At 36.5% G+C, this 144,179-nt stretch overlaps 5 protein-coding genes and 1 long non-coding RNA gene across 7 annotated transcripts; 3 read left to right on the forward strand and 3 right to left on the reverse strand.

The window, feature by feature from the left end:
* Positions 1-2,535: 2,535 nt before the first annotated feature.
* Positions 2,536-13,430, forward strand: LOC117334380 (double-stranded RNA-specific adenosine deaminase-like). Of its 2 annotated transcripts, none has more exons than XM_033893972.1 (9): positions 2,536-2,772; positions 4,366-4,489; positions 5,623-5,797; positions 6,061-6,154; positions 8,597-8,752; positions 9,184-9,269; positions 9,581-9,766; positions 10,032-10,293; positions 11,871-13,430. In XM_033893972.1, exons 1-9 carry the CDS (start codon positions 2,591-2,593, stop codon positions 12,124-12,126), a joined length of 1,521 nt encoding a protein of 506 aa, XP_033749863.1. In that variant the 5' UTR covers positions 2,536-2,590; the 3' UTR covers positions 12,127-13,430. The 2 variants fall into 2 exon arrangements, with proteins under 2 accessions (XP_033749863.1, XP_033749864.1); XM_033893973.1 differs by having other exon boundaries at positions 2,665-2,772; positions 3,592-4,489.
* A 375-nt stretch (positions 13,431-13,805) lies between these two features.
* LOC117334381 lies at positions 13,806-34,034 on the reverse strand. The gene is made up of 7 exons (XM_033893974.1): positions 33,130-34,034; positions 23,159-23,283; positions 21,417-21,736; positions 19,078-19,131; positions 16,825-16,963; positions 15,347-15,462; positions 13,806-14,441 (listed from the first exon to the last, which is right to left on the reverse strand). The coding sequence occupies exons 1-7, from the start codon at positions 33,213-33,215 to the stop codon at positions 14,355-14,357; spliced, it is 927 nt and encodes a 308-aa protein (XP_033749865.1). The 5' UTR covers positions 33,216-34,034; the 3' UTR covers positions 13,806-14,354.
* Positions 34,035-36,127: 2,093 nt separating this feature from the next.
* LOC117334382 (MAM and LDL-receptor class A domain-containing protein 1-like) lies at positions 36,128-45,882 on the reverse strand. The gene is made up of 9 exons (XM_033893975.1): positions 45,790-45,882; positions 45,012-45,149; positions 44,021-44,277; positions 40,614-40,695; positions 40,282-40,341; positions 39,854-39,991; positions 39,137-39,393; positions 36,648-36,731; positions 36,128-36,277 (listed from the first exon to the last, which is right to left on the reverse strand). Exons 1-9 carry the CDS (start codon positions 45,851-45,853, stop codon positions 36,275-36,277), a joined length of 1,083 nt encoding a protein of 360 aa, XP_033749866.1. The 5' UTR covers positions 45,854-45,882; the 3' UTR covers positions 36,128-36,274.
* A 6,038-nt stretch (positions 45,883-51,920) lies between these two features.
* On the reverse strand, positions 51,921-53,237 carry LOC117333881 (melanoma-associated antigen E1-like). Its single transcript, XM_033893300.1, has one exon. The coding sequence runs from the start codon at positions 53,235-53,237 to the stop codon at positions 51,921-51,923; it is 1,317 nt and encodes a 438-aa protein (XP_033749191.1).
* Positions 53,238-59,897: 6,660 nt separating this feature from the next.
* Positions 59,898-74,589, forward strand: LOC117334383 (voltage-gated hydrogen channel 1-like). The gene is made up of 6 exons (XM_033893977.1): positions 59,898-60,271; positions 62,028-62,152; positions 68,649-68,743; positions 69,042-69,095; positions 73,004-73,142; positions 73,726-74,589. The coding sequence occupies exons 1-6, from the start codon at positions 60,234-60,236 to the stop codon at positions 73,896-73,898; spliced, it is 624 nt and encodes a 207-aa protein (XP_033749868.1). The 5' UTR covers positions 59,898-60,233; the 3' UTR covers positions 73,899-74,589.
* A 23,020-nt stretch (positions 74,590-97,609) lies between these two features.
* On the forward strand, positions 97,610-104,695 carry LOC117334384. Its single transcript, XR_004534137.1, has 2 exons — positions 97,610-97,740; positions 103,949-104,695. It is a non-coding gene; the product is annotated as an uncharacterized LOC117334384 (long non-coding RNA).
* Positions 104,696-144,179: the final 39,484 nt, after the last annotated feature.

A 144,179-nucleotide genomic window follows, 5' to 3' on the forward strand; every position in this document is an offset into this window, starting at 1 on the left:
AAATATTCATTATCCTCTATAGAGATATGTAAACACGTCAAGAAGGGTTGCCAAACTGTATTACGACACAAAAGTATAACGTAATCAACTGTCGCCCTTCGAAATAATCACACTAAATAACAGATATCGGGAATAATCGGGAATAAAGAATACCTACAATGTGTACATGTTACTCTTTAACTAATCTGATTCTACACTATTATGTGATGTGTAACAGTGGTGACAACTATCTATGTTGATTTACAGGTATTCCCCTCGTCCGTTCATACACCAATGTATAATATCAATATTATATATTGAGTCTTTTGACAGACGATATCTGCGAGTACCTGCGGTCTATTAGATAGACCATGGTGATGGTGTAATATTTGTCAGCTGGTAAGCGTGTGTGCTACATGTGTTGTTTACAACATAAATATGTGTGTATATGTATACAGATAGATCAATTTGTAGATGATCATGTACCTGTGTGACAATTTCGCCTGACCACATTTCCTCACCCACACTATAATTTATATCGAATGTCCGAAACAGTCCGAACATTAGGCAATTATTAGATCATAAGAATCCAGTGAAAAACGAAACCGAAAATGCATAATTCGTTTTCTGATAAACGCAAAGAGGGCTTTGCGGAAGTGATAGGGAAAACTATAAATAGCTACATATACAGACTATTCATTACTGTAATGAAGGTGGACAAAAATGTCGACGGAATTCAAAAGAGACAGGTATATTCACGGGTATGTATTATACCAGATCCAGGTCTTTATCGCATTATATATCTACATCGTAATGTTATTATCAACTGTAATAAATCAGATCTACAAGAAATAATCGAACTGACACGATCTTTTTTATGGCTGAAGTGTGATATGGAGTGTTAGCTAATTAGCAATTAAAAAATATACAGAAAGCGAGGCAGAGGAAATTCACTTTAAGCGAGGAGAAGGAAGTACGTTTCAGCTATTGAAAAGAATAAGACCAGTTTTATGTTATGAAGTAAACAGAAAATATCTGCCAATACGGTAAGTAACACACTAAAGCACACTTGTATGATATTCTATATGGGTAAGTATATTGCTCCTATCCAGTTATTACTTATATTAACACATTTTCCGTACTTGGCATGCTTAATTGGTCCAATTTATGTTCTGATATTTTTCAAGAATCTTTAAATCCAGCATGTAGTTCAAGTTCGTAGTTTACCCTCGTAATGTCAGTTTTGTGTTTGTTTAAGCGTCTGTAAGCTCTAGGGCACAGATCATCAAAGGACGCGTTCCTAACACTGGTCATGGCAGAGAGATGGTGGGGAAGTTTGGGAAATATGGACAACAATTGTAGCCGTAAACTTCAGGAATACGCCGCAATAAGAGGATTCGAGGTCGAATACAAGGACTCGATTTCAATCAATGGAGGGTAAATATGCATCAGTGGGTAATTAACAAGTTTTTTTTACGTTTGTTATCTAAAAGATTAAATTCTACATTAATGGCAGCCAATATACTTTAAAAAATAACTATATGATTGTTTGGGCCATTGAAAGTCAATATAATTTAAACAATAACTATATGATTGTTTGGGCCATTGAAAGTCAATATAATTTAAACAATAACTATATGATTGTTTGGGCCATTGAAAGTCAATAGACTTTGAACGATGACTAAATGTTTGTTTGGGCTATTGAAAGTCAATATACTTTTTTTTATATATATTATTGTTTGGGCCATTGAGAGTCAATATACTTTAAACAATACCTATATGATTGTTTGGGCTATTGAAAGTCAATATACTTTGAACAATAACTAAATGAGAGACACTTTTCTGGTTATTTCAGGTTTAGGTGCGACGTAAGTTTTAAGAAGTTCGTTGCAAGCGGGACAGGGAGAAGGGTAAAGGAAGCGAAAGAGGCGGCAGCGGACCAGGCTCTTAGATTTCTTTATAAAGACAGCGGGAACAGACAGGTGGAATATTCATTCAAATAGTTAACCTATGCATATGTTATCCCCATTAATTACATTGGACTAATACATTGTAAATATGAAACCAAGATGTGTGGATATTTGATTGATTCATTGATTAATAACTGAATAGACCAGTACTAGCACCAGCAAATTAAAAACAAACAAAACAAAACAAAAAACAACAAACAAACAAACAAAAACCCATAAGAAGACTGAAAGGATTAACAACCCATGATTTATCATAAAAACACCTTCTTTATTGTATGATATTCCAATACAGGTTTTTCATATCATTAACTTAACATGGTGATATTTTTCTATATATTCAATATTTTCTGTAGTAGGGTGATTTTCATTTGTGGATTCAATTTGGGGATTTGATGATCATGTAAATGACACAATCTTACACAATCAGTCCGCTGAACCCATTACAGATTTTCAATACAGATCAGAATGAAACTGATTCGGAAGAGAATGAAACTGATTCGGAAGAGCATGAAACTGATTCGGAAGAGTATGAAACTGAGTCGGAAGAGTATGAAACTGATTCGGAAGAGTATGAAGCTGATTCGGAAAATTCAACTGATGACGTCGCTAACGCAACAAATGAAAATACCCCAATTAATGAAATGACACCTCGCCCAGTCACACCAGCCTGGGACCGGGAACTTGTGATGAGACGCACGATCTCTGACTGTAAAGTGTTAGAAGGAAAACATCCCGTCAGTGCATTGGTGGAATATGCAGATGCTTGTAGGGTAGTTGCAAGATTCAAAGAGGAAGCCAAATGGAACCCTCCTTACTGTCAAACGTACGTATAGAATTTCATAAAAAAAAACTCTTGTCTGTGTTTTAAGTAAAATAATCAAACTATCTTACTATTATTATTATTATCTTATTTATGTATATATAGGTTACATAATTGTACCGATAATGACGATAGAACTTAATTGACGAGATTCTTATTTTTCCATTCTATATAATAGGATTTAAGATTAACATATTTTCTTTTTAAGGACCAGGTTCAGATTTTTTATGAAGAAAAGCAATATGAAATATAGAAAAATAAATAATTTGATATCAATGATTAGAAATGGAAATACCATGTGTAAGAAGTAATGTTGTTAGATGTTTCTGTATAGTTACTTACATTCGCAAGGGTTTTAATTTCGCTAAATAATATAAAATGCAGGTTAATTCATGAGCTGGTGATATATCCATTATTAAAAAAGAATCAAATTATTTCAACTCATTTTAATGTGCATGTATTTAAAAAAATCAATATCATCGAAGCACTGTACAGTTAGCTCACATGTAAAGAACAAAGAGGCAGACTTATTTCAGGAATCGCAAAATTAAAACCCCGCGAATAAGTTTCTGACAGAAAATTTTGAAACTTTTAAACCCGCGAAAGTTAACAAATATACAGTTTACCGAAACTACTGTAAAGCGATTTAAGTACATAAAACCTGAAATGTCAACAGTTACTTTAGATATGAATTTAGAAAAAGATCAAGTTAATTTTAAAACTGCACTAAGACTCGTATACAGATACTGGCTTCGCCGTCCTCTAAATATTTGATAAATGTATTATGAAGATATTATTTAATGAACTTAATATTATTATTAGTGTTTTGTCTAGAGTTGCTGTTTACTTTCTGGAGGAAGGGTAGACGTCGTGTGTAAAACTAGTAATCCCCGAGGTAAACAATTACAACCCAAAATGTGCCGATAAAGGCTGGTTATATCATATAATCTCACTTCATTTTACCTAAGATAATCCATTGTCTCCGACGATGTAGGATTTACTATAGATTTGTTTGTTTTGAAAATCTCGTTAGTGTATCTACATACGTTTTTACATGACGGGTGAAATGCCATATTAATGGCATGGTAATTACACGGGACTAATAGAACCTTACATGGTCATGGTCCACGGACAGAGGTATCACAAGCCTAATGTAGGAACTTCGCTTGAAGACACGAGGCTTGCCAAGTGATGGCTACCTAAACTCTTACGAATAGGTTGTGATATCTCTGTCGACGGTAATGGCCTATGCCTGATTGTTTTTCTCACATTCCAAAAAGTGTAACAAATTGGTTTTTAAGCTGCAAAACCTTTTCATCAATGTGCGTTGAAATCGATAACATGGTTACGCGACATAAAATGAAGACGTTACGCTATCATGTTTGACGTCGTAGCGCGAACCAGCTGGGTTAATCTACCCCGTGTGAGTTCGATTTATCCCATTCCTAGCAACCATCCGATCACCCTGTGAAGTATACTAACCTTCTACAACATCAGCTTAGTGTGTCTCTCAATGCTTTAGAGATCGTATTATGTTACATTCCATATTATATTACGGTGTCAATGCTGTGATACAGATTATCTATTCTGTCCCAGATACACAATGCGAGCTTATATAGGGGACAGAATGTTAGCTGAAGGGACTGGTGGCAGCAAAAAAGTTGCGAGAAGGAAAGCCGCGGAGGCATCTCTTGATATGTTGAAGTTTTCATCGGTCTCGGTAAGAAGACATATTGCAGATATCGTGTTGACTGGTTGTGTCTAAATACTTAATATGCCAATAGACATGCTGTATTTAATACATTAATTATTTACAGCAGCATTCATATTGGTCTTGAACGACGGCCGCAATCTGTTTGCTCAATTATCAAACTTTAATCTTTTCACATGACTAAAGGTAATGTACATTTTATATCGGGTAACAATCTTTATCATTTGAATATTCAAGTTCGGAACAGGTCGTTTAATGACTATTTTATTAATTTAGTATTACGTTTCCTTTTGTTTTGTTGTGATGCAGAGGAAACCTAAAGAGTATTGGTATTAAACCTACTGTATCCACATAAACAGTATGTCACCATTGCAATGCTGTGAACATCAGCTCATTCGGATTCTCATGATAACTCTAACAATACATCACAACCTCTGCTGTTAGTGGTATATAGGTAAATCTAATTAACGATCAATACAATTTCCCCTACCTTGAGGGTGTGACAGAGAAATCACCAACCCGAGGGATGATTTCTAGGTTGTCTAACCCGAGGCTCTGCTGAGGGAAAGGCAAACAATAATATCAACCCCAGGGTGAGATAATTTCCCTGTCGTACCCTCAAAGCAGGAGGTGATTATTTTTCTCGAATCAGACTATTTCAATTACACGAGGTATAGTTGTTCCAAAATTTAAAAAAACGAAAGAAGCTCTACCAGAATAAGCCTGAGTTTCCTTCCGTAAATTTTATTTACTGATTTCCTATCAGTCCTAATGTTAAGTTTCACATTATGTTCTGTTGCGTCAAGTACAGGTAAACGTGTCTTTCTGTTAAATTCAATGACATCTTTCTTCCACCGCATTAACTTAATAAATGCAATTGAATTGGTGTGAATTTCTAACAAACGAAACATATTTCCAACATAGGAAATTAAAAGATGTTTTATTTTCATTAAATATAACATTTTGTTTTTGATTTTTTCTGTTATATTATTAGTTCGATCGATCTAAAATAGATTTGTCAAGGAGTTCCATCTCCGACTTAGATTAATTGATAAAAAAATGCTGATCCTTAGAGAAAGAGGTCAGGATCCTGAGGTTGTATGTATATAGTTTCATTAGCTACATAATTGTTGTGATTGCAGCTCACTATGAGCGAGTCTTTGACCTTCCATGACAAAATCGCTAAACTCTGTCATGAGAAGTTTGACACAGTGGTAGCAGACATACCTGTTTACCTTGCTGACTGGAAGGTTCTAGCGGGAGTCGTCATGGAATCAAAAACTAACAAGACGTTTGAAGTTATCAGTTTGGCATCTGGTATGTTATCGTATCCAATACTTTATATAATTCAGTAGATTATATTCTATTTATAAAAAGATATAAACTGTTATGTTGCATCATTGACTCACTTTGCCTAATAGTTACCAATACTTTCCATTAAAACATTACGAATGCATTAAATTAGAAAATATTTGCAAGCCTTATGGTTTTAACTTGATAATGTGACCACCTGTATCACCATGTCATCAGCGAAGATGGTGTCATTTATATTGTATTTAATTCTTTTCGATGTCATTCAGGGAGTCGCTTTATCACAGGAGACGCACTGACAACAGACGGACAAGTGCTGGTGGACTCGCACGCAGAGATCCTTGCTTCTCGGGGAATGAAAAGGTTTGGTTCAGACACAGATATAACACGTTTTATAATAATAGAAAAATACCCTAACTGTTTAAACGTATGGAACGCCACGAGTGTTAAAGGCATAGCATCGGTAAAGTTGAAGTTCTCCTTTATCAATAAGTTATGATGTTGAGTTGACATGCTATGATTTTGGTCTAATATGTCGTTGTGTTGAGTTAATATGTCGTTGTGCTGAGTTAATATATCGTTGTGTTGACTTAATATGGCGTTGTGTTGAGTCAATATGTCATTATGTTGTGTCAATGTGTCATTATGTTGAGCTAATATGTCCCTGTGTTTATTTAATGTCATTGTGTTGAGATAATGTTTTGTCAATGTGTCATGTTGTGAGGAGGAAAAAAAAAAAAAAAACGTTATACCGCCCTACTTTATTGTTCTCCTTTTGGTCCTTTTCGGCATAAGACCAAGAATGATTTTTTCCCATATGGTACGGACAAACTATCCTAAACAAGTGAAATGTGAAATGCACTACTGCTCATCAGTCATTCAATCAATTCCATTCAATCTAATATAATATGATATATCATAATTGATATCTATTAATTTCAATTTCATTTTTTTATTTAATGTTAGGCCTTACAGCTCATCTATCAACTATACAAATGTAAGCAAATTAGTGTTTGTAGGGAGGGTTTGGGGATGGGAGTATTGGTCAGCCAACGGTTAACAGTTCTAGTGTATATGTGTCATAGGAACGTGACAAGCCCCTGTGTCAGATCCTCTTGCCTACATTCAGTTCTATAATATTTGCACATACATCAAGCTTTAAAATTTATTATTAGATGTTTGCTTCTGAATAAAAAAATAGTCACCCATTCATAAAACTGTTATGTATTGCATATAGATTGGCGATAGCATATATATACTTTTCCAACACAAAGACATATTAACACAACATAATGACATACTTTCCCAACACAAAGACATATTAACACAACATGATGACAAAATATCCAAGCATATTGACATATTACTCAAAATATTGCAATACTAACTCAACACCATTACATACTTATTCAACATTATGACATACTAACCCAACATTATGGCATTTTAACTCAGCATTATGACATACTTACACAACATAATGTCATATTAAATCAACATAATGACATGCTAACCCAACATTATGACATGATAACCCAACACAGTGACTTACTAACACAACATAATGATATACTAACCCAACATTATGACCTGCTTAACAAACATAGTGACATACTAACCCAACATAATAACACACAACATAATGACCTACTAATACAACATAGTGACATACTAACCCAACATAATAACACACAACATAATGACATACTAATACAACATAGTGACAGGCTAACCCAACATTATGACATACTAACCCAACATAATGACATACCAAGTCAACATAATGACATACCAAGTCAACATAATGACATACTAACCCAACATAATGACAACATGATTTCTTAATAATACAACATAATGACGTACTAATTCAACAGAATGACAAACTAACCCAACATGACATACTAATACAATAGAATGATATACTTTCCTAACATAATGACTGACGTGTTAAGCTGACAATGTAGAAACAACTTAACACAGTGTATATATTAAACATAAAACAGTCGTGGCGTTCCGTAGGTAATGTGAGTATGTGTTGAAGTGTTCCTCTTTGAATATCACAAAAACACTGGTAGTTTATTTGTATTTCACGATTATAAGAAAAGAAAACATTTCGGTAGGGTTTAAGAAATTCTTTTCTGTATCGCTTGTCAAATCAGTGAAAAATATATTGATATGCACGATGATGCCCAATTATGAAATTTTATTTCCATTTTAATAAACAGTATAACAGAGAGAAAAATATATAATGGAACGAGAATTGGTAGACTAATCATTGACATTGAAATAAGATGTTACCTTGACAGACAAGATTAAATGAACAGTTTTGTCAATAACTGTTATTTGATAAGAAATTTGATTATAAAACTGTGACCTAACGTGTTAATTAAAAAAAAAAGAAAAACACTAAAAAACACACACATGTATATATATGAGGTTACATATGGAAACTACCCAATGAGAGTGGAAAAAGTACCATATACAACATCCATGAGTTTTTGTGACCTGTTTTGACCACAATAGAGAAGCTACTTTAATGTTTTGAAGATAATAAACTTGCTTATGATTTTTTATGACATCGACTGGGATATTTCCACACATTTCCAAAATTGCCGAATGATATATCAATTAGAAACATTTCATTTTAGGTCATATCCTTACACCCACCTAATTTTGATGAAAAGAAAACAAGTTGACACAAAACAGGTTGATTCATCCTCAAAAACGCTTTTCTATTGTGGTCGAAATTTCCTTTATATCATTCATTTTTATTATATTTATCAAAACAATTTTTACATACAGATTCTTTTATCACCATATAAAAAAGATCTGCATGGGACAAAAGTCAAATATCCTTCAAATAGGTGGGCAGGGAAAGGTTGAGCTAGCATCTGATATCGAACTTCACCTGTATATTTCCACCGCGCCCTGTGGAGACGGAGCATTGTTTACGCACAGGTAACAACTGAATTTAATAGTAATCCTAAGATATGTTTTAGAATTGTCCAATTGTTGCACAAGAAATTCTACTTTACTTTATTACCATTTTTTAATTAAAAAGATCACCTATTTGAGCTTGGTAATATTTTGTACACCCCTTTATACGCAACAATTGTCCAATTGTCGCACAAGAAATACTATATTACTTTATTACCATTTTTTTAAATTGAAAAGATCACTTATTTGAGTTTGGTAATATTTTATACACCTCTTGATACGCAACAATTTTCCAATTTCGCACAAGAAATACAATTCTACCTTATTACCATTTGTTAGTTAAAAGGTCACCTATTTGAGTTTTGCAATATTTTTTACACTTCTTAATACGCAACAATCCTCTGTTGCCTTTTCAAAGATTGATTTTTTAAAGAAACAATCTTGTTCCTCAGTGCTGGACTGTCAGTTGGAGAAAACGGTCATAATCCAACATTCGGTAATAAAAAGCAAGGACTACTACGGACAAAACTCGAACAAAGTAACAGTATACTCTACTCACTTTTAGAATGCCATTTAGACTGTTATTTTTGAACAAGCATATTCCGATATTTCGGAAAATCATTTTCAAATTTGTTTTCCTAGGCAATTTTTAGAAATGTTCCATTTCAATTTTTCAAACTGCAGCAATGATTATACTGGCGCCTTGAGTATGTACTGATATAGTGTATGTAACTATATGAATTAAATAACTTTTTAGAATAAAGATATTCCAGTTCAATTACGATATAATTATGAATAATTCAAATAATTTCTCTTGCATCGCTTTAAGAATAATCACTTATTGCGTAGGCGAAGGACAGAGTCCGACCCCAAAAGTGATTCAGCAGTACCAGGATATGAACGCATTGAGATGTGGGAAACGATTGCGTGTCATGTCTTGTAGTGACAAGCTCTGCAAGTGGAACCTTTTAGGAGTGCAAGGAGCGCTTCTGGCCAATATGATGGAACCTGTGTACTTCAGCTCCATTACATTAGGTAGAGACGAAAACATGTATCCTTTTTTTTCTTCTTTACTCCAAATTAACAGTATGTGTGCCTACGTAAAGGTTGAATTTGTTAGGTATTTCTTTTTAAGTTTCATATACAGCAAATCTCTATGGAATGTTAATGTATCCAACAGCTTATATGATTTATTCTGCAGATGTTTCTTTCGATTTCGACAATTTACACTCCATACTTGCATTTCATATTATAATCACTTTACCAGAAGTCATTACTTTAGGATTATTTCCATTTAAAGGAACTCTTTACAACCACGGACACATGGCAAGGGCAATGTGCTGCAGGCTGGAAAAGAACTGTCCGATAGGATCTTTACCACATGGTTATAAGGTAAATCATCCCTTACTTGGTACTGTATCTCGGAAGACAGCTCCCCAACGAAGCGTCAAGAAATTGACACATAGCGTTAACTGGAATAGTGCGGACGGTTGCCCAGAAATGACGGATGGAACAACAGGCCTACTACACAACAGTGGATATAGCAAAACAACGTTAACCACGTAAGCCATTCTTAGGGGATAGCTCGTTGTTTTGAGTGGCTATATTGGCGATTAAGAACATGAAAATTGGTTTGAACTCGAGAGTTTAAACCAAATTACATGTTGTAATCGCCAGTATAGCCACGAAAAACAACATACTATCCCCATTCTAACACGTTTACTGTTAAGTATATTTAAAAGCATTGTTTTAAATCGCTAACGTACGCTGGTAAGTACTCTGTGACCTCCACTAGTGACGTATCATACTGTAGTCGGACTGACCAATCAGAAAGATGCTTTCAAAGTCGGTCATTTGACCACGGACGAACGGCCAAGGTCGACTAGTAGGGTACAGTGATTTGTGGGTGCACGGCAAAAGTTGATCAGAATTTCAAAATTTCAAAAATGTTTTTATTTTCTGTTCATTCCGTCGCTAAAAAAGCACATGCGCAGTGAGATTTAATGTTGATTTATGGGAAAAAAGAAAAATACTTTAAAATTCGTCTCCTATAGGCGACGAAGATATTTTGACGCAATGAATCGCTGAATGCACCCCACAAGGATGTTGAGTGAGTACGCCCATACTGGCGATAGTTTGATCTGTATGTTGACGGGTTTTTTTGTTTTTGTGAAAGTTTTTTTGACCAAAGATTTAACGACATATTCGGATTTCCTCCGCAGTATGCATAGCGATAGGTACGTTTCGACAAATTCGGTGTTGAGGTTTTTCTATGTGATTATGTGAATATTTGTGCACTTGTTCAGTTTCGGATTTTACTTGGCTAGATGCCTACACACTGGTACTGTACTTTCTGTTCATGTGTCTGTTACGTGGTTATAGGGCCACCGGAAACCTGTAATTTTTAGCAAATAGAGGACCTACATTTTTTTGTATACATACAAAACCTCCAACTTTTGATGAAATAACCTAGTATAGGATATTCTTTCTGAACAGATGAATATTTCAACTACAATAATTCTAAACATTGGCATTTTAATTATGAATTGCAAATGGTCTTGTGAGTTTTTGAGAGTTCTCAGACTGTGTGACGTCACGTCCAATCCAATCAAAACATGCGTTGCAAACGAATCGTGTTAGAATATGATATAGTAATGATACTCATTATTGTAATTTTAAACGTTAACTAATGTTCAGTAAAAGTAAATGTCGTAAAAGATATGTTTTGAATATGAAATATGAAACATGTCGGACTTTAAAGTTGTCTGTTTGAAGGGAGATAGGACAACTACCAAACAACACTTAAACTAAATCAACATTTCATATATGGTGGATATTTTTTGTTTATGTTTTTCCGACATACGTTGTCACTGCAGAAGAAATATACAAATAAACTTATGGGGATCTTTACACTTAGAGCTGAAATCATATAGAAAGACAGGATGCGAACTATATTATTAGGTTTGATCTATTGCATATGAAGAAACGAAAAAAAAAAAACCAACAACAACAACAACAAAACAACAACTTGAGAGTTGACGCTTCTATTTCAATAGAGTATACAAATGTTTTACGGCGATGAAGATTAAGTAAGACAGACAACACATATGATATTTTATTATTGATTTTGAAAATTTAGGACCAAATCAAGACTGTGTAAACGAGAGCTGCTGCGGTCCTATAATGAAATAGGTACGGATGTAGGCTTACGGACCCTTGTCAAGAATGACTACCTAGCGACTAAACAAACATCTACGCAATACCAGCGCTGCAAGAAATCCCTGTATGCAGCCTTACACAGCCAGGGGTATGGGACATGGTTAGGACTTCCGAGAGAATGCCAGGAATTTTCAACGTCTCCCAACTGCTTTCCGTCGTATCGCGCACCTAGGTAATTGGTCCAAATTAAAATGCAATGATTGATTATTCACCTCGGGTAAAGGCATTGAGGCCGTCGTTAATACGGCGCCATTTGTGGAGGTCGTTCCTTATTGCGGAGCTACATTTTGTTTCTCGAAATAAAATAGCAGAGCAATATTTATAACTTGGAAATAGATTGTCTCTACAATGATCTGTATACTCGTAATACTATGTTATTTGCCTGAAATCATCTAAAAAGATACACATTTTCATATATCTTTTTTCAGTTGTTTTTATTTATATAATAATTCCCTAAGGCTAGGGAAATAAATAGTTTAACCATTGGTGGTGCATTTGATATTTTTAATAGAGTTATGTTCTGAAGATAATAATTATATTTCACCAGCAATTCTCGTCAAAGCTCAGAAAACTTTTGGAATACTCCTAATATATCTACATCCCATTAGTCCTTTGATACTTTTTCATAAATCTATATATTTACATCACTCCCTTATTAATCTTAGTAAACTTTGACTGCGAATAAATTAGCGTAAATTCAGTGAAAAAAAAAGATGAATAAGCGCGGGAACCGGTAAAATATCATTATGACGTGGTATATTTGTGACGTAACAGTAACGTCAACAAGGAGGCGCCATTTTGAAAGGACAGACCAATTCAATATTAGTGTTTATTCCTATTACTCGATGATTTCAAAAACACAAAAAGCAAACGTCAAGTGAGTATTTTGTCAAAAAACTGAACTCAATATTTTGGAAATGGCTGCATATTTAATTTGTCCACGAGAACAACTGAAGCGTACAGCCCCTTCAAAACATTTGATCATGTCACTGCTAAATATTATATATACACGCTGTGCTTATCAACCATAGTCATTCCGAGACAGAAATTGTGGATTGTGAATATATCAATTGAAAACATAAAAGTAATTAAACAAAAATGGTGTTTCTTGAAAACAATACTAGTGCCTTTATGTAGATTCACTAGAACTGTATTATCTTAGCAACCACAGCTGCCACAGTCACATACGTCGCAACACATCTCGACTTCAACTTTCTTCGTAAGGTATTTCAACGATTTGTTTGATGTAGATATATGCATTGAACGGTGTTTTTATTACGTTTATGGTAATATGAACGCAATGGGATACACAATATATATGTATGCATCCAATTGCTGTCACGAACTGAAAACACCGTTCAATGAATATTTAATGTTGTAGCATCGATTGAAAGATGATCCAACAAATAATGATTATTTACACTTATAAATGGTTGTTAAAACACTACAGTAAAAATTTCCGAACAATTTCTTTTAGCAGATTGTTATTTGGTCTTCAATATTTTTTTCGCTTTTCTTTTGTAATAAAGTCCAAATGTGTTTTGGAGAACATTTAATATATTTCGTGGCTATAGATAGTTTGATTAGAATGATTTTGATTGTATAAGAACATTTGGATTTCTACTTTTGTCCCTAGCCTCACATGAGTCATATAAGGACAAAATAGTGGGATTATGTATTTTAATATCCATCACTAGGCACTTACGTCTAATATATCATTTAAAGTAAATAAGCTTTAGTATAATCCTTTCAAAATAGATAGGAACAAAGAAGCGAAAATAACTGGATAAAAATTATCAGTTCACACTTCTGTAGATAGCATTTTAAAACACTGATGATAACTTCTGATCCCCTTTCCTTCATAAATTGCATTAGATGGTATTATATAGAGCATCAAAACTATGTAAAAAAAAACGAATGCTTTTTATGGAATTTCCAACCTTAAAAATAGTACGCTTATGCAATATATATCGGACATATTAAGGAATATTGGTACAATCTGTTTTCAAATCATATAACATGGTCTAGATTAAATGAAAAGAAAAGTCGCGTCCCCGTATACAACATTTATTACGTGATTAACACAATTTATTTATAATATGTAATGCTGTAATGCTGTTTAATAGCATATATCATAATACTACGATGTACATAATATATCTTTGGCTTCAACTCATATTCATTAGAAATCAAGTATTGGACAAACTATTTAATTCACATGTATCATGATTGTATGTAATGAATTTGATTTGAATTCGATACACATAAAAACTCCATCGTGTTTTGCTTATATTCATTTCCTATTGCTTACTGGAATATATAATTCCGACGGAAACAAACTAGTTACACATTCCGGTAGGAATACGATGCATTACAATTCATTTATTCATCTCACGCGCGTCTGTCACTCATTTATGCTGTCATCCAAATCCGGACCAGCTTTGCCCTCTTCCAACAATCGTAGATGTTCCTGTAGTCGTTCAAGTTCAGCCTGTTAATACAGTAGAAACAATAAATATCTTTAAAAAAAGATCAACGGCATAGTTTTAATGCTGGTGGTTATAATGTAAAACTGCTGGTGAACAGAATGAACGGACGAATGCGTTTCAGCACGGATAACAAAATTAGATCAGTTTGAATCATTTTTGCTGATACTAAGACTGCATTTGAATCAGGAATACAATTTTAGCAATGAGTCATTTGAAAAGATACATCCACTTATTCAGCTTGCATTCAATCTTAACTTTATTTCGTTTTTAACTGCATATCTGCATTTTAAATTTACCGCTACATTGACCAATCACATACTTCATCGCCAGTAACGCCACCTGGCTATGCCGAAAAAGACAGGTACAACGCTAACTTAATCTGAATACATAACTCAAATACACTTGGATATCAAAAACACGATAAAGGTTATATAACACAACCAATATGATATTTAGAAGTGTGACGTTTCCATGACTACACTGGCAGCATTAACATACTAATGACCTTTGTGATGCGTGCTAGCACCGACATATGTAGTGTCCGAGATGATAATAGATTCAACCGACTTCTTTGGGATGTTTCGTCTAAATCTTTACCCTATTGACAACAAGTTCGAAAACCATGTAACTAGATTGTAAAAATAAGATAAAATATTTTTTACCAACTCGTCATACAGTTTAACAAGGTTGTTTTGGTCAAAATTTAGTTTGATGATGTTTCTCCGTAGATCTATATCATATTTTATATATATTCGTAAATACATAATTAGGAATACTGGTGGTTCTAAATGTATAATTTGTTGAGCTGCAATAAAGCACATTTTGTAACTAAAACGTTGCTAGTAGATGTTTAAGATCAATGCTTATTCTATGTGGCATGTTTATTAACACTAATAAAGTATTTTACCTCTAAAGAAGAGACTTGGTTTTTCAATTTTTCTACTTCCTCCTCTGCTCTGCTGCGCGCCGCTTTTTGTTCTTCGATTTTCTTATCTGCGTCCATTTTGACAGAAATAATTACACCTACAAAAAGGAAATACACATTGTTGTTAGAATATGGTATATTTTTGTCCGGGTACTTTTTTTACGATAAATACTGAGACTGAAAACAAGAGAGAAGAAGTTCATTTAATTAAGGGAACAACTAAAATGAAACAAGTGATAAAGTAAAATATGTAAAGTTTCCTGTATTTTTTAATGTCTTAAATTTATTAATTTTAGAAGGGAAACAACGAACCAATTGACTTTTGAAACATCCCCTGTGTACAAACAGTTGAGCCAGGGATAAAATGTCTGGCAGCCACTGATTGGCCATTATATTATGAAGTTCCAAAATAGATATGTAGCCTGATAGGTAACTAACCATAAGAAATATTGATATGAATTTCGTAAGTCCGATTGATTTTTTTTCAAAAGTTCAGGTCATAATAATTAACAGGTAAACATTTTAGATTTTTTAGAAATTTTATTGCAAAATTCACGAATTTCAAAATGGCTACCCTGGAACAAATATGAGCTGAAGGACCATTTATTTATTTATTTATTTATATCTTATTAAGTGTTATATGAGAACATAAACTTTTGTCATAAACCATAATTGCCATATTAAATTCAAGAATTTTAATGATATACTCCCAAACGTTGACACTAAAGTCTATGGAAAAACAATTGGTTGGTTGGTCCCTATAAAGAATCAAAGAAACAGAAATATATTTGGAATGGAAAACGCATCGATGATATATATATACAAGCAATTATTTAAACATTCGTACAATCTGCATTGCTCCTAAACTCTAATGACGAGATACTGTTATATGATCCCTGTTACTCTGACTATCTTTTTTGTATTAGACTTGTTTTCATTGCTCAAGTTTTATGCATATTGCTGTAAATTTCTTCTAATAAACCAGGATTGCATGTTTACAAATAATTAGTGTTGTTGGTGTTCTTGGTGCTTAAAATAGCTCATGTCAGCCACAATGTTGAATTAATAACCATGGACAAACCCGGAAGCTAGTTAAAATGTAAACAAAATAAGCTCTATTGATAGCACAGCTCTGTTCAGTAGAACTATGAACAATTGAATATTTACAGAATGAATGTATTATAGAAAGAATGGATAAGCCGAATGAATTAATTACAAAATGAATAAAGAGTGGATGAATGAATTATGAAATTAATGATTTACAGATTTACAGATTGATTGAAGTGTGGTGAATGGGAGCCCTCTTGCAAGAGAACACTTATTGTACGGATACTGAATCCAGGGTCCCAAACTTGGCAGCAGTCTATACATGTATGAATGTTCTGGGAAATAAAAACATTTGTATCTTTAAAAAAAAAAAAAAAGAAGAATTATGAACATTTATATATAGTGTAAAATACCGTTGATAATCCTGGTGATTCTCCATAGACGAAGTATAACCATCAGGCCGGCGGCGTCCCTAGCCGCATCAGTTACATTAACGAATGAGAATATTATATCCAGCGTGAAGGAAACCAATACTACAATGGCGTCGAATACCTGTAATATACAACAATACTGATACCTGTAATACAAAACAAGAAGGTTACTGTACATACAGAACCGGATACAGCACGTGTAATACAGACAAATATACCTGTAATATATACCAACGCGGATACCTGTTATACAGACACGGATACCTGTAATACACACATGGATACCTGTAATACAGACACGGATACCTGTAATACAGACACGGATACCTGTAATACAGACACGGATACTTGTAATATATACCAACACGGATACCTGTTATACAGACACTGATACCTGTAATAAAGACACGGATACCTGTAATACAGACACGGATACCTGTAATACAGACACGGATACCTGTTATACAGACACGGATACCTGTAATACAGACACGGATACCTGTAATACAGACACGGACACCTGTAATACAGACACGGATACCTGTCATACAGACACGGATACCTGTAATACAGACACGGATACCTGTAATACACACATGGATACCTGTAATACAGACACGGATACCTGTAATACAGACACGGATACCTGTTATACAGACACGGATACCTGTAATACAGACACGGATACATGTAATACAGACACGGATACCTGTTATACAGACACGGATACCTGTAGTACAGACACGGATACCTGTAGTACAGACACGGATACCTGTTAAACAGACACGGATACCTGTTATACAGACACGGATACCTGTAATACACTCATGGATACCTGTAATACATACACTGATACCTGTAATACATACACTGATGCATGTAATACAAACATGGATACCTGTAATACAGACACAGACACATGTAAGACAGACAAAGACACCTGTGATACAGACACGAATACCTGTAAAACAGACACGGATACCTGAAATACATACACTGAAACCTGTAATACAGAAATGGATACTTGTAATACAGACACTGATACCTGTAATACAGACACAGATACATGTAATATATACCAACACGGATACCTGTAATACAGACACGGATACCTGTATATACATACATGGATACCTGTAATACAGACACCGATACCTGTAATACAGACACGGATACCTGTAATACAGACACTGATACCTGTAATACAAACACAGATACATGTAATACAGACACAGATACCTGTAATATATACCAACACGGGTACCTGTAATACAGACACGGATACCTGTAATACAGACACAGATACCTGTAATATATACCAACACGGGTACCTGTAATACAGACACGGATACCTGTAATACAGACACAGATACCTGTAATATACACCAACACGGATACCTGTAATACAGACACTGATACCTGTAATACAGACACAGATACCTGTAATATATACCAACACGGATACCTGTAATACAGACACGGATACCTGTAATACAGACACATATACCTGTATATACAGACATGGATACCTGTAATACAGACACTGATACCTGTAATACAGACACGGATACCTGTAATACAGACAGAGATGCCTGTAATACAGACACAGATACCTGTAATATATGCCAACACGGATACCTGTAATACAGACACGGATACCTGTTATACAGACACGGATACCTGTAATACAGACACGGATACCTGTAATACAGACACCGATACCTGTAATACAAACACAGATACCTGTTATACAGACACAGATACCTGTATATACAGACACGGATACCTGTAATACAGACAGAGATGCCTGTAATACAGACACAGATACCTGTAATATATACAAACACGGATACCTGTTATACAGACACGGATACCTGTAATACAGACACAGATACCTGTAATACAGACACGGATACCTGTAATACCAACACGGATACCTGTAATACCAACACGGATACCTGTAATACAGACACGGATACCTGTAATACAGACACGGATACCTGTAATACATACACGGATACCTGTAATACATACACGGATACCTGTAATACAGACACGGATACCTGTAATACATACACAGATACCTGTAATACATATACGGATATGTATAATACATACACGGATATCTGTAATATAGACACTACTATATTTTGTTACACAATTATCTGATATAGATTCCTTGTTTGGATAAAAACATGCAATAAAGTGGATAGAATATAAATTTAATCACCCTACCTCTGCTTTATGTTTTAGTAAATGCGTTCCCTCAGCATATATTTTAGCCATAACCTGAAAAAAAATTGAGAGAGAATAAACACAAAGTTTACATTTTTAATATGACAATATTTCACAAGTCAATCTTAATGTGAATATGTACATGGCGAGCCGTTGTATCACCTTCCTAGCATACGCCCTTAAATCTCGATTAAAAGCCTGAATCGAAAATAGGCCGGTCTTGAAAGTAAGCCTTGGGTTTCTTGCAGTCAAATGTATCTTGAAAATAAGCCGATTATTTTCTTTTTATATAATTTAACACTATTTGCTGTGCATACATATATTTTATCAAATATGTCCATGTATTTGCTCTTTTTTTTAATTTTGTTTTGTTTTAAATAACTGATTGAAACTAAATGAATATATATATATTAATTCAAACTTAATCAAGCGAAACATTTTCTAATGTATTGATGATTAGTTGATAGAAATAAACTACACAAACAAGTTATTTAAAAATCATACAATCATACGGTCTAGCAAATAAGCCATACTTGCCTTACATAATAAATAACTTCGAAAATACATTTATAAGACGGCCTTGAAAATAGGCCTGCTTCGAAAATAACTCCTGGGATTCCTTACCAAAAGAAAAAGAAAATAAGCCGCGGCCTATTATCGATATTTTAGGGTATCAGATGAAAGTATGTGATGCATATTTTAATACAATTTTACTACAAAATACTACGGTACCATTTCTTGTCACATTGTAAAGTATGACGGTAGATTTTGAATAAGCACTCCGATGTTATCTGTATAAGCCTGTGTTCAACATCAGCATATCAATTATGATGTAAATGCATTAATTACATCATCGATGCAACAGTTAGCTTTAGAAATGATACGGAAATCACGCCCTTATTCGTACAAAGTAGTATATCCTTAACTTTTCCGGTGGTATAAAGATTCTCACCAATCTTACAAAAGTGTTACCAGGTCATCAGGCATGAGACATGTCAGGTAATTTTTAACGTAAATATTGGTGCTGTGTTATGGTATTAAAGGAAATGTTTGTTTCAATCATTGCGTGACATTTACCAAATAGTGACTAGAAGAAAGAATAAAAATTAGAATATCATTAAAATGCACTGATCGGTAACTTATCAAGTTTACCTCCGTTACTGTATAAGCTATTAGGAGAACAGAACGATAGGTTACTATAGTCAGAACACATATTGGTATAACTTAGACTGTATAACGAGCTGTGTAATAAGTAAGCTGGATTTCAGATGATGTCCTCATCAGATAGGATTTAAAGCCTGAACAACCAACACTGATCTTCAGAAAAATAAAGACAACAAATCGGTTTTGAAATAACGAATAATATCTGCGATAGTAAGGCGGTGGATTTACTTCAAATGTCGAGCTAAGAAGGAAAAGAGGCCGATGCGAAGAACTTGTTTCATAACATAGTAAACTAGATATTAGCGAAAAAGGTTTTTGCTGTTTGGAGGAATCAGATATAGAATAATTTACCAAAACAAGTTATATTGGAACCAAAAATGAATTGTCTAAAAACGTAGATTGGAAAAGTATCGTTATTATAATTAAGAGATTCTAACGCCAATGAAACTGTTGCCACAATAGATTACTAACTTTAACTTACAATATACAGAATATAGTTGTATACCGCGCATTGCAGACATCAAGTACTTACTTTTATCAAGACTATTTCAAGACAATACCCCTTTGATAAGGGATCCCATGAGTTTAATGCCTACTAGAATACTGTATATCACATGGTGGACTATCTCGTACATTATATGTGTGTGGCAGAAAACGCCAGTTAGATATGGATTTTAAGCAACCTTACGTGAGGGGGAATTCCCAGAACTATGTGTGCTTGACGTCATCAATTTCTGTGGTTTTGCATCTGCTACATTTAGCAAGAACATGTAGCGCGGCGATTAGATGTAAGACCAAACGTGTTGTGTTTGAATGACGAATTTTAGCGTTTAAATTTTTTTCAGATTTTTGTTTCTGAAAATATTTGCTTCTTTTTGGCTACAATAACAAAATATCGAGAAATAAAGTGTTCAAAATAGACGTTTAAATATACCTTCGTACGCGTACACGTAATGCTGCATTATCTCTCTCATGATAAAAGTAATAATTATAATCCTTAAACAGATAGCAGGAGTGTTCTTTTTACATTGACGTTGAACTTCCGTTCACGACGTCGAAAGATGACACCAAAACTAAGGGCAATGCCTATTTCTATTTGATCCATGAAAATTGGGACGTACATGTATGTTTTTTGATATTTGATATACAAAACACTGGCAAATATGGACACGTACCTCTACGACAAATATTGACAGTATAGTAAGACTCGCATAATGAAGTATGTGTTCGGCCAATTCCTTGTTGGTATGATGGTGAGCGTGACCTGACGATGTATGATTGTGATTGATATGAGTCGCATTGTGTTCTATTCCTATATGGTTGTCATGATTGACTGCCACTCTGTGAGAGCTGTGCTCCGATTCCAGATGATCAGCAGAGTGATGCGCTCCTATTGGGTGAGACGTTGACATCAGTTCAGTATACAGCTCCATGGTGTGATTCATACTGCTGTTGAGCATTGAAGAATGCGACCCACTGACATCATTCTCAGGAACTGAACAATAACAGACGTACAATATATATAGAAAATCATGATCATAGACAAAAGGTAATATTGAATGAGAAAAACTTTAATTATATTTAAAACATACCAACTCAGTAATACAAGTGTGTATAAGAAGCAGCTAGTAAAGGATTGTATGGTAAAAAGTAGGATTAGGTAATTGACTAATTAGGTTAACACAGGTTTTGCAGTGCATGTTTCAAAAACTGTTGTACGGAAGATAAACGGAACAATAAGATAAAAGAAAGGATTCTAGTCTGGGTTGGGTTATGTCACAACATTAAATTTACACAATAAGGTTATTCAGGTAGCGTGTCCACTACAAATACAAATACAGTTACTATATATATGGTATATATCTAGTCGCGTTCCGTCGAGTCAAAAGGCACAAGAGGAATTTCCCAATTTTGCAGAAGGTTGCCACTAAATCACAATGATAACAATAGATGCATTATTTTGTCTTTAAAACAATATCAATTTGTCCTGTCTTTCAAAACAAAAATTTTGACCAATTTGATTGGTTATCCCCTTAATTACTACAAACCCTGATTTCTCGATCATAATTCTTATTTTGAAAACGTTTCATTTCTTTTTTTTTCGCTATATGTTTGTGGTGACTCTCTTCGACCAAATATAAAAAGTTTGTTAACATTTTGCAGTCGATTTATATACGGTGAGTTCGAATTACGATGGACGGTGGTTTGCTATTGGTTGTTTTGTAGCAGTGATATATATAAAATGTCAGTCTCTACACCTGCTTCCCATCGTTATTGTGATTATAAGAAAATTAAAATCTCACTTTCCATTTGTAATACCAAGTTAATGTGTGTTACGTATCTATATAATCATATCCCTGCTTCGAAAATATGCAATAATTACGAATATTATGTACAAGCAATCGCTGAACAGCGCCAATGTGGAGACAACATTAGCTGTTTTAATCGCTTACAGAGATAATTTTGTCAGTAAAGGCGACCATTAATGTGATATCCGTAATGAAAAGCATCAATTCCATTGATTTTACCAGGCATTACACAGACTATAGAAAAGATTCAAATCTCCTTTCCTAAAACCTCACTGCCTTAGAACACATAAATCTGTTTCCAGTACGGATTCCTATTAAGGTAAAATTTCGCCACATGAGCATACTTATTCGCCAAGTAACGGCTTGTTATCAAAATGTGTAAACTAACTTAGCAGTTACCTAAGGAAAGAATTTAAGCGATTATTCTGGAAACTAGAATAACAATGATTATTTACCGAAGATCTGTATTGCTTTAATCTTCTTTGAATTTAAAACCAAAAACTAATCATTGTTCACACCGAGAATTATTTCAATTCCAAAAAAAAACAAGAATATTCGAAATCACATTAAAAAACAACCTACACTCTAACTCTCGTATGAACACTTACTATGTATCATTTCCAGGTCGATGAGGAATTCGAGGATGACGATGATACTGTCAAGAACGACCAATGAGATGATGCCATACTGGATAAGGTTACTCTTCATCATCTCCGACAATCTCTCGCGAGAACTGAAATGGAGCAACTTATAAAGCATAGTTTCCTTTTAAACATGAGAATGAGATTATCAACAAACACCGGTAAATTTACCTCAATCAGCAAATAAGAAAAAACATGTGTGGACAAGAGAGTGCAAAAAAACAATAAAACAAAAAAACAAAACAAACAAAGAAACAAAAAACAAAAACAAACAAATATCGTGTATTTACTAATATTAAGGAGGGATTTAATTGCGCCAAATTCGCGAATACATCAAAATTCGCGAAAATAAATCCCTCGTGATTTTTTCATATCTTGGCAGTAAAACCAGTGTTTTACGTGCCACTCTCTAGTATATGACATAACGAGTAATGAGTTGGTGGTTACATCTAATATTAAAGAAATCAAATGGAGAGGCAGACTAAATTAAGGAATCAATGAAATGAAAGACCCACAAATAAGTTCATTACAGAAAACCGCTAAATATCACATCCGCGAAATTAGCTTTTAAACATTACTCTTTTTAGAATTTGGCGTCGGTTTGTATGGCTGTTGTCCTCAATAAGGCAGAGGACGCTTGCGCTTTCGAAACACATGGTTTCATTTTTCTTGCATCTTTTAAAGGACCCCCATTTAAGCATACAATTGTTCGTATTTTCCCCTGGTGTCATCGATTGTGAGTAGGAATTACAATTTCGTGAGAATATTCGGTATTTAATTTTGTTTTTAATTGTACATGGTTCAACTTCGTCGAAATATCAGGATTGCAAGCGGACGGGCGTCAATGAGACATCAACAGAGGAAACAATTCCGGGTAGAGAAAACACTTACAAAACATAGGTTATAAAATAGGACAGAAAGGATAAAGTTCTCAAGTGTTTGAAGGGGCACAGCAGATGATTGTTCTCTTAAGTATCTACCAAGCAGAGAATAAGAACAAACAATTGCTGATTGTGTTATTTTCCACAAGCGGTTTGATTGCTTCATTTAGGCCCCCCTCAGTGTAATGAAATTATGTCAAATATGAGAATTTTCTATTTATACTATCTTTATCCAAATTGGATCTCTGATTGAAAATAGAGATGGAATTTATAAAAAAAATAATCAAATGGGTGTACTTTAGGGTAAGATATAACTGAATTTTCTCCAAGTACAATTAATTACAACGATCCCGTTTAGTGCAAAAATCTTCGTTACATCTTACTGAACAGTTCCATAAAATTAAAGTACGAATGGTGCCACTGATACAAATAATTACTTAATTCAATATGTATTCACTTAAGCTAGACGGTTTTTGATATTAGCATTACATAAATAATGAGCTGATTGCGTACAGCTTGGATCGATTTCAACAGTACGGATTGCACTTTACGTTGTGGCTCTGATGGAACCTCTTTTTTGATACTTCTGGAATTCCCTGAAATGCACATACATAAAATTTAATTTTACTTATTTATCCGTATCGTGATCTCGCACATAAACCTAATCTACAAGTGATGATTGATATGTTGTGAGCCTCGTATTGAAGGAGGTACTCAAGGATGTTGTTTTTAAGTCCTACTTTTCTCTGACTTTGTAAAGCCGTGTACCCAAAGACTTGTTTCATTTGGTGATTTTATATCGACGAGGTAGCACTCTAAAGTAAACAAGCAGCTTTTGCAAAATGGACAAAATCGGTGAAAAAGCAGTGATCCAATATTTGCATAAAAAAGTTTAACACCTAAGGAAATCAATAATGATATGGTAGCAACACTAGGGAAAGATGTCCCCTTCAAATGCTACAGTGAAAAGGTGGGTGGTGGAATTTGAGCACGACCGACAGAGCATTGAGGATGACCCCCGTCCTGGAAGGCCTGTCAATGTTGCAACCCCGAAAACGGTCAATAAAGTTCTTGATATTGTTGTGACTGACAGACAAGTCACAGAAATATATATAGTAAGTCGAGTTGGCATTTCACAGGAAAGAGTACATTCCATTCTGACCGAGGATCATGCAATGAAAAAGCTTTCGGCCCGATGGGTACCAAGACTTCTGACGGTTGATCAGAAACATACCAGGCGCACATTATGGCGTGATAATCTTAACTTTTTTTAGGAAGATCCTGCCAACTTTCTTCAGAGATTTGTCACTATGGATGAAACATGGGTTCGTCAGTTTACACAAGAGGCCAAACAACAATCGAAACGATGGAAGCACTCTGGCTCTTCCCCGCCAAAACAGGCAAAGACTGTCCCATCAGCCGGGAAGGTTATGGCCTCGGTTTTTTTGGATGCAGATAGAATTCTGCTGATTTATTATCTCCGAAAAGGACAACAACCAATAACACATACTATGCTTCACTTCTAAGGCAGTTTTGGGAAAATATCAGACTTAAGCGCCGCGGAAAGCTAATGGTGTGTTATTCCATCAGGACAATAATCCTGTTCAAAAGTCTGTAATTGCTATGGCTGCTATTAACGGTTGTGGCTTTAAATTGCTTGAGCATCCGACTTATTCACCTGATCTCGCTCCATCCGTCTTTCGTCTATTTCCAAAACTGAAAACAGATATTTCAGGCACCCACTTTCCGATGATGACGTCATACATGCAGTGGATGACTTTCTGAACAGTCAAGGAAGGGAAAAAGAGAGTTCAATAAAAGTGACATTGAGGCCCTGATACTGAAGGAATTATGTTGAACAATAATGCAATATGTCCGACAAAATTTAAATCCTTCAATATAAGGCTCTCAACATATCAATTGGCCCTCGTACCTCCAGTAACTGGATGGATTTTCTCTTGTTAAATTAACATATATAGTACTGTGAGCTTTCATTTCATCTTAATTCATCTATACTTTTAACAGCATCAAAATAATCTTATGATTAGGCATGTCCATGTTTCTAAATATTGTTTTATCTATATGTTTTATCTATCATACATAAACAAATACTTGTATATTTCATACCTGTTTAAAACGTATTTTATATCATATCAACCTTAAGAAGTGCATATATTATACGAATTAATTTGTTTGTATATATTATACCAGTTGATCAGACATGTCTTACCTTTTTCATAATAAGCCGTTTTTAACTTTATTTTTTAAGTAATCAAACTGAACATTTCTGAGCTAGTGAAGATTTGATAATTAGGAGCTTCACACGGTTTTGTAATCTCTTCTAATGTGCCATTAATGACTGGATGCCGTGGGTCAGTGACACCACATAAATACTGAAAGAGCATCACTAGCGTGACTCAAAACGTGACTCATAGTCAACGATTCATGTTACCCAACACAGACGTAAATCACTCGTCATTTCCGGCAAAGTAGCCCGATACGACAGACATTTAATCAGAAAAGCGCATTTATCTTCATATTTGTAATTTCAACTGATTACTAAAGAACACGATATTATAGCTTTATTGTCAGGTCTTTCCCAAGTCAGCTTTTAAAAAATTCTTGACAATCAATTCACATTTTTTTAATACTGACTCATTAATCTATTTGATTAGACTTTTATTTATAGCGTATATAAAATACATATTTATAACTGAATAAACATGACGTAGCTAAAAGTAATCTCCGGTTTTGTGCTAACTAAGAAAAACATACCGTTCCATATGATATTCCACCAACAGCATTTACATTCGGAATTAGATTCATCAGTTTGGTGTAATGTAAATATCATTTGTAAAGACGGTTATCTTAAAAGACAGACAGTGAAAATTACTATATAACAAACCTTAACTAAGCGGCCACTTGTCTAACGCGGCCAGTGGTCACAAAAAATCCACCCCGAGTCGTTGTATCGTCCTGTATTGAACGACCATTTTGTCCGGAAGTAGACATCAGCAATGATCACATGACCATGAATTTTTATCAATCATCACGTGATTTGTTTTGTTTTCGATGATCCCCACACAGAACCCTTCATACTGGTCAAGACTTTGTAAGATTTACAGGTAAGGGAGTTGCTTTTAACGTATCAATAACGTAATACACGTACAATATGTGTATCACTTCATCATCGTATTTCGAATGAGATGGTTCGTACACCGAGTAAGCGAAATGTTTGGAAGCTAAGAGGATCGCGTTAAAAGAGTCATATAGTTAGCAGGGAAGGGACTCTCGTCCAGGAAAATAGCCGATGAATTCAAGATAGGAAGAACTCAAGCTCAAAATATTTTAAAACGTAAAATTAAAGTAATTGAGGACAAAAACGTATCACTCACACGAAAAATAAGTCGTCATCTCATTGGCAACGAAGAAATTAATGAAACTGCCTAGAAATGGTACCAGGATTGCTAATCTCGTAGAATATATCCATGTTTTACCGAGAGTAAAAAAAAACACATTTTACGGTAAGTCTTGATTTTTACTTATATGACAAGTGGACAGATACCAAATTGTATTAGAAAGAGGTACGCTGCCGTAATAACACTTATATTTCGGTGTACAATCTGTTCATATATCAATAATTTCATCAACACAGTTTTCAGGTTGCAACACATAATCGCTAAGCAGTCTAAAGGTGATTGTAGGAATGGAGGATCAAGTGAAAGCTACCTCGAGCTATAGCCTAAATGAGGTCCTAGTAGGAAACCACAGCCGAAAAGTGGGAGAAGACGGAAAGTCTGTAGAAGCATTTGTAGTCATTCAGAAAACATTGGAGAATTAGTGTGCAATATCAGCATACTTTATAGCAGTATCATCACAGTCAGACAAAACATGTGATTTATTAATTGGCAGTGGCAATTACGACGGCGGAATACTGGTTATAGTCGGTGAGACGAGATCCAGCAATAGGCGGAGTCGTGTAGGCGGTAACAGTTATTAGCTAACATAGACAATTGCTTTGAAACATACTTGAGAAAGAACGCAGCCTACACTGACGGCATAAAGAGAAGCATAATATATCGTTTCCTCCACGTTTAAGAAAGTAATGACACTAAAATCTATACCAATCGTGACAGAGGGATGAACTGTTTGACAGGGACAAGGCTAATAGCGAAACGTATGTAATGTACAATGCATGCCCAACATCTGAATGATTTGTGAGGAAGACAAACATTGGACATTTTAGGACAATTCTGTCATTTTTGTTTGTTTGGGGATTAATGATTCCGTTGCAGCTTACGTCGTAGGAGGATCTGGAGTACCTGGACAATGATTTCATTAATATTTCACTTTAATAAAGCATTATATTAAACGTATTAATTCATGTCAACAATAGTCCAATCTTTAGAGGGTGTTTCCGATAATGCACTGTTTGTTTTGTTTTACTGCATGTTTGAGGGCCTCATTCGGTCCCGATTCTGCGGCTTGCTTGTTATCAGTATTAATTTTATTCATTAATGACTAAATTTCATGTAATGTTATGCATCACTTTTGTTATTTACAAATACAATTATTTAAATTGTTGAGACACTCAGCTGGACGATTACGATGTCTGATCCATCCATGCATAATAAACATGTTTCTTTTCCGGTGTTTTTTTTTTTTAACTATGGCCCAAACGCGCAATAGGAACCGGAGATATCCATATAAAAGACAACAACATGCGCTGAGAGGATCCCACATCAAAATGAGATAAACTATTTCGCGCTTCCAAAAAATATTCAAAACGCAAGTGTATTACGACCTTCTATCATTGCATAGACAACCGACTACTTGTATTAGGTCAGTAGGATAAAAAGGTATGAAGATGGTTATTATTTTAAATAGAGAGTTATTTCATTAGATGTACAAGGGAGGTATTCACCAGCAGGTAATGTCGCATGAAGACGGAATTCCGAGGAAAGGTGTTCACCAACAGGTAATACATGTATCACACGGTAAAGGGATTCCAAAAAAAGTTGTTCAACAACAGACAATGGCATATGACGACGGACGTCTGAGGAATGTGTTCACCAATAGGAAATGTAGCATGACGACCGTCGTTCATTGAAGTTGTTCACCAACAGCCAATGCCCGCAGTAAGTGTTCACCAACAGAAGAAGCCAATCAGAGAAAAAAACAGACAGGGGAAGTATACAGATATAAGATGTTGACATGAAGACAGAATATCAATTTTCATTTCAACACCAATACCACAAATGAAAAACCTTGTCTATACTAAATGTTGGTTGCCGGAACTTTTTACTACTCAGAAACTGTCTTCTTACTAAAAATATATTCTGTGGTTTGGCATTCGAATATGAGACGTAGATTGCAACATAATGACTAACGTATTTTTTTTTGAATTGCTAAAAATGTTTTAATCCATGCTGACTATATAATTTCTGTTTTTAAAAAGAGCAATAATTTTGTTAAGATGCATTAAAACATCTTTGGCATGACTTTTTGTACGATACCGAAAAGATTCATCCTCAAATTCCTTCGCGTACTCTTTTATTCTTTTATTATTGGCTAAAGGTATCGTTGAGTTGTGTGTCTGTCGTAATGACCTTAGCGCTGAATCATGATATGTATGTGAAAACATCATGAACATCATTCTGCTACGAATATATATCAGTGTGAGTCAACACGCGTCACACGGTATATTCTTTGTCATTAAATCTATAGGAATCAAAATACTTAAATGAAGCTAGATACACCTCAGCGAACAGCGAATTTGTTGTTACTAGAAATAATGTGCTATGAAAATCATTCGAATTGGTCTGTCTGGAGTAAATGCTATGCTGGTCTTCGTCAGTGAAAAACAACAAAATAATGATCTATTTATGGGAAAATATATCTAAAATGTTGAAACGTTGAAGTATTGTCATTATTGATGGTAGTACTAATGTTTAAAAGATGGATATTAAATGTTACAGAAATGTTATAATCAAAGAAAAAAAAATTGTTTTTATGCTTTTTTCATCAAATTGATGGACACCTATCTTAACGTTAACAAGACTTTTTTTTTCTATCGATACACGTTCCGACAGGCGACCCATATTACACATCCTTGTCTTAAAATTGTTACGTGATGTCACACCATTATTATTGTTGGTAGGTCGAAAAGTAGTCACGCGCAGGTTCATTAAGAACATTTTTCGGCTGCAAAGGTTACACATAATATGTGGTTAATTTTGATGTCCTGACGTCCATTTTAGATTTTCACATTTTTGCCTTTAGCATTACTGATTCCTTGGAAGAAAAAGCTGTATGTTGCAATTTTGTATTTTATTGTCAATCTAGGTTGCATATAAATAGAATAACGCCCCGTGATAGACTCGCAACCAATTTGACACCTATTTCAAAGCCTTGTCGTGATGAATATCGATATAGAACCAAAATGACGTCAAAAGAACGTTATTGTCTTCAATCACAATCCTCGCTTCGTTTGCTCCCTCCGTAGCGCAGTGCGAAAAATGTTCGTGACGTTTATCGAAAAGGCGTAAGAATTACGTCATGTGATATAGAGTACATCTATGGTCTCATAAAAGCAGATCAAATTAACATTTAGGTAGTTGGAGACTGCGACGCCAAATATAAATGTACCTAAATCAATATGTATACAAGGTATTCAGGTATTTACACCTAAACCTTCTGTGCACACCTTTCTTATTCGTGGTTTATCTAAGGACTGTGAAACTGTTAAGGGTCTGTATAAATGACACTCAGGCATATAAACATAAGTATGTATTTTGACATACGGTATAAAACCATACCATATATATGTACACATATTTTTGATACATAATTGACGTTTAAATACTAAAGCGAATGATATATGGTGACAAGCTTCATATATTTGCCATGGTAGACTAACTCACTAAGTCTTCGACCTTTGAGAAAACTAGACAAAATATTTGCGTCTCGCTTTCATAGAAGGAAAAATCTTAATGGTCATAAACCCAGACGGCCAGCAGGACAGCCATCTTAGTGTTTCTACACTGATCGATATCGTTTAGGTCGCCAAAAGGAATGCATCGCTGTTAGGAGCATTTATTATACTGTGATAAATCAGTGTTAGAACCAGCCTTTTTGTATTGAAATAGCCGAACAAAGGAGTATAATTGATTAGCAACGTGCGTGCATTACCTGCAATTTATGAATTAGTATAAGCAGAACAAATAGCCCAGCATTGTTGCAATACAAATTGTCAACGTGACCTACACAGCAGAACATGTATGACGCATGTATTTGTCTAACACATGTCGCAAGGGAATATGAAAGAAAATATAAATAAATGATTATTGGATTGAGACATCATGAGTCCACTCAAACAATAACACATATGTCACTCACACCTTTAATCAATGAGCAAATTGAAACCGTATAATGGAGATACATTTCCGTATCATTCATAAATCTCTGTCCAGGGTAATTCTAGCTTGGGCATCCAAAGGATACATCGAGCCAATTAAAAATAAAAACAAAGAAGTGCATAAACACTGTACCACTGTTCTGTAGCCAAGGTGATACTGGATACTGTGAACCAACGTACTTTTCCATGCGATTAAATTTCGCATAATTTGCGGACGATAAGCATTCGCGAAAATGCAATACCGCTAAATAGTTTCAAACACAGGTACAAAAAAAACCTTTTATGACTTTAATCGCGAAATTTAATCGCCGCGGAAAAGATGTTTAGCATAAAAAAGCGAAATTAAGTCGCCGTGAAAATAAGTTTCTTTACAGTAGGAGTAGGGCTCCTCTATTCGGAAGCCTTTGTCGTGGCATGTTGTCCACTAGCAAAGCTAAAAAAAAATCTCATAATAATATTGAAAAAGCTACAAAAGTGAAGACTTCTTTGGGGTTTTCTCCTACAAATCCACAAGGTCAGGTATTGAAAGAAATATCATACATCAGCTTTAGGGTATAGTATAAAATAATATTACATAATATGCGGAATTAAGCAACAAGATCTTTTGAACACGAAGAAATTGCAACATACAGTGTTGTGTCTTGATCCTGTTTAACATAGTTTTATTAAGGAGAAATTGCAATTTCTTTTCCAAGTAAAAATATTTAAGACTAACTGTGCATAAAATTTAAAGAATCGGAACTTAGACATTGTAACGGTTAATTTGCTTTGCTTTCTTTTGAAAAAAAAAACCCATTTACATATTAGTATCATAATTGTGCGTTAAAATGATATTTCAATTTAAAACAATTTACCAAGACGCTGATAATGTACGTTTTACAACTATTGTTAACTACAACATGTCCGTTCTTTCTAAATGACAAAACAACGAATATGCACTATTGTTGTTGAATAATGAAATTAGTTTTGGTCGTTTGCCAAAGCGATGATGCATTGATGTTTTATAATTTTTCACGACAACATTGTCAATGTTTGGAAACTAGCCAAATGTTACTTTCATCCTGTACACTTCAGTGCATGAAATATTACAATGAACATACAACACATCAGCCGTACCAGGACTCGAACTAGCGAGCCTTCGGTCACGTAGCCCTGGGTTCTTCCATCGTACATTAATATGTGTGCGCGTGTCCCGAAGAACAACTCGGTATTTCCTACTATTTTACTACAATTGTTATTACTTGGTTATTTGGGGCTTCAAATTTCCGACAGTTATTGGTATATGACGACAACGTAGGCAAATGATATGACAACTAGTGGATGCCTTAGCAGTTGTCATACTGAATTGTCATACCGAACGAGGTATCAGGACTTTCTTACAATAACGATTTCATTCATCAACACATTTGATGATTGATTTATTTTTATAAGTTAATGACATTTTAAAGGGTCTCTTTCAAAAAAGGTAACATGTACATGAAAGTCGAATAAATAAAAAAAAATATATAAAAAAAAAAACAAACAAACAAACAAACAAACAAAATTAAAAAAGAGGAAGAACAAAAAATACCCCAACAAAACAATGGGGGTATTCAAACAATAAAATCTAAAAATAACGCTGGCGATTAAATCGAACATACCTTTTAATTTCCGGTTCTGTACTTCCATGCTCTGCAGCCAAGGATAATTTTTCTAGGGATTCTTTGTCCTCCATGACAAGAGCCATCTTTGCTTGCGTAATAGTTTCACTTGCAGTTCACGTTGAAACAAGCTCGAAGTATTGGAATCTGCAGCGTGAATTCTGATGATGTAGATAATAATCCCTAAAGTAATCACTGAAGAAATGATAGAAGTGTGTTTACTCACGAGATACTAGATCTGACTTCATCCACAGGTAAAAACTAATACTTTTAAACGATAAGGTATTTACGTGTTCATTCATTAACTGTACAGAAAAGTTAAGACGTTACGGAAAGTCGACAGTCAACTAAAAACACGGTTCTTAACACATGCCATACCATTCAGTAGGAATTAGACTCCGAGAAGAGCATAGCGTTATTACGTCCTTCAGAGGATACACCTGATCTGATTCCAAATAAGTCACATACGTGTTTGTCGTTATCCTCTCACCAAAGCTTGTCGCCAGAATGCAGATTATAAAGAGCCGTCGCCCTAGATTGTAGCTGTTGCGTGCTTTGCCCAGACTGCCAATATTCCTTCGTAAGCGGCAAATCTTTTACAGATATAGCTCATCAAATGTTGAGACATAAGTTGAGATTTTCCATGCGCTTTAAAATGAATTAAGATTTAATATAATAACACAATTTTACTTTACTGAAAACAATTACTAATCAATTTGGGGACATAGATAATGTTTTATCTTAAGCACTTTTAGGTCGTATAAAGCCATTTGTTAAGTCGCGTATTTAAGAGAATTATAGTTTCCTTATATAAACATGTATATGGTGCTGGTTCAAGCAATTTGAGTTATCTCCCGATATTCATGATGAACAGTTTGTCTTTAGAATTATTACACAAAACTGCAATAATACCAAGATCAATAACCTTTGAAGAGATGCAGGTTGAACAAGGAAAAAGCAGATAAATGTCTCTAGCAATATCGACATCTCTTAATATATATCAGACAGCAATCGCCGTAGAAATCCTATATGGGCGTGGTTAAGTCTTCATCTTAATCCAGGGAAATCTCCTAACGGTAACAAAAACAACCCGCAGGTCCTCTTGTAGCCTTTCTCCGAATTCCATTGGTATCAAAGCCAGCAATCCAACATCTAAGATAGATAGAGAACTATGTCGTCTGTTTGAATATGTTGGTTGAGCCCTTTGTTGATGAAATGTAGAGCTTGTACATCAACATGTGTCTGTTCCGTCGTCTAGTTAATTTAGCCAGCAATTATCTCAAAGATTCCAAAATGCAAAAATCGATAAGAGATCGTTTACGTAATATACACGAATACCGGACTGAATCAGCACAGATTCCATGTGTGTGTCTGTATGTACGTTCCATTACTACTTCACCACATCTCGGATCGATTCTGACTGATTTTATGGTAAAATAATTCCTTAAAATAGACTAAAACATAATGTTTCCATGTTGTAAAATCCACTTGGCCACCCACTGAGATTAATCTTGTCAGTAGATGTATCTGAAAATGTCTTAAGATTGACGTGTGATCAAATGTGGAACATGTCGTGTTGTTCCGTGCCACCATTACTTGTAGGGTCATCCTCTTTATACCAACGAGCGGCAATGACGCAACGTAAGCAAATTGTCTGGAGGATCACAAAGGGTGAACTCACATTATATATACATATATATATATATAGATAATAGAAATGACATGCTATTCTATTTCGGTCGCCCACAGCACAGACATTATCCATTTAGCAATGACTAGCGAAAAATATATGTTACAATTCATGTGCGTTTTTTTTCTGTTTTTATTTTGCCAGTTTTTCCAAGTATTTCTCTATTTTATGCTGTAAGATTTAATTCATATCTGATGTATTCAGTTGGTTTTGTTAGAAAGTACAATGTATTTTATAAAACTTATTACGGTTTAGTGTATCAAAACCTTAATAACGTACTGATGGATACCATAGTAGCATTATTTTAAACATGAGTTGACAATGGAGTAATTATATCAATTTCAATAATACCTTGCATTATACTTCGAAAGAATATAAGATTAACCATATATTGCATGTTTCAGTTAAATGACTAATCTTAGTTTTGAAATAGAAATGATATCTAGATAGTCTCCGTATATCCCGAAAAACATGATGACCAATATTATAAATGTAGGCATTGTTCTTATCTTAGGACAGTATAATAATCGATGATTATCAGACTATAACTTACATTATTTTTGTAATATTTATGTAAATTAATGTTAATTTCACGTGAAGATGAAACTATGCTCCCTTCAAATCTAAAAAGATATTAACAATAAGGAAAATGAATGATGAAAAATAACAATAATCAAATGAACTAGTGGATTTGATAAAAGCATGGTTATCAGTTTCTTTATTCAAGAGACAATTGTCCCACAGAGACCCCCTGCATTGCATTGTGCAGCTTTCCGATTGTAATTAAATGCATCCCCGAAGAAATAAATACAAAAAAATTGAAGTCCATAAAGGCAGCCATCGATTTCGGAATGTCAGTTACACCATAATAAACCTTCGAACTAACCGTTCTTTATGTACCGAGATATATGGAACTTAACTATTTCGTGCAATGTCTTGTCACCATAAAATAAATAAGAACAGCTGATTATTGACGTCCCTGATGTCCCTTACTGTAAGATGGACAAGTCTTTTTTTTATTGAACAATAAAAGAAACAATCTTATTCCGCATCATAGGATCAATTCTATTGTTTGTTTGTTTGTTTGTTTGTTTGTTTGTTTTTGTGTTTGCTTTCAATTTTGTTTATTTTTCATATGTCGAAAAATACATGTACGTGTAATTAATGATAGGTTTACATACATTTTTAGGTTAGATGTTTTATAATTGTAGGTACTTATGCACGTCAGGAAGATTAGATATCACATACTCAAAAATATATAACTGATCGAATTCTGTCAATTTAATCAACACAATAATAAACATTGAATAAAATTTAAAACATTTAATTGTAATTAGCTGAATCATTTATTCATTAAATATCAATCAACACATTTATGATCGACATCAAAACCAAATCGACCGGACATAGTGATGCAGCTCTTTCAGTCGGGATTCTGGACTGTCCAGTGTAAGGTTACTGGAAAACAAACAAAAGGTCGATAAGTATGGTAGTAATCCCCTGTACAAACGAGACATAACCCCAGTGGCGTTCGTCATGCAATACAATGTAGGTAATTGGTATGTATATTGCTATTGTGAATGCGTAAACTTATGTTCAACAATGCCAACTATAATTATTTACAAATATGGTATGTTATATTTAATGACCCGAATCATGGTTATCATCATGTATTAATGATTAACTAAATAGTCCGTATATACTTAACATAGATAAACAAACAGTTCATTTTCAATGGAATTGACATTCCCGACAATCAAGACATCATATTGGTTAAAGTGTTCTTTTTTTCTTACATTCATACAAGCCCTTGTAATGTTAAACTTACAAGTTCAGGATGAGGATCGATTGTAATATCGTCTATCGCCAAATCGCTGCCGTAATGGAGCTTTGCAGAAGCTTCAAATATCAGCTGTAAGACAAAGATTGGAGTTAGATTGAAAGCGACAGGTTGTTCTCGTCAACGGCATTACCCCTGATCGATCTTGGTCGTTCTTTTATAAAAACATGAGACCGTAATACCGTAATTCATACACCAATATGTCGTAAGGTTGACTAATATTTCGCACCAGGACGGCAGCCCAGACTCTTTGGACGGAAAAAAATGACGGTGCTAAGACTGCAACGAACTGAATTGAAAATTACTAAATGAGGTAAACACCCAGACTGATTAAGCACGTAAAGGTTTGTCAGCGTCATCGATAAGCATATCCTGCATGCCCAACCTCTTCCTAATTATCCTTGGTATTTTTGTTTGATGTATTGGAGCCTAGCCTGTCGAATACCGCAACTACGATAACACAGTCAGATCCGTTGCCCAGCTTCCCAAGACACATCGACCATCACGTATAGGGAGCGTCGACCCACTCACCTCGGATCTTCATCTGAGGTTACATGGCCGGCGTTCGAACCGACGAACCGATTGAGCTATCGTGGCCCTTGAACATGAAAGAAAATATATAACCCGGATATTCCGGAAGAGTAAACGCCTTCTGCTTCATCGTTGACATGCGCAATATAAATCTAGGTCAAATAAGAGTTATGCCACACTCCAAAAATGAAAACTAGGATGATAACAACAGAACCCCTGGCCATTTCACCAAGTGTGGAATATGTCTTCTACCACAATACCCTGTGTTATTCAACTCTCAGACCATCAGTTAATCATTACGCTAACGCTCGTGTCTTTTGTAACTTTTAAAAAATAACTTACTCGTGTGAAATAAATTCCATATCCAACAACCACTCGTTGTGTAACCTCTATTTACTTAATATCGCCTTATGAAATATGGTATTTCCAAATAATATTATGTCAACTACAACATTTTCTCAAGGTTTTAGTCAACACGCATCTCTCAGAACCCTTTTTAATCTAACGCACTTTGAGTTAGAACTACGATTTAGCTAACTCGCCGGAATTCCGTTGTGAAGGGACAACATGCTCCAGAACTTGACATTGAAATTCTGTAAGTTATATATATTGTTTGGGGACAACACTAGTGTTGACGCGTCTATTTATAACATGTAATAATCATTAAATATTATAGGAACTAAATCGGTATATCACATATATAGTTGTTTACCTAATACATTATCCTTACATATGATAAAGCATACGTATACTGCCATTAGCGGCTGCGGTAGAGAGAGTGACAATAATCGACACATTTGATGGTAATGATCAGAACAATCACGAGACTACCGATGAGTGAAATATGGGTTCCGTATTCTGGACATCTTGACCAATCTAATTCTAGCTGACCGGCAGGTCCTTGATGTTAATCATCAGAGTGTCTGAAGGCCACGACGAAGCAATCTCAAGCCGTGGGAATCCAGACAGGAATTAAAGGTTATGAATAACTATCTTTAGGACCTTTATCGATAAGATTTGTTCGAGTTCAATAAAACCTTGTTATACTTCCGCCGCTTCCCCACTAGACTACTGGTAGTATATAAAGGGTCGTGGTAAACCAGAGGAAATAAAATGAAATAAAGAAAAAAGAACGAAAATGTGATAATGGAACGAATCCTGATATTTAACGTCACAAACGCCATAAACCTTATGAGTATTGTTTTATTGTATCTTCATCAAATGAGAACGTCATGCTTGCAGTGCCATCGATATGTACTAATCACGATCAGATGTCTTCCATTTAGCTACAATTGATCCCTATTTTCCATTATAGAATTCTTTGTTTCGTGGCTGACAATATAATCATATCGAATTGGTAGGTATTGCTGCTCTTAAATTGCCCTAAACATAATTCATCAACAGAGTTGGGATTTTGCAAAGGCAAAATTAAACCAAACATGGTACACATGAGCAGGTTCCACCATTCGTCACATAATATAGTGCTGACAAAACAAAATTATCCACAGATTATCGATTTTTCAAAAGCACATTGATAATATAAAATGTCATCCTGTTAAACATGTCATTCCTACAAGCGCTAAGTGGCTTAAAATATATCGATTGCAGATTTGTGTTAAAATAAATAAAAACTGCTTTCCTCCGAGAGTAATAGGTGTTATACAAATTATTTTGCTATTGTACATTTAATCAGGCAGAACACATTTGCTTTTCATTTAATGAGTTTGATACTTTTCAATTTTAAACTTACATACAAAAAAACCATCAATTTAATGTCACTTAGCCATTCCTTGGATGAATAATTGAGCCTATATTTGGTTTGTTTATAACAATTAAGTTGTTCTAAATAGGCTAAATATTGGATTAGACCTCGCATGAACAGTGAGGCATGGCAATGTTTCTGGAAAATTACACAAACAACAGAGAATCCGCTATAATCTACGAACCTGATATCTTCCTGGATGGAGAATAACTTCCGCTTTTTGCCAATCAGTGCCCTGTCTTCCGTTCGCTGTCCATATCACGGATTCCATTGCGTTCATCGTTCGTTTGATCAAGCGCAGATGTCCAATTCCAATACCGTTCATGTGGAACCAAAAAGTCATCTTTGTGGCGCCGTACACAGAGATAAGTGGACTGAAGAGGTGTGCTGACCAGGCTGCAGTTCGGGCCTCGTGACCCACAAGTAGGAGGTAATGACCATCTAGAGGGAAGGACACGCGTAATAATCGTAGTACATATAATGGAAAAACAAAACAAAAACAAAACAAACAATAAATAAATCAAATTCAGAGTTAGAAACAGTAGAGTCAAGATGAATTTAACTGCATTATACATTTGTTTTGTCTTTCCAGAGCTTGCCACTGATGCCTAAAGTGTTGATAGAAAGAAGGCAACTGATATGAGTAAATGCAAAATTGCTACGGTGAAACAGTTGTCTCGGTTTTTTTGTCATTCGGTCTATCTTGCTTATACTACTCGTGGTATTTAAACTTTTTACTTGTCTGTGTACCAAATATGTTTTAAATATGACGATTTGTTGACAGCTTTTAATGAGATACAGTATTTATGTATGTACGTATGCTGAGTATGCCCATACTTCTTATATGAAAATCCCTACATGAATTCAAATTTATGAATGCATTTATCATAATCAAGCATACTTCCGGAAGTGTGGTCTACTGTTGGACCGGATATTCGATCAGGAGATGAACCTTGAACCCTATGCCAATCAAGCTCGTCTGTTGTAGATTGTTGCCACATGCACATGGACTGGTCAAAATGACAATCAGGAAATTGACCTAAATTTACAAAACAAATTGTTTCATAAATCAAACTAGGATTAATCACGAGGATTCCATTTCAAAGTATTATACACTTGATTTATCGATAGTATATCCCTGAATTAATCTTTACCCAAAATATCTATATGTTAATTCATATTAAATGAATAAACTGCCAAAATTTTAATTTAACGTTGTTATTCGTGATTCGAGTGAAGCTTCCATCAGACGGGTAATTAAGATTTATATCAAAAGAAAATATGTCAACTAAAAACAAAAAATCCAACAATAAGTAATTTTATACTTACCACTTGGTATTGGCCCTCTGCTTGTATATCCATCGGTGACTGATGTCACTCCTGCAACTTCTGGTGAAAAAAGACTTTGATATACATTTTTATTAAGAAATACTACGTGTCGGGAAACTGTTACATGAATAGTTCTTTGCTAAACTGAAGACGATTTTTACTCTATAAACAGTTTGATATAGCGTATTGAATATAAAATTTAAAAGAAAATGGTTAGAATTGTGATATATTGATGGGTTTATATATCGGATCATGTGATGTGAGACTTAATATTGTCCTTCCTCCCTCCCGGAATGAGATGTTTACGGAAAGTCTACGACTTAGAGACTTACCAACAGGTTCGATATTTACTTTGATGTCATCAACAGCAATTATTGCGTTATAATGGTACTTTGCACTGGCAACAAATTCAACCTGTAAATATAGGTAGGACAAACAAAATATTAAGACAGGCGAAAAATTGGAATTTTATCAGAGAAATGGCGACAAAGTTCTACAAACAAAATGTGAAGGAAAGCTTGAAATTTCAATAAGTTGAACATCTATAAAGACAACAAACTCAATACGCCTAAAGCAAAGTGGACATAAGGAATTGTACAAATAAACTTGTAAATATAAAGGGGGAGCTCAAAAGCATCTGTTACTTAGAAGGCGACGGACACAACATGTAAATAGTGCTTCAAATTGGTTTGCTGGTTGCAACACCCAGCACCTAGACATTGACAAGCTTAAAATTGAAATCCATTCAAGCAGTAGGATTCCTGGCCCGTTAACACATTGGAATGGGAAAATTTATTTAGCGGAAATTCTAAGGATACTTCAATCGATCAAAATGCATTGATTTATTCGGCACGATAGCGTTATCGTGGAAAATGTATAACATCCCTCTTTATCGTGAACAATAACTATCCTCAAACGATAACTGACAAATTTTTCATGGATACGATATGTCCATGGAGCAGAGAGATTTAATACATTTTTTTTTGTCTTACTGATAACTGCTTAATAGCCAAACATCTTCCAAGGCATAACCTATAGCAGAACTATAATTACATAAGGAAGAACATAGTTAAATGTAACATAGACGTTTTTCACGCGTCCAGTCGTTTCCATTACCAAATTTCCATTTAGAAGCATTATCTTTGACAAATGTTTGCTTTCGTTCTGTTCAATGGTCCATGGACAAGACCATTTCCAAACAACACCAGGAAAACAAACAGGAAAGGGTAAAATTTAAACTCAAACTGATAGGATAAAATGTATATTTAACGAAATCACTCACAGCAAGCGAGCTGCGAATCACAGATACTGAAGTAATCGGATGCACAGATTTATTAGATAAATATGTTTTAGATATTACATTATAGTTCGTTCACAAATAAGAGCTTTAATTCATAAAATGTCAACTTTTAATCACGGGCGCTATTTAATATAGGTTGAATTCCATTCACTTTGCCTATTTTGTGAAACCACTGATCTTTAAGGTTCGTATTAATTAATTTTGATTTCATTCGTTTAAAAAATGAATTAGTAATCTCTTATCGTTCTTTGGAAGGCTAAGATATGTATTAACATCTTCATTGACCTATTTCCTCTAAAATGAAATTAAGTGACATGTTAATAAAATCCCTTGGATGCAATTAATTTACATACATACAAAAATGTATTAATTTCTTATCTTTCTTTTTTTTTTTTTTTTTTTTTAAAGAAAGTGTTCTGAATCGATTTTTTATACCTGGACAAACCTAAAAGAAGATTGTTTTCGCGATGTTGCTGCTTTTGGATTTCTTTAAACGCTTATTCATTTTCAGCTTTTTTTTAGAGCATAGAGGTATAGGCTAGGCGGAAGGAGAAGGATACACTACAATCAACAAGTGCTACAATTACTTTTTTCTCTACCTAAGACCCAACGGACCCAGAACACACACAAGACCAATGAGACCTTCAAATGGTAAACAAAATGGATTTTAACGAAACAAAATGATATAACCCAAAGAAATGAAAGAATGATAACAAACTCACATCTGTAGTATCGATAAAAAGTGGCAATAGATGGATTATCTTGTAGAATTTCTATTTAACTCGATAAATTATGTATAGTGTTTAAGACTGTATTTTATTGTAATGCCACCATCAATTAACAATGATCAAATAGTTTAAATAGTTTATATAAGTGTACAGGATGTTTATCCCAGAAATAATGGCCAAGGAAAATGTTCCTGAGAAGGAATTTTAACTCGGCCGCCCTTTTTAATGCCAGTATAATGGATCCGGGGAGGTGTCATGCCAATGTACTTGTGATGCATCCCTGTCAACTGGTGAATTAAAGTAGCTCTGAAGATGTCCCGATTTAATCGAGCATCTTACTTGGAAGGCCTTATTTTGTTATTGAACGTTAAAGAAAACTAACAACCAATCAACTCCCTAGCAGGACAAGTCTTTTTGTTTCCGATTCACGGATCGTGATTAATTTCAAATTTATTCAAGTGTGAACAATATGTAACACTATTTGAAACAAGCTGCAGATTAACTCTAGTGGTATTTCAACACACCGGTATAAAAACGCTTTTTTTATTTTTTATTTTGGAAATAGTTAAAGCACATAACATTTAAGAGGGGGGGGGGGGGGGGGGGGGGGTAATTTAATCTATGATTTTATTTTATAATTTAAGGAGGACGATATCAATGAATGGTGGGGGCAATCAGGGACGATTTCATGATTCGTTCACGCGGAAATGGCATGCCTTCGTGTTCAAGCCGGTAGTATCTAATAATTTGTTTATCTCGGCCATAGGACAGATGTATTCCACCACAGGGGCTAACGCACAATTAAAGGTCAAATGTGAGGCAGTGTCATAAGGAGACGTCAGGTCGTTTAGAAAAAAAATCAAAGATAAGAATTATGCAACTGGAACAGGAAGTACAATTCATATGTCCTACAGACAAGGGCAATAGGGATAACTGATAACATTTGGCCTATTTGTAGTACCTACCAACAAGGCGTCGTAGAAGGAAAGTCGGTTTAAATTTAGATAATGATAACGACCACAATCATTACCATTTAGATGAGGCGCACTCCCCCTTATGCGAAATCGTATATCAAATTGGGATGTTAAATAATTATAAAGGATCATCAGGGTACTTAAACGATTTTGAACATCCATATGAATTTAAACATTATATACAGAGTAAAACAATTTTGAATAGATTATAGATAGAGAGAATTACTGTGATTACAATTGTTATGTTTCGATCTGAAAACAATGGGTTTTCAATCTTTTTCTGTTTTTTCCCCTAGAACAGGTGATATTTGATCATATGCCTAGTCGCAGTGCATGGAACTACAATTTCCATGTACGATTTTTGAGCAGATCCATCTCATTCCATTCAGCCGGTAAAAGGGGCAATTCTGTTGAAATGTTATGAATGAGAGTGCTTTCGGAGATGGCGGTGGTACTGGCTACCTCAATAAAGTAAACTGCAGTAGACACCCTACACAATCTGATCAAAATTAGATGTTCATTATCCAATCCGTAAACTCCGTATGGACTTAACGGAGTGGATAATGAACATATCATTTTTATAAGATTGCACCCGACAGAACATCCCGACCTGTCGCATTACAGGGACAGCTCTGGTGTGTTACAGCCAGGGGACATAATCCTCCGCCTTCATGACAGGGAAACACATCTTAAACGTAACAGGTAAACTTTGACTTCAAATTTAAATGTAAACTGACTTTTGCCACAGATATGTCGAAATGGAGTGTAGCTTGTTGCCAATCTGGGCCCTGGCGACCATGTTTACTCCACAGGATTACCCGGTCCCCGTACATGTCGGTGACCAGGAGCGACAGGTTCCCAATCCCTACTCCGTTCATGTGATACCAGAAAGAGAACACAGTGGGCGATGTTAGGTAAAAAGAAGGGCTCGAAAGAATGGCGACTGTCTGAGGGCCCTGACTATCTCCCCCCGAAACGTAAACATAACTGCCATCTGAAACAGAGAACAAGAGGCGTTTTCTTTTATCATTAAGTATTGAACAATGAAAATGTATCCTTAAGTTACACTTTAAATACATGTGACAAATAAATAAAGATACTCCTAATATGTTATTGCTTTGTATCCATTACTTTCTGAAACAGCAGACAAGAACAGAGGCCTTTTCTTTTATCGTCAAACATGTATTTGTAACAATGACAGTTACACCTTAAATACATGTGACAAATAAATAAAGATATTGCTAAGATTTTATTCTTCGTATTCATTAACTTATAAATGAAAGGAATTAAAAATAGACTAATATCTTCATCAAAATCACATTGATGACATACAATTATTGACTTTTGATAATGTCGATTCCTGGTTTTATTAACATGACAGAAAATATCGACCGAGTGCGCAGTATTGGCTTAAATCCATAGACAAAAAAGTACATTATTGAAAATGCCTATTTTGATTTAAATCAAACAAAAGGAATCCTCAGTGAAGCCGTGTTACTAATAGCGACTACTGTATAACACATGTAATCAAAACAATAAACACAAAATCAATACATGCAGTACATTAGTTGTTATAACTTACAATGTAAATAACATAATCACTTTCAAAGTATGAGAGTATAAGTCAAGTTGCGATTGGCCATCAGTTAATATGACATTATCTAATCCATCAGGGTAATATCGGTGATACATCATCATGATAATTATAATGAATGTGATAGAGCTCACTTCCGGTGTGATCGGACAGAGGACCGGAAGTTCCCTCTGGAGATCGACCGATTTTCTCCCTCCAGTCGAATTGGTCTCTGTTAATTTGGAGCCAATCGCAAAGTCCGTTGTCAAAATCACAGCTCAGGCCGTGTAGACCTAAAAGAAAATTTTGTCATTTTAATTAACAAGACATATTGGCAAGATATTACATCCGATTACATTATACTGACAACGGGCTTACCAGTCATTGTTACCGAATCGCTTTAGTTGAGCGTCAAGCAGAGACAAAGAAACTTTGCAGACTTTGGCCTGTCTCTATTGGGGGAAACATCACATCCTTCCACGCTTGGCCAAATGTTCATTTGACATATTGCCAAGCAAATCAAAAGCAGGAATATCAAAATATTCAGGAATTGTCCTAATTCATTATTTTATATGCACATATAATAAATAACGGCAGATGTGGTCGTTTCTCATAGTCTTACTCGAAGTGGCGATCAGATGTGTACACATACATGTACGCATCTTATTGTCGAAAGACATTGAAGTATAGTGTACATGCTAATGTAGTTCTGTAATCAACGGATTAACGTTAGTTAACACAAAATGTTCATAATCGTTCAAAATACGTGCCTACGTGAGTTTAAAAGATAATCTTTTCAATAATAGTTTAATCATATGTTTCTTTACTAAGGACAGACAGCATGGCTTTCACTCCATAAAATTTATCGTGAAATATCGTGATATTTCACTTCTACAAAAGGCGATACCTTGTGCGAGACAATTCAATACTTACCGACCCCGAGGAAAATAATCACAAAACTAGTAAGATTCACCACGAAGTTACAAGAACAATACATGTCGTGCACTATCTCGGTATATGCAAGGTCATGTTGAGATAAGTAGTGACATTTCCGTGACGAACTTTTGCCACTTACCACCTTAATGCTGCCCCGTAATTGCTCCGACGTGTGCACTTTATGACCTGACAGGTTCTGTCGTGAAGAATATCATTTTATCTTAACCCATATTTACCGTTATAGCAACATCAATATCGTCTTGTCAATAAATTTAAATTTTAGAAGAATTGCCTTGACTGCTGTGATATTTCATTATGGTTTCCTGAGTGGGGTATTCACACACACACACATATATAAAGAGTAAATAACAATTTATTATATGATTGGTAAGTAACACTTTTACTCATTGGTCCTAATGACATCAGTTATATTATTGAAATACCTCATATCATCACATAGAGGTTAATATAACGTTTCAGCAGGTTCCTGTAGTATGATATTAACCTCTGCTAAAAATAGAAACAAATAACAAGTAATTCTGACAACATTACCCTTATGCTTTTAATTTTGTTGATTTTTTATTATTTTTTTTTTTAAATTATAGGACAAATCTGTAGAAATCATTTAATAAAATAAAAGCAGGCTTTAGTTTCGGATAATCCTATACAAAAACAGTCTTTGGTTGAGGGCAATCCATGGTTTTACGGAACTGACCCAGGCAATATTCCCCGAGGCCGAAGGCCGAGGTGGATCTTGTTCTTGGCAGGTACATGTACGTAAAATTATGGATTACCCGAAACTAAAGCCCTCATTTATTTCATTATATGATTTATATTAACATTTCGACTAAAAATACATCTCAGCACATATGGCATACTTTATATTTTTAGGAGGAGTCAAAATAAGATTCCACGGACCTGACAAAACATTATATTAACCCCTCGGTGATGTCATGAGGTATTTCCAAGGAAATAATTGATGTCATGTGATCTCATTAGGACCAATGGGTGATAGTGTTACATGTCAGTCGGCTCCGGCCGCGGTGAATATTGTCCAGGTCAGGTCCGTAATAACCATGACTACTCTCAAACAAAGTCTGTATTTGTACAATATTTGTAAAATGGATTTAACATCTTTTTCACCTCTGAAATGGTTTAGAAAATGGACATAGGTCAACAATTTAGTCGCCTCATACAATCATTTCATGAAGTCTACCGGCAATCTCTATACAAATTCATTTCAATCCTTTTGTAATTTTTGTATTTCCCGTAACCTAGCGACAGATTCAGCTTTACAACGTCATGATATTCTTCTTAAATGTATCATCCGTAATAATTCCATGTACACCAGTGAAACCTTTATATCACTGATGAGTTCTACAGCCGGAATACATACATGGAACAGTCTATCTATATGTTCGGCTCTACTGTATTTATCTTACATTTTTTATTTTAAAGACTCTGATATCCCGATTGCCTATCCGGCGTGCCTTCATCGTCGGATACCCACGGCTGATTGCACTACGATATTCCGCACGTAACATCCCTTGGTCAAATCAGTGAAAAATCCTTATTTCAACAAGTACTATTTGATGTAATTTCAGCCAATCAGATTGAAGGTTTATATACGCTTTATAGAAGCTGCATATCAACGCGTGTCGAGCGATCTCGAAAACGTGATTCAAAAAATTAATATCAACAGGTTAAAACATCTTCTGCAGAATATTATTGATAATTTTTTGTTTGACAATTATCAATTAGAACAGACCTAGGTGATGGAAAAGCTGGTTATCACAGCATCGTTGCGCCTTGATGAGCGCAGCCATATTGCTACATGTATCTTTAACGTTTTCCCCTCTAAACTGAAGTGTTCTTATTCTGAAAGGGAAATTGTGATTGGTTTCTATTTATAAATTGACGTCAATGAAGCGAGGATTTTTCACTGAGATGAACCACAGGTGATTAGTGTAGCGTAGCGTAGTGCAATCAACCATGGATATCCGATAATGGAGTACCTTTGAAATAGCGTAAATCCGTTTACAAGATATCCATTATTGAGATGAAGCATACGGTCTTAACTGGATATTCATCGGGTTTATTTGCTTTACATGAGTGGTCGGGTGGCACAGTGGTAACACACTTGCCTTTCACCAAGGCGGCCGTGGTTCGATTCCCCGATCGGACGTGAAAAGGTATGGGGTCACCTGCTCGACCACGTGAGTTTTCTCCAGGTGTTCCGGTTTCCTCCCACAGTAAGACTGTTTGCATGCTTCCATCCAGGCCAATAAGAATGATTAATATATATTGGTACAACTTGTTTCGAAATAGTTGTAAAATAAAGGGAGGTTATTTTGTTAATTCTCAATGCATGCATCAAATTACCAAAGTAGAGACAGAAAAGGACATGCAAACGAAATCGTAATTCTAAGATATATGTATATTCAGACCATTGAAAAAGAACTTATCTGATTAGCAAATGAGTTCCGGGAGATTAAGCGTCTTCTGCTTTTACACCAAGTAAGTGCTAGTTATCTTAACATATTGCCACCAAGCTACCGCTATATGGTACAGGTATACAAATAATACCAACGCCCACATCCGTTATGCCAAATTTCCTTACATGTCGTTTGCGTATGTGTTTGTACCGATTCAAACTGGGTAAGTTTCCTGATATGCCACTGATAACAGACCAGAGAAAAGAACAAAACGAGTAGAATTGAATGGAAAGCATTTATTAGAATTATTATGACGCAATGGTTTTCGCTTACGATACTCTTTTACATTGGGTTCTGATTGGAATTCTCTTGTGAACTGTACCAAGCGGAAGCGATTATTGTGTAAAAAAGATTATTATAAATTGAGAAAAATAACACCGAAACTAGTTTTACATTTTAACCACAATTCTCGATGTAAACCTAAAAGGATGGAAAAGCATTACTAAATCGTTGAACTTCCGTTTTCTGCTCTGCTGCTATCGATCAGTAAACCCAAGTATTAGAAGTGACTCTATGATCTAGACACACGTCCCTGCCTTATCAGCTCAGGCGAAGTTGTTAGTGTCTTGCGTCACCAGGTATAAACATTTGCCTTCTAAATCAGGCAATACAGTCATGTATTACTAATGTTTAATCAGTATTTAATGGGAAACATTCACATAAATCGGATAAGACGTGTTACTGAATCATACTTGTATTAGGTCAGGTCATAATGAAGAATACTGTAAATTTTCTTATTTTAGCGAGTTCAAATTTTAGCGCGGATTCAAATTAAAACATATCAGCAAAATAATGAATTATCGCACCAAAAATGATGCCTAAGCAACCAATTGAGATAAACTACAATATTAGCGGGATCATAATTTAGCGGAATGCTTCCAGCGCCAATTTCACTAATATATATTACCGCTAAAATATGAATATTTACAGCACTCTGACTATATTTATACGCTTTTTTTTTTATTAAATGCTCTATAGAAATGAATGTATACTAATATGCTCGATAATATCTTATCATGATGGGTTACTTTCACAGGTATTATAGTAATTGCATTGTTATTGAAAATTATGAAATATATGAAATAGTAACTGCAGTTTATGTTGAATCAAATATTTAAATCGTTTGATTGAAACTGATATGCTTTAAAAATACGATAAAAGATGCTGTGAATGGCAAGAATGACAACATGAATTGTCTAAGAAAACAGAGTTTGTTTCTACATAAATCATAAAGACTTAACAAGATGTTAAAAATCGATTAATAAAACAAAATGAGGCACTAAGTTTGGAATCAAATTGTTGTTTTAAAATTTATTGGATTTGATTGTGGTGTTTATCAGACTTGCGTGTGGAAGCCGTAGTATCAACCGGATATATCGTGCCAGTTTCCAGTTTGCAACGAGAATTCTTCGATTTCAGCAGGACACGCTGCTGACAGCTTCGATCGTTAATGAAATCAATACCTTCATCATTAAGACACTGCCATGTAAAACACCATGCACGAAGCTGACGTGTCTATATATAGCCGGTGCCGTTAATACACGCGTTGCATCATTCAACTTATGGAAGGAATCAATTACCTTTTAAAACACACATTCCTATTTTGGTGTGGTCGACACAAAGTCCAGTTTGTTCGTTGTTGTTTTGTTATAATGGTGGCGGAAAGTCACTATAATGTGTGGTTACCATGCTTTCCTTTGGTCTGAATGTGACGTCCGCGCAACAACCAAGGTCAAGGTCATATCGAAACTCTTCCATTTCCAGTTTGCAATGTCTATTAGGCAGAAGGTTCAGATCAAATTCTCCGATTTGTAAATATCCCCCGTCTAGATGTATCTTATTCTTGGATTCACAATTAACAGAAGGCAAATAATGTTCATGAACGATTCATTTATATCGTAATAGTTTCAACGTATTTTCTACGCTTCATAGTAAGAACACTTTTAAAATACCCTTAGCACCACTGACAAGTCCTAGAAGGACAAAACATCTGTATGTTAGGTTCTAGCGTGTCTCAATTTATGTTGAAAGTGGCTACTAACTAGTATGTCGTTTGTATTTATCTTATTAAACCATTATTACAAAGTTAAATCTCACTAGTAGCACTACCAATGTTTGTTGTTGTCAGCATAATGTGACTGGGTGGGGGGTCTCACTATTATGTCCAGGTGTGACTAGGTAGGGTGTCTCACTACCATGTCAAGGTGTGACTAGGTAGGGTGTCTCACTACCGTGTCCAGGTGTGACTAGGTAGGGTGTCTCACAACCGTGTCCAGGTGTGACTAGGTAGGGTTTCTCACTACCGTGTCAAGGTGTGACAAGGTAGAGTGTCTCACTACAGTGTACATGTGTGACTAGGTAGGGTGTGTCACTACCGTGTCCAGGTGTTACTAGGTAGGGTTTCTCACTATTGTGTCCAGGTGTGACTAGGTAAGGTGTCACTACCGTGTCCAGGTGTGACTAGGTAGGGTGTCTCACTACCGTGTCCAGGTGTGACTAGGTAGGGTGTCTCACTACCGTGTCCAGGTGTGACTAGGTAGGGTGTCTCACTACCGTGTCGAGGTTTGACTAGGTAGGGTGTCTCACTACCATGTCCAGGTGTGACTAGGTAGGATGTCTCACTACCATGTCCAGGTGTGACTAGGTAGGGTGTCTCACTACCATGTCCAGGTTTGACTAGGTAGGGTGTCTCACTACCGTGTCAAGGTGTGACTAGGTAGGGTGTCTCACTACCGTGTTCAGGTGTGACTAGGTAGGGTATGTCACTACCGTGTCCAGGTGTGACTAGGTGGGGTGTCTCACTACCGTGTCCAGGTGTGACTTGGTAGGGTGTCTCACTATTGTGTCCAGGTGTGACTAGGTAGGGTTTCACTACAGTGTCCATGTGTGACTAGGTAGGGTGTCTCACTACCGTGTTCAAGTGTGACTAGGTAGGGTATGTCACTACAGTGTCAAGGTATGACTTGGTAGGATGTCTCACTACCATGTCCAGGTGTGACTAGGTAGGGTATGTCACTACGGTGTCCAGGTGTGACTAGGTAGGTTATGTCACTACCGTGTTCAGGTGTGACTAGGTAGGTTATGTCACTACCATGTCCAGGTTTGACTAGGTAGGATGTCTCACTACCGTGTCCAGGTGTGACTAGGTAGGGTGTCTCACTACCGTGTCCAGGTGTGACTAGGTAGGGTGTCTCACAACCGTGTCCAGGTGTGACTAGGTAGGGTTTCTCACTACCGTGTCAAGGTGTGACAAGGTAGAGTGTCTCACTACAGTGTACATGTGTGACTAGGTAGGGTGTGTCACTACCGTGTCCAGGTGTTACTAGGTAGGGTTTCTCACTATTGTGTCCAGGTGTGACTAGGTAGGGTGTCACTACCGTGTCCAGGTGTGACTAGGTAGGGTGTCTCACTACCGTGTCCAGGTGTGACTAGGTAGGGTGTCTCACTACCGTGTCCAGGTGTGAATAGGTAGGGTGTCTCACTACCGTGTCCAGGTGTGACTAGGTAGGGTGTCTCACTACGGTGTCCAGGTGTGACTAGGTAGGGTGTCTCACTACAGTGTCCAGGTGTGACTAGGTAGGGTGTCTCACTACCATGTCCAGGTGTGACTAGGTAGGGTGTCTCACTACGGTGTCAAGGTGTGACTAGGTAGGGTGTCTCACAACCGTGTCCAGGTGTGACTAGATAGGGTGTCTCACTACCGTGTTCAGGTGTGACTAGGTAGGTTATGTCACTACCATGTCCAGGTTTGACTAGGTAGGATGTCTCACTACCGTGTCCAGGTGTGACTAGGTAGGGTGTCTCATTACCGTGTCCAGGTGTGACTAGGTAGGGTGTATCACTACCGTGTCCATGTGTGACTAGGTAGGGTGTCTCACTACTGTGACCAGGTGTGACTAGGTAGGGTGTCTCACTACCTTGTCCAGGTGTGACTAGGTAGGTTGTCTTGCTACCGTGTCCAGGTTTGACTAGGTAGGGTGTCTCACTACTGTGTCCAGGTGTGACTAGGTAGGGTATGTCACTACGGTGTCCAGGTGTGACTAGGTAGGGTGTCTCACTACCATGTCCAGGTGTGACTAGGTAGGGTGTCTCACTACCGTGTCCAGGTGTGACTAGGTAGGGTGTCTCACTACCGTGTCCAGGTGTGACTAGGTAGGGTGTCTCACTACCGTGTCCAGGTGTGACTAGGTAGGATGTCTCACTACCTTGTCCAGGTGTGATTAGGTAGGGTGTCTCACTACCTTGTCCATGTGTGACTAGGTAGGGTGTCTCACTACCGTGTCCAGGTGTGACTAGGTAGGGTGTCGCACTACCCTGTCCAGGTGTGACTAGGTAGGGTGTCTCACTACCGTGTCCAGGTTTGACTAGGTAGGGTGTCTCACTACCGTGTCCAGGTTTGACTAGGTAGGGTGTCTCACTACCGTGTCCAGGTTTGACTAGGTAGGGTGTCTCACTACCGTGTCGAGGTGTGACTAGGTAGGGTGTCTCACTACCGTGTCCAGGTTTGACTAGGTAGGGTGTCTCACTACCGTGTCCAGGTGTGACTAGGTAGGGTGTCTCACTACCGTGTCCAGGTGTGACTAGGTAGGGTGTCTCACTACCATGTCCAGGTTTGACTAGGTAGGGTCTATCACTACCGTGTCCAGGTGTGACTAGGTAGGGTGTCTCACTACCGTGTCCAGGTGTGACTAGGTAGGGTGTCTCACTACCGTGTCCAGGTTTGACAAGGTAGGGTGTCTCACTACCATGTCCATGTTTGACTAGGTAGGGTGTGTTACTACCATGTCCAGGTGTGACTAGGTAGGGTGTCTCACTACCGTGTCCAGGTGTGACTAGGTAGGGTGTCTCACTACCGTGTACAGGTGTGACTAGGTAGGGTGTCTTACTACCGTGTCCAGGTGTGACATTTTGTGTATTTAGCAATATATTCGTGAATATGGTCCTTAACATTTAAACAAAACAAAACGCATGTAAACTGATCGGATGTTTATTATGTCTTTGTTCACTACATGAATGTAACAAAACAACAACAAAAAAGAAATGAACATCGCTCAGGATCGGATAGTTTGGCTTGGTGTCGGTTGATGCCCTATGAACACATTTCGATTTCAGGGTTAACCGCTGTGCCTTTATATATAGATACAAAATAAAGCAATAAACAAAAATAACTTAATAAACAAATAATGATTATACGCATGAAAGTAGCACGTGATTTGGATATAATTCAAGACGTGTAAGCAACGAGGTTCACTTTTTGTCAGTTGCGAGTTGCGAGTTACAAAATGCGAGTTGCGAGTTGGAAAATGCGAGTTGCGAGTTGGAAAATGCGAGTTGCGAGTTACAAAATGCGAGTTGCGAGTTGCAAAATGCGAGTTGCGAGTTACAAAATGCGAGTTGCGAGTTGCAAAATGCGAGTTGCGAGTTACAAAATGCGAGTTGCGAGTTGCAAAATGCGAGTTGCGAGTTGCAAAATGCGAGTTGCGAGTTACAAATGCCTTATTTATGTTTCTTTAAAAAAAGTGTTGGTCTTTAAAACATACATCCCCAGAAAGCATGTGATTGTCATCGTATATATTGGTATATTGAAGAGACCATTTATTACAATAATATAGCGATAGTTTCTGATTCAGATAGAATATATAACCATGCAAAGATTATACTGTACAAATGTTTAACTTTTGTGTCACAAATGCAACGTGTACTGTACTGTTTTGGGGCCTACTGAAGCTACGCATTAACCGAGCGGCTTCGCGCAATAACCATCATAATTATCGCGAAATGAAGAACGTTTAACGATCAATTAACATTGAATTAAATAAAATTCTATTATTTTACTTACTTATAAATGTGCCATTGTTCAGGCCGCCGTTGTTACGTATCACATTTACGATGGATGTGTTTGTGTCTAATGATTTCACTCTGCCGAGATTTTCGCCGATATTGACTCGAATAGTTCGAACTCACGCTTATTTTCTGAAGCATAATTTCGAATAATTCGAACCGGTTCGTCAATATTTATTTAATTTTGTTCGAACTAATCGGAGGTTTACCGTACATCGTAGTTAGTAAACTACTATTTGTAACTAGGAAATGGCAGTCGTCGTCGCTAGTCATTTTCTATGAAACATACATGTACATTTACTAGCACCGTGCCAGAAGTGTAATTTTTTTTTTCATGCATTTTCCACCTTTTATTTAGTGTTAACTTTTATTGTTTCATACAGACAAAATACAACAAATATCGCTTCAGGACTGAACAGGATATGGACTGTACCTTTACTGAGAAACAATAACGTTTCAGAAAATACATCAATTACAATGAATTGAACTCTTGTTGCATCAATAATTTATTCTATTTTATCAAAATGTATAGCCAGGATTTGCGTGATAGTTTGAAAATATGGACGGTGTATACCATTTTACTGCCTAAATCTTCTGCTGGATTTTATATACAAAATGTACTTTGTATGTATTGTGTTTGTTACCGTGCCGCTAACGATTGCTCTTTCTCCATATTAACAAAATGAAAATATGAATTTTCAAATTAAGAGCAAAAGACAAAAGTTTTCCGAGAATACAACATGCGGATGTGAAAATCTAGAGGATATTTTTCAGATTAAGATAAATTCTACCTATAGTGTTTCACCTATTGTTCGCCTGTACAGAACCGATGTTTACACTGTCTCTGTTCTTGATACGAATGAAATTATCTTGAGGATGAATCATTGTATGTCTTTATGTTCAATAATTAAAAGTTATTGACGCTATGAGTTGTATCTAATAATTCAGAAACGATTAACGATGATTCGTGTATTGTTGTAAGATATACAACTCGGATTCGGATATTTTGCATTTAAATAAATAACGAAGGCCGCAGTTATTTCTTAAAATTGCAAAATATCCGAATCCGAGTTGTATATCCTGCATATCCTCGATTAATAGTAAATTGTGTTCAGGATTGTGCATAGAGTTTTTGTCACATGTCGACTCCCTATTTTTCAGGTTTAACTGATTTCCATATAAAGACATAAGATAATTTACTTCACGTTCTAGTAACCAATGATACATTGCATTTATTTGCTGCTAAGAGTCTGCTAAGAGTATATCTTTTTCCCGGTTTCGGAGAATACACGGAGTATATGTTGACAGGTTGTCTGCCTCGTGCATTGGCAATAGCCAATCAGATAGGGCCATGGGTTAGGTGTAGATCGGGTATAGGTTGGGTAGTCATTCTAGCTCAGAACGTCGCACATGTAGTACGGCAAAATGGAAATTTTGCATACAGTAGATACATGTATATTGCATTTATAGAGGCATGTTTGGGTGTCGCTAAATGGTTAGAAATCCCAGCTAAAAAAAAAAAACAAAAACAAAAAAAAACAAAAAAAAACAAAACAAAACTTTAGCATTGTCGGGCTGGTACACCTTCTATTCTCCTATAAATAGGTTTCAGTTTGGGTGGCGCACTTGGTTTTTTAGGATTTTAATGCGACAACCTGTGAGAGGGAATGAGAAGGAGAAACATTGAGACGTGTCTAATGTACTTTACTTACGATTTTTGAATAAACGCCGTCTCCGTCCGTACTAGCGGTCGAGCATATGTGTTGATTTTTTATATATATATATATATATACATATTGTATGTATATATACGTGTAGGGAGTATATAGAGGACCCGCTCTTATCAGCAGAATTCTCATATAGTTCTTATTTTATTTTCATTTTATTGGCTTTGCATATACCTATACAAGTCTCTGATAAAAGTAATTGACATAATTTTTAATAAGTATAACGGCAGTGTAATTGCTTATAACATAAATGTTTTATCATGGCCTTAGCTATGCTTATACAGACATATGGGCGTGATATTCTGCAAATGTAAGTGTGTTTACTGGTGTAACATACAGGTAACGGTACACGTGTACAGGTGACAGCTCCAGCGTCTGACCGGGTCCACCCAGCCAAACTCGGTCAGTCGTCACTGATGTGTGTTTGTGTCCATGTTTCTGGTAACATACAGGTAATGTGTACATGTGTATATGACCGGTCTTCCTGAAGAAGTCGCACAGTGGGAAGTTCGGTTAGGGGATACACTTCACTGTTTAAAATGATAATCTCAAAGTAACAGTAAGCACAGGTGTCCATGTAATTAACAATGGGTGACTGGACAGGTGTGAAAGAAGACTGGCACTTTCGGAGTGAAACGGAGGAAAGCAACTCTTAAAGATGATAATTACTGTATATTTTAGGAAATCCAAAGGAAGAACGCTGATATTTTTATATAGTTTTTATTATTACCGTATATAACACATCCGAAGGCAATTGTTGAATAAATATTTTCTTTCTCTGTATACCACTTTCGGTAAAGATAAGATGAATCGAGGGTTTCTTTGAAAATGCGAGTTGCGAGTTGCAAAATGCGAGTTGCGAGTTACAAAATGCGAGTTGCGAGTTGCAAAATGCGAGTTGCGAGTTACAAAATGCGAGTTGCGAGTTGCAAAATGCGAGTTGCGAGTTACAAAATGCCATTATTAATGTTTCTTTAAAAAAAGTGTTGGTCTTTAAAACATACATCCCCAGAAAGCATGTGATTGTCATCGTAGGCTTCATTTTATCGCTAAAACTTTGTGCAACCGACATTGTTTTCTTGTGTACTTTCACATATATACGTAGAAAAACATAGAAATGTTTTTTTAATAATCAGTAGTCATAAAGTCTACTTATATCTGTATTACTTCGGTTACTGAATTCAACATAACGTTACAGTAAAAAAGTCTATCACAGAGTTAGTATCATGGTTGTATCTGTTGTATCATGTCAGGAATTTTGATTTGACATGTATTGAGTCGAAATGACTTCCACAAGCCGGAATTAATTATTGTTAAGTGAAAGTAGAAGTTTCTATTGTATCAGTTAACAAAAGATTGTCACACCTTACCATTGGATGGGGCGTACAGTAGTTGTACTTATTGTCTCGTTCACTTTCTTTGTAAATCAATTCATTTGAAAGATTACGTGAGCGGGTGTTGACCCAATTAGGGAACAACCAACCAATTGAAAAAATATATTTTTGAAACAGCCCCTGTGTATAGAACGTTGAGCCAAGGATAAAATGTCTGGCAGCCACTGATTGGCCAGTATGTTATGAAGTGAGAAAATAGATATGTAGCCTGATAGGTAACCATCAATAAGAAATGTTGATATAAATTTCTTAAGTCCGATTGTTTTTTTTCCCCAAAAGTTCACGTAATAATAGTAAACAGGTAAACATTTAAGATTTTTGAGATTTTTTACTGCGAAATTCACCTATTTTCAAAATGGCTACCGTGGAGAAAATTTGAGCTGAAGGACCCAACTTTTTTTTTTGATTAGGTGTTATATCAGACCCTAAACTTTTGTTATAAACCATAATCGTCATATTCAATTCAAGAATTTGAATGAGATAATCCAAAACGTTAACACTAAGGTCTATGGGAAAACAATTGGTTGGTTGGTCTCAATTAGGTCACAAGCATCCTTTAAGGAAGAGGAACACATGTGTTCATGGCAATCCAAGGTGCTCATTCAGCCTCTCCTTACATTAAAATGACCGCTGTCCTCGACGCTTGACTGGGGAAATCCTTGAGACATCAGTGTATAAAAATCACTCGTCGCACATATTTTTATCGGGAGATTTTTCACGAAGCCGGAAACAACCAAACTACAAAAACGTATACTATACTACACTACACATAAACTACACACATGGCCGTTGTTTACATTCCGTGTATACGTGAACTTGCCTTAGCATATATTTCAATATATTAGCAAACTTTTCTCGTAATAACTGCCGAATATAATCAGACACAGAACTAAATACATGTACTTAATTTTAAAATAAATCAATATTAAATATGCATTAAATGTTGAAAAAATTTTTTTTAGAAATGACCAAGAAAAATTAAATTGTATTATTCTTTAAAACATAACAACATGTGAATAAAATTAATTTTGTTGATTCGAACCCAGAACCTTCGGGTCACTAAAGCGATGGTTCTACCATATGAGCTATACGGACTTATATCTAGGAGAGGCTCATGTAATCAATTTTAGTCAGTCTGGTTAATGCGAAAATTGAAATATTTTATCACCTACTTTTTTTTTCAATTTTAGATACCAGGGCATCGGATGACCACTCTTTAAAAATAGGATTTTAGTTTGTTTTGGCACATAGCTCCGCCCATTTGTTTATAACCAGTTTATAAGTTTTAGCGATAAAATGAAGCCTACGATGACAATCACATGCTTTCTGGGGATGTATGTTTTAAAGACCAACACTTTTTTTAAAGAAACATTAATAATGGCATTTTGTAACTCGCAACTCGCATTTTGTAACTCGCAACTCGCATTTTGCAACTCGCAACTCGCATTTTGCAACTCGCATTTTGTAACTCGCAACTCGCATTTTGCAACTCGCAACTCGCATTTTGCAACTCGCAACTCGCATTTTGTAACTCGCAACTCGCATTTTGTAACTCGCAACTCGCATTTTGCAACTCGCAACTCGCATTTTGCAACTCGCATTTTGTAACTCGCAACTCGCATTTTGCAACTCGCAACTCGCATTTTGCAACTCGCAACTCGCATTTTGTAACTCGCAACTCGCATTTTGCAACTCGCAACTCGCATTTTGTAACTCGCAACTCGCATTTCGCAACTCGCAACTCGCATTTTCCAACTCGCAACTCGCATTTTCCAACTCGCAACTCGAAGAAAAGAAACCCTCGTAAGCAACATATGTAGATATTTTTAGCGTTGCATACCTTTCGTTGTAGCGCACATGCACAGAGATGTTTGTCAAACACCGGGCTCATCCGGAAGTTACATTAAGGTGCTGTGATAAGAAGGTCCATTTTTGTATACTTAATTCTTCCGGAGAAGGTTAACTGTGCATATATATACAACATTCAGATATATACACACTAACGTGTCCTACTGACAACAGTCTATACGTCCACACTTGCTAATACATGTAGTATGCTCTACCTCATAACAAGAAAACAACAGGTTCTGAAAATGGCTTCCAAAATAGTGACAGTAATATGTTTTCTATACACTGGAGTCATTCTCATTACTGAAAAACTCGATCAAAAACACAAGCTATTGTAAAAATAGACAATAAATTCCAACATAATGTAATTATTACTTTCTCCATACGATTGGGTTGTGACGTAATTTTCTTGCCTTGGATCTAATATGAATCACGGTTAAGGTAAACAGACAGACATGACATGAAACCTATATCCATTCTTTCTGTAATATTGTTCTGTGCGTTAAGAACATGTTGAAGTATTTATCAGTTGACACTAAATGGTTTATGGTGACCTTTGATAACGATGATGGGTAGAAGTGATTGTGTCCGGTTTTATTACAGGTAAGGCTTTGAAGCTCTGAAATATATTGCATTTGAGATTAGCGTTTAGATATCCTGACATCGTCAGTCGCAATCGTTACAAGCCTGTATATCATATAAAATGTTGAAGGTGGAAATCACTTGTGATAATGAGGAAGTGCATGACGGTCAGCCGTGTTATCTATAACATATATATCATCAACACCCTATCGGTGTGGGGTACCCCGAGGTTATCAGTATTAGACGCAAGATTTGTTCAGTGTACATGTTACAATATATACACATAAAATAGAGGAAAAAATCCCTTATTGGGCACCCGATAAAAATATCCCAAATCAATAGGAGTTAAAAATGATATAGATTTCTAAATTTCACCAAAACACGACATGTGAACCTACTTTTTGATATTTTTCGGCGCTTATTATGGTTCAGTCGGATTTAAAACGGATTGTGTATGCATACAAAAGTGACTTTTATAAATATATACACCTTGTTGTGTATATATAAGGAAACTGACGTAAGTGGTACGGGAGACAGTTTTTAAACAAACCGCAATGGAGGATCCCGATGTATCCCTCGACCAGAAAAAGAGGTGAGTAGATTTCTTAGCAAGTTAAACATGGTCACAGTTTGTTTTCAATATTCAAGCTCGATAGGATAGATGCTATGTGTATTTTAAATTTCTATGTATCTCAGATTTGAATTAGAACTATGTTACAACAGCATGTCTATGGAAGACAGTGACTTATACACCCCTCCCCGCCCCACCCCCGCCCCCACCCCCGCCCCCAAACAGAATCAAAGATTGTATTTAGTTACTAGAAACCAGAGTTGACCTGCTGTCTGCTTCCCTCTCACAGCACTTAGGATCGTAATGATGTTTCATACCCTTACCCCCTGTTTTTTCCGTCAGTCCCGCTTTGAGTTTTGTTTTCATTGTGTCTCCTTGACAACGGTCCCCATATAACTTTGGCTATACCAATGAAGTTAAACCCAGTAAAACAATACGATAAATTGACTGAAAGAACAATGAGTGTATCGATTGAAACAAGAATATTAATTCCAGTATCTGAGTTTACTATGGAGAGATTAGAACGATGGAAATGCCCAAACGAAACCGGAATTTGGCCAGCAATGAAATAAGAAAAAATAACTTATTTTTTTTAAAACATCACACAAAGATATTTGTTATACAGACCAACAGTCCAGGAGAAACCTTTTCTTTATTTGCGTGATAATTATCAATTTTTCACTAGATTTTATATGTGATAGTTTATTTACATATTCCGATTTTTCACACCATTACCCTACTGAGCTATGAGTATAGGAGTCTAAAGGAAAGAAGGGTATCAATGCATCACAGGATCTAAATTTAACGTTTGTAAAACATACAATATGGTTACCCCCCTCCCCCGTCCCCCCCCCCCCCCCCCCCCCCCCCCCAATCCCCATCCACCACATCCTCCACACCCCGGGCGTCCACCCCCACCCCCACCCACCCACCCACCCTCAACCCCACCCCCCAAATTCCCACCTCTTCATATGATATATATAATCCCCTATAGCACATGTACTCAATATACTTCTATGCGGCGCTTGCTGTCACTTTGATAGATTAACAGTACACGTCTACTCCGATGTGTAAGAACGTGTGTGGGACAGATTTAATGATTGGTGTACTTGGTTGTAAATTATGTACGGAATGACGAAAGAATTAAACTTCAGGTCGAATGAAAAGTTTGAGATATTTCCGTTTATGCCATACTGTTCAGCTGTGATATGTGATAGCAAATTTCAAGTTGGCTGTGTCCTCAATTTATCTTCCCCTCTCTTCAGTTTCGTTGTCTTCCCAAAGTCACCTTCCATTGTCTCCATTATACAAGGGATAGCAGTTCTTGCATCCAATGATATACATTTACATTTGGCGCCGCAACCTGCTCTGCATCTACAGTTGTATGCAGTCAAGATAACATGACGTGATTGCTACAACATTTTGATCAACGTCATCGAAATGCTTCGCCATGCGCTACTAATGAATCAAACGAACCCGGGATTCTGATCGAGAACAATTGCGTTATTATGACGTCATTGTGACGTTATATTGATTATCGTCACTGCAAGGCTTTGACTATGTATCAGATTGGTTGCGAATCTATCACAAAAAGGAATTCAATTTTAAGATGTTATTCGTTCAAATGAATATACTGGGAATGGGTAAAATAAAGGTGTATCTATTTAAGAAAGACTAAGTTTAACATATCTGAATGTAAATATATCAATGCCTATAACATCGTGTCTATTGTCATTATAACCATTTCTTTTTATTATTAGTATTATGTCTGTTGTAGTATAAGAGAAAAACTTGCAGCTATTATGCATCATAAATTTGTCCACGCTGTATCAATGTGCCTTCTTCTGTTGGACGCCATCTTGGTTTTATTTCTGCTCTTGGTGGACCTTGATGTTATTCCAGGTAGGTCAATGCGTGGTTTGAATAATATTTTTGGTAGATATTGATGTTATTCAAGGTAGGTTAAGTTTGTATGATATTTTTGGTAGACCTTGATGTTATTCAAGGTAGGTTAAATTTGTATGATATTTTTTGGTAGACCTTGATGTTATTCCAGGTAAGTTAAATTTGTATGATATTTTAGTAGACATTGATGTTATTCAAAGTAGGTTAAATTTGTATGATAGTTTTGGTAGACCTTGATGTTATTCAAGGTAGGTTAAATTTGTATGATATTTTTGGTATACCGTGATGTTATTCCAGGTAAGTTAAATCTGTATGATATTTTTGGTAGACCTTGATGTTATTCCAGGTAGGTTTATGTATGGTTTGTATGACATTTTTGCATATAATTCCACTTTTCAGTGAATCATGATTTTTTTTAAGCGGTTCCGTCACCGTCACTTGAACCCGATAATGACATGATATTATTGACATCCGTTGTGAACACTTGAGACCTAAATACAGAATTTATACTGAAAACATATCAAATATATCTGACACTTTATTGTCGTCGCTCTCTTTATCTGCTAATGTTTTATTTTACTTTTATTTCCTTTCTTCTTGTGTGCCGAGAAACTATATGTATCAGACAGGTAAGCAATGCCAGTAATATCAATATACACTCTGTCACCATGTGGAACCTATTATGGAAGGAATCCGAATTCTAACTGCTAATTGTCAAGGGTTGGGTGATAGAAATAAACGTAAGGATGTATTTGCATATTTGAGGGATATGAACTTTAATATTTATTGTATACAAGACACTCATTTTACTATAGATTTAGAAAATATTATTAGAGCAGAATGGGGCTACTCCTGTTACTTCAGTTCTTTTAACTCTAATTCAAGGGGGGTTGCAATCTTACTCAATAATAATTTTGAAGCAAAAGTTATAAAAGAAAAGAAAAGTCCAGATGGCAATTTTTTAGCGCTAGATATTATCACGGATGAAAAGAGATTTACCCTTGTTACTATATATGGCCCAAATTTAGATACACCTATTTTTTATGATAAGGTTGTAGATACTATATCAGAGTTCAATAATGATTCATTTATTATCTGTGGAGATTTTAATTTAGTATTGAATCCTGATTTAGACTGTAATAATTATAGGCAAGTTAACAACCCTAGAGCGAGAGAAAGAGAGATAATAGAGGAACTGGGGCTTATTGACATATATAGAGAACACCACCCAGATAGTAAAAGATACACATGGAGGAGAAGAAGTCCAATAAAACAAGCAAGATTAGATTATTTTTTAATTTCTGAGAACCTTTTATCTTGTATACAAAAAGCAAATATTGACCCAGGCTATAGATCTGATCATTCCATTCCATGTATTACAGTAAAATTTAATGAATTCAAGAAAGGCAAAGGTCTATGGAAATTCAACAATTCCTTACTTCATGACTTAGATTATTTGAAATTAATTAATAAACATATTCTAGATGTAAAAACACAATATGTTGTGCCTATTTATAATCTGAATAGTGTAGATGATATTCCAAACCAAGATATTCAGTTTACAATAAACGATCAACTCTTTTTAGAAACTATTTTATTTGAAATTAGAGGGAAAACCATTTCATATGCGTCTTTTAAGAAAAAACAAAGAAATAATCAAGAGCAAGATCTCAGGGAAAAAATTATAAAAATAGAAGCTCAGGAGAAGGTAAATTTAGAAGAATTAGAGGCCTGCCAAAAAGAATTAGAATCAATTAGAAAGTATAAACTTAAAGGGAACATTTTGAGGTCTAAAGTAAAATGGGTTGAAGAAGGTGAAAAACCTACCAGGTATTTTTTCAATTTAGAAAATAGGAATTTTGTTACAAAAATTATACCAGTCATAGAAAAAGATGGTGGAGAAATAATCAGGAATCAAGAGGAAATTTTAAATGAAGTGCAGCAATATTATGAAAGATTGTATTCAGAAGACAATAATTTCCAATTATTGCAATATAAATTTGAATGAATATCTTAATGTAAATAATATACCAAAATTGAATTTTATAGAAACAAACAGTTTAGAGGGTAACATTACTTTAAGTGAAGCATCTCAAACTCTAAAAAATATGAAAAATAATAAAAGTCCAGGATCTGATGGCTTTACAGTAGAATTCTTTAAATGTTTTTGGAAACAATTAGGTCATTTTGTAGTAAGATCAATTCAATATGGATTTGATATTAAAAATTTATCTGTTACACAAAAACAGGGAATCATAACATGTTTACCAAAGGGAGATAAGCCAAGACAATACTTGAAGAATTGGAGACCCATTTCACTTCTGAATACAATTTATAAAATTGCTTCAGGTTCAATTGCAAATAGAATAAGAAAAGTGTTAGATAAACTTATCAATACTGATCAGTCTGGTTTTATTTCAGGTAGGTATGTAGGTGAAAACACTAGAGTTATATATGATATTATGCACTATGCAGAAGAGAATGATATTCCTGGAATGTTACTCACAATAGATTTTGAAAAAGCCTTTGACTCGGTTAGTTGGGATTTTATTGATAAAGTGCTTGATTTTTTTAACTTTGGGGATGATATAAAGAACTGGGTTCATATTTTTCAAAATGGTTCAAATTCATCTGTAAATCAGGGGGGCAATTTATCTTCATTTTTTAATATTAAACGTGGATGTCGACAAGGTGACCCTATATCTCCATATTTATTCATTTTATGTGCTGAAGTCCTAGCAATTAGAATAAGAAATAATGATAATATTAAAGGAATAAATATAGAAGATACTCCACTACTGTTATCTCAATATGCAGATGATACATCAGTTATCCTTGATGGATCTAGAAATTCATTAAGAGAGACATTGGATGAGTTAAAAGGATATGCAGATATATCTGGGTTAAAAATAAATAAAAGCAAGACAGAAGTAATATGGATAGGTAGCATGAAATATAGTGAAGAACAATTTTGCCCAGAATGGAACCTACATTGGGGAAACCAAAAATTTAACATATTGGGTATTGACTTCCATGTAGATTTACATAAAATGACTAAAATGAACTTTGACAAGAAATTGGTTAAACTTAAATCTCTTTTGAATAATTGGAATAAAAGGATGCTTACTCCTATTGGTAAAATACATATAATTAAATCTCTTTTGGTATCACAATTTAACCACCTTTTTATAGCTCTACCTGATCCTGATTTAGCATTTATCAAACGACTAAACACAGAACTCTATAGCTTTCTTTGGAATAGTAAAGTAGACAAGGTGAAAAGGGACATTATCATAAAAGACTATACAGAAGGGGGTTTGAAAATGCTTGATATATATTCTTTTATAAAGGCGCTAAAGTTATCATGGATTAGAAGGTTATACTCTAAAGCAAGTAAATGGCAACTAATCTTAGGCAGAAGTATTGATATAGGTATGTTAGCTAATTACGGATCAGGATACATAAGAAAATGTGAAATGAAATGCAAAAACAAATTTTGGAAAGATGTGTTCAAATCCTGGGGATGCCTTAAAGAGAAAGAAGAGACATTTTTAGTAAATAGGAATTTTTCAATAATGAAAACACCCATCTGGTTTAATAAAAACTTAACAGTAAATAATAAAATGGTGTTTTATAAGAAATGGTATCAGAAGGGGATTTTTATAATCAATGATTTATTTAAATTGCCAAATTTAAATACTTTTTATACTTTTCAGGAATTTAAAGATAAATACAATATCAATACCAACTTCCTTACATACCATGGTATAATAAACTCTATTAGGAAATACACTGCCCACAAGCATATAGAAAATGAAAATCTAACATATCCATTAGTACCCATTCATTTAGAATTTTTTTTAAGAAATATTAAGGGCTCTAAAGACTTCTATAACATACTTTCTTTAAACAACAATATATCTACAGGAAAAAAGAAATGGAATAGAATGTTTGAATTAGATGATGAAACTTGGAAGAATATATTTATGATCCCTTTCGAAGTTACTAAAAGTTCTAAATTACAGTGGCTCCAATATAGAATAAACCAACATATATTAACCACTAATTCATATTTATTCAAAATCGGATTGACTGGTAGTCCAATCTGCTTCTTCTGTTAAAACAGAATCAGAAACAATTGTACATCTATTATGGGAATGCAAAGAAGTACAGTCATTTTTTGATAACTTTGAATTTTTGCTAGATACGCTATTGATTCCATTTACTTTCAATAAAGAAACTTTCATTTTTGGCATGAGAAACAAGAAAAATATATATTATAAAACAGATAATCTTATATTACTCATTATGAAGCAGTACATCTATAGAACAAGATGTTTACAGCAAATTCTATCAGTACAAGCACTGAAACTTACTATTAGAGATAATTACAATATTCAAAAATATGTTTTTATTGGTAAAGATAAGGGAAATATAGATACATTTCATAATAGATGGAAAAAATGGGATAAACTTTTACAGACAACACCCAACTCTTGACAATACTTCTCAACTATTTTTTTTGTCTTTGTTTTGTATGTTATTAAGCACATTGCGATAATCTGTTATTATACGAAATGGCACATCTCTCTCTCTCTCTCTCTCTCTCTCTCTCTCTCTCTCTCTCTCTCTCTCTCTCTCTCTCTCTCTCTCTCTCTCTCTCTTCTACATATTATGTACAAAAGTATTTGCTTTTGTGTATGTTTGTGTGTGATGAGGGTGCGTGTGTGTGTTGATGTGTATTTGAAAGTGCAAAAGTCTATATTGTTGTGACTGCGACTGTGTGTGAGAAAGAAAGAAAAAATATTATGTTACACATATGTCATTGATTATGAATTGCACCTATGATGTGAATATTGCTGCTGCTGCTGAAGATGATAAAATTGTGAGTTTTATTGAGGGTGAATCATCATGATGATGATGCATGTTGATTGATGATGATGATGGTGAGGATGATGGTGATGGTGATGATGATGATTGAATGATGATGATGATGATGATGATGATGATGATGATGATGATGATGATGATGATGATGATGATGAGTAGGATGATGATGGTGATGATGATGATGATGATGATGATTGAATGATGATGATTATGATGATGATTATGATGATGATGATGAGTAGGATGATGCTGATGATGATTTGATGATGATGATGATGATGATGATGATGATTGAATGATGATGATGTTGATGATGATGATGATGGTGAGGATGCTGGTGATTGAATGATGATAATGATGAGGATGATGATGATGACGATTGATGTTTGATGAGGATTGATGATGATGGTGGTGGTGAGAACGAGGATGATTATTGCAGTTGAGGATGATGACTATTGAAGATGATTTGATGCTGATGATGATTTGATGATGATGATGATGATGATGATGATGATGATGATGATTTGATGATGATGATAATAATTGGATGGTGATGTTGATGATAAGGATGAGGATTATATGATGAGGATGAAGATGAGTGTGAGTAGTTAGGATACTTGTTAAAAGATTATGGCAGTAGTGTGCATGTGATATATTAAAATTATTGACTGTTAATGATAAATGTGTTTTTGGAAAATAAAAAAATTATAAAAAAAAAATATATATATATCTGTACAAAACTAATATTCACTGTCCTTAAGAAACAAAATACTTATTGTGGAGCATTCGATGAATCAAAAACTCCTTCAATCTGTACAAATATCTGTCTGTATAGTTAGGGAATTCAGAACAGAATACACTTGTCGTTCCCACTTTAAATGAATACTACCATAAAAATAATACAATTACCATTCTCACTTTACATGATAACAAACATAACCTGCTGCATCCATTTCAAAAGACTGCATTGCTAATTTTCTCTACCTTACAAATACTTGTATACCTGTTTTGCCTTCATAACTCGTCGCCTGAAAATAACTAGATTTTGGGGAAAAAAAATTCTGTGATATGTCTTTTGAAAATCTTAGAATATCTTTGGGATTGCTACTTATTTCTTATATTCTTATTGTTATAATATTCTCATTGTTATAATATTCTTCTAATATTCTCATTGTTATACTTTTCTTATTATTATACTATTCCTATTGCTATAATATTCTTATTTTTCTATATTTTTTTTTCAAACTCATGATTTCGGTTCCACCAGGATAGGTGCAGTGCATTTCTTGTGAAACTACTTCAAAAAATTTGTGTTTACCAAATATAATAAAATACATATTTTCTTTTTGCAATCAGATCCCAACTACTAACGTCAACTGCACGATGATTTTAAATTCTGTATTCTGTGGTATTTGAGATATTTATATTATATAGTACAGACGTAAATATTATGATATATTAACGTGTTAATATGCTAGAAAACAGTCTCAGGAAATACAGTGATATTTAACACGAGGAACAATATAATAACTCACTATACAAATAGTTATTAAATAACGTTGTGGTATTCTGGCCGGTAATTAAAACGTTATCTATGTTTCAGTGTCGGGTGATGATGAAAACCATTCCAAGAAAGAAGAAGTTGAAAACGGTCTTCACTACACAGGTTTATCAATTCTCTCCATATTTGTGCTAGAGGTAGGTGGTTTTAAGTGTAAGGTTTCAACAGAATTATTACAAATAATAATGCATGTCTCATCAAATTTCGTTGACCCTTTGCACGTGCTGCTTTGTCAATACTGTATTGTGTCCACATTAAACTATAGAGTAGTTGAAATATTTCTTTGCAAAAATTTGTGCTAAACTATTTTAAGATCGGATAAAAAATCATATTTTTTGTTTTTTGTTGTTGTTTTGTTTTTGTTGTTGTTTGTTTATTTGTTTGTTTTTTGTCGTTGAAAACATGTCATGAACAGAATATATTTTATTACTACAGATAACACTAAAAATAATTGCTGACGGAGTCGCCTTTTTCAAGAAGAAATTGGAGGTTTGTATTCATTTCGTCAGACCTGAAATAATGTAACGGCACAACTGGGCTAATATATCACCCTGCCATCACTCTTATGGATATTGTATAAAAACACAAGCTAATATCAGAGATGAACATTAATTAAGTAATAGATACAGGGAATGGAGAATATACGCAGCTGTTTCCTACTTCTCGTTAATGATGTCTGTTCTGGTGATAGATACACGAGCACTGTCGCAATAGTTACCTTAGTTAAAGGCAAGCAACATAATGTACATTTATTTTTGATTTATTTTTATTACCACTGATATGAGGAATACATCATTTAATTTTCTTAAAATATACCTTTTTTAAATGTATACTTTACAAGCTTAGATATAATGCATCATAAAACATCTATTTATAGAAAATAAATTATGAAATCTGATATTGTTTCGCGAATAAATGTCAATTTGACATGTCATATATCTTGACACGGTAATACTACTGAAAAGTTACAGTTGTTAACTGCACCAGCACATCGTCGCTAGAGCATTGGATGCTTACCCAAAATCTAATTCACGGCTGTGGCTACTGATGTGGTGCCGGTAGCCGGAGGTCTGACGTTTCAAAAAAAAAAAAAAACTTTCGTATTCTTGACAGTGGTGGTAAACACGTGCAGTAGTAGACTGGCTACTGTCTCTAGAATATTGAAATCAGAAATAAAATTGAGCTTTATGATTTTGGTCCCTAGGATATGTCTGATTCTAAGTTTCAAACTAGGGAGAAAGAAGCTAGCATTAGAATCTAGCTGGGCAATTCTTAACAAAACAACTTAGTGTCTGGTGGCCGGTCTAGTGCAGTGTATTTGGTAGGTGATAGTGATGGCGCGTGGTCGCCATACACTTAAATCTCGTCCATTGAAGGGCCGAAATGCCGTAATAGTTGACGCTAAACCCGTTGATAATGATAACAACATTCAAATAAATCAAAAGTACAAGTTATTGGATTGTGTATGGAGAATTAGTTCGCATCCAATTGAGGTCAGTAAATCAGTCGACGTACTGGTTTCGCTTTGAGAACGTGTCATTACATCGAAAGATCAAAGCCTTTTTTCGAAAGGAACAGATGAAGTTCTATTGTTTGTAGAATGTCAACAGACTATCAAACCCTCTATATATGCCAAAGAGATATGTGTTAAACGTCTGGAACGAAATGTGTATATACCTAAATCGGAAAACCACTCGGGCCTAACCGTCATATCAGTGTTTTGCCGAAGATATGACGGAAAAGCCCGAGTGGTTTTCCGATTGGTATATGTAGTCCGACCAGAATGACCTGTCGTGTTGAACTTTAAATTTGCATATTGATTACAGACGAGTCTATAGTCATTTAGGGGGGAACTGTGCTTTTTATATATACATGTATATCTGTTAGTTGTTTATAAAGTAAAAACTTCATCATCAGCTGCATCAGTTGTATTTATACTGGTCTAGATTTAGTGACAAAACTGTTAGCAGGTGAACAATTGATCACATAGTTACTTTAATATGTGTAAACCATGCATCAAAAATAAATGGCACAATCCCTGTGTTGTCAATATAAAATTGTAACAAAAACGAATAGTCCAAAACAGCACCCTGCTGGACCCAGTAGTATTCCTAATCAATATGTTTTGTTAACACACCTGTGCACAAATGGAATTACCCACAATATTCCACGATAAGGTCAACGCGACAGGTCATTCTGGTTTGACTACACCTACTCCCCAGTGTGTGTACGATTCAGTATCTGATAACTAAATTACCTGGTTATGACCAGAGATTTTTCAGATTTCAGATTTTTATTCAACACTCAGACACATAAGATATGTGTAACATGAGGAGGCATACAAATACATTTGACAGAATGGACAGTTAACTTTGGTAATAACAGTTACATGTACATGTGTGTATATAATAACACCAGCCACACACACACACAATGCATACGTTCAAAAACATAATATTCTCATACATGAGCGTGTAATTATACAATTTAGACACGCGCTCGCATACGCACCTATATATAACTCATTCTTATAAATATACACTATGTTATGAATGTATACATATAAACAGCTTAATATTTAAACCAGAATAGATGAACATTTGCACAAGAATTAATTACAAAAGAGGAGACATTTTGGTTACGAAAATAGATAAACCTATCAGAACTTGTTGGTTGTATATTGATAATAAACCCTTTAACTTATCGATATTTGGGTTTGTATAATAATAGCGAGGTATATATTTGTTTCTTAGGGAAGATAAAGCAGTATTGTTGCATACAAACAAGTAATGAAATTCGTCGCCAATACTTTCCGCGCATAAATTACATAAACGATTCTCTCTAGAGATATTATACCATCTACCCGTTTCTATTGGGAATTTAACATTCGAAGTGCGCAGTTTTGTTATTTGTATTCTGGCATGTTCTGGCAGATTTAGAGGCGTATACTCGATAGTCATATACGTCTTTGGTGTATGACTGATACAATCCCTCGAGCAGAAATGATATTACCAAACATAATTAGTCCTAAAACAAAATTATTCACTGATAAGATATCAATTTTGACGTAACATTTATAGACTTGTTACGTAACGTGACAGACATGTCACCAAAATGCTACATATCTATTTTGTAAAATTTCTTATCGTTCGCAAAAGTGTGTCTGAATCAACAGAAAGTATTACAACGGATATCAAAACATTAAAACAACAGAACGATTTCCTGAAAATTGCGGTACAAGGTAATATTGACAGGCATTTTATACTCTGACAGACAAGTCACTTAATACGACAGTCTCTAATACCGAGACATGTCACAAAAAATGGCAGATATATTGATCAATTTAATCAAGTTACTAAATTATACACAAAGAATTGTGTCAAAGAAAAATAAACATTTTACAAATTATATTGGAAACTTTTTTAAAACAATAAATTGAAGTAACAGATATTTCACGTTTACATGACAGCTTTTTCTGTTTTACATATAAACGGATTTAATCAAATTCCTCATCAAACTCAAATAAATTGTTCTAAATAAAACAGAACTGCGGGGAAAAGGCTAGCTATACGTGCTCTTCGCACGTTCTCAACAATTGTATGACGTCGCGGCAACAATACAATGACGTCACGTCCACAATTCAATCACGTCACGTCGACATTGTCTTGCATTGGTGTTACGGCAATATTAGATACATAAGAGGGTAAACAGGATAAGAGGAAAATAATCATTCAATCCCAACCCGAGGGGTACGGTACATATGTACTTAAATTTACAAACACTCGGCAAACCTCGGCAACTAATCATTCCCTTAGGATGAGATTCCCCTGTCTTTTTAATACTATCCACTTGAAACACATGCAGTGTTTTTTTGCTTGTTTTGTTAATTTATTTATTTATTTATTTGTTTTTATTTTTTGTTATATGTAAGTATGTAAGTGAAGACCCCGACCACCCGCCATTATACACAAGAGTACAATAAAGTCACCTCACAAGGGAGTCAATGGCATTAAACAATAGGTACAATGTACCTAATTTCATTATTCATAACGATATACTTCAGGGACAAATAAGGTATCCCGATACACTCAGAAGCGTGGTGACCAACATTTTCGCTGACCAAGGCTTCTTCCTGGAGTGTAATTCAATCAGAAGCCTGGTCTAGCGCAGATGGTGACTAAAGTACAACACTCCACACTGTTAAACCGTCGAGAGTAATTATCTAATTCAGACGAGACTAGAGCGACAGGTCCTTCCGTCTATACCAAGGGCCGAGGCCAAATTTGTTCAGATACATACAATGTACATATATACTGGTAATGTAATACATATGTCCAGGCCAGGTATTTATTTGATTGAGTGAGCCAGTTATTTTCAGTACTTTTGTTCCGTTACAGGTTTTTGACGGAGCAGTTGTCGTCATATCATTTGCATTAGATGTTTCATTGTCTCTATCACATGTCAGCAGCTTCGTGAGAGACGCCGTTATTCTTATGATCCTTCTCCGACTCTGGCGGTTCTTCAAACTCCTAGTTTGTAAGTAGTTTTTGTTTTTCAAATCAAGCACCCCATCCTAAACGGATGATTCAATAAAACCAGCCTGAAAGTACAAGATTTAAATAGTTTAGCCAGAGTAACAATATTGTCTAAGTAATTGAGATATAGACAGTCATACAGGTAGTGGGAGTTATGCCCCTTAGTACGCATGGGAAGGTTTCGTCTGTACGTAAACAACAAATTAGCTCAGTAAAGATTTTATTACGGCTGCATATAGATTATCATTAATAGGCGATGGATTAATTGTATTCACGATTGAAAGGTTTGCACAAATGATCACAGGCGAATAACACGTTAATGTCCAAAAAAAGAAGAAACAAACAAACAAAAAACAAAAACAAAAACGAAAACGAAAAAAAAAAAAAAAAAACAAAAACAAAAACAACAACACAGCTGTGGCCTGACTGAATAATGCACTAACGATGTTCCGTTATTCTCGGGGTGACAAACCAGCAAAATCTGAGCAGGAAAGAAATATTACATCATAAAACTATAAATCATATCATCTATGAAACATCATTAGCAAAGATATGAAAATGATTAATTATATATTGAATTACAGCTGTGAACACGTGTGTGAGGAAAGACATCCAAGGAAAGGTCGACGCCGAGAGAGATCTTCGTATTCGGGCTGAGAAGGAGAGAGACGAAGCGCTAGACAAACTCAAAATGGCTGAAAACCAGTGTCAACGAACTAACGTTCCCATTACTGACGATGAAAAGGAACCAAATTGAGATTTAGATATATTTTATAGTGATCATGAACTACAATGTATATATCGTATATCGTACAGGACATACACAAGTTTGGATTTTAACTTCATTTTGTGACGTCATTACATATCCTGTTGTGTTGTCTCATTGCTTCCACATCATGATGTGACAAAATGTGATTGAATAGATTTTGGTTGTGATAGTTATGGTATGGCGCCGACCAAGATTTAGCGCTTGTGGACAATAGCGCTTCATATCTGAACATATGCATACAGCTCAGGCCAGGTGAAAGTCGAGCAATATTTCAACCTGTCATATTTGTGTATTTATTCGTCATATCATATATTTTTCATGGATATACATCTACATATATGTTTAAATAATTTGCATGAAATGATTCTGTATTTATCAGAAATTGCGTGTCAACCTGGACAATTATTTTTCAATACTTTGAAATTATATTTGTAATAATAATTTATGTAACGAAAAATTGTTTAATTTATGTTTATGATATTACTTATTATAGATGTCATACAATCAGCATAGGAGTGTTGATTTTTATGCCAAAGATGAAAACCGAAACGAAAATACAAAATAAATTAGAAAAATGCATTTCTATAGTGTTGTCTCTATCAGACATTTATTTTAAGTGTGCTGGTCTGATGTTGTTTGGATTTTACTTCGTGTTATTTTGTTTAACATTTTACCAACAGCGATGGTCATTTTCAGAAGGTCACTCCGTGCTTGCTTAGTGAGTGTATGTGTTGGAATGCGTATGTTTTAGGAGCTTGAGATATGCTCCACCCGGCATAGTGTAGTATTGATACCGATATTCTAGTGCTATCTCACTGAAACATACTGCCGAAGACACCAAGCAGGACACCACATCCGATCACATTATACTGACAACTTGTAAATTCAGTTCTTTAACTCCCAAAATGCTCAACGTAAAATAAAGCATAAAGCCTTAATAAATAAGAAAAATGATAATATCCCATATTTAGTCGCCTCTTACGAATCGTGCAAAAACGACCGCAGATAATATTCTTACACCCTGCCTGCAGTGCAGGGCACGTGTTTGCTGGACAAATAGCAGATTATCACGTGTATGAGTTATTTATGTAATGACATTACGCAAACTGCAATTGACAAGTAAAGTGATGCAGAAGCTGTCGAGTTTTAGAAATTAAATCTTTACATTATAAAAGTCACAATCTAGGAAAACTACAGGGCGTTGGTACCAACGTGTGTGTGTATATATATATATATATCACGTTAATCATTTTACTACTTTGGACAATATTTTCAATTTCCAAAGCTGTTCTTCTGGATGTTGAGAAGGGTAGGCTGTAAAAGCTTTTTAACCCCGTTGGTTTCATAATGGAGGCGTTATGTACACTTTGCTTTTCTTAAAAAAATAGTATCTTTATCATTAGTTTGCACATTTGTTATTTCTGCTCGAAAAAAAGACTTACATAATCCCTCTGCATTTAATCAAGATGATTGAAAACTTAATGACAATAATGTTTCTCCCTCATGAATTACTTGACCTTCAGCATTGCCTTAAAATCATCGTTAAGAAAAGTTTAGCTTGCTAGCATGTGGGTAGTATAGTTTGACCGAGTGGAGTGTCATGCAACAATGTCTAGGTATGGCAATCCAGGTAAAGACGTCAGACTATGACGTCATCAAACTAGGACACCGTCTTAATGTGACCTTTGGCCGTGAAACCCCCAACAAAAATTTAAAAGTTTGCAACGTCGGTTTATCCTGCTGAAGAAATTTAAGTCATATAAAGTATTTTTTCCTATGATTCAGCCACTCCTTCGATACGCGTGCTTTGGATAAATTGCATTATATCAATTATATCGGTTTAGATTTCTGAATGTTACTGCAAATGAGCAATTTCTTGATTTGCCTGTCAATGAATAGAGTCATGCATGATAAATTTCATAGTAGGAGTAGGCTATCCACAATGGTGAGAGGGGTATCCGAGTCTGCTTGTATTGTCGGTATCATGTTGTTTGGATTTTACTTCGTGTTATTTTGCTTAACATTTTACCAACAGCGATGGTCATTTTCAGAAGGTCACTCCGTGCGTGCTAAGTGAGTGTATGTGTTGAAATGCGTATGTTTTAGGAGCTTGAGAAATGCCCCCAAGCTCCCCTTGGCATAGTCTAGTACTGATACTGATATTATAGTGCTACCTCACTGAAACATACTGCCGAAGAAACCCAGCAGGACACCACATCCGATCACATTATACTGACAACTTGTAAATTCAGTTCTTTAACTTTCAAAATGCTCAACGTAACATAAAGCATAAAGCCTTAATAAATAAGAAAAATGATAATATCCCGTATTTAGTCGCCTCTTACGAATCGTGCAATAACGACGTCAGATATACTATTCTTACACCATGCCTTCAGTGCAGGGCACGTGTTTGCTGGACAAATAGCAGATTATCACGTGTATGTGTTATTTATGTAATGACATTACGCAAACTGCAATTGACAAGTAAAGTGATGCAGAAGCTGTCGAGTTTTAGAAATTATTAAATCTTTACATTATAAAAGTCACAATCTAGGAAAACTACAGGGCGTTGGTACCAACGTGTGTGTGTATATATATATTTCACGTTTATCATTTTACTACTTTGGAAAATATTTTCAATTTCCAAAGCTGTTCTTCTGGATGTTGAGAAGGGTAGGCTGTAAACGCTTTTTAACCCCGATGGTTTCATAATGGAGGCGTTATGTATACTCTGCCTTTCTTTAAAAAAATAGTATCTTTATCATTAGTTTGTACATTTGTTATTTCTGCTCGAAAAAAAGACTTACATAATCCCTCTGCATTTAATCAAGATGATTGAAAACTTAATGACAATGCTGTTTCTCCCTCATGAATTACTTGACCTTCAGCATTGCCTTAAACTCATCGTTAAGAAAAGTTTAGCTTGCTAGCATGTGGGTATAGTTTGACCGGGTGGGGTGTCATGCAACAATGTCTAGGTATGGCAATCCAGGTAAAGACGTCAGACTATGACGTCATCAAACTAGGACACCGTCTTAATGTGACCTTTGGCCGTGAAACCCCCAACAAAAATTTTAAAGTTTGCAACGTCGGTTTATCCTGCTGAAGAAATTTAAGTTGTATAAAGTATTTTTTCCCTATGATTCAGCCACTTCTTCGATACGCGTGCTTTGGGTGAATTGCATTATATCAATTCTATCGGTTTAGATTTCTGAATGTTACTGCAAATGAGCAATTTCTTGATTTGCCTGTCAATGAATAGAGTCATTCATGAGAAATTTCATAGTTTTACAATGGTGAGAGAGGGATACGAGTCTGCTTGTATTGTCGGTATCATACCCGACTGTGAGATAGCAAAATCGCAAATCTGAACCTGAAAATAATTAGGACTTCGGTAACAGCCAAACCAAGACGCATTCTCCAACATTGAGAAGATGTTTATAAGATGTGCGACAATCCAGATTATGCAGCTAGTAGTTCTATGACTGTGACTATCCGTACTGTTACAAATATTCTTCAATAAAAATAGCAATGTTGCATTTAATCTCAGTTATTTATAGAACTTACAAATTACGTAGTTATCCATGCAAGCATTTATTTTTGAGTAATAGAAACTTGTGATAATGCAAAATAATGAACCAATGACAAATCTTTGTGATTCAGGTCTTTACTTGGGGATCGTTCATTTATCAACAGGCATCTGCATCAGGTTAATATTTATAGAAAGAAGTACATTAGCCCTACTCTATATCAACAGGGTATCAGGCTCGATGATCAGACAATACATCGACTGGGGAACGGGAGTAGGATATCATACCAGGAACTGTTTTAAACGAGCAGTCCAATCGCTCGAAATTTATATAGCTAGTGTTTCCTGAGCTATAAGACCAATCAGATTGGCCATTTCAAACCCGCTCTAAGATAGACAGCTAACTTCCGTTCCATAGCCGATGCATCGTCCGCTAGTACGACCGCTATTGGCAGGCAAGGTCGGATACAGGATTTTTAGTTAGGGGTGTGTGCCCCCCCCCCCCCCCCCCCCCCCCCCACCCCCCCCTTAAATCTGCCAGTGATTGGCCCATTTTCACATCAGCAACATTCGTTGATATTTACGAATTTTAAACCAAGGTACCTTACTGAAGTATGTGTGCATTTCATATTTTATTTGGATTAAAATTAAATGCAAAGTGAATCAAAGCTTACCCCCACTTCCGACTTTTCAGGTGTTGTATCATGGTGATAAAGTAGAGAAGGGACTAATTTGTTTCTATAAATACTAACTAGATGTAACTGCCTATAATGTATCTGTTTTCTTCTCTTGTTTAGGAGGGATGCACAAGAACATCACCGATCTAATTCTGTAGTTTTTTTCCCCATTTTACAACATTTACGAAACAAATTGTATTATTATAATCACACTTGTTGACCCGGATGGAGGCACACAAGGTTGGGCAGGGGACCCCATACCGTTTCACGTCCGATCGGGGAATTGCGGTTATGTAATGGAGCGCGAGATCTAGAGAGGTTATGCCAATGTGCCTGTGACATAACAATGATGTGACAATGTCAAGAAACAACAAAACAAAAAACAATTTTTTTTTTTTACATAACCACAATTTACAATTTGCCATTGTGTGTGCTTGTTTTGTGTTTTTCAAGATTTGTTCAACCTATAACACAATAAAATCAATTTAAGACGATGTCAGAGAATGACCACTGGCAATGAGGGGTCACTGACACCGAGGGGCCGCTGATGGACCCCTGTAGTACATGTATTTACTGAAACACTACAAAAGGCCACAAAAGGACACCACACCCGTCAAATTATACTGACTACTGGTGAACCAGTCTTTTCCACCAACTTCAAATCTGAACTGAAGAAATTTTCATGGTTTGTATATATACACAGGCACGAACGTCACACTTAGCTAACGACCAAGCGCGGTAATGTCCATAGAGACATGAGGAAGAAGGTCGACCATGCTAGTTGCGAGTTTCAAAAAAGATAATAAAAACTCGATGCAAGGGGTATAACTCTTGAAAAGTCATCGATCTGCGTGTTTTTTTAATTGCATAAGTTATCTCCCTTCTTCTATCGAAACGCGTCGTCTATTGAATAAAAATGTTATCTAAATCAAAAAGTGAAATTCATAAAATAAAAATAATAAAATAACAGAATATCAACATGAGTTTACGGGTCTGATCCTCATAAAGCGAAGGAAGATAAGCGGCTGTATTCGTAGAAGTATACATAATGTATGTATACATGTACGTTAATGTATATAGTCTTGCTTTCCGTGGTTTATGTATTGGAGGTGATGATATTATATAAGAACTAGATATGATAGGAAACTACAAATATTTTCTACAAACTTTACATGCAAAATGATTCACCTGTATTCTCGGAAATCTAAAAATTACGCAAACCATCGTTAAAAGATCTTACAAAGTGTGTCTACTGTATACTTGAATCCTGTGCAATATTGTGATGACGACCATTTTTAGAAATTTGCTAGAAAGCAAAGAATAAACTAATTCTCTCTTTATTCGAATATTGTTTTTGTGAGTTAAATTTTCCAAAGGGATTCGCGTTGGTTTCTGAAAGATCGAGGAAATGGTCCGTCGTGAGAACTGCATGTTGATCGTCGGAGGCGCCTTAAACTTGACCCTGCCTTGTGGAATTTCGGTAACATAAACAGATCGAAATTAATCTCCTGCCACGACTGACACACCCATGATGTGTTTATCCTTTCTTTCCAGACTGTCTTTTCTTCTGCGTTTGTTTTCCTCAGTTGATATCCCCTTTGACACCCGATCACAAATGACCCTCTGCCATGCGAGGACGTTTAACCCCGTATAAAAAAAGTCTATAAATTTTCACCGCCATGGATAAGATAAATGGCGTTAGAACAGGGTATGATAATAGAAATATGAAACAGACATTTTGAAATTAACTTACAATGAAAACAATTGAAGGGAGGTAAGTCACAATTGATTTCGAAGAATACACTCAAGCAAGCAATCACAATTGTGAACGTGATCTACGACTGTAGCTTTATATACAGCCAGGTGGTATAATCCACAAAGATCTGTACCAGAACTGTGTATTGATTTTTTTTTTTTTTTTTTAATAATTAGTTTCTTAATTCGTTATTTATGAACAATAGAACGATGATATGCACACTTACGGAAGAGATTACCTAAAACAGACGTAGAGAGAAAGATAAAGGAAGAAAAAAAATAACTAAAGAAATAAAAAGTTCATTTAAATAAGAAAAAAAAAGAAAACTAAGTATATAAGATTACATAAGTATTCAACTTGTTCACAAATAACTATAGTTTAAATAAGAACGGAAATAAACTATATTTTTGTTTTGTTTTTGTTTTTGTATGGAATAGTGTTTCTAGTAAGTACATAATATGTATTAACCTGCATGTTTGTCATTGTCATTGCATAGGCATATCTTCGTAATTTTAATTTTGAAAAACAAATTCTGATACCGAGTTTTACGAATATCAAACAACATACTCTGTGCCATCCATAGAATATTAGCGATGAAGTTAATTCAATGTAGCGAAGAACTATTAAAACTAAGAAATATAGAAATCACGATTTTTTTCTTTATTTCACATAACGGTTTTCTTGGAATTTAGAAAGGTATTTACCATCTTACCATCAGCTTGGAGTTCTATGGTTAACACTGATAACTAAATCTCATAATAACCCTTATTTAAAGGTTTTATTTTGAAAATACAGCTCCTGCGATATAAAATGTTCACCTCCGCTTTAATTAAAATAAAGACTTTAAGTTATTACTTGTAGAGAATAGATGATCTGTTCAATCGCATGTCACAGATGTCAAATCGGGAATTGTGCTATAGTTATTGTCAATGGCAGTATTCAAATGTGACTCTAAAGTATTGGTACCACCGATGGCGGAGGTACGCATGACAACTGCTATTGTTTAATGAACAAACGCCTATGAGGAAATGAGAGGGGTTTTTTTGGTTTTTTTTTTCAGAAGTGATTAAAAGTAGACAATATAACCCGCTTAGCTTCAAACTACTTTTTTGTTAGTAATGAGAAGAGTATATATTACATAAATAATAAGATACACTAATTATGACCAATACCCGTGAATTCGTGACATCCGATAGTTCTTAATGGGTATTCGTTAACTGTTAATTAACCTATAAAATGTCGTCACTACCATCACGAAACACGTGTTTATTGACACATATCACGAACATTTCAGCTAAGTAATATACTCTCTTCCCTTCCATCTTTTTTTAATAGTAATTATCGTTCTTAAGAAATAAATCAATAAGTATTTTTATTGTAACTGGGAATATATCAAGTTTAATTTTATTGAAGTTTCGAAAAATCAGCATATCAAAACAATTTAGTCAACTTGTTACGATATTTAAAGTCATAGACACGCTTGATTAATCTTTAATACTCTTTACACTAAGGTTCTCAATTTGAAGCCGTCACTAAAATGCAAGATCATTTTGTTCAATAAAAAACATGGAATTCGACACTGAAGTCACGTCATGACAACTTCTTATAAGAAAAGCTTACAATAGCTTTCAGTATATTTTCTGATGCTTAGTATATTTTCTAATGCTTCCTAAAGTATAATTTGAAAATGTACGCATACAATCTATTTTTGAAGATTACTATGAAACATTGTATCTATTAAGAAAAATGTTTAAAATGATGTTCTGGTGATAATATAGAAATAAAATTGTTTAAAAGTCACCTGTTCCGGCTGACAATGCTTTACGATGATGAACTCAAAATAACCCAGGTAAGTTATTTACAAGTTTAAAAGTTTGATTGAAACATTTTCCATATGAAAGCTACACAGCATTTATTAATGTAAAGTCACTCCCCGCTAGCATCGCCCTACACGCCGTCACACCTCGCTGATTTCTTCCTACAGTAATGTTAAAGATAAAAGAATTGTTTGAAGGCTAGATGCATACATCAAATTTTACTCTCGTATGAAAATCATGTCGGCGTTTTACAACCTAAGAAGGAAAGATATATACGTACGTGTATGGGAAAACAACGATGGGGTTTTTACGACGCCCTGATTGAAGATGGACTCATATCATGAAAAATGGACTCAAATATTTCTTTAAAATGCTCCTCGGGGAGATTCGTAATAATGGACCAATCGATCGAAATACAAGTTGCTCGAGAGATTTTTAAAGAGAAAATGTTAACATATTGTTGCTCAATTATCGCCAATCTTTTTACAAAAAAAAAAAAAATAATAATGAATGAAAGAAAGAAAAAAAAAAGAAAATATAGTAGTAAAATATAATTGGTATTTGGAATAGACGGATTGATGTACGAACAAAGAGTGGAAAATGAAAGAGTTGGATGTTTTGTGTCACATTAACAACGCGAGTGTGTAGGTGGGAGGTGGCATTAGTTCGTTACACTATGTAGTAGTTCCCTATAGTCTGTTGGCCCTGCGGAGCGGATGGCTGATCGCCTATACCGTCTCACTTCATAATCAAAGAGAATTTTTCAAATGGAAAATATGTTTAAGAAAAAAAGTGAAGGGAAAAAGAAGAAAAGGCCTGTAGCCAGGAGGACATACGCAACGAGATAGCTACCACCAATAAAACTCAACACGACATCAGCTTGTACTGGTTAATCGATGAACTGGGAGGGATTTGACTTTGTATACGTTTTAAACCATATACATGCTTAATTTAATCCTAAATAAACCGAGTACGCTCTGTGGTGAACGTACCCGAGTTTGATAGCGGAGTACCCGGCTAAAGGTCTGTATTTACACCAGAACTATGTGTCGGTGGAAGGCCATGTGGTGCGATGGTCTCGCTTGGATTGTTTAACACTCTCTCTTCGTCAGGAGGGTGCCGCCGAACATCAGTTCTTCCTCCCCAAACACGTAACATTTATCAGCCGGATAGACCTAACCAGGCATGCTCGGATGCTCGTGTAAGCCAAAATGGTTCCTCTAAATCTCATCTTCTCTCTCCCTCCTCGACATATCACGGGAGATCTCGGTGTCATTTAGAGGAAAAGAAGGCTACCCAACTTCAGGACAGATGCAGAATCTGAAAAAGGACATTACGACAGAGGTAAATATGAGGGAAAATATAAACATTCCCTTGAATTTGATGTTTATATATTCAGTGGTATAGTAAGAGGAAGGGGCTAATATTTTTGTTCTATGAATACTAACCAGAAGCAGACGCATGTGGTTCAAGACAATAAACATATATGTATATATTAGATAAATAGTTGAAATAACATTTACAATAATCATTAACAAGATTTGCATACAGTAAATGCAATAATTGTAGTACTAATCCTGTTTTAGAAAGCACAACTTGTTCATGAATGGTAATTTCCAGTAATAATTATTATAGAATACACCATCACTTGAAAATAGTCCAAAAGTAAATGTCCAGATGTAGAGCTATAGTGTTGATAGTCCAGACCGTCACTGACCTATTCCAGAACTGACCCAAGACTGGTCAACACCATTAGAGATATAGTGTTAAACTATTAAACAAGAAAATCAGCAGTGGTCGGATATGCCTGGACACATGTTTAAGTAGAAAAGTTAAGCTGCTGACCACCCGACCATTACCGGGTATGCACAACCGGCCTCCGGACATGCTATGGTCAAAGGTCACCGCCGGTAGTTGGACAAAATTTTGAACAAATTAGACATGGAGTTATTTTGACATGTTTACGATATGTTTGGATAGTTTGTGATATTCTGAGCCTGAGGGAAACTTGTTGACTCGTGGTCTTTGTGAAAAGTGAAATGTAAATCACGTTTGTATCAAACCTTTGAAATTTATTCTTTCAAACAGAATATCATTACACGTGAATCTGTTTTAATCCCAATTCTTAGAGTACATAGTAAAAATGACATTTTTATTCAATTTATGCTTAATATTACATAAAATATTAAGATACAGTTTTAAATATTCAGAAATGTTGCTAGTACTGCTAAATCATTTTAATAGACACTTCAGTTCGCTTCTTGAAATATGGCAAACTATCCTGATCTAAAATGGGATTGACATTGATATTTGAGAAGATGGATATTGAATCATCAACATTAAGTCCTCATCTTTGATGTATATTTTTTTCCCCAATCGTTAAACTATCATTTAAAATGACAATTACTGACATAACATGCTTCCTGTTATACCTACTTATACATACATCTAAATGACAGGGATATGTTAGATCAAGATGTATACATTTTAATCATAAATCATGTGCTTTCTTCTCGGAAATTGATATGGAAATATGAATATCTAATTTTGTGGGCATGATGAGGATCATTATAAATTCGAAACCATTTTATCTCTATTTTCCGTTTTAATGATAAAGTTTATTAGTTTTTGATATAGGTTTACACGTTGAGGTTCCACACAATATAATGCATAATAAATTAAGAATAAAACGATACTAAAAGAAAAATACAAAACTTCAGTTTTAGAAAACTCAATTATATTGTAATAAACAACATATATGCAAAAATAGACAAAGACTTTCGTCGAGTTTTCTTATGCAAATTACATAAAAAATCAACGAGGCGTAGGTGTTTGTAGTTCACATTGATTCGAGTATTCATTTAAATAGGAATCATATTTAGAGTGCCGAGACTGTATGTGTTAATCATATCATGAATTCATACCAAATAGGACTAATTCTGGTGAATGGGATAATTCCACAGGCTGTGCTATTAACATTGTGCTACCATGCGTGTAGCCAAACAAATTATCTTAAAATATTCTTCGCGGTTCAGTTAAGAAAGCACCACATCAAATTCAGCTTTCTACATTCGGTAGGATCAAAAACGTAAAATACAGTGGTTTGTTGTCACTGCCTGACACTATCTCACTAACACATCTACTCCGAAATTGAACTTGACATCAAAGATGACCGCAGATTCTATTAACGTCGTCTTTACCCTTTTTTCCTAACACACACAAAAAGAAAATCATATGGAGAAAACATACAATAAATATTTGCATAAATTTTCCCTCGAGAAAAAAAATTAATGATATTCATTTACCAGGTATGTAAAACCGTATATTCCCTGTCCGGTTTTTCATTATCGGCACAGGTCGAGACCAAAAATCATTGACAAACTTTACGACCAATATTTCTCATATCCAGTATTTTATGTTCAGTAATGATGCTTACGTTTTATACTTAAGGACGGTTTTGACAAATTGATTGATTATAGCTCAGGTGTTGATAATGACAAATTGAGGAGGCATATATACATATAACATGTTAAAACTCGCATATATAGACTTATATGGAGTCTTTAATCTTACTTGTAACTTGTCTATACTGATATTTATTAGATAAATATAAAACACTCTTTGATTTAATAAAAAACAAAGAAAAGACAAATATTTTGCTTTCATTGTTAGATCATACTAGTGTCTATTTTGATATTTGAGTTGGGATATATAATTTTATTATTATTAATTTTTCTAATATCAAATAACATGCATCTGTGGAGAAAATATAAATATGTACAAAGGAAGTTATTCCAGGTAGAAGTTGGGATCAAATGAGATGATACGACAAAATATTTACTATTTTTGACTGAAACCCTCCAGACCCTCTCTTAATGCAATGAAACATTTTGTCAAACAATTACAGCATATAAATAATATTAGGTCTTGAAAACCGGAAAAACTGCACATTTTCTTACTTATATATTTGACCGACGATAACGGTTGGATTGTGACTGGCAGAGATGTGTGTTTCTGTCACGGAAACATGACATCAGATTACTGAAACTAACCCTCATCCAATACATATCTTGTATCGTGATTTCTTTATGTTTACATCTCTCATTTTCCTATGAATAGAAATAATAACATTGTTGGACAGAATTTCACAAAAAATATTTATCTAACTTTCTATTGATAGATTGCAAAAACTGATTTTTTTAACATAATTGTAGAACCTGAAAATGGAATGCCATGATATATGTATCATAGTAAAATATTAAATCATAATTATATTACACTAACACGTTTGGGATAATATTAGACTGGAGGAATACAACAAGACGAAGCCAATGAGAGTTTTAAATTCTGTGAAAATTTCATTGTAGAGGTGCAGGATAAGTCTCGCACCTAACATTCTTCAATGTGGTGCGAAATGGTAATGTATTAATACATAAACGACTAGCACGAATTCCGTAGAATTGGTTCTCCACTCTTCCTTTCTCTCGCTCATATTCAAGACAGAATACTGTGGTATTTATCTTATTATCCATGTATATATATACAACGGTATGTCTGCAGGATACGAATTACTTTAAAATGTTGATATGGGGCAAAGACGAAATTCTAAAAATTGAATCATAATCATAAAATACCATATATATATATGTGTGTGTGTAAACATAAATGACACAACAAGACAACTCCGGTTGAATATCGCTAACTATACACAATTTCACCAGCAAGTTGAACTATATATATATATGCATATACCCGGAATGAGTTACAGCAATATACTTTAGTTTACAGCATAATCATTTTGAATGTTACCTCTTAAACATATTGCACATATTTGATCAAAAGATTGTATTGTTATTGGATACTGAATACGCTTAAACTCATTCACATGACATAACCAGCTTTTTAGCCATGTAGTATAATCCTATTAAAACCAGCTCTTCAGTTACATAAATGCCATGTCGGGCTTAACATTTGAGCATGTCAGAACGTCATCCTTGACATATTCCATCCTCGTATGATATAGGGATGCAGTTAGCTTTCATCTTGCAGCCATATATTCCAAACATGGGAATATATTGATTTACACAGTCTGCCTATCAGATACCTGTATATGTTGTTGTTTTGGAAGGTAAAAACAATCTAAAACACTTCCATTATATTTCTCAGCATATGTTAGCAACACATAAGTTACAAATTATCACTAGGAACTGGATTTAATGAAAGTGGTTTTGACGTTACTCATATAATGATTAAGGTATAAGTGCCACAATACACTGAAACACTCTATCAATAAAGTACTGAAGATTCAATACAGACCATCCCTTTCAAAACGATATATATTCATATGCAAGTTAACACTTAATGAATGTCAAAACATCAATACTAAAACAGCGTAACAATGCTATAGCAGATTTCTGAAACATCCAGTTGATAATGTACATAAAATGGCTGTGTATGACTCATTTTTATGAAACTATATTTCCCCGACATTATGTGGTATGTGTTATCGACAAGATAATCAACGTATTGAGCCCGCTTCGCTTCCGTCGTGTAGTTATATATATATATTTTAAAGTCAGAATTTATGTTTTTCTAAAATAATAATACACATCAAGCAAATGCTGTGTTAATAACTTGACTTGCACAGGCTTGTAATGTTTAGGGATTGACAAATCATAGCTACTCTTTAAAAAATATTTCACTATGAAACATAGTGCGGTTCATTGGGATAGCCCAGCTTTGTAACCGGTTTCTTTCAGTGACGTACTTCCGGCGTCAGTGAGAATAGGTCATGGTGATATGCTACCAATAATTACACCGTAATCACTTTCGACTATCCGTGACAATACCTGTGTTTGTCATTTTTTGTTGGCGCCAATCATAAGGGAAACGTTATGTATTATGTGGCTGCACCAGACCAAATTCTATACAATTGATACCTACTGCTCTTTGTTTGATGCTCAGCGTTAACATTGATCGTTACGTATTGATTTACTCGATGACGTAATAATAGGACCGAGTGGAGTGTCATGGTAAATTTATAGCGTTTCAGTGTGACGACACTATATAACGCCATTGAGTGACACCTCTATTCGTATACTACGACTTTATATTAACATCGCTATTGTCAAGATGTGAAACCTTTTCAACTTAAATGAACTCTACTTTCTAATCAATCCTAAAATTATTAACTGGCAATTCTTTTAAGAAACTTACAGCTTCTTCTGTTAGGGCCATTATTCTTATATGGAAATGTCATTCTTATCAAATACATAGAGGATATCTAACAGTGTCTTCAGTAATACCAAATATATTTCACGAGTGGGGCTAATATTTTGATATATTTCACGAGTGCTGCGCGTACTCGTGAAATATATCAAAATATTAGCCCCACTCGTGAAATATATTTGGTATTACTGAAGACACTGTTAGATATTCTGTTTATTACATTTTTTATCAACGAAAAACCTACCCCATATGCTAACTAGGCCTACAGCGAAAGTTTGCATGCGTTTATAGTAGTTCCTCCTGTCCAGGTGCTGAAATATATGTCAGGCTTTCTGATTGGTCAATTATTTTGGTATTTTCTAATCATTAATTTGATTGTCAAATCAGCAAAAGTGATATTTTTCACAAGTGAAAAATATGATATTCTTCACTAGTGAGTGAAAAATATCACTTTTATAGAATGAATAATTTTTGATATTTCACTGGTAAAAATGTAATAAACTGTTTTACCCATTTATTCACTCGTTCTAGTGTTTGAAGCCATCTTCGTAAAAATTTTATTTTGAACCATATTCATACAAACTGCTAGATTACTTATTGTTATTTCAGGCCCATAATTTCAATTAAAAACATGTTGTTATAATACAATATGCAATTATACTTTCAGTTATTTATCAATCAAGTCCATTTGATTGGGTCAATATGGTGTCATATCAACCTGGTAGATTCACATATTAACCGAAGGTAAAGAGGTCAATATTTGATTTTACCATGTAGATATCACACCATATTGACCCAATCAAAGCGGCCTTGCAAAAGATAACATGACATTCAAGTTCAAATTCAATGATTATGACGCCATAAACGCAATATTGACTCGGTGTTAATTTCTCAAAGTATTAACCTCCATTTGATAATGTTTTTAGTTAATGAGAACTGATGAAAATCGGACCATCTTTATTATTACATAATAAACAGATTAGCAATATGTATTTAACAAAGGAATTAGACAACATGCATTTGCGTTTTACCAGTTTCCTCATAACCAATCATTATTTGAAGTCAATTCTCTAACCAACATAATAATAATTTGGTCTTGTTTCGATCCATCCGTCGTCGTAACCCCTTTCTAACTTGTTTGTAATTAGAATAATTAGTCTCACTGTTTATAAAAATGTTTCATACTTCCTAAGTTTACCAGTTTCCTTCCTAAGCTGTAGGAGTATAAATGCTGGAAATGCTGAATGGGAAATCCGAATGATATGCACAATTATTTTTTGTGGTGCTCAACATGCCAATTCGTCACAGGGAATTACAAACCTATCGAATATCAGTTTTAGATTCCGTATCTACCCTCGGTTACATATGCAATGAAAGGAATATGTTGCATTATAATCAGTTTAATTGGGGAATTTATTTAAGAGGCTGTATAATCACAAAAATGATCCAGAAATAATTCAGTATGTCGTTAAAGAAAAACAAAAAGTTTGGGAATGTTGATATCTTGATTTGTTAGATTTGGTATTGTTTATTGTCTTAAGGACTTATCAAGGCTATATTGGTACTGACCTGGATGGGGATCCATGGGGATGGGGGGCGTTTAGTCAGATTCATGGTGTACAAATAAATATGACCTATTAAAATATTTTCGTATTCATATCAAACGATCATGAAATAATTGCAATTGTGTTAAATTGGTAATATTCATAGTATAATTTTATTATTAATTTTATATCTATATCAACGGGTAATACTATATGAACAATGAGTTTCCACAAAGAAATTCACTTTCTTTGTTGTCATTTCGGAATCTTATATAAAGTGACACGTGTTGATTTGTTTATTGATATATGTTATAAACTCACATATAAGAACTATGCGATTTTATAGGGTGCACACACGTGTGACTTTACGTAACTTACGATTGGTTTACTGGATCAATCTGTCTTAAATCTAAAACCTGTTGTTATGTTTAGTATTTAGTCCAACAAATATGTAATACATAACTGAGGCACATAAAATATTTTAATTTTGATGTGATCATACACGAATATTTCCTGGTGTGGCAGGTCTGTACTCGAACACATGTCTTTAGAAAAAATGTTACACATGATGAAGATGATCATTACTAAAGGAGAATGATGTTAAGCAAAATATCTAGTCACCTTGATATTACTGGATAAGATTTTTAATATAATTGTAATATACATTGTTTATTAAAAACCAAAAATCTCATACCGATTCAGATAAAAAGAAAAATTAATTTTATAACAAATATGTTTATTAAGATGATATAAATGACAATTGAACTATAAATACTGATACTAATTTGGAGTATAGTACGCTAACAAGACTGTGTTCTTTGGTTCAATCATCAGTCATGAGTCTCCTCAATCTTCATTTGTTCTCACTGATTGCCATTATAGGTGTCTTAAACCATGACAAACTCGCTCCCGCCTAGTGTGGGCGCGTTTGCCTAAAATGACAGATCATGCGTGCATATCTTGTACATGGTTGGTATACTAGTCATGCATATGTACTGGCATTTGACTGTGGACATCAATTTCACAGACGGCATGATACACATGACTCTGCTATTAAGCATGTAATTTTTGTTAAATGATAACGTTAATGATATACAGTCCTTATGATAAAGCTTTATATACCTTAATTGGCATATAGTGTATATATTAATAACTTTATATCCTTGATGCTACTGTTAATATTTACTTGTGTGGATTTTGCATGATCACTTTGAACTCACTGATTGGTAGGCTGTGCTGATGGACATTTTGTCTCTGAGATGTGCCATGTCCCAGCATGTTGCGTCCAAATTCTTACAATGACACCTGTTCAAAATAAACACGCATATTTCATGATATTTGAAAATGATACCATATAAAATAATACAAAATAGTTCCAATTCAGAATCAAGGCACATCCTCTGCTATGTTTTAACATTGATGTAATCCCTTTTGAATTCCCTGAATTATTTTCTATGTTTCCACACTTTTTGCCCAAAGCGTCCGGGACAAGTCCTAGAATGACAATACAAAGTGCAGCTATACGTTCTAAGAGAGCATATCTGCACTGTGTCAATAAATTGATATTAAAGACTGCTTGTGTCTCTTAGTATAATCCTTCATTTAAAAAGGACGCATGCTCTTCGAAAGAGTCGTGTACCTAAATCTGAACTTAACGAAACGCTTTACGATTTTATTTGTTTTAACTTTTATCATGATTTTGAAATTTCCGTTTCTTAATAGTAACATCCTTGCTGTCACCGCTTATGATATAGTAATTTATGCAGTTGTCATAGTCCTCAAATACTACCGCGAAAGGTACCAATAGGTGCTCAAGAGCAGGATGTTGAGGAAGACAATAAGGCAGGGGCTACGAACTTGGATTCGACGTATCTTTACTATCTTTACCGAAACAATAAGGCAGGAAATATGAAAGGAAATCTAATTAATTTTACCGAGACAGTGAGGCAGGGAGATGAAAGGAATTAAATTTTTTTTTTTTTAAAAGACAATAAGGTAGGGGAGGGAGAGGAGAAGAATACGTTTTACTGATGCAATATGGGAAATGATGGTAGGGACAAGGGACGGGTACTTATTTACTTCACAGGGGCAACGAGGTAGGGGATTTGACAGGCATTTGGTTAACCTTTTAGGAGTGTTAATTAACCTTACAGACACAATAAAATTAGTACAATAAAGGGGAATCGGATTTTATATATTAAGTCGAAGAAATGGTATTGATACGTAATTAAAAAGTAAGGATCTTATCTTAGTAAATCAATAAAACAATTGTAAATTTACATATTCCACATTGTATGAGGGACATAAAAAGATATTGCATGCTTTTTCTTGAGTTTTAAAGAGTACTATATCATGTTGAAAAGCATATATAGTTTGTACAGATCAGACGTACAAACAAAGGACAAAATTCAGTAAAAATAACAAATATGTTTATAGAATTTGCCTTCCTTACAAAGTGAAGTAAAGATACTAAAACATACGTAAAAATGAACAAGTAACGAAATTTATACAACTAGTCTCATAAAATAGGAAATGCGATAATATAATTTTACACTAGTATAAGAGTTGGTAATCATTTATAGATATCTGTTAACAGTATTCGGAACAGCAATAAAATAAAAATCATCAATATTACTCCTAACGCATTTACAGCCGTCAAGATGGCTACGGATGTATGTTTTAACTGGTGGAAAGATACAGTTCAATTATAACTGAACGTCTCTCACACCACGCTAGATATAGAGCTCGACGATTCCTATCTACGGCGCAGTACAGAGGATATTGTATAACCCTCTAACATGATAATGCTAATACCGACAGCACTTCATCTCTAGCAGCCTCATCTAGACAGCAACATAATTATGTACCCATCGACCGAAAAATTGCTTTGATTTTTTTGTTAAAACAATATTGCTGTACACATCACAACGTTGCAATAATCACTGGTCTCATAAGGGAAAAGAACCACATTTTAGCTTCCCATGTCATATTGCAGAAAGTGGTTTATGAGTCATAGCCCGTTAGCGAGTAACGCTTGTATACTACTATTTTATGTATTTTTGGAAAACTGTATGGGTCTTGATAAAATCACGCGACATGTTGAGGTTCTTGTGGCATACATTCTTTTTATGGCAAAGTACATCAGGGCATAACTAGTAACACATCTGGTGGTTCGGAATGTATCTAGGTTTATAGAGGTGATAAGCAAGGACAATCTATATATGATCAATACATCCAGGATGATATTATGTGAATGGGTTTGGAAATTCTATAAATACATATTAAGATATATATTTGGGTATACGACGGTAAGTGTGCAGTATATGTGCAAAGGACATGTGTTACACATAACAATGTAATATAACAAATAATGATGGATATTATTAAGCTCTACATTCCAAGCGTTATGACGGAAATATGCTGTATATTACATGTCAATGAAGTACAAATATCAGGATAAAAAAAATCTTCATCTGATATTGTATTCTAGATAATTCTGAATTGTTTCTAAATAAAGCAAAACGTGTAAATGTTCAATAACTTGTAGGTATGATATAGTTCTATCTTTGTGTTTGAAGGATTGCTGTGTAATAAACTAAGTAGACAAAACATAAAAATGACAAAACATCAATTCTTTTCAGCACATCAGGCATAACCCTTTTTCCTTAGCTCACAGAAACCTCTTATACTCATGATTATATCTTCTTTTCGAAAAATTAATAATTCCCTTTGAAATACTAAGTAATTAAATATGTTCTATTTATCTATTCATATATATATGATATAGATCCCATTCAGAAGAACGATTTAACAGGACCACATAGCAGAGATTGCGATTAAGGTCACACAAATGATTGACAGGCATAAGCGTTCATACGTCAGCATGATACACATCAAGCTGAACTCCCTGTCATCAAGACTCCTTCCTGATTAAATGCTACACAGCGAATATGTTTATACTCCTACGATTGAATATATTGTGGACTTACCTCTTAAATTATATCATATGTGCAGAGTGATTCGTTTGACTTTTCAACTACTCTCACAATCTAAGTTTGAGAACAATAAAGAAGAAGCTTTAAGACATATTTTCAATAACGACTTATCATCTATTTGCGCTTGAGTGTAATTAATAAACCCGAATAACAATTCCGTTTTGTATGACTATGAATTTACAAAATTGCGACACTTTATAAATCAAATGATGACTGAAAGCAATTCGATAGCTTGCCATCCTCGGACCTATATCAAAAAGGAAATTTAAATTTACGACTTTTCTTGAAACAGTCAACGATATGAAGTATGAGGTATCAAATTTCATATATTTAGATGTATACTTAAAACAACAAATACAATATATATACAATCCTCATTGAAATGTAATTTCATTCAAAATTATTTGATTGGCGTTAGCATAAAAGACATGCGATCAAGACCAACTGTTATCCCTAATCTCTACATTAAAGGTTCATGTCGAAAAGGAAACACCATTTTATGTCCATATGTACCGACAGTTCAAAGTAACATGATACCTAAAAATAGATTTAATGCTTCATCTCACTGTGTAATCTTATCAGAGACGGTTTGTAATCTATCTACGTAATACTCACGTGGATATTCTAGGCGAAAACACAAAAATGATACAAAATTTCAGTGAAATTGTTAAGCTTCAATTTGGTATTATCCGATTCAATATAAAGTTAATATTAATAATTACATGAATTGATATTTGTTGATACACGAAATAGAGATCATTTAGGCTGCACCAAATGGATGACTATTTGAACAAAATAAAAAAAATCCTTTTTCCTTTAAAATTATTTTCTTCAACGACTAAAATTATTTTCTGGCGATTACGAAGATTTTTGTAAATTTAAAAAGTTTACGATATTTGTCGATATTAAAAGTTAACATCATAGGTTGCCAGCTCGACATATTTATTAAAAATTGCAGATATTCATAAAATCTGGTATTGCATACATTGAAAGAAAACGAGGTATCAGTAATGCAATATTTGAAAAGAAACCAAACATACATTTTGGATTAAAGTTAATTTTTCACTCGCTGTTATATTTCTATATGAATAAGGTAGAAGATCACTCATTTACTTTTACAGACGATACATCAAACGGACGAGTCTATTGATGTTTAATATATACATTCAGGTGAATTAATATCCTGGTATAACAATCAATGGAAAGTATTTTGCATAATGATTGTATCTAAGATAATTTTATGTTTTATGTACAATAGTATGTAATCATACATTTTCTGTGTTTCCAAGTGTATTGTGATTGAATGATTTAAACCATATGGTTTGCACTATTCCTTTTCAAGCGACATGGTTTATGTGTGAACTTTTTCTCTTCAGACTGATAGACATTAAGATATATATATAATGATATATAGCCCTTTCATACAACAACATATATTTTCTACTTGAATATAAATGCACATGTTCATTGGTAAGATTTTTGGAAGTAAATGTTTTGAATTTTTATTTTCCTTTGTTTGCTTATGCTAACCTTATAATTCATTACATAATATCTGGTATGGTGCATCATTTGATTCCTATATATGGTATGCGTTGGATATAATTATTCATTATACAGTTTTCCACAAAAGTGTCAGCGCTATAGTCAAAATGTACAAATAGCAAAGATTTACTGTTGGGAAATATTAGCGATTACGGATCAAATATCCATATAAAATTATTCAGGAAAATATTTCTTTTATGACCACGGAAAAAAAAACCCAAATATGTCTCAGTAATTAATTTTTCTGAGAACGTACAATTTGAGACACCAATTGTCTATGCATAAAATCTTCTATCCAATACAAACCATTTGTGTTAATTTTACAATGATGTCCTTGGATTGGACATAACTTGTGAAAATATATTTGATTTGTTAAAACGTCACATCAGGTAATCTATACAATATATTGTACCCTCTGCTAATCTGGATTAATGCAAAATATGAGCTAGATGAATCGATTATGATAATTATTTTCTGTTATCATGATATCATGTAAAATGCAGTTTTGGGAGACACATGTGCATGAAATTGATAAGGATATAACAAGATGTTGCAGGTGATCGGATAATAGTTATGTTCCTGGTGTTTTGAACCCATAAAACCACCGTAGTTGCGAAATGTAGCAAGTCTAACTAAACGATAGAATGATATAACACTATAATTATGCTCAATAAGAATCCAATGTCTATACATCGTTCTATGAATTCAAATATATCTCGAAATAATTATTTCATTTATTTCTTTGTAAGTTGTACATTAAAATGCAATACAGAAAATTAAATTATAGGAAATGAAATAATTATTTCAGGTTTAATTTTTGTTTTGCATTTAATTTCATATTTATGATAGATTTTACGTGATATTAGCTAATTCTCAAAGAGTCTAAATAAAGTGATTTCGTAATCATTTGCATCGTGAAACCGAAGAAAAACAATAAATACTCATACTTAGTAATGTCACTCAATGATCACCATATACTATAGTATCCACTCAACATAGGAGTAAAGTTTATAGTTAAAAGTATGATTTGCATTCGTTACAACTTTTGGAACATTTACTGTCCGTATACTTACTTAAAAATGTCTTACGAATCATTGTTGTCTACTTTAATATTTCAATCGGAATATTGTTTAGAAATATTAGTTGAAATTATATAAAATATACACGGTTTTCTTTTAATATTACGTCAAATATTATCAGTTTTTGATGATATTTCGTGAATTTAAATATCGACTTTATTGAATTTGCATAATTATTATTTCTGTTCTCAATGCAATATTTTCAATAAGAGGGATATTTTAAGATTCGTTAAAAATAATTGAATTACATTTAAGAAAAAGGGTTTTAAATGCAAAACATACATTTTCTCGTCATCACCAAATTATTTAATACTTTTGGGTATTTCAGGGAAGGATGTGCGCTGTGTTGTTTGGGCATACTTACCTGGTAACAGTCAGGTAAGAACACCTCAGGTGTAATTTAGTATGTACTTCCTACTCTATCTATCACCTGTCCTACTAATCACTTGCGCCTGTGATCGATACCTATTGATATCAGAGGTGCTCTTGGCTAGTTGTCTGATCATTCTGATGAGGTTACACTGGGGAATACATCGTATTATAAGGGGCCAACGGAGGGGGTTATAGAAAAATAGCCACATTGAATCTAGTTAATGGTATAGAACAAAAGAACACATTCAAAACACATTCTTTGAAACTGTTTTTATTTAAAGAAAAGCTCGATTATCTTAAACAAATAATCAAATTGTGTCATAGAAATGAAACATGAACCAAAATCAAACAATGTAAGTGTATGCTCCCCCATCACGGTTTTATGTGCTACCCAAAATTATTTTGTAAACAAAGAATAAGTAATAAGTTATATTTTCTATAATAATTAAGAGTATTGTGTAGCCTATATCTAGATAAAATGATATTGTAAAATCCCAAAAGGGCCAAATGAACTAACAAAATTCCACCAGAGTTAGATCGAAATTGTTTTGCTGATGTTCATTTTGGAATGTAATTGAATATTTGTATAGATATCATGCTCATTAGCATGTTCTTAAGCAATATAATAACGTTAGTGTATATTCCTTGCGACTTGATTTGCCAAATGAATCGTTCACCCGTTTGAAATGCTAATTCAAAATTAAAACATACCTATTTATGTAAACATGTTATTGGTGTTTACAAAGTTATAGTATCATGATAATGCATGCCTTTTGTTCCTTAAACTATACTTATATGTTACATTATATCAGTAATGAAAATTGTTAAACATTTAGACAAGTTGATCTGATAGAGTTCAAAATAGTTCGTCAATGAATATCATGATGTAATCGTTAAAATCTACATAACCAGCTTACAATCTTAGGCACATGCGATTTTACTAAGAGGAAGTATATGAAATAGGATGCTTATAAAAAAATACGTAATATTTTGTAATATTTAAACTAAGCATATCTAATCTTGGGTAAAAACTGAGGATGTCTACAAATCTATCATATTTGTCTGTCCCTAGAGGGTGTAAGGCCAGGTAGATTTTACTTATGTACCCCTCGGGGTGTACTTCCGTGTCCAGGTGTGTTATACTACCTCATCTACCTGTATATAATTAGGGTCAAATCGTAGTAAGGCATCACACCTCCAGTGGACACACAACAGGCAACATGCTCCTGTAGGTTTGCGTAGTCACCACTTTGTGAATTATCGGCTATAACGTGGATATATCTCAGATATGGTAAGTTATTATTAGCTTTAGTTTCGTATTATTGCATCCATTAATTAGTTAAGCTATTGGGCTTTACATGAAATATATCTAAATAAGTTTTTTTTCTGTCCATATGCAAAGAAGATAATCTTAAAATCAGAAACCTTATTAGAGTTTTTTTGTAAAAGAAGGGTAAAACTTTCAAGCATTTTATAAAAATCATTTTTTCTAAATATTCTTAGTACTTACTGTAAATGTTGGTGTATTCCTGAACGTCATAAGAAGTAATGTTCTATCAATATGCAAAACAAATCATGCTAAAATTAAATACATTACTAGAAGTTAATGGCAAAGAAGAGTACCGGTTTTTTTCAGCGATTTTAAAAGTATGTTTTTTCTAAATAATCTTAAATCTTACTGTAAAAGTTGAGCATTTCCTGAAAGACATTAGTAGTCTCGAAAAGGTATGAGTTACCGACAAGTTCTTCACCTATCATAACGACACCTTTTAGTACGCTAATGCTTATCCACATGAATATGAGAACGTCGAGAGGTCACCAAACGACAAGGGTTTTGGCGGGAAGTGACATTTATGACACTCGTCCCATTACACGGTTAAATTCACAAAGAGTGCCGACTGAAGGTGTAATATAAGGTCGCGTCAATTCCGAACTCTACACATAAAATTATTCGGCATGACCAGTTATCTTCATTATTCTCTTACGTTCTCCTTTTCATTCATCGCCTTGCTTTATAAAGGTGAGGGAGTGAACAATGTTAATGTATATAATTGTTTAGAATTGTTCACAACAGGAATGTAAATATCTTAAAGACAAAAGCTGCAGCATTTTTTATAATAACTTTGATAGATTTTCTTAAATGACAATTTTTCATTTAGTATACCCAATTGCGAGTAAATATAGCATCTGAATTATTTAAGAAAATCCTTCCCTGATACGTTAAAATTGATTAAATGTTAATTCAAATTCCACATTCCCCATCTGCTGTATTTTAGATTGGTGTGATAAATATTAAGTTGAAAGATAGGGAAGTAACTATATTGTACGTTATAATGATTAATATTGATGATAGTGTTGCTATTGAATAATATCTAACCATCTAGTTAGCAATAATTAAAAAAAAGTATTTATTGATTTTATAGAAAACAAATTTTCAATTTATGTGTGTTAAATTGTATAATTACTTACTGACCATATTTCAAACAATACAACAATTAACTGTGAATTTCCATACAAGTAAACATTATACATGTAGGTAGGCAACATGTTTCTCGTAACAGATATTCCTTAGACCAACCTCTATGTATTCCTTAAGGGTGCAACTAGGTATAACACTCCCTTCAGTGTCGCCATAGGGATATTCACGAATCGTACGCGCTTGAGTGAGTACTCCTTACAACGCCTGATTTAACAGTGTTTTCCCCTCCAGCTTATCATAAAACTAATTCAAAATTCATTGACTATTGTTAACCCCGGTTTTTATGTCCGGGACATACGCCCGCTATATTTGACCTGGCTTTTAAACTGTGACTTCCAATGACCATTTCAGGCACCAGATGACAGTGACAATAGTTAATCAAGATTTTCATTGGCTATGCACTCGTAGACCCTTCTAGCTAGCTTCTGACCTGATAACATTACATTATTGTCTCTGTCGATGCTGCTACTAATACTACTGCCTGATACTCCTAATATCAATATGCAAATTTTATCTGTGTGTATATAAGACTTGCTTTCAAGGAGAAAAGCTATCGTTATAATATGGCAGCGACTCAGGATATTTTGTTAAAGAAACTCATGTTCTTTTAAGTAATAATTATCCCTAGGGTACCTCTTTAGATTTAATTGTTCCTTAGTGGTTTATTTTCAAACAAGAACAGCTGTCTTGTCAAGCTGCAATATTTGTCAATTTTCAATCAGCATTTTGCAGTAAAAATCATTCTTCTTTTTATACTATTTTCGGAAGTCTTCACTTCATATAAAAACGATCTGATAATTTTACCAGACGTTAAGACATATGTTTTATAGACATTTCACACTTTCCCTGCTGTGTTTGAACTTTAGCTTTGTTTATTTCAGTTTTAACCTTTCTTAAGTACAACTTGGATAGCTAATGTTTCTAGATAGTGTATTTGTATATTTATAAATTATCCATGTCTCTGACGTTTTGTAGTCCATTGCTATAGCTAACACCCTAAAACGTGAATTTTATATTCTATTGCCTAATTAAATTCAGTTGACGCGGATATTTTATAATGATTTCAATAGATCCCTGCCATCCATTCACTTGAAATGACAGATGAAATGTTCTTCAATAATGCCATAGAAGATATTTTTTTGACATAATCGTACATATGCGTAGTTTAACTACCTCACACTCGTAGGCCAGAACCGCTAGACAGGGAGGTCCCGTGTCTTTCAGATAGGCGTTTAATTCCATGGGGGCATTCTGTACAGTCAAATACTTCTGCTCTCGTCCAATGCTTATATGAGAAGTTTCATGCAAATAATGCAATACCCTCTCTCTTGTGCACAACACATGTGTACAAATGTTTGGCTGGCTGCGTAATGGAACACGATTAATAGTTCTATTAACGAGTATGGTAACAATGCAAATGTGTGTGTGGTTCAGTAATAGCGATTTGTGCTAGTTAGTAATCGTGACAAAGAGACAAGGAAGTTTTTCATAAAAAGTACTGCTCAGTTGGAGGTTCATTAGTAATTTGAGTGTTTGTCTAAAATGTAATTGTGCAAAATTCCGGAAAAAAATCATGACAGACATAAATTATCATACTGGGTTCAAAGTTGACTGCAACAGCATTGTAACCAGGATTGATTTGAAACCTACGTAAAGTAGCCATTGTCAATGAAAACCGCGAAGTAAATTAGGAACAATTTGGAGGTGCGTAGAGAGGGGAATAATGAGGAAAGTGAAATTCGTTTTTTTTTTATATAGTACCAATTAAGTAATTGTAATGTATTTAGAAAGGAAAATCAAAATGAGCATCAGATAAGGTCAACGTTTTGTTAACTAAACCGACCACAACAGAGTGATTGTACCGTCCTAAATTATACAAGTACACCCAATATAATACTCTACTATGGTATCATATAATTCAAACTTTCAGATAGACCCGATAGGTTTAGTGTGAAATGTTTAGCATTTCCTTTAACCCATATGAGGAACCAAGGTACAAATCTAAAGGGATATTAATTCTTATTCAGGATATACAAACATTACTTTAATCAGTTCTTGTAGGTTTAATTAAACTCACTGAGGCGTCCCCTCCAGTAAGTAGACCTAAACATTACATGGGAATTTTATACTTACACCTATGGGATTACAATCACAGCGTTGGGCTTAAATTCCAACACCATTGTAAACTATGCTAGATTAAAATGTTAAACCAACCAAATACTGATAGTAGTTGTAAGAAAATGTAAGCATTAACGTATACTAATATCATGATATATAAAACCCTTTAAATTTAGTTGTGTATAAGAGTAAGTGTGCATTTGTCTGTGTGTATGTTTTCAATATCAAACCTGTTTGAAATTATTGTGTTATGAAACAAATCCATTTGAATGAGAGATGATCTTTTTTTATTGCATATCTCTTTCTTCCAGAGTTTTCTCTGTCTATTAATGTAGGATATACCTGTTAATGATATATTTATAAAAGTTTATAAAGTTTAGGGTTTCTACATATAAATTACCAAATACTGTGAGTCACCACCCTTGAATGATACTAGATAAAATGTAATGTATAAGTTGGTTAGAATACATTAAGGGTACTCATACTCATTAGCGTGATTTTAATGTCGACCAGAAATATGGAAGAAGGTGTGATGGTATCACCTTTATGTATGTGTACGCGTTTTAAAAGGTCTATATAGGTTTAAGAGGCCCCCGGGGTGTGCTGTCTTCTATCGCAACTGTGTGGTTGGATCTCGTCGTGTCATATGTATGTGATATTCTCTCCCTGAACATTTTCCAGATAACAAATTACTTCAAATGACTGCTCTCTTCCCCCGGGATACCATTCAGTTTTACAATACTTATTGCTATCTACATACATACCTATTCATGTCCTGTCTCCACATTAATTGGTTTGTGAAAGCCTAAAGACTAACGGACAAAATTTGAAATTTCCTTCGTTTTGTAAAATTATAATATTCGTTGCTCGTGATATGACGAATTGCATTATAATCATTTTCATAATGACATTTTAAATCAAAAATATTAACATGAGTATAAACAATATATTAAGATCTATATCTTGTTTCCTTTTTTACAAGATAATATTAGTATGTCATTCAGTATATTGTGTCCTGCTATATATATATTCTTAATGATTTATAACATGCTAATATAACTATAGCAGTCTTTTATGATTTTATCGGCCGGACTCAACTGAGAATGTTGCTGATATTGATTATTTTAATAATTTGTGAGTCCAGCCTCACTTCGGAAGAGTCATTAAACTCACGCTATGAATTATATAGGATTTAGCTGATGGTATAACGGGCATTAGTTCCACATTATTTACGTATTTTGTGTTATTCAAAACAGGGATTCATTTTATTTGCATATTTTCTGTAAATATCGAGGTTTAAAATGACAAGAGTGCATTGAAATAAGTAAAGAAAAATATACTATAAGTTCAAGATTTATCATGGCAATTTTGAAAGTGAAGGCTTTGCTACTATCTAAATCAAATTATATCTTCAATTTTGACACCTTTGTACTATACACTGAATATGCTTTTATTTCACGTAATGATAGGAAAAAACCTGTCGCTTTGTACGCGTCATTTCAAAAGAAGTAAACCATTAAGTGTTATTTAAATTCAATTAAATCGAGATAAAATTGACAAGAAATATTATGAACATTTTGAATAGCTTAGATTTAGGGTAGAGAAAAGTCCTGTTCAAACGTGTCCAGGTAACATTTAAAAGTCACTTTTAAAAGACTGCAATGCAAATCCACCGGGATGTATTCTAATATTACTCTTTTAACTTTTTAAAGATTCGTTGAGACGTAGCGAGTTTTAATGGCGAGATCAAGCGATTCGTTGCTTTCTAAATAATTCTTTCTAAAAGCAGCACAGAGTTATTCTAAATGTGAAATACGCCAGAGGTGATTTATTTATGGTTTGTCATCAAGATCCCCTATATGCCGGACACGATCTTTTATACGAAATATACTTAAACAGGACTAAACACAAAATTTTGTAAAATCATCTTATATTTTTATATACACAACCGATAAGTATGTGTGTGTATGTATGTGTGCGTTCATGTTCGTTTAATTCCTCAAACATCATTTGTCTGTTCATTGAACCATGTCAATTTCTAAATAGGTCACAATTGAGTGAGCATAGTTGTACCTTGAGTAATTGCTCCCAAGCTTATCGATATATTGAAGTGAAAGAAACCCTCAACCATAGCAATCAATGCATCTATGCGGACAGGAGTGTTCAAGTCATTTCAGTGTTGTATGTTGACCGACTGGTTCTGTCATGTCGGCGATACACTCAGTGTACACCGGCCACGTAGCCGACTCTCGGAATATACGCATGTGTGTTAAAATGTGTTCATTAGGCTATTCACCACCAGAGGGAAATATCTATGTGACTCTGACACACCAAATCATTCCAGAAGGAAATATCTGATAGACGTTGTCATACATACGGGGTAGACAAGGATAATTTGACTTATCAGAACTTGTGACTAGTGAAATCACTTCATTTTCAACGATGTAGGATTATCCGATAACATCTGGGAATGGATTTCATGTTTAACATTCATTTGCAAGTATGTTTTGATTTGTATTTATATGTATCCGGATGGTAGTTAGGAATATATGATAAAATTACTTGACACGCAACCAGTAATCGTATCCCCTATCATTAATCGACTGAGCTACTATGTGGGGATATTTTTAGTAATCAATACATTTTATATAACTATTAATTAAAGCTATTATCAAAAATTTAATTGCTTGTATAAACTAGATCTTCCGACAATTGATCCTTGTAGCAGACAATTACTGTCAAATCGTCAATGACTTGAATGTAAGCATTCAATATTACAATATCCTGTTTAGATGACGGTAGTAGGAATAACGGAACGTGCCAGCGTATATGTAATCTAACAATATCAAGGTAAAGCAGGCTGAACTCTAAATAAATATTTTTCGCTTTTTTATATTCACAGATTTCCATTGGTGCATCAGAGTGGAACTACAACTCGGAAGTTTGTGAACACAATAACGGATACAAAGAATTCCTACACAAGATGATTTCCGAAGAGAAATTTGTGAATACAATACCGGATACAAAGAATTCCTACACAGGATGATTTCCGAATAGAATCCTCGTAATGGAAGGATATTTACTGCTACAAGGGGAAGGAAAACAGAAGAAGGATTCCGAAGAAGACGGCCCTAGTTTTGTCTTTGGTTATCTAGCTGTATGATTGTATCTGATATATCATAAAGCTAGGTTACCAAAGGCAAAAATGGTGGTCCAATCCTGCTCTTCAATTTCATTGGACGCATCAGCACTTTTCTTTCCTAACCAACAATGTTTTCTATATAGATATTATATTATGTCATGCTTGAACTGTATAACTTAACCCTTTTCTAATGACTGTTCATTCATAGCTGTTGTTTTGGGCTTCAAGTTATTTCTTGGAGGTATTGCTATGAAGCCTTCGTTATGTTGTCTATATTTCATTTTAGTTATAATATTTAAGGGGTAGCGTAATCACGATAAAGTTGGACAATTATTTATTCAGCAATATGTGATATTATCTTTAGCCATATTCTACCCTTGGGCTTCATCGTTATGAGGCATTGATTGCTTTGGCTGTTTAAGGTAAGTATTGATTTGTACAAATTCAATGAATGGCTTCGTTTTAAACTTGAACGCAGAATTTCAATAAAATATTTTAATGATGATATAAATTGTTGATTTTGTTTATTACAGCTGTATATTCTGTGATGCAATGCATGGTCATCAAAAATGTACTTTTCTCTTTATGGTGAATCCGATATAAGATAAAAGTACATTTCCACAACATTTGACAACACAACGCAATTTGCATTTTATTTTCAAATACGTGCAATTAAACATTATCAATCTGTCTAAACGGAATGCAGACGAAGAGTTAGTCAATAGGCTTCACTTGCTCACAGGTCGGCAAGCTTAGCAAAGCACAAAGACAACTTAAATGTCTAAAATATTCAGTAGGTCCGCATTCATAAAACCGTACTCATCCTCATACCTCAGGTATTTTCAATGATAAATATGATATATGAAAAAATTTTTTCTTCAAAAATTTGAAAGAATTTCGGGGAAAAAATTCTAATGAGATACTACTTTGGTTGGATAGGTTTTTCTTTTATCTGTTTTTTTCACGGCATACTTTTACAATATTCAGCGAGTGGCTTGAGCGCAGATTTCGTGCTTGAGCATGGGAATACTTTCATGAATACAGGTGGGCCCTCAGATGATTCCTTGAAGAGGATATCAATTATTCCTAGATATTTTCCCTTTCGTGAAGATAACAATTAACTGTATTGAAGACTCTGCTAAGCAATAAAAATGGACCCTAGTACTACATCTGTACATTGCTAACAATAGTTTTACCTTTATGATTAATGAATATTATGTATATTGAGGGATTTAAATAGTTCAAATTACTGTGAAAATCGAATAACTCTTAAAACAAATAAGCATAATGCTGAAGATAATATATTTGGTTTCTTGATGAATAAAACATATAAACTGGAGAAAAAAACATGTTGCTACATCCATTGAATAATAATGGAAATTAGCATTGATACCGCATAGGGAGTATATTCATCTCATTACGAAACATTTGGTTCTTATGAACACTTCAAATCTAACTACCATTTGAGAAAAAAAGATGTCATATTGCTACATCATAAAACGAAAAACATAAATTGGTCGTGTGATTTCACTGAGTACAACTTCTATTCCCTTTTTTTATACTTTACCATGTTTTGTGATTCGTCAAATTAGTGTTAATATTACAAAATTTTATTTCTGTGTAGACAAACTTATTCATTTTCCCGGTAAACATTTACAAATATGACTGGAGTGTTTATAATTACTTCGTTCTTAATTATCACAATTAGTTTTAAAAAAACTCAATACACTTAGGAGAACAATGACATTTGTATTATGTTACACACCAGACATAGACAAAGGAGGGAAACCACAATATATGTAATGGAATATAATGATAAATAAGTAAACTGTATGAATTGTTTTATTTATAACAATTATGGTACATTATAAGTCTGTTTATAATTATACCTCCCATACACCCACCCACACCCACACCTCCACACCTCCACACCCTCCACACCCACCACACCAACAACACCCCCCCCCCCCCACTCACCCCCCCCCCCCCCACACACACACACCCCACACACCAACAACACCAACAACACCCCCCCCCCACTCACCCCCCCCACCCCCACCCCCACACACCCACACCTCCACACCCTTCTCACTACGTGTTATGGCTATAGCGCACTGTCTGAAATAGCGTTTTTGTATGTCCCTCGTGTTAATGTTTTCAATATACATCAAACGTAGAAGATTAAACAGAAGTATACATTTTATACGTATAACACTTCAGATGACTACGTTAGGTACATCAATCATCTTTAACAATACTCATTGTATATCGAAGTCAAACAAAGCCGATCTCTCGGATTCGTATTTACATGAATAAATTTAATATTTTCAGTATGGAAACAAAGCTCTTAGGTGTTATTCGGTAATGTATTCCGGAAATTTTATCATATCATTCATGCATTGTTTTGATAAATTATGCGAAAAAATTCAGAAGTAAAAGAATTTAAAAGGTTAAAATGTATGTATAAAAACACATCATTTTATGTAACCTCTTTTAAACCGTTGCTACAGACATGCAAATGTATTCATGTACAATATCAAAGTAGAGTCCCATTATTATTCAAATGCTAAAATGCAAACGAATTAGGCACAATGAAACTAAGGAGTATGAAGCAAATAAATATCTATTCTTGATGGGGGCCTAGTTTAAATGGTGTTAATGAACGTAAATGAGTTAGGATTGAATGATTGACAGTCGCATAATTAGCGTCGTTGATTTGAATGCAATACTAGGGTACAGACAAAGTTTAGGACTCGTCAGGAATGCAAGGACAAAATACTTGATATAAGACTTATCATAAATCTGTCCTTCTAGGACTCGTCAGGAATGTTAGAACCAAATACTTAATATAAGACTGTATCATACAGTTGCCCGTTTAGGACTGGTCAGTGATGTTCGGACCAGTAATTGATATGAGACTGTCATTCTAGGACTCGTCAGTGATGTTAGGATCAAATAATCAATATAAGACTGGACCATATATCTAGCCTTCTATGACTCGCCAGTGATATTATGACCAACTAATTAATATAGGACTGTCATTCTAGGACTCGTCAGTGATGTTAGGACCAAATAATTGATATAAAGACTGTATTATACAGCTTTCCTTCTAGGACTCGTCAGTGGTGTTTGGAGCAAGTAATTGATTTAAGACTGTATCAAACAACTGCCCTTCTAGGACTTGTCAGTGATGTTAGGACCAAATAATTGATATAGGACTCTATCAAACAGCTGTCCTTTTAGGACTTGTCAGTGATGTTAGGACCAAATAATTGATATAGGACTCTATCAAACAGCTGTCCTTTTAGGACTTGTCAGTGATATAAGTACTAAAGTGTTGAATATGAAACTAGGCCAAATAGATGTAAAGTAGCAGTGGAGGAGAGCTGATACCATAAATCCTACTATCACACTAATGGAAATAACATTTAGTGTAGCTTTCAAATGGCTTCATCACTTATAATAGGTATATCTGTAAGACGAATAAAAAGACGGTCAAAGAAGAGGTAAAAAGCTCGCTAAAATCACATTTGGAAACTCAGTTTAATGTATCGGCATAGAGACATATATGAAAAAGAACGTCGCCCATAAAAAACTGTCATGAGTGGTCGGGTAATTGAAAACTACGGTCCAAAATAAATCATTATTGTTTGCTCCATAACCATGAATAAAATGTTTTAGAGAGAGATCGTGTTCACTCAGGTTTCAGTGCTAAATGCATTATAACAGATTGTGTATAATAAACCTGAATTAATTACACCTTGTTAATTGTTTAAAGATAATACACAAAACTTGGCCCAAGATGTTTTGTGAAATAACGCTTATGTAAAATAGGAAAGATCAATGTTTATAACATATAGCGGTACATTCAGTTATAGTGTTATTGCGATCTTCGACAAAGATATATATACGAGGGCTGATTGATAAGTTGTGAGCCTCGTATTGAAGGGTTGGAATTTTTGCCGGACATATTGTATTATTTTTCAACATAATCCCCTCCAGTATCTATACACTTTTGCCATCGATGTTCAAGGGCCTCTATGCCACTTTTATAGAACTCCTTTTCTTGGCTGTTCAGAAAGTCATCCACTGTATATTAGGGTTAGGGATATGGTAAGGGAGCCTGTAAAAGCTGTTTCAGTTTTGGAAATACATGTAGATGAAAGTCTGGTGGACTGAGATTAGGTGAATGAGGCGGAGCTCAATCATTTTAAAGCCAAAATCGTGAATTGCAATGGCACTGACACACTCTTTCATCTAACCTTAACCCTAACCGATTTTTTCCATTTTGCAAAAGCCGCTTGTTTTGTTTACTTTAGAGTGCTATCTCTTCAATATAAACTAACCAAATGAGACCAATCCTTGGGTACACGGCCCTATATAGTCAGAAAATAGTTGGACTTAAAAATAACATCCTTGAGTACCTCATTCAATACGAGGCTCACAACTTATCAATCAGCCCTCGTATATATATGTACGCCGAAGTCTATTACCACTTACTTCATAATGTTTTGTCACTAAACACAGGGAAAATGATGGAAATATTTTTTTTTGGGAGAGTCTTGTAACGTCATAATATAAATGACGTCATAAGAGCAACAGTAACCTACTGTTATACAGTGTATGTACCATCGAGTTAACATATACCGACATTCAGAACTCTTAAAGCTATCTAAATGCATTCCTTATCTAATATTAGCTTTTAGATGGAACACAAAACAATATATACATGTATGTTAGAAAATACGTAAATACCATGTGCTAAATATGAGTGGCAGATCAAAATTATTCAATGTCTTAATTACATTACAAAATAAACGAACCAAATTAGCGGAGGTCCTGCTTTCAGTCGCCTAATCAGATTCATCATCACTGTGGCAATGTTGTAAACATGATTATTGTGACTTGTTTTGTATCTCATACGTTTCAGATTATATTGAAGAGGTTACCAGGAAATCAAAGTCCTTTAGCTCATCTATATGTAGGTATATTGACGATGTTTTTTTTATATTTGAATAACAAAAAACTTCATTAGCCATGTCGATCGGATATACTATGTAAAGCTTGAAATCAAGGACACAACAGGCCTTTCAACATCAGCCGCTTAACTCGATATTTACTTACATCACAACCAGGGACTGCTTATAACTAAGGTGTATGGTAGATGAGATGATTTTCAATTTCCAAATTGTTAATTTTCCATTTCTAGATAGTAACATCCACGCTTTCCATTCCTACGATGTTTACATGCCTCATCTGATTCGATATCCAAGGATTACTTCCCATGCTTACGATTACCGTACAGATGTCTACAACTGACGGACACATTAATACTAAGTTTAAAGAGATGCAGGCTTGATGAAGAAGACTATTAACAGGTTTTAATTATCGACATAATTATCTCATCTTTTCAAAAATTCTATTTACGCGTGCGATATGAAGTCAGACATGTTTGTTGACTGTTGAAATGTGGTTCTGTTGTAACCACCATGATTATCTTTTGAAAATGTGGCTTAACCCACATTTGACCTACATTTTTATGGCGGGTGTCGTCAATGAAGTAGAGGACGCTTTCTTCTTCAGGAACACCTGGTCCTATTATCCTCGTAATTTTTTTTTTTCATGGAAATTTATTCATGTTTTGTCCCAATTTTATTGATTTTGAGCTAAACCTACGATTTCGTCATTATGATGTTTTTTTCTGTCTTGTTTTTGTAGAGCAGAATATTAGAATATAATTTTGTCTGACATATACACTGTGTTATTCCATTCTCGGACCATTGTGTGAACGTGCTTACTGTTGGATAGATATGTCGATATACCGCAAGTAGTACTACATATATTTGTATAGTGTATGACTTTCCGGTCTATTGATTAGTTGAGATTTCGAACTTTGACCTGATCTACTTTTTTCTCGCGTGCTTTATATCACACAAACAGCAACCACCAGTGTAACGATGTGTGTGCCAACGATTCTCTCGATGAATTGGATATTGATGATGTATTGATCAGAATAAACAAAAAACTGTAGGGCTAGGTAACGTGAAAAAAAAATCTAGATGCTTTCAAAATGTTCTTGACCGATCGAAACAATTTTTGTCGCATAGAATCCATCTTGGTCACTATATACGATGGAACATGAAAACATTGATAACACGTTCGTCTCTCAGAAAATGTCCCAGATTTAGGATAATGAACTCCGACAGGGACAGGGATTAGTTGACATTAGTTTAGATGGATAAAATAAACTGTAGGAATTAAATTGTGGAAGACCTCTTACAACAATGCATATGTCATTCAATTGTTCCTCACCAAATCAATTTGAAAATGATGAAATATTTATAAAAGTCTAACTTTTGAATATCAATAAGAGATATTTATGTAAAATAAATAATTATAATTAAATATATTATTTACGTGTCACACATATTTTACAACATTTTTTCACAGAACTCAACAAACATATTTGTAAAACATGCCCAGCCAAATCTGACTTACGAGACACGTAAGGTCCAGAACATATTATTGTACATGAACATGCAAAATATAGAACCTATATACGAGGGTGGGAGAAGTACAAGAGTGGTTGGGCCAATCCCTACCGACAGGTTGCACAACCCCCATCCTCGTCATCACAACATCAATTTAATAAATTATAAAATACAATACTTTACAGAATATTTGTGCTAAATGCAATGATGAAGGAAGAGCGATAGTGGTTAGAGAGCCCCCTACCGACAAGTCGCCATACCATCACCAATACATCAATTGGAACACATTAATTACAGACATAATAAAATAAAATACATAATATGTAGCAATTGCATCACAGTCTACAATATTATCTCCTTTTCATAAAAAGGCGTTAGTTACATGACGCAATATCGCTACACCCCATTTGAACATGGCAGCAAACACACGTGTATCCAAACCAGGTCACAAGCACACCGTTTCTGACACAAGTTATTGCGGTAGAACGTTCAAACAGGTCACACGACACGTGGTTGTTTATATCAGGTATTCATTTTATTCTTGTTAATCAATTTTTAAAAGATGAAAAAAGAACAAAAGACACTTCCTTTAGTTCATGCGTTTGTAACTTTTAAAAACTAACTCAGTTGAAATAAATACCACGTCCAAAAACCACCAGTTGTTTCACCTCTACATATTAAAGTATGTTACATTCTGATGAACATTATTGGAAACACATTGTTATCCTCGAAAATGTCAGGAGAAACAAGAAATATCTTTAAAAAAGATAAATGGCATAGTTTTAATGCTGGTGGTTTGCTGGTGAAATAATGCGTTTCAGCTCGGATAACAAAATTATATCGGTTTGAATCATTTTTGGTGATAATAAGACTGCATTTGAATCAAAAAATTTTTTTTTATTAATGTGTCATTTGAAACGATACATCCACTTATTCAGCTTGCATTCAATCTTAACTTTGTTTCGTTTTTAACTGCATCGTTTCCTTTTTAACTGCATATCTGCATTTAGCATTTACCACTACATTGACCAATCACATACTTCATCTTGACCAGTAACGCCACCTGTCGTGTCATATCCGGGGCCAAAAGAATATTATACGGCTATGCCGAAAAATCTGAATTAATTTGAGGTACATCTTTTTATAGTTAATTCACCAATTCTATTACATGATTCACCAACACGCCTTGCTTTGCTTGTACAGCATCATCATCAAGCTCCTTACCATTACTATATCATTACAGCTAGGAAGAATGGAGATAAAGTATATACCTTTTGTTTGATTGTACAGACTTTTATCTACAACCACGGGACAACAATATGTATCGCCAGACGATATGGCTTCAGGGACATCATATGCAGAGCATCAGGTCTGTCAAGACTTTCATTCGGATACTATATATAATTCCATTTGTATTGATGTTCGGATACTTTCATGATTTTTCATTACCTTTTACGGTGTCCTCTTTTGCTTACGGCGACGAAATAAAAACCAGAAATCAAAGAACAAGACAAGCTCTGAAATAAAACAATAATTAAAAAATATGTAGAAATATTAAAATAGTCGAGTTTGGATGTTCGCAAGTGACCAGATCGCTATAGGGATAAGAACATTCACAGTTTCCTGGATTTATTAGCTTGTCTCTGTGTGTTTCAGTCGCGAGAATATTTAAGGTTTGCCACTTTTCGATATGATGTAATCAAAAGTAATGCGTTCTTGAAAATATTTTATGGATTAAAGTAGCATTACTGACGACGGTAAGGTATAAAATTTAATAAGAATATATTTGCAAAGCGCTCTAAAATGAAATAAATTATATCATTATTACTAAACAACTCTGACGTATGTTTGTATGGGTAATGCTATTTCTTTCGCGTATTTAATCGAGATAACGCTAAAGACAAGTGGTACAGTACATATCCGAGGTATTTTATACACGTGCCGATCGATCTACCAACATTGTAATGGGGGTATAAAACAATAGCCATACATCGAATGGAAAGTAGAATCGCTATGTATCGCGAGTTTGTCTTTATTTTGTCACAGAAAAGTATATTAAAATGATTCGGTAGAATTAACTGGAAATGCAATAGACATATTTAAGTTATAGTTGTTTTTATTAAAAGCCATTGGTTATATTTACATTTAGCCTTGGCTAGCGAACGAAGGCGGGTACTGACCTAATATATCTTAATACGTATTAACTTACTGGTGTGTACCTCAACTGATAGCTAAATATTTTAACTTATATTGGATATATACTGTCACATATTGATGAGGATTGATTTAAAATATATTTTTTAGAATAAAGAGGATATAGTCGCCTACTAGGTATCAGTCAATCAACCAATCAATCAATCAATCAATCAATCAAACAAAGAAACAAACAAACAATATAATTTGCAGAAAATATAATTAATGCATATATCATAGTATTATTTTTTCTGGTACGAAGCCACTGCTTAATCTATGACGTCACTTCCTACGTAATGGAATTGTATATTCGCGTCGTCGATATTTCAGATCAGTACCAATATCATTATATCACTTTTACGTATTATTGATTATATCATTTTTATTGGTGACGTCACTAGAACAAGATAACAATATATCGTCACTATGATCTTTTATTAATATACACTTTGGTTGCTAAAAAAATGTATCAATAAAAAAATATTTTGCTAAAAATTCATCAATTTTATGAATACAAAAGATATTAAAAGTTATATAAAACATCCACTGTATTAGATACATGTTTAAATTAAAATTTCTAGGGTGTGTATTTCATTAAATGTCTGGGTTTTTTTTTTTTATAAAAAACGACATATTATCAATACACACATCACTAATTTACAACAACAATAAATAAATAAAGAACCGAATAAAGGTTAGCATTATTTGATAATTAATTAAAATAATTAATTCTAATTAATATGCTACCTAATTGTTAGTATATTTACTAAATAGATACGTGCAAACCTAAAAATCATTTTCCTGCTAAAATAGATTTTGTCGGAAGCACTAAAATGACATTTGTATTCACTTAGGAGCCGAGTGGTTAAGGTGTTTATATTTGATCTATTTCAGATTTTAAAAATCAAAGCAGAAGCTCTACTAACGCTTGAAGATTGTAGTGGCGTACAGGGTTTAACTTTTGGTTTTTCTCTGTATTCGATCATAATTATCTTTTTTATCGGCGACATTACAATGTCGCCCTTATAAATTAAACATACAGCTGTAGTTACTAAACTGTAATTGGTTTTGGTTGTAAACAGGATTTCAGCTAAACAAATTTAGATTTTTGGTTGTAAAATATTTTACATATTCGTGAGAATTTGAAACCATAAACATTAAGATATGTCTTCCAGAGGGGTAATCATGTTTATATCTCTAGAGTAGTACGAACCTCGTCCTTTTATTAACAATCTCAATATATGTTTAACAAATTGAACATGTCGTTAAACAATTTACCTAACAAAATGTAGATAAACAAACGTGTACAGGACGTGTTAGAATGTCTAAAATACTAATCAATTAATATTTTAATTTGCGCCCAACTAATTCCATTGTTAGCAAAAATATATGCATTGGGAAAATTATAGATTTTTACATTCAAGCAAGACAGGTTACATAAAAGTGTTTCGATTTCGATGCATTTTATTTATTTATCTTTATTTTTTATTTATTTATTTTTATTATTTATTTATTTATTTTTATTATTTATTTATTTGTTTTTATTATTTATTTATTTTCATTACTTATTTAATTTTATCTATGATTGACTGTTTCCAGTCAACAACAGTAAATAACTATTCTGCTTCATCGCGTCTTTGGTTCATTATACGCACTGAGCAGAAAATAAATTCTAGTGATACTTTACGTTTGATATAGTAGTCGTAGAGATGTAGATCTAAATAGGAAACGCCACAAGAAAGATCAAGATAGGAAACACTTATTTTATGTAATAGGCTTTGAAAATTAACCAGCACAGAGCAGAGTATTTCCAAATGATTGGATAGCAATACCGGATTATTTTCAAATATGAATATGTTAAATAAACGGGTTTAATAAAGTTTTCTAACTAGAATAAAGACATCCGGACAAACACTCGCGTCACAAATGTTGTGCAATTATAAATGTAGTTATGATCGTCATGATGCAATATATATTTATACATTGTACAAAACCAATTTGGAGTCAAATACAGAAGAGCGCGACCAAAAATAAATCAAATTGCATTACGCAGCCGTTTCGTCCTTCTAGGAATCGTCAGTAAAATATATGCTACGGGCGTAACGTATTAATGCCAAGGTAACGACATAAAAAAAGGCCTACAGAAATATCAAAAGTCTCATAATTCAACAAATTCCATAATTAACAATATTGGATTTCCATGGAACGTGAAGTAGATGTGTATATTCTTAACCATTTCATTATTAATGAATTAAAATATGGCCTGATTGAATTCTCTGGGACTGAAGTTTATCAGGAAATAAAAATTACGTAACTATTCAAAAGAGATTTTTTCTGACATTAAAAACAAGAACATTCTTAATATTTAGCACATGTCAATTAAAACGAAATTTTGTAAATATTACCCGGTAAAAACTCAAGCCTCTCAATTAAATATTTTCGGAATCAAAAGAAATGTCTCTATTAGAATCTATCCGTCAATCAAAGCTATTAAATCAGCCAACCATTACTAAAACTGATCGTTGATGATTAAACATAAAAAGAGCGGTATTTTGCTTCAAATATTGCATCTTCAACTCTGTTTAAAAACAGAAATTTGCTGAAAACTCCAACATCACCAAAGCCAGTGAAACGCCCTTTAGGTATGTAGCCGTATATATTGCAACACTTGTAATGAGTACATGCACTACAATATTTATAACAGAAATGTACTCATGCAAAACCGTGATCGATCACGTGGTATTCCCACATTCTTAGATTTCTGATGAATAATATATGTATACAATGATCCTACCACGCCACTCCACTGGCCCAATTATCTGACTAATAAACTTTTAATTAACACTCTGCTCAGTGATGCGAAACAATTTGTTCGTTGGCCTAGATTTTGCTTAGCATCGTACATGAACCGAAATTGTGAGATTCACAATTGTTTCACTTGGAGATCTGTTTTCTTTCCAGTTACACCAATGAATTTTCTTTGTTTTTGTGTATGCTATGCATCACGTAATCTAAGCAATATTCCAGACGTTATAAAAGACAGTATTTACAGCTTCACACCTAACCCTGCTTCCTCTTCACTTCTATTTTAACGTTTTAAATAATTTTATCAGTCTTTCGCTAAATCATGTATATCCCATCAGATAAAATTGACAAGATCGCTCGGTGAAAGCAACTAGCTCTCATATGCTTTGCAGATCAATTAATTTGCATGATTGTTGGGGTTGAGAAGCATGCGTTTCATTTTCATAGTGGCGCCACTTCCTTTTTATACTGGAATACCGTTTCATCTTGGCAGGTTGCATTATGGAATAGAAATCGAACACTATTTAAACCAATTATATAAAATGCCAAAGGCAGTGCCGCTGTAACGTTATACATAAAAACAATAAACCATAAAGATGATATGTCGACCTTGCTTGCTTTACAATGTCGGCATTGCTGGTTTAACAATGTCGACCTTTCTTGCTTTATACAATGTCGACATTGCTTGCTTTATACAGTGTCGACCTTTATTGCTTTATACAATGTCGACCTTTATTGCTTTATACAATGTCGACCTTTCTTGCTTTATACAATGTCGACCTTTCTTGCGTTATACAATGTCGACCTTTCTTGCTTTATACAATGTCGACCTTTCTTGCTTTACAATGGCGGCCTTTCCTGCTTTACTTTGTCAGCCTGACTTGTTTTACAATGTCGGCTTTGCTTGCTTTATGATGTCGACCTTTCTTGCTTTATAATGGCGGCCTTTCCTGCTTTACAATGTCGAGTTTCTTGCTTTACAATACCGATCTTAGTTGCTTTACAATGTCGACCTTGCTTGCTTTACAATATCCGCCTTGCTTGTTTTACGATGTCGACATTTCTTGTTTTACAATATGGACCTTACTTGCTTGGCAATATCGGCCTTGCTGGCTTTTACATATCGGCCTTCCTTGCTTTACAATCTCGACATTTCTTGCTTTATACAATGTCGACCTTGCTTGCTTTACAATATCGACCTTGCTTGATTTACCATAATGTTAAGGTAATTAAGGATATAAGGTTCCTGTACATACCTGGAACGCAGTTTGTTTGATATCAGCGGAACGCTTTGTTGTATAGATGCAAACACTATCCTTCTCATTTGATAGTGTGATATATAGGATAATACAATGTATATAAGCTCTGTGGTCTCGGTTGATGATTAAATGATTTTTAATTTCTATTTCAATATTTAGGAAATAAATGCTTGCATGTTTATTTATTTATGTGTTTATCTATTTATTTTTTCTTGATTTCTTGATTACTTGATTTTTTAAATGGACAAATTGATTTGGAAAGGAAGCAGATATCTAATATATATATACAATGTATATGCCGTATATATAATTGCAGCATAATATTGTAAACGAACAAATGTTGGCATCCCAAAAACAGATAAATTTAACAAAAATAAAGAAAATTCGAAATGTCAGACGATGAGTTGAAATAGATGATAGATGAAAGGAGAGTATCATGAGGATTAATCTGTTAATATTGTGATGTTTTGAATTCGCCTCAAACATCAGAAGATGTGATAACCCATCAATCACGTCCATTCCATTTATACACATACGCTTTAAATGAGAAATTGCCGTTTGCACTCGTTGCATCCTCAACATTATTTATTTACTGCGCATGCCCCAAAGGTTTGGAACATGATGTTATTTGCAGAGCCACGCAAATCATTGGTGACGCCTTTATTGAACTTGGTGTATGCTGCCAGTCTGCCAAACCTTCTGAGGTTAGTCTGGCGCTTGCTGTGACGGCACATGAAAGGGAGGTTACAACCTGTGTCGCCGGCTCTGTCTACAGTTCCGAGGCTCGATGGGGCGACGTAGGGGAGGCTGAACATACGCTGCGTGCAGAATTTAGGTGATACCTTCTAAAACACCTGGGTCGATAGATAATTTAATAAAACCGTATTTGAACACTGATTTTTTTAAAACTTGTACATATAAATTCATTCATGTTAATTCAATTACAATGTTATTCATAGAAATTTCTTTTGCAGTTTCATGTTATGCTCAGAAAAATAATTATGCAAGAAACAAACAAAGAAAATAATGAAAATAGTAGAAAAAATAATGCAGACAAATCTATCTCTGTTGACGCCGTTAAAAATACACGTTATCGGTTTTATGAAATAACAATACTCTTATGCAATGTGAATTAAACAAAGACAAACGCAAAGCCAATAAGTTGCCTAGAAATAACTGGATATGTAAATGAAATAAGGTTAATGAATAAATATACTGACTGCAAACCATTGATCAGAAACGATTACTGGTTGCACAGTGTGTCAGCAACGTTTTCACGTGGATAGTTTAGATCGAAGTCACTCTGAATGAAATATTTTGTTAAAACATGCATAATCTAAGTATCAAAATTTATCAAAATTGAATAAATCGCGCATTCCACAGTTAACATCAATGCTTGAAATCTGCAGTTCTGTATTGCGCGTTCGTTTATAAACACCACATTTGGGGACCTGAGCAATTCATCCTCTCTAAAAAAAATCAGATTGTTTGAAAAATCAGCATATTCCTTGACACGAAAATCTCTCTTGTGTTCCAGACGTCATGTCAATAAAAATGTGTTTGGCATCTTCTTAGAGCAGAAAGACATTGTAAAGACTAAGACGACATTTCCTTCTGGGACCTCATGTCGGCTAATCTTCTAAAGCAACCAATACGGCAGAATACATGTTACACGTAAATAAATGCTGTAAAAAATACTGGCTCTCTTAGAAGCTCAAATATATTAGATAAAATGATCACCAACCCTTTTTCAGAGTCAAAGAATGTAATAAAGACATCAAACACCAAATACAATGTAACAGAACTTCACAGGAACAATTCAAAGGAATGTTCCTGTGTAAACTCGTCAGCTGTTCTTGATATTGCAGACTCTTCTCTAGATTGGAGGCTGACATCCATGTTTGTATCTAATGGACAAGCAACTGTTCGTGGTCCTGAAATTTGATTTTACATAACCTTTGTTCGGAGAGTTTATCTATTTGTTTGTCTAAACAAAGAAGTATACGTTTTGGGTGTTAGCATTTTGGAATAAATCGACGGTTAGTCGGCATTTGTGTCCACAATGCAGGCAGTCAGATCCTGAACTCTATACCAAGCTAGTCATATTTCCTTACGTGGTCGGGAAAGAAAGCTGGCACGCGCTATGACGCCACTCTCAATAGCGTAACGTCATCATTTTATGTAGCATAACCACGTCGCATATTGATAACGTCATCAATTTGGACGCACATTTTTATGATTGTCTTACGATTTATTACTTTTTGAAGTACAGCAATTGAGAAAAATAATCAATTATTGCCCTGCATCGTGGACAGGAATTTCTTTTACCCTGAACAGGGATATCCGAAGTTTTACCGGAGTGAAATTTCCTTAACTCACCCCAGGGAAAAGACAAACTACACGTGCTCTTTGCACGTTCTTAACAATTGTATTTCGCCACTTCAACAATACCATGACGTCATGTCGACAATTCAATCACGTCACGTAAACTTTTCCTTGTCTCACCCTCAAGGGGAACTGAAAGATTCTATTAATTTAGAGTTTGGATAGCAGCACTAGGTAGGGGCCGCGATGGCCGAGTGGTTAAGGTGTCCCGACACTTTATCACTAGCCCTCCACCTCTGGGTTGCGAGTTCGAAACCTGCGTGGGGCAGTTGCCTGGTACTGACCGTAGGCCGGTGGTTTTTCTCCGGGTACTCCAGCTTTCCTCCACCTCCTAAACCTGGCACGTCCTTAAATGACCTTGACTGTTAATAGGACGTTAAACAAAAACAAACAAACCAAAGCAGCACTAGGCCAGCCTCGTGCTGACCAGCCAAACTCTTACACGAGGGACGAGATATCCCTGTCCACGATACAGGCCCGTCTACGATTCTAATATCCCGAAACAAGGACTAGTCGGTGTTCTTTAATGCATTTGTACTTTTAGTACTTATTGCATAAAATATACATTTTTTACTTTGAAATTTGAAAATGTGTCATGCTTGGAGCCTGCCACCATTTGATATAGGTAAAGTAATGGCGATGTAAACATATTTGGGCTATTCATACAATTCGCGTAGTTCAGGATATGCTATCTTATGTTCATTTACAAACATATTTATTATTGAGGCATATTTGACGCATCATAATGATAAATTTACTAAATATTAAGTTACATATTTCAAACGAAACACATCATTAAAAAGTCACCACACCAACAAAAAAACAAGAATCAATCAAAAGGAAAAGACTGAGACAAGAGGCAATTAAAAATTGCCGGAAAGGAAACTACATTATGTGATATCAATCAGACACGGGTAAATCAGTCCTGGATTTTTTTTTATAACGTCATTCTTACTTTGTGTATGAAATTACAGATCGGGATGACAGTTTTTTTCTCTTTTTGAATTGAAGATTGTGACGATGAAAATAATAACGAGTCGTAGTTTAAACGCTAAGAGAGGGACACATCTAATACTCACAAAGCAGTTCGGATTCTACTTTGCCCATGAAACTGAAAAAGTCATCCATCAAACATGGTTTCTTTAAAATTCTACTAGTTGTGTTTTTAAAATGATTCCTGACCCACAATTTGTATCGTGTTTGAGCTATCTTCATCAGCGTTTCTAAGGAAATTAATAACTGCGCACATCTGTTCATCAGGAAGACGATGCTATCAGTTCGGTCACGCATGCCCCTAGGAAGCTTAAAACTTAGCATACGCTTAGGTAGTGGTTTCTTTATGGGTCAAAGATACTATCTTCGACAGAAAAAAATTGGAGGAAGTATAAAGTACATAGCTGCAAAATGTACATATTATAAGGATGGAATTATTTGTCTTCGAACCTTATACATACATTACGTCGGAATTCCGCGATTAAGATGTTCTGCACAATTACTTCAAAATAAATCTCTGAAGTGAAGTATTTTTTTCCTGCATAACTTATCGATGTAGAGTACACATTTTTAAAAAGCTAATGTATATGACAGCCCACAGCTAAGCAAGGTAGTATTACACAGCTGATCAAGTTAGGGAGTGTATACATACAGTTTATCAATGTAGATAGTGTACAGTTTATCAAGGTAGGTAGTGTACAGTTTATCAAGGTATATAGTGTACAGTTTATCAAGGTAGGTAGTGTACTGTTTATCAAGGTAGATAGTGTACAGTTTATCCAGGTAGGTAGTGTACAGTTTATCAAGGCATATAGTGTACAGTTTATCACGGTAGATAGTGTACTGTTTATCAAGGTAGGTGATGTATAGCTTATCCAGGTAGGTAGTGTATAGTTTATCAAGGTAGGTAGAGTACAGTTTATCAATGTTAGTAGTGTACAGTTTATCAAGGTAGGTAGTGTACAGTTTATCAAGGTAGGTAGTGTACAGTTTATCAAGGTAGATAGTGTACAGTTTAATCAATGCAGACAGTGTACAGTTTATCAACGTCGGTAGTGTACAGTTTATCAAGGAAGGTAGTGTACATTTTATCACGGTAGATAGTGTACAGTTTATCAAGGCAGATAGTGTACAGTTTATCAAGGTAGATAATGTTACACAAGCTTATTGAGGTAGTGTTACACAGCTGATCGCGGTAGTGTTACACAGCTTATTGAGGTAGTGTTACACCGCTTATTAAGGTAGTGTTACACAGCTTATTGAGGTAGTGTTACACCGCTTATTAAGGTAGTGTTACACAGCTTATTGAGGTAGTGTTACACAGTTGATCGAGGTAATGTTACACAGCTGATCGAGGCAGTGTTTCACAGCTGATCAAGGTAGTGTTACACAGCTTATTAAGGTAGTGTTACAGAGTTGATTGAGGTAGTGTTACACAGCTTATTGAGGTAGTGTTACACAGTTGATCGAGGTAGTGTTACACAGCTGATCGAGGTAGTGTTACACAGCTGATCGAGGTAGTGTTACACAGCTGATCGAGGTAGTGTTACACAGTTGATCGAGGTAGTGTTACACAGTTGATCGAGGTAGTGTTACACAGCTGATCGAGGTAGTGTTACACAGCTGATCGAGGTAGTGTTACACAGTTGATCGAGGTAGTGTTACACAGCTGATCGAGGTATTGTTACACAGTTGATCAAGGAAATGTTACACAGCTTATTAAGGTAGTGTTACACAGCTGATCGAGGTAGTGTTACACAGCTTATTAAGGTAGTGTTACACAGCTGATCGAGGTAGTGTTACACAGCTTATTAAGGTAGTGTTACACAGCTGATCGAGGTAGTGTTACAGAGTTGATTGAGGCAGTGTTACACAGTTGATCGAGGTAGTGTTACACAGCTTATTGAGGTAGTGTTACACAGCTGATCGAGGTAGTGTTACACAGCTGATCGAGGTAGTGTTACACAGTTGATCGAGGTAGTGTTACACAGTTGATCGAGGTAGTGTTACACAGCTGATCGAGGTAGTGTTACACAGCTGATCGAGGTAGTGTTACACAGTTGATTGAGGTAGTGTTACACAGCTGATCGAGGTAGTTTTACACAGTTGATCAAGGAAATGTTACACAGCTTATTAAGGTAGTGTTACACAGCTGATCGAGGTAGTGTTACACAGCGTATTGAGGTAGTGTTACACAGTTGATCGAGGTAGTGTTACACAGCTGATCGAGGTAGTGTTACACAGTTGATCAAGGAAATGTTACACAGCTTATTAAGGTAGTGTTACACAGCTGATCGAGGTAGTGTTACACAGCGTATTGAGGCAGTGTTACACAGTTGATCGAGGTAGTGTTACACAGTTGATCAAGGAAATGTTACATAGCTGATTGAGGTAGTGTTACACAGCTGATCGAGGTAGTGTTACATAGCTGATCGAGGTAGTGTTACACATGTTATTGAGGTAGTGTTACACAGCTTATTGAGGCAGTGTTACACAGTTGATCGATGTCGTGTTACATAACTTATTGAGGTAGTGTTACACAGTTGATCGAGGTCGTGTTACACAGCTGATCGAGGTAGTGTTACACAGCTGAACGAGGTAGTGTTACACAGTTGATCGAGGTAGTGTTACACAGCTTATTGAGGTAGTGTTACACAGCTGATTGAGGTAGTGTTACACAGTTGATCAAGGAAATGTTACATAGCTGATCGAGGTAGTGTTACATAGTTGATCGAGGTAGTGTTACACAGCTTATTGAGGCAGTGTTACACAGTTGATCGATGTCGTGTTACATAACTTATTGAGGTAGTGTTACACAGTTGATCGAGGTCGTGTTACACAGCTGATCGAGGTAGTGTTACACAGCTGAACGAGGTAGTGTTACACAGTTGATCGAGGTAGTGTTACAGAGCTTATTGAGGTAGTGCTACACAGCTTATTGAGGTAGTGTTACACAGCTGATCGAGGTAGTGTTACACAGCTTATTGTGGTAGTGTTACACAGCTTATTGAGGTAGTGTTACACAGTTGATCGAGGTAATGTTGTGTAATATCGAGGTAGTGTTACACAGCTGATCGAGGTTGTGTTACACAGTTGATCAAGGTTGTGTTACACAGTTGATCAAGGTTGTGTTACACAGCTTATTGAGGTAGTGTTACACAGTTGATCAAGGTTGTGTTACACAGTTGATCAAGGTTGTGTTACACAGCTTATTGAGGTAGTGTTACACAACTGATTGAGGACGTGTTACAAAGCTGATTGTGGTAGTGTTACACAGTTGATTAAGGCAGTGTTACACAGCTGATCGTGGTAGTGTTACACAGCTGATCGTGGTAGTGTTACACAGCTGATCGAGGTAGTGTTACACAGCTGATCGAGGTAGTGTTACACAGCTGATCGTGGTAGTGTTACACAGCTGATCGAGGTAGTGTTACACAGCTGATCGAGGTAGTGTTACACAGCTGATCGAGGTAGTGTTACACAGTTGATCGAGGTAGTGTTACACAGCTGATCGAGGTAGTGTTACACAGCTGATCGAGGTAGTGTTACACAGTTGATCGAGGTAGTGTTACACAGCTGATCGAGGTAGTGTTACACAGCTGATCGAGGTAGTGTTACACGGTTGATCGAGGTAGTGTCATACAGTTGATCAAGAAATTCCCGCTTTTGTAACCTGGTGAACTAAACAAAAACAATGTAATCGAAATCCATTTGAGAATTACAATGACCTTTTGGTTTAATTATATCCCTCAAAATTATCTTTTTTTGTAGGTTACAAATACGGTATTGCGTGGCTTTTGCGTACATTTCTATTTACTTATTTGTCACAAACAGTACCATTAACATTCTCGATCTCTTTAATCATTCACCCATGATATGAGTCAGACGCTGTTTCGTAATTTAGTCTTAAAATTGACACGTGAACAATATACTCTTTGATTAAAGGATATATCTGTATATGTAAAGTACTTAATATACATGTCATTTCCGGGACAAAAAAAAAATAAGATGAAAAGATATTTATCTCTAAGCATAATTAGAACAATTTAAAGCAATCGACCGACTTTCCTCCAATAACTATCAGGGAAACCAAAAGTAGATTTTAGATATGTTTCTTGGATAGGCGTGGCAGAAGCTATAATTACATAACAGGAACAACCGGAATATCACCCTAATCACCTATTTTTGGCATTAATTTCTGATTTGATATAGACAAGATGAATGACGTAGGTAGAACGCGAGGTCGTTGAGTAGATCTGTATGACAACGCTCCTGGTCCAAAAGGAGAGAGTCCTTGGTTTTTCATTGACCCGGTAAGGACTATCCATTTGCTATCCCTTTCAGGGTGAACAGAGAGGTTCATGTATGTTTCATGATACATTGACCAAACTGAACTACTACCTGACCAAACGGAACACTTAACGTAGGCGTAAACCTGCAAATTCATAGACTAGTTAGCTTCATGTAAACTCTCGGGTAAATTCAAATGTGAATATTGCTTATTGATATCAACGTTCTGCATAAACAAGTATCAACACTATCAACTGATTTGTACGATGTGTGTTTATGAGAAAATTTGAATGCTACTGCAATTTCAATCATTTCAAGCCAAGTACTATTGAAGAATGTACATGTAATGAAAATAAGTTATCAGCATTCGTCAGGCCAACTAGACACGAAGTCAGTGTTGATCAATATGTTGATGTATCCTTACCAGGGAGTCCAATCATTTGTCTGCTTAAATGACTCGACACCTCAGCAACTCTATTATGAGCACTTCATAAAAAATGATGGAAGCAGTTTAGACAAATATTTTATGTCGGCATTTCTGCTTGATTTTATACATCCGTGGGTGACACACCTGACCCTGGCGATACTATCGACTGTTCCATAGACGAGTGAACACGAAATCGCTTTAAGCTAAAAAGACCTTAACTTACATTCCTCATCGCTTCATATGGAATAAAAATAGCAAGGCTCTATGCAGCTCACAGTGAGAGCCAGTGATATATTGAAATGTACATATAGAGATGCGCGTGGCATAGGCGGATGTGTTATATTATAATTAGTGAAATATATGTTTATATAGATATTTAAAGATCTATATATTTATTGATAGCATGAACAAACAGGAAAAAAATATTCAGAGAAATAGCCTAAAGTCATGACGTTTAATGTTGTCTGTGACATCAGTGGTCCAATAGACATGACTTAACATGAAATGCACCCAAAGCGTTAAATTTCATTTCAGATAAAATCGTTTGACAAGTCATATTCGCTTAGGTTACAAATTACTTCAGGCGACGGAATTAGTCAGTTTTGTCATATCATCAAATTAATATTACAACTCGCGTTCACTCGAGTAAATTACGCATGCGTATTAAGGAACTTTTATTATATAAACCATTTATGCAGCGCCCTATAGAAGGTCATTACATGAGGTTCGATTGGCCGTTATTTCGGCTGTAGATTTCGCATACTTTTCAGCATTTTTTCACATGGCTGATGTGATTTTTTATTCAAACAGAGTGAATACATTACAAAAACAAAAAACAAAAAAAGTTTAAAAAAATATCAATGTCAAAGTACTTATGCACACATTAATGTAGAGTAAAATCTAAATGTCTTCAATCTTACACCCAAATAATACCCCCTGTGTGTTTTATCCGTGGGATATCTATACCTTTACCTAGTGTTCTTAAGTGAGATGGAGTCCAGTCACACTATTTTACTGCCACAACTTATCTCATATTTGTCCGCAGGCAATTTTGTTGAAAATGTGAGAGAAATATCCAAACCGTTGTAGCCTTCTTCCCGATTTCAGCACACAGAGTAAAGTATTGAGATGTTTTGCTTTTCTTAACAAAAGCATGCGTAAAATTCGTAAAGTATTTCACTTCAGTTTTGAATGGAGGTTCACCCTGCTGTAACCATTGTCTGACGTCACGCAAAATATGAATTTAAAACAAAGCTGTACAATTTCTCTTACATAAATAGCTGTATACCGTCCCTTACAGACACAACTGTATACCGTCCCTTACAGACACAGCTGTATACCGTCCCTTACAGACATGACTGTATACCGTCCTTACAGACACAACTGTATACCGTCCCCTACAGACACCACTGTATACCGTCCTTACAGACACGACTGTACACCGTCCTTACAGACACGGCTGTATACCATCCTTACAGACACGACTGTACACCGTCCCTTACAGACACGGCTGTATAACGTCCCTTACAGACAGAACTGTATACCGTCCCTTACAGACACGACTGTATACCGTCCCTTACAGACACAGCTGTATACCGTCCCTTACAGACACAACTGTATACCGTCCCTTACAGACACGACTGTATACCGTCCCCTACAGACACCACTGTATACCGTCCCTTACAGACACGGCTGTATACCGTCCCTTACAGACATGACTGTATACCGTCCTTACAGACACCACTGTATACCGTCCCTTACAGACACAACTGTATACCGTCCCTTACAGACACGACTGTATACCGTCCCTTACAGACACAACTGTATACCGTCCCTTACAGACACGACTGTATACCGTCCCTTACAGACACGGCTGTATACCGTCCCTTACAGACACAACTGAATACCGTCCCTTACAGACACGACTGTATACCGTCCCTTACAGACACAACTGTATACCGTCCCTTACAGACACGACTGTATACCGTCCCCTACAGACACCACTGTATACCGTCCCTTACAGACACGGCTGTATACCGTCCCTTACAGACATGACTGTATACCGTCCTTACAGACACCACTGTATACCGTCCCTTACAGACACATCTGCATACCGTCCCTTACAGACATGACTGTATACCGTCCTTACAGACACGACTGTACACCGTCCTTACAGACACGGCTGTATACCGTCCTTACAGACACGACTGTACACCGTCCCTTACAGACACGGCTGTATACCGTCCTTACAGACACGACTGTACACCGTCCCTTACAGACACCACTGTATACCGTCCCTTACAGACACAACTGTACACCGACCCTTACAGACACGGCTGTATACCGTCCCTTACAGACACGACTGTATACCGTCCCTTACAGACACAGCTGTATACCGTCCCTTACAGACACAACTGTATACCGTCCCTTACAGACACCACTGTATACCGTCCCTTACAGACACGGCTGTACACCGTCCCTTATAGACACGGCTGTATACCATCCCTTACAGACACGACTGTACACCGACCCTTACAGACACGGCTGTATACCGTCCTTACAGACACGACTGTACACCGTCCCTTACAGACACGGCTGTATACCGTCCTTACAGACACGGCTGTATACCGTCCCTTACAGACACGGCTGTATACCGTCCCTTATAGACACAACTGTATACCGTCCCTTACAGACACAACTGTATACCGTCCCTTACAGACACAACTGTATACCGTCCCTTACAGACACAACTGTATACCGTCCCTTACAGACACAACTGTATACCGTCCCTTACAGACACAACTGTATACCGTCCCTTACAGACACAACTGTATACCGTCCTTACAGACACGACTGTATACCGTCCCTTACAGACACGACTGTATACCGTCCCTTACAGACACATCTGTATACCGTCCCTTACAGACACGACTGTATACCGTCCCTTACAGACACAACTGTACACCGTCCTTACAGACACGACTGTATACCGTCCCTTACAGACATGACTGTATACCGTCCCTTACAGACACAACTGTACACCGTCCTTACAGACACGACTGTATACCGTCCCTTACAGACATGACTGTATACCGTCCCCTACAGACACAACTGTATACCGTCCCTTACAGACACGACTGTATACCGTCCCTTACAGACACGGCTGTATACCGTCCCTTACAGACACAACTGTATACCGTCCCTTACAGACACGGCTGTATACCGTCCCTTATAGACACGGCTGTATACCGTCCCTTACAGACACGACTGTACACCGTCCCTTACAGACATGACTGTATACCGTCCCCTACAGACACAACTGTATACCGTCCCTTACAGACACGACTGTATACCGTCCCTTACAGACACGGCTGTATACCGTCCCTTACAGACACCACTGTATACCGTCCCTTACAGACACGACTGTATACCGTCCCTTACAGACACAACTGTACACCGTCCCTTACAGACACGACTGTATACCGTCCCTTACAGACACGGCTGTATACCGTCCCTTACAGACACAACTGTATACCGTCCCTTACAGACACGGCTGTATACCGTCCCTTATAGACACGGCTGTATACCGTCCCTTACAGACACGACTGTATACCGTCCCTTACAGACACGGCTGTATACCGTCCCTTACAGACACGGCTGTATACCGTCCCTTACAGACACGACTGTATACCGTCCCTTACAGACACGGCTGTATACCGTCCCTTACAGACACGACTGTACACCGTCCCTTACAGACATGACTGTATACCGTCCCCTACAGACACAACTGTATACCGTCCCTTACAGACACGACTGTATACCGTCCCTTACAGACACGGCTGTATACCGTCCCTTACAGACATGACTGTATACCGTCCCCTACAGACACAACTGTATACCGTCCCTTACAGACACGACTGTATACCGTCCCTTACAGACACGGCTGTATACCGTCCCTTACAGACACCACTGTATACCGTCCCCTACAGACACAACTGTATACCGTCCCCTACAGACACAACTGTATACCGTCCCTTACAGACACGACTGTATACCGTCCCTTACAGACACGACTGTATACCGTCCCTTACAGACACCACTGTATACCGTCCCTTACAGACACGACTGTACACCGTCCCTTATAGACACGGCTGTATACCGTCCCTTACAGACACGACTGTACACCGTCCCTTACAGACATGACTGTATACCGTCCCCTACAGACACAACTGTATACCGTCCCTTACAGACACGAATGTATACCGTCCCTTACAGACACGGCTGTATACCGTCCCTTACAGACACCACTGTATACCGTCCCTTACAGACACGACTGTATACCGTCCCTTACAGACACGGCTGTATACCGTCCTTACAGACACGACTGTATACCGTCCCTTACAGACACAACTGTACACCGTCCCTTACAGACACAACTGTATACCGTCCCTTACAGACACGACTGTATACCGTCCCTTACAGACACGACTGTGTACCGTCCCTTACAGACACGGCTGTATACCGTCCCTTACAGACACGGCTGTATACCGTCCTTACAGACATGACTGTATACCGTCCCTTACAGACATGACTGTATACCGCCCCTTACAGACACAACTGTACACCGTCCCTTACAGACACAACTGTATACCGTCCCTTACAGACACGACTGTATACCGTCCCTTACAGACACGACTGTATACCGTCCCTTACAGACACGGCTGTATACCGTCCCTTACAGACACAACTGTATACCGTCCCTTACAGACACGACTGTATACCGTCCCTTACAGACACGACTGTATACCGTCCCTTACAGACACCACTGTATACCGTCCCCTACAGACACCACTGTATACCGTCCCTTACAGACACGACTGTATACCGTCCCTTACAGACACCACTGTATACCGTCCCTTACAGACACGACTGTATACCGTCCCTTACAGACACGACTGTATACCGTCCTTACAGACACGGCTGTATACCGTCCCTTACAGACACGGCTGTATACCGTCCCTTACAGACACGGCTGTATACCGTCCCTAACAGACACAACTGTATACCGTCCCTTACAGACACAACTGTATACCGTCCCTTACAGACACAACTGTATACCGTCCCTTACAAACACCACTGTACACCGTCCCTTATAGACACGGCTGTATACCGTCCCTTACAGACACGACTGTATACCGTCCCTTACAGACATGGCTGTACACCGTCCCTTATAGACACGGCTGTATACCATCCCTTACAGACACGACTGTACACCGACCCTTACAGACACGGCTGTATACCGTCCTTACAGACACGACTGTACACCGTCCCTTACAGACACGGCTGTATACCGTCCTTACAGACACGGCTGTATACCGTCCCTTACAGACACGGCTGTATACCGTCCCTTATAGACACAACTGTATACCGTCCCTTACAGACACAACTGTATACCGTCCCTTACAGACACAACTGTATACCGTCCCTTACAGACACAACTGTATACCGTCCCTTACAGACACAACTGTATACCGTCCCTTACAGACACAACTGTATACCGTCCTTTACAGACACAACTGTATACCGTCCTTACAGACACGACTGTATACCGTCCCTTACAGACACGACTGTATACCGTCCCTTACAGACACATCTGTATACCGTCCCTTACAGACACGACTGTATACCGTCCCTTACAGACACAACTGTACACCGTCCTTACAGACACGACTGTATACCGTCCCTTACAGACATGACTGTATACCGTCCCTTACAGACACAACTGTACACTGTCCTTACAGACACGACTGTATACCGTCCCTTACAGACATGACTGTATACCGTCCCCTACAGACACAACTGTATACCGTCCCTTACAGACACGACTGTATACCGTCCCTTACAGACACGGCTGTATACCGTCCCTTACAGACACAACTGTATACCGTCCCTTACAGACACGGCTGTATACCGTCCCTTACAGACACGGCTGTATACCGTCCCTTACAGACACGACTGTACACCGTCCCTTACAGACATGACTGTATACCGTCCCCTACAGACACAACTGTATACCGTCCCTTACAGACACGACTGTATACCGTCCCTTACAGACACGGCTGTATACCGTCCCTTACAGACACAACTGTATACCGTCCCTTACAGACACGACTGTATACCGTCCCTTACAGACACAACTGTATACCGTCCCTTACAGACACGACTGTATACCGTCCCTTACAGACACGGCTGTATACCGTCCCTTACAGACACAACTGTATACCGTCCCTTACAGACACGGCTGTATACCGTCCCTTATAGACACGGCTGTATACCGTCCCTTACAGACACGACTGTATACCGTCCCTTACAGACACGGCTGTATACCGTCCCTTACAGACACGGCTGTATACCGTCCCTTACAGACACGACTGTATACCGTCCCTTACAGACACGGCTGTATACCGTCCCTTACAGACACGACTGTACACCGTCCCTTACAGACATGACTGTATACCGTCCCCTACAGACACAACTGTATACCGTCCCTTACAGACACGACTGTATACCGTCCCTTACAGACACGGCTGTATACCGTCCCTTACAGACATGACTGTATACCGTCCCCTACAGACACAACTGTATACCGTCCCTTACAGACACGACTGTATACCGTCCCTTACAGACACGGCTGTATACCGTCCCTTACAGACACCACTGTATACCGTCCCCTACAGACACAACTGTATACCGTCCCCTACAGACACAACTGTATACCGTCCCTTACAGACACGACTGTATACCGTCCCTTACAGACACGACTGTATACCGTCCCTTACAGACACCACTGTATACCGTCCCTTACAGACACGACTGTACACCGTCCCTTACAGACACGGCTGTATACCGTCCCTTACAGACACGACTGTACACCGTCCCTTACAGACATGACTGTATACCGTCCCCTACAGACACAACTGTATACCGTCCCTTACAGACACGACTGTATACCGTCCCTTACAGACACGGCTGTATACCGTCCCTTACAGACACCACTGTATACCGTCCCTTACAGACACGACTGTATACCGTCCCTTACAGACACGGCTGTATACCGTCCTTACAGACACGACTGTATACCGTCCCTTACAGACACAACTGTACACCGTCCCTTACAGACACAACTGTATACCGTCCCTTACAGACACGACTGTATACCGTCCCTTACAGACACGACTGTATACCGTCCCTTACAGACACGGCTGTATACCGTCCCTTACAGACACGGCTGTATACCGTCCTTACAGACATGACTGTATACCGTCCCTTACAGACATGACTGTATACCGCCCCTTACAGACACAACTGTACACCGTCCCTTACAGACACAACTGTATACCGTCCCTTACAGACACGACTGTATACCGTCCCTTACAGACACGACTGTATACCGTCCCTTACAGACACGGCTGTATACCGTCCCCTACAGACACAACTGTATACCGTCCCTTACAGACACGACTGTATACCGTCCCTTACAGACACGACTGTATACCGTCCCTTACAGACACCACTGTATACCGTCCCTTACAGACACGGCTGTATACCGTCCCTTACAGACATGACTGTATACCGTCCCCTACAGACACAACTGTATACCGTCCCTTACAGACACGACTGTATACCGTCCCTTACAGACACGGCTGTATACCGTCCCTTACAGACACCACTGTATACCGTCCCCTACAGACACAACTGTATACCGTCCCCTACAGACACAACTGTATACCGTCCCTTACAGACACGACTGTATACCGTCCCTTACAGACACCACTGTATACCGTCCCTTACAGACACGACTGTACACCGTCCCTTATAGACACGGCTGTATACCGTCCCTTACAGACACGACTGTACACCGTCCCTTACAGACATGACTGTATACCGTCCCCTACAGACACAACTGTATACCGTCCCTTACAGACACGAATGTATACCGTCCCTTACAGACACGGCTGTATACCGTCCCTTACAGACACCACTGTATACCGTCCCTTACAGACACGACTGTATACCGTCCCTTACAGACACGGCTGTATACCGTCCTTACAGACACGACTGTATACCGCCCCTTACAGACACAACTGTACACCGTCCCTTACAGACACAACTGTATACCGTCCCTTACAGACACGACTGTATACCGTCCCTTACAGACACGACTGTATACCGTCCCTTACAGACACGGCTGTATACCGTCCCTTACAGACACGGCTGTATACCGTCCTTACAGACATGACTGTATACCGTCCCTTACAGACACCACTGTATACCGTCCCTTACAGACACAACTGTACACCGTCCCTTACAGACACAACTGTATACCGTCCCTTACAGACACCACTGTATACCGTCCCTTACAGACACGGCTGTATACCGTCCCTTACAGACATGACTGTATACCGTCCCCTACAGACACAACTGTATACCGTCCCTTACAGACACGACTGTATACCGTCCCTTACAGACACGGCTGTATACCGTCCCTTACAGACACCACTGTATACCGTCCCCTACAGACACAACTGTATACCGTCCCCTACAGACACAACTGTATACCGTCCCTTACAGACACGACTGTATACCGTCCCTTACAGACACGACTGTATACCGTCCCTTACAGACACCACTGTATACCGTCCCTTACAGACACGACTGTACACCGTCCCTTATAGACACGGCTGTATACCGTCCCTTACAGACACGACTGTACACCGTCCCTTACAGACATGACTGTATACCGTCCCCTACAGACACAACTGTATACCGTCCCTTACAGACACGAATGTATACCGTCCCTTACAGACACGGCTGTATACCGTCCCTTACAGACACGACTGTATACCGTCCCTTACAGACACGACTGTATACCGTCCCTTACAGACACGGCTGTATACCGTCCTTACAGACACGACTGTATACCGTCCCTTACAGACACAACTGTACACCGTCCCTTACAGACACAACTGTATACCGTCCCTTACAGACACGACTGTATACCGTCCCTTACAGACACGACTGTATACCGTCCCTTACAGACACGGCTGTATACCGTCCCTTACAGACACGGCTGTATACCGTCCTTACAGACACGACTGTATACCGTCCCTTACAGACATGACTGTATACCGCCCCTTACAGACACAACTGTACACCGTCCCTTACAGACACAACTGTATACCGTCCCTTACAGACACGACTGTATACCGTCCCTTACAGACACGACTGTATACCGTCCCTTACAGACACGGCTGTATACCGTCCCCTACAGACACAACTGTATACCGTCCCTTACAGACACGACTGTATACCGTCCCTTACAGACACGACTGTATACCGTCCCTTACAGACACCACTGTATACCGTCCCCTACAGACACCACTGTATACCGTCCCTTACAGACACGACTGTATACCGTCCCTTACAGACACCACTGTATACCGTCCCTTACAGACACGACTGTATACCGTCCCTTACAGACACGACTGTATACCGTCCCTTACAGACACGGCTGTATACCGTCCCTTACAGACACGGCTGTATACCGTCCCTTACAGACACGGCTGTATACCGTCCCTAACAGACACAACTGTATACCGTCCCTTACAGACACAACTGTATACCGTCCCTTACAGACACAACTGTATACCGTCCCTTACAAACACCACTGTACACCGTCCCTTATAGACACGGCTGTATACCGTCCCTTACAGACACGACTGTATACCGTCCCTTACAGACATGACTGTATACCGTCCTTACAGACACGACTGTACACCGTCCTTACAGACACGACTGTACACCGTCCTTACAGACACGGCTGTATACCGTCCCTTACAGACATGACTGTATACCGTCCTTACAGACACGACTGTACACCGTCCTTACAGACACGACTGTACACCGTCCTTACAGACACGGCTGTATACCGTCCTTACAGACACGGCTGTATACCGTCCCTTACAGATACGGCTGTATACCGTCCCTTACAGACACGGCTGTACACCGTCCCTTACAGACACCACTGTATACCGTCCCTTACAGACACCACTGTATACCGTCCCTTACAGACACGGCTGTATACCGTCCCTTACAGACACAACTGTATACCGTCCCTTACAGACACAACTATATACCGTCCCTTACAGACACAACTGTACACCGTCCCTTATAGACACGGCTGTATACCGTCCCTTACAGACACGACTGTACACCGTCCCTTACAGACATGACTGTATACCGTCCCCTACAGACACAACTGTATACCGTCCCTTACAGACACGAATGTATACCGTCCCTTACAGACACGGCTGTATACCGTCCCTTACAGACACCACTGTATACCGTCCCTTACAGACACGACTGTATACCGTCCCTTACAGACACGGCTGTATACCGTCCTTACAGACACGACTGTATACCGCCCCTTACAGACACAACTGTACACCGTCCCTTACAGACACAACTGTATACCGTCCCTTACAGACACGACTGTATACCGTCCCTTACAGACACGACTGTATACCGTCCCTTACAGACACGGCTGTATACCGTCCCTTACAGACACGGCTGTATACCGTCCTTACAGACATGACTGTATACCGTCCCTTACAGACATGACTGTATACCGCCCCTTACAGACACAACTGTACACCGTCCCTTACAGACACAACTGTATACCGTCCCTTACAGACACGACTGTATACCGTCCCTTACAGACACGACTGTATACCGTCCCTTACAGACACGGCTGTATACCGTCCCTTACAGACACAACTGTATACCGTCCCTTACAGACACGACTGTATACCGTCCCTTACAGACACGACTGTATACCGTCCCTTACAGACACCACTGTATACCGTCCCCTACAGACACCACTGTATACCGTCCCTTACAGACACGACTGTATACCGTCCCTTACAGACACCACTGTATACCGTCCCTTACAGAAACGACTGTATACCGTCCCTTACAGACACGACTGTATACCGTCCTTACAGACACGGCTGTATACCGTCCCTTACAGACACGGCTGTATACCGTCCCTTACAGACACGGCTGTATACCGTCCCTAACAGACACAACTGTATACCGTCCCTTACAGACACAACTGTATACCGTCCCTTACAGACACAACTGTATACCGTCCCTTACAAACACCACTGTATACCGTCCTTACAGACACGGCTGTATACCGTCCCCTACAGACACCACTGTATACCGTCCCTTACAAACACAACTGTATACCGTCCCTTACAGACACAACTGTATACCGTCCCTTACAAACACAACTGTATACCGTCCCTTACAGACACGACTGTATACCGTCCCTTACAGACACGACTGTATACCGTCCCTTACAGACACGACTGTATACCGTCCCTTACAAACACAACTGTATACCGTCCCTTACAGACACGACTGTATACCGTCCTTACAGACACGACTGTATACCGTCCCTTACAGACACGACTGTATACCGTCCCTTACAGACACGACTGTATACCGTCCCTTACAGACACGACTGTATACCGTCCCTTACAGACACGGCTGTATACCGTCCCTTACAGACACGACTGTATACCGTCCTTACAGACACGACTGTACACCGTCCCTTACAAACACGGCTGTATACCGTCCCTTACAGACACGACTGTATACCGTCCCTTACAGACACGACTGTACACCGTCCTTACAGACACGACTGTATACCGTCCCTTACAGACACGACTGTACACCGTCCTTACAGACACGACTGTACACCGTCCTTACAGACACGACTGTACACCGTCCTTACAAACACGGCTGTATACCGTCCCTTACAGACACGACTGTATACCGTCCTTTACAGACACGACTGTACACCGTCCTTACAGACACGACTGTACACCGTCCTTACAGACACGACTGTACACCGTCCTTACAGACACGACTGTACACCGTCCTTACAGACACGACTGTACACCGTCCTTACAGACACGACTGTACACCGTCCTTACAGACACGACTGTACACCGTCCTTACAGACACGACTGTACACCGTCCCTTACAGACACGGCTGTACACCGTCCCTTACAGACACGACTGTATAACGTCCCTTACAGACACGACTGTATACCGTCCCTTACAGACACGACTGTATACCGTCCCTTACAGACACGACTGTATACCGTCCCTTACAGACACGACTGTATACCGTCTCTTACAGACACGACTGTATACCGTCCCTTACAGACAGGACTGTATACCGTCTCTTACAGACACGACTGTATACCGTCCCTTACAGACACAACTGTATACCGTCTCTTACAGACACGACTGTACACAGTCCCTTACAGACACGACTGTACACCGTCCTTACAGACACGACTGTACACCGTCCTTACAGACACGACTGTACACCGTCCTTACAGACACGACTGTACACCGTCCTTACAGACACGACTGTACACCGTCCCTTACAGACATGACTGTATACCGCCCCTTACAGACACAACTGTACACCGTCCCTTACAGACACAACTGTATACCGTCCCTTACAGACACGACTGTATACCGTCCCTTACAGACACGACTGTATACCGTCCCTTACAGACACGGCTGTATACCGTCCCCTACAGACACAACTGTATACCGTCCCTTACAGACACGACTGTATACCGTCCCTTACAGACACGACTGTATACCGTCCCTTACAGACACCACTGTATACCGTCCCCTACAGACACCACTGTATACCGTCCCTTACAGACACGACTGTATACCGTCCCTTACAGACACCACTGTATACCGTCCCTTACAGACACGACTGTATACCGTCCCTTACAGACACGACTGTATACCGTCCTTACAGACACGGCTGTATACCGTCCCTTACAGACACGGCTGTATACCGTCCCTTACAGACACGGCTGTATACCGTCCCTAACAGACACAACTGTATACCGTCCCTTACAGACACAACTGTATACCGTCCCTTACAGACACAACTGTATACCGTCCCTTACAAACACCACTGTATACCGTCCTTACAGACACGGCTGTATACCGTCCCTTACAGACATGACTGTATACCGTCCTTACAGACACCACTGTATACCGTCCCTTACAGACACGGCTGTATACCGTCCCTTACAAACACAGCTGTACACCGTCCCTTACAGACACCACTGTATACCGTCCCTTACAGACACCACTGTATACCGTCCCTTACAGACACGACTGTATACCGTCCCTTACAGACATGACTGTATACCGTCCTTACAGACACGACTGTACACCGTCCTTACAGACACGACTGTACACCGTCCTTACAGACACGGCTGTATACCGTCCCTTACAGACATGACTGTATACCGTCCTTACAGACACGACTGTACACCGTCCTTACAGACACGACTGTACACCGTCCTTACAGACACGGCTGTATACCGTCCTTACAGACACGGCTGTATACCGTCCCTTACAGACACGGCTGTATACCGTCCCTTACAGACACGGCTGTACACCGTCCCTTACAGACACCACTGTATACCGTCCCTTACAGACACCACTGTATACCGTCCCTTACAGACACGGCTGTATACCGTCCCTTACAGACACAACTGTATACCGTCCCTTACAGACACAACTGTATACCGTCCCTTACAGACACAACTGTATACCGTCCCTTACAGACACGGCTGTATACCGTCCCTTACAAACACCACTGTATACCGTCCCTTACAGACACGGCTGTATACCGTCCCTTACAAACACCACTGTATACCGTCCCTTACAGACACGACTGTATACCGTCCCTTACAGACACGACTGTATACCGTCCCTTACAGACACGACTGTATACCGTCCCTTACAGAAACATCTGTATACCGTCCCTTACAGACACGACTGTATACCGTCCTTACAGACACGACTGTATACCGTCCCTTACAGACACGACTGTATACCGTCCCTTACAGACACGACTGTATACCGTCCCTTACAGAAACATCTGTATACCGTCCCTTACAGACACGGCTGTATACCGTCCTTACAGACACGGCTGTATACCGTCCCTTACAGACATGACTGTATACCGTCCTTACAGACACGACTGTACACCGTCCTTACAGACACGACTGTATACCGTCCCTTACAGACACGACTGTATACCGTCCCTTACAGACATGACTGTATACCGTCCTTACAGACACGACTGTACACCGTCCTTACAGACACGACTGTACACCGTCCTTACAGACACGACTGTATACCGTCCCTTACAGACACGACTGTATACCGTCCCTTACAAACACAACTGTATACCGTCCCTTACAGACACAACTGTATACCGTCCCTTACAAACACAACTGTATACCGTCCCTTACAGACACGACTGTATACCGTCCCTTACAGACACGACTGTATACCGTCCCTTACAGACACGACTGTATACCGTCCCTTACAAACACAACTGTATACCGTCCCTTACAGACACGACTGTATACCGTCCTTACGGACACGACTGTATACCGTCCCTTACAGACACGACTGTATACCGTCCCTTACAGACACGACTGTATACCGTCCCTTACAGACACGACTGTATACCGTCCCTTACAGACACGGCTGTATACCGTCCCTTACAGACACGACTGTACACCGTCCTTACAGACACGACTGTACACCGTCCCTTACAGACACGGCTGTATACCGTCCCTTACAGACACGACTGTATACCGTCCCTTACAGACACGACTGTACACCGTCCTTACAGACACGACTGTATACCGTCCCTTACAGACACGACTGTACACCGTCCTTACAGACACGACTGTACACCGTCCTTACAGACACGACTGTACACCGTCCTTACAAACACGGCTGTATACCGTCCCTTACAGACACGACTGTATACCGTCCTTTACAGACACGACTGTACACCGTCCTTACAGACACGACTGTACACCGTCCTTACAGACACGACTGTACACCGTCCTTACAGACACGACTGTACACCGTCCTTACAGACACGACTGTACACCGTCCTTACAGACACGACTGTACACCGTCCTTACAGACACGACTGTACACCGTCCTTACAGACACGACTGTACACCGTCCTTACAGACACGGCTGTACACCGTCCCTTACAGACACGACTGTATAACGTCCCTTACAGACACGACTGTATACCGTCCCTTACAGACACGACTGTATACCGTCCCTTACAGACACGACTGTATACCGTCCCTTACAGACACGACTGTATACCGTCTCTTACAGACACGACTGTATACCGTCCCTTACAGACAGGACTGTATACCGTCTCTTACAGACACGACTGTATACCGTCCCTTACAGACACAACTGTATACCGTCTCTTACAGACACGACTGTACACAGTCCCTTACAGACACGACTGTACACCGTCCTTACAGACACGACTGTACACCGTCCTTACAGACACGACTGTACACCGTCCTTACAGACACGACTGTACACCGTCCTTACAGACACGACTGTATACCGTCCCTTACAGACATGACTGTATACCGTCCCTTACAGACACAACTGTATACCGTCCCTTACAGACACAACTGTATACCGTCCCTTACAGACACGACTGTATACCGTCCCTTACAGACACAACTGTATACCGTCTCTTACAGACACGACTGTACACAGTCCCTTACAGACACGACTGTACACCGTCCTTACAGACACGACTGTACACCGTCCTTACAGACACGACTGTACACCGTCCTTACAGACACGACTGTACACCGTCCTTACAGACACGACTGTACACCGTCCTTACAGACACGACTGTATACCGTCCCTTACAGACATGACTGTATACCGTCCCTTACAGACACAACTGTATACCGTCCCTTACAGACACGGCTGTATACCGTCCCTTACAGACACAACTGTATACCATCTTTGCAGAGTAATTGATTTGAGATTTCTCCTGTTAAACTTCTATAACTTGTGAAAAAGTGACCCCTTCATCTGATGAATATTAATTATCAATGAACCAATATCATGACAAAAGCTGTTTTAAAATCACTTCATCTCGTTTTATTTTGATAATAAACTTGCACTTTCGTAAGCATGAATATTTATAAGACGACAATTTCGGTGATGAAGTAGAGATTAATGCGAGTGATAAACCAGTACAGTGAGTGTTATCCCAATAGGAAAGGTTTGGTCAATAAACAGATCGACAGGTTGAAAAGTCTGAGAAAAAAAGAAGAGATTTGTTTGAATATATTTTATACGCTATAACAGGTCGCAAGGAAAGTATTGTTATATTGAAGGATTTATTGCCAGTAAAAAGTAGTTTTGTTGACTTTACAAAAAATCAATTGAATTTGAATTTAAATCAATTTTATTGCTAATAATACACGAAAGAATTGGACGCAACTTATCATAACTTATCAATGTCCTCTCCGTAATACAATTGTACATATACAAAACTTACCAAATGCCTAATCTATCATAGTATCTTAAATAGAGCAGAAAAGAAAAGGGAAAAGGGAAGGATAGGGGAAGAGAGAGAAAGAAAAAAAAATTCAAAGAAATAGATATTTTATTGTCCCTAATGATAGGTTCAAAAATAATTTGTTGTTTCATGGATAATACACATCCTCCCATTAGGGGCGGGGCTGATCCAAATGTCCTCTACAAACTTAACCGCTAGTTTGTTTGAAAAAAATAAAATCAATTCAATTTTATTCCTTAAGCTTGATAACTTGTATATGACATCTATAAATTACTAAAAAGAATGCTGTAGTGTTTTATGGTGAAGGGAAATATTACATTTGGTTGTTCTATCATTCCTTGTTCCGACTTTCTTTGTGATTATCGCCAATATGTACAGTTTCAAAGACCATCATCTCCGTCGCCTTTATACGTAGCCCGAGTTTCCTCTGGCCCTGACACCATGTCTGGTTCCTATGGTGTCAGGGCCAGAGGAAACTCGGGCTACCAGACATGGTGTCAGGGCCAGAAGAAACTCGGGCTACCAGATATGTTGTCAGGGCCAGAGGAAACTCGGGCTACCAGACATGGTGTCAGGGCCAGAGGAAACTCGGGCTACCAGACATGGTGTCAGGGCCAGAGGAAACTCGGGCTACCAGACATGGTGTCAGGGCCAGAGGAAACTCGGGCTACCAGACATGGTGTCAGGGCCAGAGGAAACTCGGGCTACCAGACATGGTGTCAGGGCCAGAAGAAATTCGGGCTACCAGACATGGTGTCAGGGCCAGAGGAAACTCGGGCTACCAGACATGGTGACAGGGCCAGAGGAAACTCGGGCTACCAGACATGGTGTAAGGGCCAGAGGAAACACGGGCTACCAGACATGGTGTCAGGGCCAGAGGAAACTCGGGCTACCAGACATGGTGTCAGGGCCAGAGGAAACTCGGGCTACCAGACATGGTTGTAGGGCCAGAAGAAACTCGGGCTACCAGACATGGTGTCAGGGCCAGAGGAAACTCGGGCTACCAGACATGGTGTCAGGGCAAGAAGAAACTCGGGCTACCAGACATGGTGTCAGGGCCAGAAGAAACTCACGCTACCAGACATGGTATCAGGGCAAGAAGAAACTCGGGCTACCAGACATGGTGTCAGGGCCAAAGGAAACTCGGGCTACCAGACATGGTGTCAGGGCCAGAAGAAACTCGGGCTACCAGACATGGTGTCAGGGCCAGAAGAAACTCGGGCTACCAGACATGGTGTCAGGGCCAGAAGAAACTCGGGCTACCAGACATGGTGGCAGGGCCAGAGGAAACTCGGGCTTCCAGAAATAGTGCCAGGTCCAGAGGAAACTCGGGCTACCAGACATGGTGTCAGGGCCAGAGGAATATCGGGCTACCAGACATGGTGTCAGGGCCAGAGGAAACTCGGGCTACCAGACATAGTATCAGGGCCAGAGGAAACTCGGGCTACCAGACATGGTGTCAGGGCCAGAAGAAACTCGGGCTACCAGACATGGTGTCAGGGCCAGAGGAAACACGGGCTACCAGACATGGTGTCAGGGCCAGAAGAAACTCGGGCTACCAGACATGGTGTCAGGGCCAGAAGAAACTCGGGCTACCAGACATGGTGTCAGGGCCAGAGGAAACTCGGGCTACCAGACATAGTATCAGGGCCAGAAGAAACTCGGGCTACCAGACATGGTGTCAGGGCCAGAGGATACTCGGGCTACCAGACATAGTATCAGGGCCAGAGGAAACACGGGCTACCAGACATGGTGTCAGGGCCAGAAGAAACTCGGGCTACCAGACATGGTGTCAGGGCCAGAGGAAACTCGGGCTACCAGACATAGTATCAGGGCCAGAAGAAACTCGGGCTACCAGACATGGTGTCAGGGCCAGAGGATACTCGGGCTACCAGACATAGTATCAGGGCCAGAGGAAACACGGGCTACCAGACATGGTGTCAGGGCCAGAAGAAACTCGGGCTACCAGACATGGTGTCAGGGCCAGAGGAAACTCGGGCTACCAGACATGGTGTCAGGGCCAAAGGAAACTCGGGCTACCAGACATGGTGTCAGGGCCAGAGGAAACTCGGTCTGCTATATTCGATGCCATGAGATATGTTCATGGTTGTGGTATTTCTGCCTAATCTAATGTCAAATACATTGCTGGTGTTCATTTTCCTCTAAAATTAAAAAAAAATCTGGACCAAGCATTGTGTAATTATTTTGGCATTGACGAGATCGATAGTGTATATGGTGGCTCTGGTTCGTGATATTGTCAGGGCCATTGGCGTCTTCGTGAGCTTCGAGAATTAAAAAAAAAAATTATAATGCGCCATCGCTGTTGTTCTTCGTACGTGGTTGTGGTGTTTGACCTGGGCCCAATTGTTCAAAGGGTGGTCAGGCTTATCACAGTTTAACAACAGTCTTAAAATAAAATAATATCATTTCTGGTAAAACTAACTTGACAATATCTCATGAAACTATAACACTCATCACTCTCGTCCTACCTTCCTACTTTAAGGAATACACACACTCAGGATTTGCAGTAAAGGGGAAATGAGATTTCCACTAATCAAGTGATTAAGCTAATAACCTTTTGACAATTGGGCCATGT

Source organism: Pecten maximus, chromosome 9 (genome assembly GCF_902652985.1).
Source record: "Pecten maximus chromosome 9, xPecMax1.1, whole genome shotgun sequence".
In the NCBI taxonomy this organism is placed as follows: Eukaryota; Metazoa; Mollusca; class Bivalvia; order Pectinida; family Pectinidae; genus Pecten; species Pecten maximus.

Coding starts and splice junctions, on each gene's coding strand:
- LOC117334380 (XM_033893972.1), top strand. CDS start 2,591: ATGACACCTCGCCCAGTCACACCAGCCTGGGACCGGGAACTTGTGATG. Junction 6,155..8,596: donor GCTTCTCGGGGAATGAAAAG/GTTTGGTTCAGA, acceptor TTTTACATACAG/ATTCTTTTATCACCATATAA. Junction 9,767..10,031: donor CTTCAGCTCCATTACATTAG/GTAGAGACGAAA, acceptor TTCCATTTAAAG/GAACTCTTTACAACCACGGA.
- LOC117334381 (XM_033893974.1), bottom strand. CDS start 33,215: ATGGCTCTTGTCATGGAGGACAAAGAATCCCTAGAAAAATTATCCTTG. Junction 23,284..33,129: donor ACAGAACCGGAAATTAAAAG/GTATGTTCGATT, acceptor GCTCCATTTCAG/TTCTCGCGAGAGATTGTCGG. Junction 15,463..16,824: donor AATCACCAGGATTATCAACG/GTATTTTACACT, acceptor TCCTTTTTGTAG/GTGTAATTATTTCTGTCAAA.
- LOC117334382 (XM_033893975.1), bottom strand. CDS start 45,853: ATGTATTGTTCTTGTAACTTCGTGGTGAATCTTACTAGTTTTGTGATT. Junction 40,342..40,613: donor AGTAAATATCGAACCTGTTG/GTAAGTCTCTAA, acceptor TTTTTTCACCAG/AAGTTGCAGGAGTGACATCA. Junction 39,394..39,853: donor AGTAGACCACACTTCCGGAA/GTATGCTTGATT, acceptor CCTTCCCTCTAG/ATGGTCATTACCTCCTACTT.
- LOC117333881 (XM_033893300.1), bottom strand. CDS start 53,237: ATGTTAAGGACCATATTCACGAATATATTGCTAAATACACAAAATGTC.
- LOC117334383 (XM_033893977.1), top strand. CDS start 60,234: ATGGAGGATCCCGATGTATCCCTCGACCAGAAAAAGAG. Junction 60,272..62,027: donor TCCCTCGACCAGAAAAAGAG/GTGAGTAGATTT, acceptor TGTCTGTTGTAG/TATAAGAGAAAAACTTGCAG. Junction 69,096..73,003: donor TTTTCAAGAAGAAATTGGAG/GTTTGTATTCAT, acceptor GTTCCGTTACAG/GTTTTTGACGGAGCAGTTGT.